This window comes from Eptesicus fuscus, chromosome 23, assembly GCF_027574615.1.
Source record: "Eptesicus fuscus isolate TK198812 chromosome 23, DD_ASM_mEF_20220401, whole genome shotgun sequence".
NCBI lineage: Eukaryota > Metazoa > Chordata > Mammalia > Chiroptera > Vespertilionidae > Eptesicus > Eptesicus fuscus.
Window position 1 is genome coordinate 4,020,114 of NC_072495.1, and position 120,085 is coordinate 4,140,198.

The 120,085-nt window shown below is 54.1% G+C and overlaps 3 protein-coding genes and 1 non-coding gene across 6 annotated transcripts; all 4 read left to right on the forward strand.

Moving 5' to 3' along the window:
- The first annotated feature begins 2,183 nt into the window (after nucleotides 1-2,183).
- On the forward strand, nucleotides 2,184-48,907 carry PXN (paxillin). 3 transcript variants are annotated; one of them, XM_054712523.1, is made up of 15 exons: nucleotides 2,184-2,325; nucleotides 37,166-37,389; nucleotides 37,663-37,778; nucleotides 38,356-38,492; nucleotides 38,573-38,774; nucleotides 39,583-39,718; nucleotides 41,132-42,013; nucleotides 42,951-43,226; nucleotides 43,439-43,744; nucleotides 44,274-44,375; nucleotides 44,596-44,766; nucleotides 44,880-45,053; nucleotides 45,585-45,666; nucleotides 45,785-45,933; nucleotides 46,843-48,907. In XM_054712523.1, the coding sequence occupies exons 1-15, from the start codon at nucleotides 2,313-2,315 to the stop codon at nucleotides 47,107-47,109; spliced, it is 3,237 nt and encodes a 1,078-aa protein (XP_054568498.1). In that variant the 5' UTR covers nucleotides 2,184-2,312; the 3' UTR covers nucleotides 47,110-48,907. The 3 variants fall into 3 exon arrangements, with proteins under 3 accessions (XP_054568498.1, XP_054568499.1, XP_054568500.1); XM_054712524.1 differs by lacking the exons at nucleotides 41,132-42,013; nucleotides 42,951-43,226; nucleotides 43,439-43,744; XM_054712525.1 differs by lacking the exons at nucleotides 41,132-42,013; nucleotides 42,951-43,226; nucleotides 43,439-43,744; nucleotides 44,274-44,375.
- A 4,334-nt stretch (nucleotides 48,908-53,241) lies between these two features.
- On the forward strand, nucleotides 53,242-57,269 carry RPLP0 (ribosomal protein lateral stalk subunit P0). The gene is made up of 8 exons (XM_054712654.1): nucleotides 53,242-53,304; nucleotides 53,560-53,661; nucleotides 54,799-54,974; nucleotides 55,087-55,174; nucleotides 55,288-55,434; nucleotides 55,542-55,727; nucleotides 56,348-56,488; nucleotides 57,042-57,269. Exons 2-8 carry the CDS (start codon nucleotides 53,608-53,610, stop codon nucleotides 57,201-57,203), a joined length of 954 nt encoding a protein of 317 aa, XP_054568629.1. The 5' UTR covers nucleotides 53,242-53,304; nucleotides 53,560-53,607; the 3' UTR covers nucleotides 57,204-57,269.
- LOC114231965 (small nucleolar RNA SNORA3/SNORA45 family) lies at nucleotides 54,259-54,387 on the forward strand. The gene has a single exon (XR_003618000.1). It is a non-coding gene; the product is annotated as a small nucleolar RNA SNORA3/SNORA45 family (small nucleolar RNA).
- Nucleotides 57,270-58,744: 1,475 nt separating the features above from the next.
- Nucleotides 58,745-114,587, forward strand: GCN1 (GCN1 activator of EIF2AK4). Its single transcript, XM_008142775.3, has 58 exons — nucleotides 58,745-58,776; nucleotides 62,275-62,377; nucleotides 66,163-66,226; nucleotides 66,767-66,898; nucleotides 67,353-67,461; nucleotides 70,676-70,774; nucleotides 70,872-71,006; nucleotides 71,735-71,803; nucleotides 71,931-72,039; nucleotides 72,599-72,673; nucleotides 72,941-73,069; nucleotides 73,309-73,359; nucleotides 73,684-73,782; nucleotides 73,991-74,164; nucleotides 75,623-75,775; nucleotides 77,011-77,103; nucleotides 78,396-78,471; nucleotides 78,620-78,779; nucleotides 79,847-80,036; nucleotides 80,134-80,258; nucleotides 80,942-81,120; nucleotides 81,402-81,495; nucleotides 84,660-84,773; nucleotides 84,893-85,091; nucleotides 86,895-87,047; nucleotides 87,506-87,687; nucleotides 89,048-89,128; nucleotides 89,439-89,582; nucleotides 90,451-90,578; nucleotides 90,709-90,898; nucleotides 91,104-91,174; nucleotides 91,822-91,987; nucleotides 92,309-92,503; nucleotides 93,400-93,646; nucleotides 94,027-94,148; nucleotides 94,445-94,559; nucleotides 95,252-95,431; nucleotides 97,873-98,093; nucleotides 99,252-99,320; nucleotides 99,507-99,645; nucleotides 99,733-99,929; nucleotides 100,140-100,282; nucleotides 101,343-101,460; nucleotides 101,556-101,771; nucleotides 102,800-102,964; nucleotides 104,393-104,554; nucleotides 104,834-104,926; nucleotides 105,146-105,289; nucleotides 105,383-105,652; nucleotides 105,887-106,000; nucleotides 106,442-106,672; nucleotides 109,065-109,258; nucleotides 109,382-109,496; nucleotides 111,887-111,983; nucleotides 112,362-112,510; nucleotides 112,965-113,069; nucleotides 113,228-113,446; nucleotides 113,927-114,587. The coding sequence occupies exons 1-58, from the start codon at nucleotides 58,759-58,761 to the stop codon at nucleotides 114,050-114,052; spliced, it is 8,010 nt and encodes a 2,669-aa protein (XP_008140997.2). The 5' UTR covers nucleotides 58,745-58,758; the 3' UTR covers nucleotides 114,053-114,587.
- The last annotated feature ends 5,498 nt before the right edge of the window (nucleotides 114,588-120,085 follow it).

Below are 120,085 nucleotides of genomic sequence, written 5' to 3' on the forward strand. Positions count from 1 at the left end.
ATCAGCTGCCTCCTGCACACCCCCTACTGGGGATCAAGCCTGCAACCCAGACATATGCCCTTGACCAGAATCGAACCCGGGACCCTTCAGTCTGCAGGCCGACCCTCTATCCACTGAGCTAAAGTGGCTAGGGCTGGGCTCTTGAATTTAATATAAGAGGATGTGGCAGCTACAGAGGTGAACCTCTTGGCTCTGCCTTCAAAAAAGAGCTTGTTATCCAGCTGGGTGAATGACAGTTTCCAGACACAAGAGCACACTGCTCTGGGCATCCCCAGCCAGTGGCTGGACATGGTGGGGAATTGGGGCCTGGACACTCTGCTCAATGGGGACTCCTCTCATGAATAGTTTTCTGGAGCTCCCAGTTGCATTGTCAGCTCTGAGTCTCTCTTTACCCAGTCCTGCTTCTTCCTCTTTCTCGTTCACAGGCGATAAGGCAACTCTCAACATCTGCTTCCTGGAGGGTCTGGCCTGACACAGAGGGTCTTGGGGGCTGGATTCTTGGGGGAAGGGGAGCTGGAAGCTGTGTTTGCAGAGTTTTTTTTTTTTTTTTTTTTTTTTAAATCCTCACCCGAGGATATTTTTCCAGTGATTTTTTAGAGAGTGGAAGGGAGAGGGAAAGACAGAACTATCAATGTGAGAGAAACACATCAATTGGTTGCCTCCTGCATGAACCCTGACCAGGGCTTGGGCCGGGGAGGAGCCTGCAACTGAGGTATGTGCCCTTGACCAGAATGGAACCCTGGACCCTTCGGTCTGCAAGGCTGATGCTCTACCCACTGAGCCAAACCGGCTAAGGCTGCAGAGTATCTATATATATAAAACCCTAATATACAAATAGATCAAATGGCGGAACAACTGAACAACCGAACAACTGGTCGTTATGACGTGTGTTGACCACCAGGGGGTGCGCACTGAACATGGCAGGCATCGGCCACAGTGGGATGGTGGAGCAGGTGAGCAGGGGCGCCAGACCAAGGCAGAGTGCCAGTCACTGCCATCGGGGCGAGCCTCTGGCGGTTACTGAAAATTCTTTGCCGCCATGCACTGCGGTCCCACCTGGTGCCATCAGCGGGTGCAAACGGCAGCTGCTGGCCCTGATCGCCCCTGAGGGCTTCTCCACCTCCCCCTGCTCCTGAGGGGCAATTGGGGCTGGCAGCTGCCGCTCACACCCACTGCTGGTGCCGGCCCCAATCGCTCAGTGCCATCAGCGGGTGTGAGCGGGGCTGGTGCCGTCAGCACGTGGGAGCTGCTGTAGCCGGTAGACAGGGGACTGGGCCACGGAGGAGGGGCACGGAGAATGGGCCGAGACCCGCCCCTGTGCCCACCGCTGCCTTGCGGCCCACAGTTCCTTTCAAGGTGTACGAATTCGTGCACTGGGCCCCTAGTTTTTATATAAAATTGACAAAATGTGGGGAAGGGCCGATAGTAATAACTACCTTTATGAGAATTAATTTAGATAACAGCCATATAGTATCTGTCACTTAGTAAATGGCGGTTGTTATTATTACTCGATTTCTGAGTCTGTGGGAGAGAGCCCTCTGGGGTGGCAGTGGGGTGTTCCGGACACTGTGCCTGGCACTGGGTGTCAGGTCTTTGTAGTTTTTCTTTTAATGTCTGAGGTGGGGTTCCTTCTGCTCCATGCAGAGTTCAGAAGTCTCCCTCTGGGAGAGCGGACATGTGGAAGGTTGAGATACAGAACCTGGAAAGTACTGAGTCTGCCCCAAAGGCTGGGCTGCGAGTTACACTGTCATGGGCGACCCCAGGGAAGGTCCTCCAAAGGTCCCCGCTTCCTTGCCCGGCATGGATTTAGGGCTCCTGGGAGGGGACCTACTGGGAGAAAGACAGGCAGACCAGTCTGACTCTCCCCGGGCAGACATGTGATGAGTGTCTGGTGGATGGACAGACACAGATCAGACTGAGATAGCAAGACAGGCGACGGGCCTGTGACTTTGAGACGGACAGAAAGACGGACCCGAGGGCCTGAAGGCCTGGGAGTCACCCACCTGTCGCCCGTGCCGCGAGGGGGCGCCGCCGCCCCGCCCAGCGTCGCCCACCGTCCGGCCAGGCGCGCGCTCGCGGGCCGCGGCGGGGGCGGGGCTGGCGCGCACGGGGCGGGGCCGAGGTGCTCGCGGGGGCGCGCGGGGGCGGGGCGCGCGCGTCCGCCAAGACGGCCGGGCGCGGGGGCGCGCGGCGGCGGCGCGTTCCGTTCCGGGCCGAGGCTCGCGGCGGAAAAGTTGCGGGCGGAGAGCGGCGGCCCCGGGACGGGCAGCGAGCGGGACGTCCGGCCGGTTCCCGGCGCTCGCGGCCCCGCCATGGACGACCTGGGTGAGTGAGCGGGGCCCGGGTGGAGGCAGCGGGGGGCGCGCGGCCCCGGGGCGGGCGGGCGCGAGCGAGCGAGCGGCGGGCCCTGGGATCCCACCCCTGGTGGCCGGTCCCCGCTGGGTCCCTGCCGGCCGGCGCTCCGCGGGGCGGGGATCTCGGGCCGGGCCTGAGCCCCGACCAGGCCGGCCCCGCGCCGGCCTCACCGCCGCCACCCCCGCCTCGGGGACGACCCCACCTCCGGACCCCGGCCCTCGGGGACCCACCCCCGTCTCCCAGCCCAGCCCCAGGGACCAGCTTGCACCTCAGGGACCCAACCCGACCGCTACAGGGGCAGGACCCTCACTGCCTGGAGCAGACCACCTCCCCAGCGAGGGGACCCTCGCTTCACAGACCGCTCCCCCACCCCCACCGCCCAGATCCGCCGCCCAACTCGGGGAGCAGCTGCCTGATCCCACAAGCTGGTCCCCCCATTCCAGGGCTTGCTCCCGCCCCCGGAGGACCGCTCCCACTTCAGGGATAGCCTCTGGGAGCCCAGCCCTTTCCTGTCAGACCCGCAGTTAGAGATGAGCCTCCCCCTGCAAAGACAAGTTTCCCAGGCGTCCCACTGACCCCCACTCCAGGTCTGGCCACCCTGTCTCATGGACCCGTCACTCCATTTCACTGACTGCCGTCTGCCCTCTGGGTCCCAGCCGTCCCCTTTCCTAGCATATCATACACCAGCCTCATCTTAGAAGGGTAAACTGGGGAGACAGAATCGGCACCCCACTCCCAGACGCTGGTGAAATGCCAGGGAAAGAGGAGGGAAGTGGGCCTCAAGGTATGGCCATCTTTGAACCTGTCCTGGCTGGCAGAGTCCGTCCCGCCGCCGGGCCTCAGACCTGCTGGAAGCCACACGGGAAAGGAGGACAGGACGCGGGGACAGAGTCTCACTGTTCTCCTGTTATTGGAGCCCCAGAGCGCCTCTTTCACGCCAGCCTGGATTCGCTGTTAAGGCAGGAGAAGGTGTCTCCCGGAACCAGACACTCAGCCAGGGGGCTGGTGCCAGGGCTCTAGGAATGCCTTGTGGCGTGCACCCTGGAGTGGGAGGGTTCACGCTCCCTCCCCTTCACGCCTGAGGCTGGAGGGCCTCTGAGGAGGGGAAAGTTTCTCTCTGTAGGGGCCTTGTCTTCCCTCTCTGGACTGTGGGTGCCTTGTATGGCCATTGCTGCTTCCTCTGTCCCAGGCTGTGAGGAGTGGATTCATCCCCCCTAAGTGACCCCCCCCCCCCCCCCCAGTGCACAGGGCACTAAGCCTGGCTGTTTGCAGGCACTGGACTTCAAGGGCACAGGGAGGAGGACTGGGATCTCACTACTTCCTGGCAGCTTCTTTTGGGATCATTCCCCCCATCCCCCTGCCCCCCCCCCCATCCCGGAGCTGGGGATGGTGTCCGGTCCTGCCTGTTGTGCAGCGGGCGATGGCTGCCAGGCATAGTTCTGCCCTGGGTCAGACTTGGCACCCACTTTCCCCACACACTCAAGGTTGGCATGGCCTCCAGGCAGGTATTTTTTTGCACATAAAAATAAGTAAGCTTCAAAGGATGCGGGGGGATATTTTTCTAACCAGGCTTTCCCCGTGGGAGCGGGAGCCGTTACAGCTCCTAACATGCCGATGTGGCTCTGTTGCTTCTGCTCATTCCCCGAGCGGTTCCAAGGTCTGAGAGCGTCTTCGTAGAGTTTGCAGTAAAGTCCTGAGTTCCTGTCTCCGATAGTCTTCCGTGGAGGGCCAGGACACGGAGTTGGTCTCGGAAAGGAAAGAGTGCACTGGCAAATGGTAGGCCTTTCACTGTGCTGTGCGTGGAGTTCTTCTCCAGACCTCAGCTGTCCCGTCCTCCCAGCAACCCTTTGGAAAGGGCCCCTCAGGGCCACTGCTGCCAGCACTGCCTGCCTTTCCCAAATGGAGAAAACGAAGAGAGGTTGAGTCACTTGCCCAAGGCTGCACAGCCACTGGGTTGACAAAGCCAGGACTAGAGCCCAGCCCCAGCGCCCAGACCTGCCCCTCTTGTACGCCAGGCCTTTCCTCCTGAGGAGGGGGAGCCGTGGGGGAAGGGAGGTCGTGGCAGGGTGATGGCTGCCACCTGTAGCTTCTGCTGCCTTCCACCCCAGCTCCCAGTTGTTTGGGTCCTGGCTGCCCAACTTCCTTGGCCTAAGCTCCCAGGGGCCGGCCGCGCCTGGCTGACCAGAGCCAGGGCGGGAGGATGGGGCTGCAGGAGGGGAGAGGAATTTGCCTCTGTGCTCAGGCCCGTCAGCTGTCTGGCTGGCTGACTGCTCAGCACCCTGCCCATCAGCTGTTTTCCTTAGTTAGGGTAGACACAGAGGCCAGGCCGCGTTTTTATTTTTCTCCTGAGCGTGCCCTCAGCTGTGAGCCTCCTGGCCCCCGGAACAGGGGAGAGCTTATGGTCTGTCCCGTGACGAGCCTAGAGGAGGCAGGGGTCTGGGCTGGGACTTTGTTTTTGGTCTTAAAGAAATTGGGGAACTCTCCCCTCCCCGTAGCTGCTAGTGACGGACCGGCCATGTGCTATTTAATAAGTTACCAGTTTATCGCTCTTTGGGCAGGAAAACATAAACACAGCCTTTCCCTGTGTGCGCTCGGCCTTGTGCGGTGCGGTGGCCGCTGGTGGCTTTCCTCATTACTGTTTAGACGCTGGTTTGGCCGGGAGTTGCCCTGTTCTCTGGCCGGAGTTTCCTGGACAGAGTTCCCCCGGCACAGAGCACGGAGGAGCCTCTGATTACGTTTTCTGACCTGACCCCTTGCTTTCCCCATTTCCCTTCCTAGTGCGAGGGCGGGGGGGCGGGGGGGGGGCGCTGTGACCACAGTTGAGGTCACTAAGGATCACTCCTGCTTGGTGGAGACAGGCATGGACTCGGCACTCTGTGAGTTTCCTCACGGCCCTTCCGGGAGGGAGGTGTGTTATCTCTGCGTGCAGACGTGGAAACCCGAGCTCCGGAGAAGCCCACTGGGGGAGCCGGGATTGGAGCCTGGACTGATCCAGTTCTGGATCTGGTCATTTTATTTTATTTTATTTATTTTCTCAGAGAGGAAGGGAGAGGGAGAGAGAGATAGAAACATCAATGATGGGAGAGAATCATCGATCGGCTGCCTCCTGTGTACCCCCCACGGGGGATTGAACCTGACCGGGAATCAAACCACGACCTCCCGACTCTCAACCACTGAGGGCTGGGCCGATCTGGTCGTTTTAATCATAATAAGGCAAGAGTGTGATCTGTGACTGACCAGGGGGCCTGCTGAGTGGTTGCTAGTTACCTTTCAAAGTTCTGCCTGGAGGCCACCCCAGGACATGGCTCTGTGCAGAGGGCGGGGTCCGGTGCAGGCCCCGATAGCTTTGCCTGCCCCTCTCCGGGGAGCAGCCAGCTGTTGGCGATGCCCAGTTGCCTCTGGAATCTGGACATGTCTTCGTTCAGCTTCTCAGCAGTCTTGACCCTCTGGAAAACAGTGCCTCATTGTCCTTGGAGGGGTACTGGGGGGAGGGGTGCGCGGGGAGAGGGGAAGAGGGGAGTTGCCTGGGGCATTTGGGGCTGTGGAGCCTCCGTTTCCATGGAAAGTCTGGACTTGGGGCTTGCCTGTCTGTGGTGCCTCTGTGTTAGGCCGGGGTCAGGCACCCAGCTGCTGGGCCTGTGCAGAGGCACTGCTGGAGCCATATGCCCTCCCAGGGGCTCGGAGTCAGCGCCAGGGCTTCCCTTGGGCTGGTGAGGGGCAGAGCGGGGCTTCACACCGGGGTCTGATTCTGAGCAGGTGCCCTTCCTGCTGCTCAGGGGTCCGCTGCCTGGGCAGCCACGGCTTAGTGTGGAGAGGCTGGGCTTCTGGCGGCCGTAGCCCCACCACGGTGGGTTTGAGGTCTTCCTTCCTTCCTTCCGGCTTCCCGGTGATGCACATGCACTGGTGAGGCTGGGTGCCCTTCGCTGAGGGGCCATTTATGCATGAGGCGTGTGACCCTGCAGACGGAGGGTGTTGAAAGAACTTCCTCCCAGCGTCACTCTCATCCCAGCCCTTCCCTGGGCTGCGGTCTCCTTGCCTTCGTTAATGATAACAAACCTCTGCAGGACACGTTTCTTCTTACGGTGTCTGCGGGACTCTTACCCCCAACAGTTCCTGAGCATGTGCCGGGTGCGGGCGCTGTGCTGGGCGCCTGACACACATTGTTTGTTGACTCCTGTGGGCCACACGAGGTGCAGGTTCTGTTATTGCTACCACCCACCTTACAGATGAGCACACAGGCACGGAGGGGGAGCCCACGGCCACTTTAACAGCGAGTGCCAGGGCCGGGGTTTTAACGCAGCGTGAGCTGGTTAAAGTGGCCTTGGGCTCACCCTCCGTGCCTGTGTGCTCATCTGTAAGGTGGGTGGTAGCAATAACTGATCATCACTTCAGTTCATGATCCTGGATCCGACCCTGATTGCCTGTTGGTTTGCTGGCTTTCCATTCTCTGTTCCGTCTCCCACATCCGCCCTTTTCCTCTTCTCTGTGGCTTCTTCCTCCTCCTCTGTTCTTCCTTAGGGACTCAGGATGGGACGCTGGGCACCTGTCCCCAATCCCGCCCCCTGTTCCCTTCAGGACAGAGTGGGAGCTTACTGCACAGATGTGCGGGGAACCTAGGCTGCCTCCGAGGGCCCTCCAGCCCTCCTGGGTGGCCTCGGAAGCCTCTGTGCCCTCCTCCTGCAGACTCTCCTGTCCTTGCTCACGGCTGCCTGTGGAGCCTCCCATTGGAGGAGGAAGCTGTTACACCTTTTCAGGTGGAGAACTGAAGGTGTCTTGTGGGAGGAAGAGAGTGAGAGGAAGAATTAGGAAGCTGAGTTTTCCCGGAAATCTTGACAAACCGCTGATGGAAAGGGGCAGCCAAGATCATCCCCTCACCTGGGATGGGCCCGCAGCTCCACAGCCCCAGCCCCCTGTGCCTTCTCAGCTGTGGTCTTGTCGGGAGGCTCGCTGGCCTCCAGCACGCATCTGCGTCCGGATCGGGCTTCCAGCTCCCGGACGGATTGCCTAACCCGGGGCTCAGGCCCGGCCTCTCCGGGGAGGCCTCGGATGGGCCGCTGGCAGGCAGAACGTGTGGTTGGCCAGACTCGGCAGAGCCCTGGTGGCCAATTTTTCCCTTAAAGACGGCCTCTTAATGCTCATTTCTTGTGTGATTGTGGGATTGTGGTTTTATGGGAGAACATTGTTATTGTTAGGTGCATACTGAACTGTTCGGGAGTAAAATGTCATGATGTCTGCAACTTAGTTTTAAAGAATATAGTAACAAAAAGTAGGTGTGTGTGTGTGTGTGTGTGTGTGGTGTATATGGGGGTGCACACATTTTTTTATACAAAATGTTAATAATTGAATATAGGTAGAAGGTATATGTGTACTCATTGTAATGTCTTTCAACTTCTCTATATGTTTAGATATTTCCATGATAACAAGTTGGAAAAAGCCATAGTGGGCTCAGAGTCATTCGGCCAGGGGTGCCCCTAAGTGTCTACCTGTGACTGACTTGAGTGACGCTGGGCCTCCTGTGACTGCACCGGTGGTGTAAAGAGTGCGTGGGCAGGGAAAGGAGCCACGTGGGCCTGGCTGGAGGCAGGAGCCCGCAGCCACCATGACCTGTGCACAAAAGTCAGGGCCCGCCCTGGCCAAGGCAGACTCCGGGCTTACGTGGGTGTGGTGAGCAGGGCCGGGAGGGGAGATGCTGGGCTGGGAAGGGGTGGCCGGGTGGGTTGCAGAAGGAAGCTTTGCAAAGGCAGAGAACAGCCTCTGGGCAGCTGGAGCCGGGGGCGGGGATGAGATGCCATTCAGTCTACGTCATGAGCCTCTTATCTGTGGCCCAGGGAGCAGCAGGCCTGCGGGCAGCAGGGCCCGAGTGGCCCCAGGCTCTGGCTTACAGCTGAAATCGGCCTCCAGTTCTCCCACTCGAGGCTCCCTCTCCTGGAATCCCCACTCGGAGGTCCCTCTTGTCTTGTTTTGTGCTGACGCAAAGCCGGGCCGCTTGGTCTCCCATCTGAGAGAAATAGCTGGATTCCAGCACCCGTGGCCCCTGGGCCCTGGGGGTCCCGGCGGCCCCAGCAGGCCTTTGTCAGGAGGGGGCCTCACGCGAGGTCTCCGAGCCACACGTCTGTCCGTCAGCGTGCCAGGACGCAGCGGCTGGCCACTGCAGGGATCACGGGCCCGTCCTGTGTGATCTCGGAGTGGGGTGTCAGGCCTCACTCTGCCTGTTGGAAAAGCATGCTGTGGGTTTCCTGGGGGCGGGGTGGTGCCGGGAGGAAGCTTTATGTAATTCTTGGCTGGGACTCAGGTAATTGTTTTAATGAAATGGAATGCAGCTTATTCAGAACTCACTTGGCAGAAGCAGCCATGTTCTGTTCTGTTTTCTTGTGGGGGGAGCGGGTCACACATTTCCAGCTGTTTCGGGCGAGCAAGAGCGAGGTGGGAGGGAGCTTCCGGGAGCCCCTCTCAGTGTCTCAGGGACCCTCAGGCGTCCGTCTCCATTCTCCTCTGGCCCCAAGTCCGTGTGTCTTTTGTTGTTGTTGTTAATCTCCACCCGAGGATATTTTTCCACTGATTTTTAGGGAAAGTGGGAGGGGGAGCGACAGAGAGAAACATCGATGTGACACATCGATTGGTTACCTCCTGCACGAGCCCCAGAGGGGCCTGCAATCAAGGTATGTGCCCTTGACCAGAATCGAACCCGGGACCCTTTGGTCCGCAGGCTGACGCTCTATCCACTGAGCCATACCGGCTAGGGCTGCCTCTTACAACAATTAAAAAAAACAAACACCTGTTGAACGCAGGCTGTAAAATGGGCCCAAATCCTGCCTTTCTTGATTGGGGGGCCCCAGAGATGAGGGCCATGGAGGTGTTTACACCTCGGACAGACCTTCCTCGAGGCCCTCTTTCTCCATCCTCTTTACTCCTCCCCCCGTCTTCTCCCGCCTCAGCACCTTTATAACGCCCGGTGCCCTCCCACCCGTAGCTCCCATCAGTGCAGTTTTTTTATTGATCCGAGAGGAAGGGAGAGGGCTAGAGAGACTGAAACATCAGTGATGAGAAAGAATCATCAATCGGCTGCCTCCTGCACACCCCACACTCGGGGATCGAGCCCGCAACCTGGGCATGTGCCCTGACCGGGAATTGAACCCTGACCTCTTGGTTCATAGATCGGCGCTCAACCACGGACTCACAGCGGCCGGGCCAGTGCAGGTTTATCTTCACCCCTTTTCTTCTGGTGTTTTTACCTTCCTGTTCTTCCTAACTTCTTTTGTTTGCTTCTTTTCTGTTGTTGTTCTTTTGTTGTTGTTGTTGTAATCTTCATCCAAGGATATTTTTGCCATTGATTTTTAGAGAGTGAAAGGGAGGGAGGAAGAGAGAGGAGAGAGAGAGAAAAACATCAATGTGAGAGAGACACTTTGACTAGTTGCCTCTGGCATGCACCCTGACAGGGGGCAAGGGGAGTGAACTCACAACCCAGGTATGTGCCCTTGACTGGGAATCGAACCCATGACCCTTTGGTCCAAGGGCCAACACTCTAACCACTGAGCAACCAGTCAGGGCTCCTTTCCTGTGTGTTTTTTTTTAAATGTATTTTTATTGATTTCAGAGAAGAAGGGAGAGAGAGAGATAGAAACATCAATGATAAGAGAGAATCATTGATTGGCTGCCTCCTGCACACCCCCTACTGGGGATCGAGCCCCAAACCCAGGCATGTGCCCTTGACTGGAATCGAACCCGGGACCCTTCAGTCCCCAGGCCGACGCTCTATCCACTGAGCCAGACCAGCCAGGGCATCCTCTTCTGTTTCTAACTCAGCCTGGGCCATTCTTGCCTTTTGCTAGCACACCTCCCACGCCTCAGTGGCCATATTCCCCTTCTCTTCCTTAAGATCCGCTGCTTTTGTGTTTTCCCAAAGCTTTCGCTGGGCTCCCTGTGTCTCTCCCAGATTCCTAGGTCAGTTCATCTACTTGCGTGACCTCTTCTCTCACTGTGTGTTGGCGACTCCTAAATTTATATTTCCACCCTTGACGTGGATGCCATTGTCCAGATTCTTCCGGCCTGCACGCCGGCAAAGACCCAACTCATTTCCTCTCGCTCTCCTCGTGGCCTCCTCTATTGTCTGCGCCCTCTGTTGCTGTCCCCGCGCTTCCTCGGCCTGTGTGAAATCATGGGCTCTTCTAGGCTAGGCAACATTTTCACATGCTTTGTCTTTTTTTTCAGATGCCTGGTGACTTTTATTAATTATTATTATTATTTTAAATCCTCACCCGAGGATATTTTTCCATTGGTTTTTATTTTATTTTTCCTTTTTTAATATATTTTTATTAATTTCAGAGAGGAAGGGAGAGGGAGAGAGAGATAGAAACATCAATGATGAGAGAGAACCATTGATCGGCTGCCTTCTGCACGCCCCCCACTGGGGATCCAGCCCGCAAGTGCCCTTGACTTGAATCAAATCCAGGACCCTTCAGTCTGCAGGCCAATGCTCTACCCACTGAGTCAAACCAGCTAGCGCTCCATTGATTTTTAAAGAGAGTGGAAGGGAGCGGGGGGGGGGGGGGGGGGGCAGAGAGAGAAACATCGACGTTACATCCATTGGTTGCCTCCCACATGTGCCCTGACCCTGACCCCTGCCGGGGATCTAGCCTGCAACCGAGATATGCGCCCTTCACTAGGAATCGAACCCCAGACCCTTCGTTCTGTGGGCCGATGCCCCTAACCACTGAGCCACATCAGCTAGGGCTGCTTTGTCATTTTTTATATGATTGTGACAACAATCCTTCGGGGCAGATCATAGTTTTCCCCGTTTTACAGATGAGGAAGGAAAACTGAAACCCGGGGGACTGAGAGGAATGGACACACCCACTGTCGCAACAGATAACGTTTCGAGAACTTGATCTTGGGTCTTGTGCACCCAGCCCATTCTCTTTCTGGTTCTTCACACTGACACCTGTAGGCAGAGGTGGGAAATCACAGGTTGGGTTTGGCCTGCAGACCCTTGTTGCTTGCCTTCATGGTATTTAAAAACATTCCAAGTTATCAGGCTGGCGAGACTCCTTTGAACCATGAAGTCAGGGTTCAATGCCCAGTCAGGGCACATGCATGCTCGATCCACAGTGTGGGGTGTGCAGGCAGCCGATCAATGATTCTTTCTCATCATTGACGTCTCTCTCTCTCTCTCTCTCTCTCTCTCTCTCTCTCTCTCTCCCCCCCTCTCCCTTCCTCTCTGAAATCAATAAAAATATATTTAAAAAATATTCCAAGCTGAAACTGGTTTGGCTCAGTGGATAGAGCGTCGGCCTGCGGGCTGGGGGGGGTCCTGGTTCGATTCCGGTCGGGGGGCGTGTACCTTGGTTGCAGGCACATCCCCGGTGGGGGGTGTGCAGGCGGCAGCTGATCGATGTTTCTCTCTCATCAATGTTTCTGGCTGTCTATCCCTCTCTCTTCCTCTCTGTAAAAAAAAAAGAAAAGAAGAAGAAGAATGCTAAAAAAAATATTCCAAGTTACTCATCAACATGTAAAGCATCAGGGGCTCACACCTACCCAACCCACATGTCGTTTCTTTTGAAAAGTCAGAGTTGGCCCCACCAGTCGCCTGAGGGTCCCAGCCCTGCATTGGCTCTGTCGCCTGCCGCCTGTCGCGGGCCCAGCTCCCGGAGCACATTCCCACCTGGCCCTGACTTGGGAGCTTCTAAGAATGCTCTCTTTCCGCCCTGTATTTACAGCAAACACACAGTTGCCGAGTCTGGGGATTTCTTGCGCTGTATCCTCTGAGTTAGATTTGAATTCTGACCGCTCCGGGCGCTGACCTCTGCCTGGAGTCCACGTGGCAAATAGCCTCCGCCCGGCCCATCTCCCCTCCCCCTCCCCCTTTGGGGTCTCAGCTGCAGCCTCCTTCTGCAGAAGACTTTTTCTGGTTAAAACCTGCAACCTCTTGGCCCTCCCACTTTGGTACAACTTCCCAGATTTTATAAGTCAGGCTTCTTTCCTTTTGTCTCTCCCCAGCCCGGAAAGCCCCTTGAAGACAGGGCTCTTACCTGCCTTTCAAGGGTCTCTCACCGCCAAGTATGGCTCGGTTCTCTCGGCAGTTGCTTAATGAGTGTTTGATGGTCGATGATGAAATGGGTATGAACCGTGATGCCAACCACTTCCTCCACCGGGCAGTCTGAGCGGGAAACCCTCTGCTTCCAGGCGGGTGGGCGGCAGCGCGGTGCCCCGGACAGAACACAGGCTCCGCTGTCGGCCACTCCTGGGCCTGGATCCATGCCGTCCCTGCTGGCTGTGACCCGGGCGGATCACCTGCACCTGAGCCTCGGTCCCGGATCTGTGAAGCAGGTGCATTTCCTGAATGCTTTAAAGTGCTCAGCCAAGGGTAACGGTGTCATTGTTCATCCTTGGAGTAATCTAGGTACTGCTGTGGGGGTCTGGCTTTCTCTGTCACCTCTCCGCCTCCCGAACCCGCTGCTTAGGTTTGCTGTGGCCTTGGTGGTGGGCATTTAATGCCTATGAACCTGGCTGGCCGTTCAGCTGGGCCCAGGGAAGGAATCTGACCTTGGTTATCTTCCGAATGTGATTTGGGACCCTTTGTGGCCCGGTGGGGTGGTGTTGGGTCTCTGATCTGCAGGTGATGTGGTACCCCAGGGCCGGGCGTATTAGTTGGCCATTTCCCCGGAGCCTCGTCGGTGGCTTTGAGGAGGAAGTGGCTGGGGGAGGAGGTGGTTTGGTGGCTCGGTTCATAGTAGCCGCTCACCTAATGCTAACAGCCGAGCTGCCGCCGAAGCCACTCCGGGACCTGCTTCCAGTGCAGCCTCGGCGTCTCCCAGAACCCTCAGGGGTCCTGGGGCCCAGGAGGCTGTGAAGGCTGCTCCGCGACGTCTGTGACGCTCACGGTGGGCCTGGGCCAGCAGGGCTCCGAGTAGCAGCAGAAAAAGGGGGGGTGGTTTTCCTGACTATGAGCTGTGGTTTTTGTCAGTTGAGTGGGCACAGCCATTAGCTAGAAGCCTGCTCTGCCACCTCTGTGCCCTTCAGGGGCAGTCAGTCTGTTTTTGTTTTTTAAGTATATCTTTATTGACTCCAGAGAGGAAGGGCGAGGGAGGGAGAGAGAGAAACATCAACGATGAGAGAGAGTCATTGATCGGCTGCCTCCTGCACGCCCCCCACCAGGGACCAAGCCTGCAACCTTGGCACATGCTCCGACCGGGAATGGAGCTGTGACCTCGTGGTTCATAGGTCGGTGCTCAACCACTGAGCCATCCTGGCCAGGCAGCAGTCCATCTGTTGGGTCAGCCCTGGCCCCGTTGGGGGTTTGAAGTGGCTTTGAGAGTCCTGGCCGGGCTCTTTCTTGCTCCGTTTCCAGGACTGTTCCTCTTCCTTCGGTGGCAATGGGTGTGTCCCATGGCCTGCCCTTGGTTTCCTCTGTATCTGCCATTTCCCGTGGGCTCGGGCTCGGCTGGCCCTCTGGGGCGCTTTCTCATCACCGGGAGCTCCAGGACAGTGATGTGGATGTGAGGGAGCGGCTGCGGCGCCGGGAGACTGCACTGTGCCTCGGCGAGCCGGCCTGGGGACCCCCTGGCCCACGCGGGGCTGTGCGTCCGCCTGGCTGCATCTTCGGGCCAGCTGGCTGCCGGGTGGCTGGGGCCTCATTGCCCCCGATGGCCTCTTCTGCTGTGTCCCGAACCTCCCGCGAATTCCTGCCCGTCCCTCTCTTTGGAAGTCGGCACGTGAGGTCTTGTGCCCGGTCTGCTGAGAGCCACGCTGAACAAGCGGGGGGAGGAGCGCTACCTGGAGGTGGTGTCATGGCTTCCTGTGGTCACTTCTGGTAATCTGCTCCCAAACATCCTGTTTGTGCTCCCAGAACAGCAGGGACGCTGCCCGGGGACAGCTGTTACCTGCCTGACCTCCAAGAGCTGTGGGCCGGGCTGGCACAGTCCTGCCCCCGGGACCCTTGGCTGCCTGGCCACTGGCGGTCGATGGCCCCCTGGCAGCAGCTCCTGATGGTGTCGCTGGCTTGGGCCTCACCCCGCTCTGCCTTCCTCTTCTCCCTGCTCCTGCTGCCGGGAGCTCTTCCTCCGAATGTTCTGTCGGGTGTGATCAGTCAACACCCTTCTGTGGCTCTGGTCTGATTCGGGCTTTCTGAGGCCCCTCCGCTTCTAGAGCTTGGAGGAGCCTTAGGATGTCACCTACTCCCGTGGTTCACGTGGGGGTCTCCAATCATCACCTTCATCAGCGCTGCCCACTCTTTATCTGTTTATATATTAGGTTTCCACTGAAGATTACAATTGCAAAAGGGGTTTTGTGGGTTTTTAAAAATCTGAAATTAGTCCTGGCCCACATTGCTCAGTGGTCAGAGCGTTGGCCCATGCACCAAATGGTTGTGGGTTCGATTCCCTGCCAAGGGCACGTACCTGCATTGTAGGTTTGACCCAAGTTGCGGTGTGTGCAGGAGGCAACCAATCAAAGTGTGTCTCTCACATTGATGTTTCTCTCGCTCTGGCTCCTTCTCCTCCTCCCTCCTCTCTTCCACTCTCTCTAAAAATCAATGGCAAAAATATCCTCAGGCGAGGATTAATAACAACAATAAAAATCTGAAAATAAAAAATATAAAAACATTTGTAAATCACTTAGGAGTTTCTCCTCACCCATTTTACAGATGGACAAACTAACGCCCTCTGAGGAGAAAGCACTTGCCCAGGACACTTAGTAGCAGAGCAGGCCTGTGCTTTTCTTTCTAGCCCAAGCATGTCTCAAAGGCTAACACGGGCCAAATAAACAAGTTTAAGTTTATGTGGGCCACAGAAAAACAAAAGCTTCAATTTTCATAGAAACGTAGGTTTATTTTGCTAGAGACATGCCGAATACAAAGGGCTGAAATAAATGAGTCATCGTTAATATAAAATAATAGAACATTTTAATAAAAATTAATATTTTTTTCTTGAACATTAACTTACCAGACACTGAATAACTGCACAAATTAATAAGCGTAGCACAAATAAACCTATTTTTCTTGTTCTCCGAAAGCGAAATATTTCCTGTTGCACACACCAAACAAGTCAGTCCAAGACTAATGATGTGGCAATCGGCTGCTAAAATATTCGCTGCTGGTATTAGTGGAGAGAAATGGTGCGCCTGCTCGTAAGGCGCGTAAGGGAAATGAATGCAACACGATTATAGTCATCAGTCATTAGTGAACGTTGTAGTTCGTTATTAATACTAGTAATTATGTGTAACAGGATATTGCAAAAATTAAGTTAGGGAATTTTTATTAAGACGTTTCTTACATACCGTTATATTGGCTGGGCCGCAAAAACATTCGTCGTGGGCCACATGCAGGCCGTGAGTTTGACATGCTTGTTCTTGCCCTTTTTGGTGAAGATCTGGGTCCTAGTTTTCCTCATTTCTAGGACTACACATCTGCCACAGTGTAGCCTCAAGCCTTGTTTTTCTTTCCTAGAGCCTTTTTATAAAAAAAATATTTTTATTGATTTCAGAGAGGGAGAGGGAAAGAGAGATAGACACATCAATGATGAGAGAATCACCGATCAGTTGCCTCCTGCACGCCCTCCAATGGGAATCGAGCCGACAACCTGGGCATGTGCCCTGGACCGGAATTGAACCTGGGACCCTTCAGTCCTGAGGCCAATGCTCTATCCACTGAGCCAAATGGGCTAGGGCTTTCCTAGAGACCTTTACATGTCATTTTGTATTTGATATTATTTACTTTTGTTAAAGTCTTTTTAAAAAAATATATTTTTTATTGATTTTTTACAGAGAGAAAGGGAGAGAGATAGAGAGTTAGAAATATCGATGAGAGAGAAACATCAATCAGCTGCCTCCTGCACACCTCCTATTGAGGATGTGCCCGCAACCAAGGTACATGCCCTTGACCGGAATTGAACCTGGGACCCTTGAGTCCGCAGGGCGACGCTCTAGCCACTGAGCCAAACCGGTTAGGGCTGTTAAAGTCTTTATGTCAATGAAGATACACGCTCAGTTTAAGAAGGAAAGACAAAGGCACAGAAATGAAAGTCCTTTCTTCCTTCCTCACCATGGGTAACTATTGTTAATTGTTTGGTGTGTACCTTTTCTATTTATAAACATAGAACATGCATATGATATACATATCCTTAATTAAAAAAAAAAAATCTTTACTAGAGGCCCAGTGCATGGATTTATGCACCAGTGGGGTCCCTCAGCCTGGCCTGCACCCTCTCGCAATCTGGGACCCCTCAGGGAATGTCGGACTGCCAGTTTCGGCCCGATCCCCACAGGCCAGGCTGAGGGACCCCAGCAGTGCACAAATCCGTGCACCAGGCCTCTAGTAGGCATATAAGATCTTTGGTTAATCTTTCCCTCTGAGATTCATCAGTCTGTTCTATGTTTCCATGCCTGTGTGTTGAGAGTCTGCCCGCTGGTGGTCATTGTGCGTCATAGCTACTGGTCAAACTGTCACTTAGGCTTTTATATATATAGATTGATTTCAGAGAGGAAGGAGAGGGGGAAAGAGAGATAGAAACATCGATGATGAGAGAGAATCATTGATTGACTGCCTCCTGCACGTCCCCTACTGGGGATCAAGCCTGCAACCCAGGCATGTGCCCTTGACTGGAATCGAACCTGGGACCCTTCAGTCCGCAGGCTGACACTCTATCCACTGAGCCAAACCAGCTAGGGCCATATCCTTAATTGTTTAACTAAGATGAAACTCACATAACTACAATGAACTGTTTTCCTCTATCTAGTTGCAGACCATTTTTATCACCACCAAAGGAGACCCTGTACCCAGTAAGCAGTCTCTTCCCCTATCCTTCCCCCAGCCCCTGGCAACCACTAGTCAGCTTTCTGTCTCTATGGATTTGTCTGTTTTGTACATTTTATATAAATGGAATCATATGATTCCATTTATATAAAATGTACAAAATGACTGGCTTCTTTCAGTTAGCATTTTCAAGGTTCATACATGTTGTAGCATGTCAGTACCTCATTCCTTTTTATGGCCGCATAATGTTCCATTGTAGGGACCGGCCACGTTTTGTTTATCCATTCACCTGTTGATGGACATTTGGGTTGTTTCTACCTTTTGGCTGTTGGAACCAGTGCTGCTGTGAACGTTTATGTTCACTTATTTGAACACCTGTTTTCAGTTCTTTTGGGTTTATATCTTCATTGTTTTTAAATTTTATTTTTCTATATTACAAATGTCTGTTAAAAGGACTAAATACCTTCAAGTTCCTTTTAATAGTTAACTTTTTAAAACTGATTAACAATGTTACACATGTTCATTGTAGAAAATTTGAACACTACAGAGGTGTACAAAAAAGGAAATAAAAAAACTCTTAGAGATAATCCATTTATAACTACAATTGTCATTTTAATGTATTTCTGTCAAGTCTTTTCAGTGCATATATAGCTACATGGTTGGAATAATAATTGCTGCATTATCTAATTTGCTCTGTGCTAGGCACTGTTTTAGGTGCCTCACTTGCATTACCTTTTAAAAATAATTATTTATTTATTTACATGCTTAGGGAGAGATGAGCGAGAGAAACATCGATTGGTTGCCTTCCTTACGCTCCCCGACTGGGGATCAAACCTGCAACCCAGGGATGTGCCCTGACTGGGAATTGAACCAGCAATTTTTTGGTGCATGGGATGATGCTTAATCAACTGAGCCACTCTGACTGGTCACATTACCTTATTTTTTTCTCACAACAACACTATGAAGTAGGTATTCTTTTTTAAACAAAATGATTTTAGAGATAGAGGAAAGGTGGGGGAGAGAGAAACATTAATTTGTCATTTCACCTATGAATGCATTCATTGGTTGATTCTTTTATCAACCAATGACTGGGAATCGAACCCATAACCTTGGTGTATTGGGACGATGCTGTAACTGACTTAGCTACCTGCCCAGGGCCATCTAGACCTTTTTATTATTATGAAATTTCCCTCTTTATCCCTAGTAATATTCCTGTCTGGAAGTCTGCCTTGTCTAATATTAACAGAACCACTCCCCCTTCTTTGATATTAGTGTTAGCGTGGTCTGTTTTCTCTGTCGTTTTACACATATCACACCAGTAGGTACTGTCTATCAGTGTCTTTATATTTAAAGCGTTTCTTATAGACAGCATATATTGAATCTTGCATTTTTATCCATTCTGAACAGTCTCTTCCTTTTAATTGGAATATATACACCTTCTAACATTTAGTCATTATCAGTATGATTGGGTGTATCTAACATCGTAAAATTTGTTTTCTAATTGTACCATCTATCTTTATTCTTTTTTATTTTTCTGCCTTCTTTTGGATTCATTAAAAAAAATTTTTAGGATTCCATTTTATCTCCACCATTTACTTATTTAGCTATACTTCATTGGTTTACCTTTCTTAGTGGTCGCTATATGGGGTTTTAAAATTGGTTAATAAAATTACATAGATTTCAGTGTACAATTCTATAATACATCTTCTGTATGTTGTATTGTGTTCACCACCCCCAAGTCGTTGCTCTATGTTTGACGGGTTTAACTTATCATGGTCTATCTTCAAATTGTATCATACTACTTCATGTATAATGTAAGAACCTTACAGCAGTATACAGTCAAACCTCGGTTTCTCGAACGTCTCCGTCTCGAACAATTCAGTTCTCCACAATTCAGTTCACCGAAAAAATGTCTCGGTTGTTGAAAAAACTTTGGTTCTCGACCCGACAGCCCTTTCATGCCAATACCTGTATGAGCAGTCACGTGTCTCAGGCACAGACAACGGAGAGAGTGTGAAGCATGAGTCAATTCGCAGCTAAACCTCGCATTGTTAACATCTCAGGAAATTGTGCTGTGAATTTATTTTTTGCTTTTGTTGTTGCTTATTATTAAATACGTACAGTAAGTCTCCATGGGTCCTAAGAAGGTTAGTAATAGTAGCAAAGGGAAAAGGAAGTTGTGAGAGCAACAATAGAGATTAAAAAAATACTTGCAAAGTGTGATAGAGGCGTTCGCCCGCCTGAGCTGGCTTCTGAGCGCGGCCCGGCCAAATGGACGATTAGCGCCCTTTTAAAGCATGAGGAGCGCTAACGTGGCTGAGGGATGAAAATGCTCATGAAGCTGTGATCAAGGCAATTGAGGAAGGTTAAAACAGGGACTCACTGGGGTCTGGAACAGATGAACTCAACTTACAGGATTTCTAATGAGAAAAACGGATTCGGTTTTTAAACAGATCACTCCTTGAACAGCCTTCCGGAATGAATTAAGTTCTAGAACTGAGGTTCTCCTGTACTTGCACCCTCCGTCCTTTGTCATTGTGGTCAGACACCTCACCTATGTCTACACGTATTGTAAACCACACTGCGTTTCAGTCTTTTATATTCACCCGTAAATTTACTATTTCTGGCATTCTCTGTGCCTTTGTATGAAGGACCTTTATTTTTTCCCCTTCCTGTCGCTTCCAAAATCTTGTCTTCCTCTTTCTTTCCCTGCGTGGAGCTTCCCTCTGCACCGCTGATCTTCAGAGCGCTATGTTCATCCTCGGCTTAGTCATGGTAATCAGTGATGCCATCAGCCACTCGCAGCCACAGAGCCGTGGCTGGTGTTGGTAACACATTCCAGCGACACAAGTCCAGCTCCCTCCCCTGCCTCCTCGGCCCCCTGGGGAGAGGTGTGACAGGATGAGCTGGCGGGACACTGGGCCGCTGTTCGCCCTCCTCTTGCTAATGCCTCCTCCTCCAGCACCAAGTGAAAGTGCCACCGCCCCAGGGCCTGACTCTGCCTGGGACCCCACTCCCTCCCAGCTGCCTCACGCCTGTGAGCCTAGCCCCCTGGCTGACTCGCCCTCCCCCACCCACAGAGGAAGCCAGGCAGGCCACACAGTGAGTTTCACCCTTAAGTACCCACAAGGGGCTGCAATGCTGTGGCCACAACGCCCTGGGGAGTGTTCCTTTGATTTTTTTAAGGTTCGGATTGCTGCAGGCTGGGGAGGCGTGGTGGTAACTGGATCACAGCAGAGGGGGTTTCTGGGCTGGAAGAGGAGGGAGGGCTTGGGCCTGTTCCTTCCTGCACATGTGTTGCTGTCCCCCATTGTGCTTTGCTTTGCATGTGAGCACCACGGAGACAGAGGTGCACAGGCTGACGTGGTGGGCAGGCCTCTAGCTCACGGGCATGGGGAGACATCCGGTCGGTCGTTGTCCACGGAGCACCTGTTATGGGCGAGGCACTGCCCTGTGCGAGGAGGCGAAGGTAGATGATAAAGCCGCGTCCCCGCCCTCGCTGAGCTGTCAGGCGGGGGGATGGAGGCCGTTAGGCTGACAGTTCCTACCAGTTAGGTACGTGCTCTTAGGGGAAGTGCACAGTACTTGGGAACTCAAAGGAGAGGGGTCTTGAACCTTGTGCAGGGAATGTGGTCAGGGAGGGCTCCCTGGAGGAAATGGCACCCTAAACTGTTGTGTCTTAATTGGAACCTTGACATTTAGAAAAAGCCCTAAATTTTCGTCCTTTATCTGTGAATAAGGATTTCCTTACTAAGATTTGGGTTTTTCTTTCAGAAGAGGCCCTAGTATCAAACCTACACATTCCCTTTGTCTAGGTAGGCATGGCGGGTCTTTCATCCTTCTGCTGCAGACGAGGAAACTGAGCTGTGATAAGTCTCAAGGGATAAGACAGGATAAGTCTAGGCAGAGGGAACGGCATGTGCAAAGGCCTGGAGGGAGGAGGCTGTGTGTGTGTGTGTGTGTGTGTGTGTGTGTGTGTGCGCGCGCGCTAAGTTCACTGGCTAAGATTTGTACCCGTGTCCTCCTCCCAATTGGATTTACAATCAAACTCAGCCTGAGCCCCAGGGCCAAGGACAGTCTGCAGCCTTGGCTTCCTCAGTGGAATGACCTTTTGGGGTGGCTTTGGTGTGACAGCAGAGGTGGGGCCAGCTTCTGGGGCTTCTGTTACCCTCCGGTCAGATGTTGAGCTGTGTCTGTGCAAACTTCCTGGGCCCAGCCGGGCAGGGACCGCAGGCCAGTTCTGAAGGGCGGTTCCAGGAGATGGGGGCCTGAGATTGTGTCCTGAGCCTGCCACCCGGTGGTGAGCCCCCAGGGAAGAACCTGGCTTCACCCCTTCTGGGGGAGGGCTGTGGGTGATGGGGGACTTTAGCACCTCTCTGGAGGGGGCAGAGGGCAGAGGAGGGAACCCCGGGGGGTAGTCCCGGACACTGAGAATTCCTGGAGCCAACAGCATGAGTTTACAGCTCCCCAAGGCCGCTGGGAGAACTACTAGTACTTGTTTTTAGAGGAAGAGCAGACTGGAGTGGCAACCCTGTTATCATTTCCCCAGCTGCTGCTTTCTGGGCCCCTGGGAGATTCAAGGTGACGTGGGCCACGGGGTGGGGGTGGGGAGAGAAGCGGCTCCGGCTCGTGCAGCCCTGTGGCTCTGCCTGACCTCGATGGCTGCCCTTGTCACCTGACCCTCCCATGCACTTCTTTCCTGCTCGCCCTCCTGCCCTCCCTGTTCCATCCTCTCACAGGAAACAATGTGGGAGGCATCCTGCACTCCTCCCCTTTCCCCACAGCCGCTAGGCTAGCAGGCCGGTTAGCAGGCCTTGTTGATTTCACCTGCTTTTATTTAGAGCGCAGTGACTCTGGGTCTTCCTCCGGCCAAGCCCCGCCCCTCCGGCCAAGCCACGCCCCTCCGGCCAAGCCCCGCCCCCTCCGGCTCTCCAGCACAAACGCCTGAGTGACCCAACACACAAGCCTGGTCCTGCCCGCAGGCCGGCGGCTCTCCGGGGCTTGCCCTTGTAAGTCCAGACTCCGCAGCAGGCCCTGGGTCCTTAACTCCGCTTCACCAAGCTGGGACTTGTACCCTGAGCTCCATCCCCCGCCTCTGCTCCTTCCCGAGTCCTCTGCCCAGAAAGCCCGCCTTGCCGCCCCCCTGCCTAGTTTACGGCGGTCTGGCTACTTAGTGCTTCCTGGGGAGACAGTGTGTCTTTGTGTCCCCCAGGCCCAACGCGGTGCCTGTGCCCAGTACTGTTGGGGCCGCCACTGGCAAAGAGGATGCAGCCCCAGAGAGAGGGTCGGAGGACCGGAGGAGGCCGGCAGGGCGGTATGCGGCACTGGCGCTGTTTTTCAAGGCGAGTCAGTGCCGCCTGCTTTGTGCTGTCTGCAGCAGTGGCTTTGCTGGAGAGCGTGTGTGCTGCCGGGGTCAGTGCCCAGCAGGGCCCATTTCAGAAACTTCAGTCACCTGGGATGAAGGGCAGATGAGGCTGCTTCCCCACCCCACCCCCTAACCCCCTGCCCCCGTGATCAGACGATCAGACTTGTCTCCAGTGGACCCAACAGTGAGTTGCGAGGTGCAGGGCAGCCACGTTAGCTGGGTCCCGGCGGTGGCTTCACCTTTGCAGACTCCCAGTTTCCTGGCCCACGAACGGCACGGACCATCTCCCCAGCAGTGTTGTAGGGACGTGTGCACCGCTTTGTGTGGCCTTTCAGGCGGCCCACACAGTCCTGGAGGCCACCCCTGGATGCCAGGTTAGGCATCAGGGTGAGGTTCCTTTGTCTCCGCCTCTTGCTCTGGAGCGGGGTGAGGAACCCTTTTGCCCCTGGGAGCTCAGCTGAGTCCCCAGAGGGAGGGGACTGTCTACCAGGGGCAAGCGGGCGCTGGTCATGCCTGAGAGTCAGGGCCTCTGGAGGAAGTCCAGGGCGGCCCAGGTCCATGCTGCCCCAAAGGGTGGACCCTCGGGCAGGGTTAGGAGCAGAGACCTCGGGCGGGCAGATGCCGCAAGGACTTTCATCCTTCTGCTGGACTCCTTCCTCGGAGCTTGGATTGTCAGAGCCGATAGCGCCGAGGGGCTGGAGGGTGGCCTTTGGACCGGACTCCCGGGAGGATCGGCAGTGCCCTCCCACTGGCTTTGTGTGCTGAGCGCCCCACGCCCCGAGCACAGGGGCCTCTGGATGCTTCCGCTTGGCACGTCTGTGAACGTTGGGATGGTTTGCAGCAGGGAGAGCTCCGTGGTCGTCCTGGACACTAACAGCGGAACGGGGGGCGGGGGCAGAGTGGGCTGCCCGGCTGGCACCTTTCAGAACACTTCCTCTGCAGCAGCTCGGGGTTTGTGCTGGGTGCTGTTTACACCTGCTGGGGGGGGGGGGGGGCAGTCAGGGATGGCACCTGGTGAGGTGGGCACGAATGACGTGTGCCTGGCATATGCCAGGCTGCCTCATGTCCGTTCTTACTGGTTCCTCCGGATGGCGTGAGCGAGGCTGGGAGTCCCACTGTCCCTGTGGTTCCGGGGCTGTTACGCTGTTCGGTGGATGAGGGAACTGAGCTCAAAGAGGCGCAGTGTTAGCAAGTTCAGCTACACGTACACGCAGCGCGATGTTGTGAACTCACGGACCTGCTGAGGCCAGGCAGCTGCTGTGAGTGGGTGAAGGGGGCCAGGAAGGAAAGGGACCCAGAGTCATCTCCAGCCAGTGGTGGCCCTGCAGGGATGTAGGTCCGTATTGCTAGCCCTCTGACTGCTCATGGGAAGCCAGAACTCCTGGCTTTCCTGGGAAATCGCTTGATGTCTTAAGACTAACCCAAACACGGCCTGTGCGGCTCAGTCTGCAGGGCGAGGCTGGTGACCAATGCCTGGCGACCTCTTTCACATTCTGTCCCTCCCTCACCCGCCCCTGGTTCTGAGGCCTATGGCGTTCCCTCGGGGAGAATCAGTGTTCATTGCTGAAAGAGGTCTCGGAAGGTTTATCTGGGCTAACCCATAGCCATTTACAATTCCTGTTCACCAAAACGACAGGTAGGGTGGGGCGTTAAGGCAGAAGGGAGGGTAAAACGGGCACTGGCATCGCTGCTTCCGGTTCTGAGCCCTCTGGGCTCTGCCACCAGGTCCCCGGGGCACCTCCTGCTGTCTGCCACTCCGCACTGAGCTGCCCTGGCTCTGAGGGTGGCACGTGGCCCCTGCATCCACCTTCCCTCCGAGGACTGGACACTGGGGAGCGTGCCGGGACAGCCTTGTGCCTGCGTTCTGTCCCCAGGAGCCACCGTTCACAGTCAGTGAGATTCAACTCCTCCTTTCCCAGCCCCCACCTCACCTGGGTGTGGGGTAAAACAGTGGAGGGGCGAGGCACCCCCTTTGCTTGCGGGCAACCCCTCTCAAGGGACGGTGCCCCCAGAAGACATTGGAGTTTGGGGCACAGCAGGGAGGGGTGGACAGGGACAGAGACTTCCACTTATTTTTTTTAAAGGGGCGGGGGAGAGGGAGAGAGAGAGAGAGAGAGTTGTCCCACTTATCTATGCATCCAGTGGTTGTTCCTTGTATGTGCCCTGGCTGGGGAGCCCAGCCACAACCTGGGTGCATCCCCACAACGCTTCAATCAACTGAGCTACCTGGCCAGGGCTGTTTTTGGTGTTCAGTGTTGGGAATTAATTTATAGTCAATGTATGGAGGATTTAATTAACATTAGAGAACGGAGTATAAAGGTAATAAACTCTGCCAAGGAGAAGTAATAGCATGTTGAGAAGTATAGGTGCAAAGGAAAGATAAAGAGAAGTGTAGAGGTGCTGAGTCCTTTCGCCTTCCCAAGCAGAAAATCAAGAGATGACCTGTGTGGGGTTGGGGGACTGGGCAGTGTGGGAGGGGTAGGAAGCCTAACCTAGGGGCACAGGTTTGAGGGATGTGGGAATGAGATGAGTAGGGAGGTGTTTGAGAGCTAGGGGGGGAAAGTGTGCGAGTGCTGGGCTGAGCAGGGACGAGACAAAGCAGGGCAGAGCGGAAGCGAGACTTCCACTTTTAAAAAGGAGAGAAGTGGTGTCCGAGAGGGCAGCCGGTGGCCCTGCTGACTTCTATGGTGGCCACTTCCGGTGTGGGCGTGGAGATAGGCGGAGAGGCACAGCCCCCACGGGCAGTTTTGTTCACATCAGAGGTTGCCGAGGTACCCACAGGCTCCCTGATTTCCCGATAGCTGCTGGGGACAGAAGCACAGGATTTCTGGTCCTGTCTGTTGCCGGGCACAGAGCAGGCACTGAGTGCAGAGGGATGGGGCCAATGCTCCTGACTTTTTTTATTTTTTATTTTTATTGATTTCAGAGAGAAAGGGAGAGGGATAGAGACAGAAACATCCATGATGAGAACCATTGATTGGCTGCCTCCTGCACGCCCCCTAATGAGGGGATTGAGCCCACAACCCGGGCATGTGCCCTTGGCCGGAATCGAACCTGGGACCCTTTCGTCCGCAGGCTGGCGCTCTATCCACTGAGCCAAACCGGTTTCGGCTGTTCCCGACTTTTGCTGGCCTGCCGCCTGCCCCCATGGCCCTCCGTGGCCCCTCAGGGTGAGAAAGCATTCCATGCAGACGCTGCAGAACCTAGGGTCCAGGGGAAGTCACCCAGACGCCCCTCTGAGCATTGCTTCTATTAGAAGGGAGTCCCCGCTATTCAAAATCTAACTTCCTAACCGATTTGGGGAGTGATTTGTGTGTGTGCATGGGGGCTCCCTCTGTGACGTTTTTGGCATTACGGCTAGGCACTGCTCTCGCCATCTGTCCTGGCTCTGCTGGGTGAATGCCCAGAGCGCCGGTGTCTCCTCCAATAAAACCCAAATCAGGACTGAGGTGGACACCTCCCCGCCCCCTCAGTCTCCTGGTGTAACCAGCTGGCCATGGTGGAGGGAGGCCAGCGCACCCCGCTGGAGCCGGGGGACCCTCTGCCGCGGGAGCCCAGGGCACAGGGCGCCGGCGAGGTTCTCCCTGAGGCCGGCCACCTGCGTGGCTCTGTGCCCCCGCTCTGGGGTCGGCGGGCTTCCTGTAGGGAGACCACAGGGTCTCATTTTGGTTCTGTCCCCCGTGTCCTCTGCACTGTGAGCCCCTCCAGTGAGCCCTGCGGGCGAGACCGACTGACAGCCCAGGTCTCTGGGTGCTTTTGTTTCAGGAAAGTCTGTCTTTCCTCCTTTTCTCTCTTGTGGTTTCCTAGTGTGACTCTGGTTAGCCAAGGCCATGAGGACTGCGGCCTCCATCGGCTCCCTCCCTGCCAGCAAGAGGCCGTTCCCCATGTGGTGAGTTGGCAAGGTCTGGGCTTCGAGAGAAGTTTGTGTCCTCAGGACAGTGGCTATAGGCACCCTCCTTTGTAGACCAGTGATGCCATCCTCCCAGGGCCTCGGTCAGTCAGCCTGCATCCTGGGGACGAGCCTGCAGCCTGGGGACGAGCCTGCAGCGTGGGGATGAGCCTGCAGCGTGGGGATGAGCCTGCAGCCTGGGGACGAGCCTGCAGCCTGGGGACGAGCCTGCAGCCTGGGGACGAGCCTGCAGTGTGGGGACGAGCCTGCAGCGTGGGGATGAGCCTGCAGCGTGGGGATGAGCCTGCAGCGTGGGGACGAGCCTCCTGCGTGGGGATGAGCCTGCAGCGTGGGGATGAGCCTGCAGTGTGGGGACGAGCCTGCAGCGTGGGGATGAGCCTGCAGTCTGGGGATGAGCCTGCAGCCTGGGGATGAGCCTGCAGCGTGGGGATGAGCCTGCAGCCTGGGGATGAGCCTGCAGCCTGGGGACGAGCCTGCAGCCTGGGGATGAGCCTGCAGCGTGGGGACGAGCCTGCAGCGTGGGGACGAGCCTGCAGTGTGGGGATGAGCCTCCAGCGTGGGGACGAGCCTGCAGCGTGGGGTTGAGCCTGCAGTGTGGGGACGAGCCTGCAGCCTGGGGTTGAGCCTCCAGTGTGGGGACGAGCCTGCAGCCTGGGGACGAGCCTGCAGCGTGGGGACGAGCCTGCAGCGTGGGGATGAGCCTCCAGCGTGGGGATGAGCCTGCAGCCTGGGGACGAGCCTCCAGCGTGGGGATGAGCCTGCAGCGTGGGGATGAGCCTCCAGCGTGGGGATGAGCCTGCAGTGTGGGGATGAGCCTGCAGCGTGGGGATGAGCCTGCAGCGTGGGGATGAGCCTGCAGCCTGGGGACGAGCCTGCAGCCTGGGGACGAGCCTGCAGCCTGGGGACGAGCCTGCAGGCTGGGGATGAGCCTGCAGCGTGGGGTTGGGCCTCCAGTGTGGGGTTGAGCCTCCTGCGTGGGGATGAGCCTGCAGTGTGGGGATGAGCCTGCAGTGTGGGGATGAGCCTCCAGTGTGGGGATGAGCCTGCAGCGTGGGGATGAGCCTGCAGCGTGGGGATGGGCCTGCAGCGTGGGGATGAGCCTGCAGCGTGGGGTTGGGCCTGCAGCGTGGGGATGAGCCTGCAGTGTGGGGATGAGCCTCCAGCGTGGGGATGAGCCTGCAGCGTGGGGATGAGCCTGCAGCGTGGGGATGAGCCTGCAGTGTGGGGTTGGGCCTGCAGCGTGGGGACGAGACTGCAGCGTGGGGATGGGCCTGCAGCGTGAGGAATGAGGGAAGCTCGGGAGGGCCTGGGAGAAGGCTTGGGGTTCCCGTGAGTATGACCAGCCCTTCCTGGACCTCCCCCTTTCTCAGGAGGTGCCGAGAGTCAGTTGTGGCCCCAGGAGAACTTCGTCTTACCCAGAGCTGAGCAGATGGCTTCCAACACTTGTGGGGCTGGGAAGACCGGGGCTGGGAGGCACAGATGTGTCTAGGGAAGCGAAAGTGTCACTGAGGGTCAGCTGTGGGCTGAGAGGGCAGCTGGCTCTGGCTCTTGCCCTCTCCCGCCTGCCCTTCCTTCTCAGAGCCCCTGATTGTCCAACTTGTGACCCACAGTGACACACCCTTCCGGTGACACTCAGGACGGACAGGCTCGCCTGCTGCCATCCTCCTTCCTGAGGCCCGCTGGTTCTGTGCACTCGAGCTCTCTCTCACGCGAGAAGCACAGAGGAACCCTCGTGGCTGGGCCGATGGTCCTGGCTACTCTTGAACCTGCTTCAGTCCATTTTCTAAAACTAAAAGCAAATGAGCTGCAGCTGTCAGTACCTTATGACTGTTAGCCAGGGACGGGCGGGGCAGCCCCGGCTGACTGCTCCTCAGGCTCGAGGTTCTGTCCCCGCAGGTGGCTGCTTGGTGCTTTCAGAGGAGCCCTGACCACCTGTCGCCTCTGCCGGTTTCTGAGGGCCAAGGAGCCACCCCTCTCTCTGTGCTCAGGCCCCTCCCCCGTCCACATCGGAAAGCTGCCTGGCAGCAAGAGGGGGTGACGGTCAGTGTCGGGGCAGCCCCATCTTGCATCATGCTGCTCGATGAGGCCGCTGGTCATAGGACACAGGGAGGAAACACTCCTGCAAGCCGACCTGTAAGCAGCGAGTTAGCCCAGAACAGGGAGCTCCGGGGCCACTGTCAGGGGCTCCGAGCGGTCAGGACCCTGCCTCAGGCCGAGGGTAAAGAGAGGGGGGCGATGAGATCCAGGGCTCCGGGCCGTGGGGGAAAGGCACCCCAGGGGCCAGGCTTTTGGGGTTGCTCTCGGGACTCCGGGGGCTGGTGCTTTGAAAGTTGGAGAGTGGTGGCCGGCAGAATGAGGACAGCTGACCGCCTCCCCATGGGGTGTCGTGGGAGGAGTGGATGGGCTCAGCCAGACAGAGCTGTCCTCGTGCGGACTCCGCCTGCCTGCAGAGCGCACTCAGTGGGCATCCGTGAGCCTTGTTCTCCTCTGTAAAATGGGGGTGCCCCCGGGTGCCGTCCTGTAGATGCTCCGTAAGGATGACTTCCCTCTTCTCCCCATCCCCTAGCTCTGGCTCCCTTTGTAGCACTGCCAGGCCCAAGCCCCTGTGGCGGGAGCCGAGGCTGCTTCCTCCTGGGCTTGCTCCTCTGAGGCCGAGGCTGAGAGCTTTCCTGGAGCTTGGGCAGCTCCTTCGATTGTTCTGATTCCAGGTTCAAAGCCACAGGGCTCTCAGGCCGTTGTGACAGGACAGGCCGTAGAGCTGGGGTGAGGGGTGGGGGCGCTGGAGCCTGACTTTCTCTCTCTTGCCTCTGTCCTTGCTGGAGTTGGAGGCCTCTGGACTCGGTGGATGTTCTCTGAGAAGGACTTGGCATGAACCCGAGGCACGAGGGGCGAGGTCAGGGGTGTGCTCAGCAAGGAGGCCCGAGTGAGTGACGGGCCTGTCACAGCTCCCAAGATTTTTGGCCTCAGTCCCGGCTCCACTTCCTCCTGCTCCTGTCCTTACGGGAGATGAGCATCAGCCCGGGGTTTATTTACCCAGGCTCCTCCGGGTCACAGTGGGAGGGCACCGGAGGTCGCCCAGCCTTCACGGTGGCTTGCGGACACTTTCTCATCGATTACTCATTGTGTGCTCTGTGAGGTGCCTGAGTAACGAGGTCTCCGAGGGGGTTTGTGCTGGGGATCCAGCGCGGGGGCCGGGTCCCTGTCCACAGAGGGAGAGGTGAGAGTGATGTATGGACCCACGCAAAACAGGTGGGCTTCCGAGACGGTCAAACCGCTGGTGTCTGCTTACAGGCTCCGAGCGGGAGCCCAGAGCAGGCGCCGCGGGCGGCCGGAGGCGGGGGTGGGTTCTGATGCAGGTCCCAGTTGTCGCCTGCCTGTTATGAAAAGGAAGGGAGGAAGGTAACGGGGAGAGGCCCAGTGGAGGAGGAATTGATGCGACTTGGTGACCAGTGAAATGAGGCGGCTGTTCTATCGGAGAACGGGGAGAGGCAGGCCAGAGAGAGCCAATTCAGGGACGTGGCGGCCGCCTGAGGCGGGCAGCACCTCGGGCTGAGCTCACTGGTCAGACCTGCCTGCAGAGGGGTAACCAGTGCTGTGAAGTCGATAAACATCGTGAAAGGCTTCAGCTCGTTCCTGGAACAGGCAAACTTTTGAACTTGCTTTCCCAGTCTCTCAGGGAGGATGACTCACTCCTGAGCCCCTCCGACCTCTGCTGCCGATGAGCCGGGTGAGAGGCCAAGGAGCCCCCTGCTTGCTCGGCAGCGGACGGACTTGCCCGGAGGGACCCAGATGGCAGGACTGGGCTGGATGGGTTTGCCTGAGCTGAGAAAATGTTCAGCGCTGGAGCCTTCTGGGTTCTAGGCTGCCATCTTTTTGTTTGTAAATCCGCATTTACCCATTGAAGGAATGTGGGAGGGGCCTGGAGATGCGCCCTAGACTTGACCTTAAAGTCTGGAGTCTCTGGGTGACCTGAAGAGGTAGATGAAATCTGACCAATGAAATGTGTTCACGGTTGTTCTGGGGCCTCCGGGGGTGGGGGTGGGGAGGGCCCGCTGATCTTGGACCAGAGAGGAGTTATTTACAACAGAAGAGGCTGCTCTCCTGCCCGCCTGGACCTGCTCCTGTGCCTGTGGGGTGGGGGGGGAGGTGCGCAGGGTAAACCTGGGCGGCTCCTCCCACCTGCTGCTGCTCACCCTCCTGGGACCCATCAGCTTGGGAAGCCTGGTCAGTGGGGGGCCCTGGGTGGGTGCCCGGTGCACATGGGCCTGGCTTGGTCGGGCTTCTGCCTGGCGCTCAGGGTGACCTCTGGCGTTGCCTTTCTGCCTTTATTCTCGGAGTCTCTGGTTGCTTGTGCTCTGTGACCTTGGGCACAAGCCAGGCACCCAATAAAGAAACCCACGCTGGCACACCCGCCTCGTGCCAGCCTCCTGGGCAATGGCAGCACCTTCCATGGCCACGCCCACCTCTCCTGGCAGCAGATTGGAAGACAGCCTTCCCTCTCTTCATGCCCCCCCATCCCCCTTCCCCCGTTTCCGGTGTGTCACCCCGGCCCACACTTCCTTCGGGCTGTGAGAGGAGAATGGCAGTTCCTGGTGAGTGAGGCGTGAGTCAGCCAAGGAGAATGGTGGCTGAGTCTTCATAACCTCCAGGCACCGTTATTAAATATGTAGATGACACTACAGTATTGATGGTTCTTACCCGGCCCGAGGGAGAGCAGTTCTGTCTGGGATAGCAATGTCTTGGATATAGACAAACTCTGAAGAGCTCAAAGGTGCTGTCTGCAGGGGTTGGCAGAAGTAAGTTTATAGTTGAGTATAGGAAACACAGAGTTTATTCTTGTCTTATTATTTATTAATTGTTGTATTACAGCTGTAAACCTGTTGCCCACCCCTGTAAATGTCACCCGAAATTATATTATCTCCTCCCCAGAACCTGCTACCAGCCGTGGGGCAAACGGGGTTCTGCCCATTTTACAGAAGAAGAGGACCCCGAGAGGTGGGGCGACCTGCTGACAGGCCCCCGGCAGGCGGGGCCTCCTGGCTGTGGCTCCTTCCTGTCCTCTCCTCACAGTCCCTGTCAGCCCGCCATTCATTCTAGCTGCTGGGGATGTGGCATGGAGCAAGACGAGGCCCCTGCTCTCTAGAGCTGAATTCTTGGAGAGGAGACAGTTGACAAGAACCCAAATTGGCAGGGCAGGCCCCTCCAGGAGATTGAGTTCCTAGTCAGTGTCCAGGTCCTGGGTCCCCGGGCTGGGAGGGGGAGAGCAGATCTGGCCTAATTGTGGATTGGCCGGTCACAGATCTGCCTTTCCCTCCCAGGACAGTTATCAGGATAAATATACCAGCTCCCCATTCCTGGGGACTTACTCACTGAGCAAAAGTACCCCACTGCTGCGGATTAGATTACCTCTGCTCTCACCGCTGTGTGCTCAGCGCTGGGGGAGGGAGACCTGCCTTTTTGTTCTGCTCTCCTTCCTAATCTGGAAGAGTTTCAGGAAAGGGGCCGAGAGGAGACCCATCCGCAGGGCTGGGCCTGCTGTTTACATAGCTCCTTCCTTAGGAAGGCCCAGCCCTGCTCACTGCTGCTGTCCCTGAGCTCAGGCAGCCGCAGGAGGCTGGGCCCCACGCTGCAGGCTCTGAGACCACCCAGGCCCAGCAGGTGCTCAGCAGGGGGACCCCAAACCTCCTGGGGCCCAGCAGGTAGGCCATAAGGCTGGGCCTCTCCGGGACCTGTGGGGAAGGGACTTGCTGAGCTGATGCCGCCTCTGAGTCCGGTCTCGGTCTCGTATTAAATGGCAGGGACGGCCCTTGTGCGCTGGCAGCCCCTCCTGGCGCTGCTGCTGCTCCTTCCCTCCGCTGTCAGCTCCTAGGACACTGCCCGCCCGGCCTGGGGCGCTGAGAGCTGAGTTACACTGGCCCGTGACCGAGTCTTGGTATGTCTTGTTCTCACTGTGGGTCTCTCCTAGGCCTGTCAGGGGGTGTCTTCCTGTTGGCCCCTGTCTCTCCTAGTTCTGCCTGGGGCTGCCAAGCGGAGGTGTCGAGGGGCCCAGCACTGGGGCAGGTGTGGCAGCGTGGGCTCTGGCACCCGATGACGCCCCACATTTACCTGTTCCACCCCTGGAGACCTGTTGGGGAGGCTTCTCCAGGGTGACTTTGGTTTCCCCAGAATGGTGCCCCTAACTACTGGCTCGGGATCGCAGCATCCTTTGGCCCAGGGGTGGATGGGCTGGGAAGGCCTCCTCTTTCCCCTCCAGGGTTGACCGCCTCCCTGGCAGGGAGCTCCGGCCGCTTTGCAACTCCCAAGTACTGAGCGTGCGCTCTGTTCCAGGACGGTGCTCAGCAAGCACTGTGTCCCTGTTCTCTTGTAATCCTTACTCCTCTGAGTTAAGGGGAGGGATTCCCATCTGACAGACAAGAAAACCAAGGCCCAGGAACTGCTAAGCAGCCTGGCTGGGCAGCTCAGCAGCGTCGGTGTGACTCAGAACCCCCTCCCCAGTCAGGCTCCAACAGCTAGCAGCTTAGAGCCTGGGAGAGGGGCATGGCTCAGAGTCCTCCCCCACCCACCACTCCCCACATTTATCTCACCCTCTTGGTGTCTGCTCAGCCTAGGCCTCTCCATAGCCCTTATCGCATACGGAGAAGTGGCCGGGGCCTGGGGAGGGGGAAGAAGCCAGTCTTGCGAAAGAGCCCTGACTTGTTTTTATGCACTAGTTGGGGTTAAAGGTGGAAAGGGTTCATTAATTCTCTGACATATTGGGTGCCATGTGTCAGTAGGTCAGCCCGAGTCTCCAGAGCCAGTCTGGGGGCGCCCCCTACCTTGGGAGAAGGAGGGGTTCTGGGGCTCCCTCCTCTGCTCTGCACCCCTAGGCTGGCTAGCCCTGGAATGCGGGCAGACCGGCCCTTGGGTCCCCTCCCTCCAGGGGCAGCAGCTTGAGGCGCTTGAGTGTTACTTACACCCCCACCCCCACCCCCAACCCCGGGGCCGCAGATCCGGCCGCTCCCAGCAGGTCCTCAGGTCAGATTACGCTCCGTTGCTCGTGGCTGGCGCTGGGGTGAGGCCTGGTTCAGGTGCTCCCTGCACCCAGCCGCCTGCCCCAGGTGGCCTCTTGGCCGAAGCCGCTGCTGCTCTGAGCATTGCTTGGGCCCAGGCTCGGCCTCGGGCTGGGGTCCGGCACCTGCCGCGGTCTGTCGGCGGAGGGGCGGGCATCCGGGAGGGGCCTCAGGCCAGCGGCACTCTGGGGGCGCACCTTCTAATGACCGTGTGCCCCAGGCACGGCCCGAGGCCGGGCACCCAGGCCGCCTCGTGCGCCTCCCGGAGCCTGCTCCGTCCCTCCACCTCAGCCGAGCTTCCCGGCGTCGACATTTACCTGGTGCATCGGCGGCGGGGCTCCCGGGTCTGCCCGGCCCGAATCCGTGATCGCGCGAGGTTCCCCGTGGTTACTCCGGCAGCGGGGCGCCGGCGGGCCAGTAGCGCCCTCTGGCGGGGAGTGGCGAAGGTCCGCACCCCTTCGCAGCCAGAGCCTAGCCGAGTGGCCTTCGCTGGGCGGGAGACTTGGCTCTCAGCGCCCTCCCTCCCCTCGGGGCCCGGTGTGGAGAGAACCTCTCCCCCCACACACGCGTCGGGAGAGAAGTGCTCAGCTGGCCGCGAGCAGCTTTCGGGGTGGATTTAGGGTGGTTTCCTCCAAAAAGGGCCGGGAAGCCCAGGAGAGCTTCCTGCTGTGGCGTGCCCGGGGCAGGCCCTGCGGCTGACTTGTTGGGAGGGTCTCAGGCCTGGGGAGGCGCGGAGGAAGTCTGAGGCCTTCCTTATCCTGAATGAGCAAGCCCTGACTGCTTCGGTTCCTGCTTCTTTGCCCAGTCAGCCCCGTTTTCTCTGACGCCTTCTCTGGGGTATGAGTAGGAGGAATCTCTGAGCCTACCCCGAGGGTGCATAGAGCTGGGTGCCAGGCGGCAGATGTAGCCGGAAACTGGGGACCCTTCCCTGTGGGCACTGCCTGCAGGTGAACTCTGTGCAGTCCTCGCCCGGCCACTCTGCTGACTCAGCAGGGGAGGAGTCGGCTGAACTTGCAAGGAAACTTGGGCCTGTGACCGTGTGCCCCATGGAGACAGCAGGCCCTGTACCCATAGGAACCCACCGCGGGGTCAGTGTGTCCTCCCTGGCTGCCCATATTCCTGGCTCCTTCCCTGAGGTGTTTGTGGAGGTTTGGGGGACGGTGACACCGGGCCCTGTCTAGTCACTGAACGGAGACAGGGTGGAGAGAGGGGGAAGTCCACCACAGACCCTGTGACTGTGTCCCCGCCGGGGTTCCTCTCAGCAGGAGTCTGGAAAATGATGTCTCTCCTCTCTCCCTGACATCCACAGTGTTTCGCTTGGAATGCTACTTTATTACTCTGCTTTTCTCTGCATGGGCTCCCTTTCATGTCTTGCCCAGATTCTGCCCATAGAAGACGTAGGAGAAGTCAGTTCTCTGCATCCCACCCTGATCGCCTTCGAGGGAGATCTTTTTCTGGATTTCACAAAGCAAATAAGGTCCGATGTTTGCAGCTTCCCATTTGTCCTATGGCATCTGTCTATCCCGTGTAAACCCCCAGCTGACTGAGGAAACTGAGGCTCGGGGAAGCTAAGTGGTTTTGCTGTGTGGCCGTGGACAATGGAGAGGGCAGCTGGGGCTTGAACTCAGCTCTGGCTCGACTCCAGAACCTAAGATCTTTGGTCTCTGTACTCCGGGACTGCGCCTTCCGATCTACTGATGTATCTGTTGAAAGAGCCCACTGAAATGGTGAACCAGAATCCAGACTTAGACAGGGAGGGGTGTTTGATGCAGAGGGCGGTGGTTTGACAGGGAAGGTCACCATCTGTCTTCTGTTGAGTGTTTGGGGCCCAAAAAACCCAAGTTCATATCCCAGCTGGGTCACTCAGCTGGCTCTGCCTCTGAGCCTCAGTTTACCATCTGAGCCAGCGTCATGTGCGGGCGGTGGCACAGGTGGAGCTCCTGGCACGTGGTGGGGGCTCAAGCACAGCGGCTGCTCCTGTTACCCGGCGGGGTGCACTTGCTGCCTGCTCTGGGGAGCCCTCTGGCCTTTCCCAGCTGGCTCAGGGCCCAGAGGGAGTGGGGACTCTGCATGAAGCCGGCGCAGCAGGTGGGGCTGTGGAGAGGCCACTGGGATTGGCCTGGACACCGGTTCCTTTTCTGCTGTTACCTAGACACACACTGACTTGTTCTAGTTCCGGTTTGCCAGAGACAGGAAGCCAGGTCTCTTCCAAAGGACCTGGAGTGGGAGGAGTGCAGGAACTGACCTTCCTCGGAAGTCAGGAGACCCGTCCTGGGCTGCGGGGCCTGGGATCCTGGGCCTTGGAACAAGCTTCCCCTCTGAACCACTGGGTAGGAGCCAGGGTAGGTGTGGCTGGCCTTGGGGGAAGGAGCCCGGGCAGGCAGCGGGGAGAAGGTGTGGGCCCACAGAGCAGGGCCCCGGGAGGCCTGGCTTCCCTCTTTCTTTCTCCGAGCTGCGGTGGGGTTGAGGACAGGGCCACACGGAGGGATCCGACTGGCAGCCCTGAGAGCTGGGCCCGTGCTTCAGGAAGTTGTACCGTGTAAATATGGCCTCGTCTAGTGATCACAGCGCCTCTTGTAGGCCAGGTTTGGGGGCTTCTGAGGAGTCAGACCACCTGTCACTTACTGGCTTGGTGATCGGGGACGAGTCCCACCACCTCCTGAAGCTGGTTTCCTGTCTGTAAAGGAAGCATCAGAGTCCCCCTTCGTGGGGTAACAGGTGGTCACAGACCAGGAGTGCGAGGTGTCCCGCACTGCGCCTGCCGCTAGGAAATGCCGGTGGTGCAGCCCCTGCTCTCTCAGGAGTGTGTCCCAGGTCAGGTCGCCAGGGAGGTGAGAGTGAGCAAGGCCCTGGCGGTGGCAGGAATGAGGTGTGGCATGTGGGCCCGGCTCTCTGGGTTGTGGGGCTGGTGAAGGTCCGGGAGGGGCGGGACGAGGGGGGAGATCAGCAGTTCCTACTCCTACCCCCCTGCTGTCCTCTTGTCTGGAGACGCGATCCAGGGCCCTGTTGTCTGCCTGGTGCGGGTAATGGAAGCTTGCACTCGAGGGCCGATTCGGCTCCCTTGCTGCTGGTAAAAGCAGAACAGTGGGGCCCTGGAGCCTCGGGCCAGGCTGCTTGCCAGGCTTCTGCAGAAACGGCCTACGGAGTAGTCCTGCCCCCCCCCTCCCCGCTCCAACCCCCCCCCAGGCTTGGCCCAGGAGGTAGGAAACACTGCACCAGCCTAGTCCCAGCCCCCACCTCCCCACACACCTCACCCCGGAGCCTGGGGTTCTGCTTCTGGCTGGTCAGGAAGACAGGTGTCACCCCGGGGGTCCCCCCAGTGTGGGGGCTGAGAAGCTTACGCTCCGGAGAGTTAAGTGGACCTGGCCCTGCTCGGCCCCTCCCCGTGACGTGGGGCCCCTCCCACATTCTCTCCGCCTTGCCCTGCGGAGTCAGAGAGTTCTAGGCAGGCTGCTGACTCCCCGCCAGCCAGCTGCACAGCCTGTCCAGAGGGAACGAAGGTGCCGGCCCAGAGGTAGGAGAGCCTCAGGGGCAGCCCCGGGGGCCTCCCAAGCACCCCAGGCTGGGGCTGGGCTGAGGAGGTCAGCTGTGGGGGCTGGTTCTTAGGCAGGCTGGCTGAGCTGGTGTCTTCCTGACCTGAGGCGGGGCAGTGCCCATCTCCTTAACTCCTGGTGCAGGCAGGCGGGCACTGCCCTCGGGAAGAGTCCCAGGACCTGCTGCTCACCCTCCCGCTCCTCCCGCAGACGCCCTGCTGGAGGACTTGGAGTCCACCACCTCCCACATCTCCAAGCGGCCCGTGTTCCTGTCGGAGGAGACTCCCTACTCCTACCCAACTGGAAACCACACGTACCAGGAGATCGCCGCGCCCCCGGTCCCGCCGCCCCCGTCCAGCGAGGCCCTCAACGGCGCGCTCCTTGACCCCTTAGACCAGTGGCAGACCAGCGCCCCCCGATTCATCCACCAGCAGGTGAGGGGCCAGGGCCGAAGCTCCCAGAGGCTTCGGGGCTAAAGGAGCGTGTCTGGCAGTGACCGTGGCGCCCAGGGAGGAACGGGCTCCGGGGAAGGGGAGAGGGGCTCCCCACCAGACGCCACGTGAGGGGCGGTGACCGAGTGTTACTCACCTGACTCCCGCCGGCGTGTGGAAATTCCCTGGTGAGACGCTGTGAGCAGCAGCCTCCTGGGGGTGACTCGGACTGTTCCTTCTCCTCCCCGGAGGCTCTGAGCGTTCTCCTTCCCGCAGCCCCAGGCCCCGCCGCCCGCGTACGGCTCCAGTGCCAAACCGTGCAGCGCCTCCACGCCCCAGGACGGCCTGGGCCCTCCCTGCGCTCGGGCCGGTGAGGAAGAGCACGTGTACAGGTATGGCCCGGCCCGGCCCCTCCTCTCCCCTCCCCTCCCCTCCTGCCTGGGAACCTGGGGCCCGGCCCCTCACCTCCCCTCCTGCCTGGGAATCTGGGGCCCGGCCCCTCCCCTCCGCTCCCCTCCTGCCTGGGAACCGGGCCCGGCCGGCCCCAGCCCTGCCGCTCACCTCCTCTCCTGCCTGGGAACCGGGGCCCGGCCAGGGCTGGAGGCAGCGAGGCCAGGGAGGAGGCCAGGCCAGGGCCCGTGAGGGTTCTGCCTTGGGTCATTGGACCAAATCACAGAAGGCCCGAGGCTCCCAGCAGCTCCTGGTGCCTCCTGATGGCCTGGTGGCCGATGGCTGCCATCTCCATTCTCCATACTAAACCAGCTGTCCCGTCACGTCACGCCACCGTGCCATCGAGGAACGGAGAGGCAGGCCTTCCTCCCTCCCCTCTTCTCACCCCCTCCCCCTCCCCACTCGCAGTCAGTCCCCTTGCTGTGGGAGACCTCGTGCCCCGCTGCCTATTCTCCTGGAGAACCGGGGTGGCCACAGCCGGGGCGTGCCTCTCGGGGTGACCTTCCCTTTGTCTCAAAGCTTCCCCAACAAGCAGAAGTCGGCGGAGCCTTCGCCCACCGTGATGAGCTCCTCCCTGGGCAGCAACCTTTCGGAGCTGGACCGCCTGCTGCTGGAGCTGAACGCCGTGCAGCACGGCCCCGCCGGCTTCCCCGCAGGTGGGCTGCTCCCTGGGCAGGGCCGGCCTCGTCCCGAGAGGGCTCAGGGCTGAGCGGTCTTTCTCTCTCCCTCTCCCAAGATGAGGCCAACTCGAGCCCCCCGCTGCCCAGGGCTCTGAGCCCTCACTATGGCACCCCGGAGAATAACAGCCTGCTGGCGGGCAACGCCGGGCCCCTGGTGAAAGAGAAGCCCAAGCGGAACGGGGCCCGGGGCCTGGAGGACGTGCGGCCCAGCGTGGAGAGCCTCCTGGACGAGCTGGAGAGCTCTGTGCCCAGCCCCGTGTGAGTGTCCCCGGGCTTGCCAGGGAGGCTCGCTCATCAGTGCCCGTGCTCCACGGCTGCCCACTTAGCCCCATGTCCCCTGTCCCCTCCATGAGAGCCTGTGGTGCGCCAGGCCCTGCACCAGGCTCTGGGGGGATAGTGGCGAGTCACACGGGCACCATTCCTGCCTTCCTCGAGCCACCACCCGTCTGAAAAGACAGGCGTCACGCAGGCTGAGGGCCCCTGTAGCTTAGTGCCGTCAGCACAGGTTTTGGAGCCACACAGTGGGGTTCAGACCTTGGCTCTGCCCTTACGAAGTGTCTAAGCCTCAGTGTTTCCATCTGTAAAATGGGAGTAGGGGGTGTGGAGAATGGGGATAGGGCCGCCTGCCTCCATGGGGTCGACCCAGTCATCCATGTAAAGCACGTGGAGTGGTTTCTGGCTCAAACAGGTGATGCACATGGTGAGTGCTTCCTAAGTGTTGGCTCTTCCGGGGCCGACCGTGTCTCTGGAGCTCGCACATGTACACGCAGTGCAGTGGAGGCTACACGGCTCGGGCTTATGTCACGGGCAAGCTTGAACTTGGGAAAGTTGCTGTTTGAGCGGCCCTCGTGTCACCCATGTCAGTGCACCTCAGCTCTGTCCCCCTGGCCGACAGCAGCCTCCTCCCCCAGAAGAGATCGGGAGCTGGTGGGCTTCCCCGGGGCTGGGGGGGGGGTGGGACCCCAGTGTCAGAGCTGACATGTTGATCTCCTTGAGGAGGGGAGGGTTGCACGGGGGGAGCATGGGGCTGGACTTGGGGCTCCCTCTGACCCCTGCCTGCCTGCAGCCCCGCCATCACTGTGAGCCATGGCGAGATGAGCAGCCCCCAGCGCGTCACCTCCAGCCAGCAGCAGACGCGGATCTCGGCCTCCTCTGCCACCAGGGAGCTGGACGAGCTGATGGCCTCGCTGTCGGATTTTAAGGTGCCCCGAAGCCCCTTCTTCCCGCCGTGTCTCCCAGTCCTCCTCCTTCCGCGCCTCCGTGTGAGAAGCTGGAACTCGGTCCTTCCGTTTGGGTGCCTTGCCCTGAGCCAGGGACCCCGGGTGCCCGGGCCTTGCCAGGATGGGGGAGGGAGGGCTCAGCCAGGCGGTGGCACCGAGCTGCCTCGCAGCCTGCGAAGGCCGACACATTCCTTCCTCCCTGGCGCTCCCAGCTCCAGGCCGGGACCAGGAGGTAGAACAAAGGGCCCTGTGTCGGTGGCGCTCTTGGTGGGGGCGGGCGTTCTCTGCCGGCCACGGGGGCCTTGGGCTCTTGTGCCTGAGAGGTCATTTGCCCGGGAGCTCCGTCTCCCACGCGGGCTGTCTCGGCACGTCCTCTTTCTTTCCGCCTCTGGCTTCTGAGGCCAAGGCCTCCTTTGCCAGCCTCCCGCCTGCCCCTCTTTTCCACGGGCCTGAATCCCTCAAGCTCTGTCTGTGGGAAAGCTAACGTCAGGCTGCTGGGCCAGTCCACACGTGGCGCCCCTTCCTCCCGCCGGGCGCCCCCCGCCTGCCAGGCCAGATGTTTTATCGAACGATGCGGTGCCTCCGTGGGGGCTGATATCGACCGGACGCTCCTGCAGTTGCTGACTGCACTTTTCCACGTGGGTCGACCTTTGGCGTGTGGCTTGGGGAATCTGAGAAGGGAGCAAGTGGTCCATGCGCTCTTGGCCCTGACGGTGCCTCCAAACCTCCCTTCAGCTGGGGTTTTGGTGGGAGATGCAGGTGGGGTTTGGGGGGGAAGGGGCGAGGAGCTACTGGCCGTTCTGAGCAGCCCAGGCCAGGAGCAGGTCTGTTGGACCAGGCATTGGCCTAAGGCAGCCCTGCTCTAGCGCCCTTTCGAACGTGGCTCTCTGAGAGCCAGCATTGTGATGCCCGTGGGAAGCTGAGCGGCTCTAGTTGCTGCCTAAGCACGGTCCCGGGGTGCAGGGAAGAGGGGTCTGTCTGGGAGAGACCAAGCGGAGGATCTAGTTGGTCTCTGGTTGGAGGCACCAGAGCAGCTGCCTGCGGCTGACTGTCCCTGGATGGTGCCGGGCTGACCTCCCCGGTCACGCTCTCCAGCGGCCACCTCACTGAGCCTTCCTCCCTCTTGCCTGCTGATCGGGGTGCTCCCCAGGCTTCGCTCGGAGGCTGTGCCCTGCTGCCTGGGTTTGATGGGGGCCAAGGACACGTGGCCCAGGGACACCTTGTTGGGGGTCTGTGAGGCCCAGTCCTCATCCGTCAGCTCTGCGGTCACCCCGCCAGTATAGACGGCGGCTCTCAGAGCCCTGAGGTCGAGCCCACTCCTTGCAGGGAGCGTCTTTCCTCACCTCTCCTGTTTCTCTCTTCTTCCCTCTGCCTTTTGTCTTTCTCCTCCTCCAGACCAGCTCCTCTTCTGTGGCCTTGAACCCCCTGGGGCTGCCGCCCAGCTCAGCTCCATCCTCACACCACATACGTCCTTCTCCTCCTCCTCCTCCTCCTCCTCCTCCTCCCGGGCCCTCTGTACTCTTGCCACCCACTATTAAACCCTCCCCTGGAGGCCACGGTCACACTGCAGAGGCCCTCTGCCGTGAGGATGAGGATGGGCAGGGCCTCTTACCTCCTGTGGCCCCCAGCTGGCTTGATTTGGCTGGCCTCGGGGTGACACCTGACACCCCCAACTCAAGGTCTCCCTCTGTAGAGGGCTCTCTGGGGCCATTTGGTGCAGAGAGCCAGGCTCGAGGCTGGAGGGACCCACTAAACCTCAAGAGTGAGCTCTCCAGGGCTCCCCCAGGCCACACTCGACCCCGAGCTGGGTGTGCAGGTCCCCAGGAGCCTGGAGACCCCCAAGGGCTGTCAGAGGAGGCCTTGGCTGCCACGTGGGAGCAGCCGTGGGCTTTGGAGGCGCTCAGGCCAGAGACTCCCCACAGAGCGACGCCCAGCTTCCAGGAAGTAACGGAGCCAGCTGTCGTGGCCGTAGACCGTCAGGTCATCTTCCCGGATACCTGGACTCTCACGAAGGAACGTGGACAGCTGCAGGAGGGGGCCAGGCCAGCGCCCGCGGGGCCGGAGGGCAGCCGCCCGGCTCCTGGGGACCAGGAGCAGTTAGGTGGAAAGATGCCCGTGAGGCGAAGCCCGATCCCGCCACCCCAGGGACCTGAGACAGCCCGGAGGCCAGAGGGCACCGCTGAAGCTGCTGCCGAGGCCCAGAGGGCACAGCCGGAGCGTCCACATGCCATGGTCACGGGCACGCCCACCACCGAGAGGATTTCCACCTCTGGCCAGGCAGGCGCGAGCTGGCACTGAGTGGGCCGCTCTGGCTAGCTGCATGCCGCCTCCCACTGCGCATGTCTGCTTGGGCAGCGAGTCCTGAGCTGGCGTGGCCTGTGACCCGACCAGCGCTCGCCCGGGCACTGTGGGCCAGTGCAGCTCCCGGCCGGGGAATCGCTTTGAGTGACAACCCGCTTCTTGCTTGTTTACGGCTTTTCCCTTTGGATGAACTCCCCTGACATCGGAGACGATGTTCGCGAAATGGCTGAAAGCATGAGCTTTGGGACCAGATAGAACTGAATACAAACCCTGCCTCCAACACTTGCTACCTCTGTGACCTTGGGCAACCTCCCGCCAGCCTCAGTTTCTCATCTTTAAAATGGGGGTAAAGGTAGACCTTTCCCCGCAGGTTGTCCAGAGGATCCCAGGAACTGACGCCTGGATGCGCTCAGAGTACAGCACTGGCCCTCAGGGAGCGTGGCTGACGTTCCTTGCTTCTTGCTTTATAGAAACAAAACAAAGCAAAAAGCCAAAACCACTGCAAACCAGCAGGTTATAATATAAACAAGAAAAAAAGTTGGTTAGAAGATTTGGAAGGAGTGACCACATTTTTTATTACAAATTAAAAGGAAAGAAAAAGCCTCGTGTCCTTTTAAGAGTGCCCACTCACATGCCCTCAAACAAATAATCCTCATAGTAACCTCTGAGGCAGCCGAGACAATACGAGCCCATTTCAAGGATGGAGGAGCCGAGGCCCCTGGAGGTGAAGGGTCTGCCCAAGGTCGGAGCTGAAAAGGAGCTGAGCGTTGGGAGTGCGCTGTGCCCCTGCCTCCGCCCCACCTTGGCTCTGGCCGTCTTGTTGAGCCCTGCCTTGCCCGGGCACCTGAGTGTGGACTGAGCAGCGTTGGCAGAGCCCAGAGTGGGGCTGTGACAGCTTCCCCTCCCCCCTCAGATCCGCTCCGTGATCAGGAGGAGCCGGGAGACAGGCCACGCGCACCCCATGTCCCGGGAGCCCTCCCCTCGCCGCCGGCTGGACCCCGCCACCTTGAGCCGGACCCCCTCCCAGGAGCGGCTCATCGCAGAGCTGCAGGGGCGGCTGGGCATCCAGCCGGAGGCGGAGGAGGCGGCGGGGGCGGCGGGGGCCTGCACCGAGGCCTGGATGACGGAGGGCGTCGTCATCACGGTGCAGCCTCGCGGGAGGCGGGCCGAGGGGCAGCTGGTGGAGAAGGTAGCAGGGAGATGCCAGGGCTGGGCCAGGCCCGGCTGCAGGCATCCTGGCCAGAGGGGAGCTGGCTGTGTGGGGCCCTGATCCCGTGGCCCGGGAGAGACTGGTCAGAGTGGGAAGGCCCGGGGAGCTGGGGCCATGGCTTCTCTGCCCTTGCTTGCTGAGCTGGTGCTTCCTCCGTCTTCCTCATCGCTTTCCTCCTTTCTTCTCCCCAGGTGGTTTTCCCTCCCGGCTCTCCCGTTCCCCTGAGAAGAACCTTCTCTGTTCTGCCTTCTCCTCCTGTCCCTTTCCTCCAGCATCACAGAGATGCCGCGGCCAGCAGCCCTTCTCCCCCGCCCGGCCTGCCTGCCCCCTCCACCCCGGGGCCCTCAGTTCTTCCCTGTGGGGCCCCTGGGGCCCAGAGTGCGGGGGCAGGGCCGCAGGAAGATGTGCAGGGGTCCGCCTCTCCCCTTCCGGCACCCCCCACTGTGCGGTCCGTGGGCTGCCAGACCGACGAGGACCCGATGTTCCCCCCAATGCAGGCAGGCCCTGGGCCCCAGCATGAGCCCTGCCTGTCCCCCCTACACACACACACACCTGGTCTCTCATCCACAAGCCCAGCAGGACCGCGTCCTTCCTAGACCTGGCCTTGACCCTGGACCTCATTTGACCTGACGTCCACTCTCCCGCCCCGCATGTCAGCTGTCCCCTGGCCTGCCTGTGGGCTCCCTCCCGCCTGTCCCTCCCCTACCCCTCCATCCTGTCCCAGCTCCACCTGAGAAAGCCGGGCCAGAGCACACCCCAGCCTGCCCCTCCCTGCAGCCCGCTCGGGCCTCAGGCCCCTCCCTCCCGGGACCCCGGCCTGTGGTTGGCTCACCTTCCCTTCTCTTCTCGCCCTGGGACGCTCTAGACTTTCTGTAGACTTTTCCTCCTGATTTTGGTTCTGCCAGTGGGAGAGAAAAACCCTCTCTTCCTAAATTCCCTTTGTGAAATGGCCCAACAACAGGGTCTCTTTTTGTTTCTTCCTGAATTAAAACAGTTTTCTTATCCTCGTTTTCTCCCCTATTTAAGATCCAGGGCCTGGAACAAAGAGCAGATGGAGAGCTGTGCTGGGCGGCTGGCTGGCCTCCGCGTGGCAGGCAGAGCAGCCCCGGAGGGCAGGACGAGGGAGGGGTCAGTGCCCAGGCTGGGCTCAGTGTCCCGCGTGCCGTGTGTCCCGTGTTTCCCGGGTCAGGCCGGGGCGGGGCCAGGAGCCCCTCTGACACCGGGAAGCTGCGCTGTCACTCCCACCCGCAGGGCTCCGAGGCCCCTGGAGGAGGCTGCACTTGTGGCCTCCATCGGCCCACGTTCAGGAGGGGAAAACCCCACCCTGACTGCCCCTCTCTCTCCACAGTTCATGGCCCAGGGGAAGACAGGGAGCAGCTCTCCCCCCGGGGAGCCCCCAAAGCCCGGGAGCCAGCTAGACAGCATGCTGGGGAGCCTGCAGTCCGACCTCAACAAACTGGGGGTTGCCACAGTCGCCAAGGGAGTCTGCGGGGCCTGCAAGAAGCCCATCGCCGGGCAGGTGATGAGGGCGGGGGAGGGAGGAGAGCGGCAGGTGGGCACAGGGACTGGCTCCTCGGAAGGGGGCTCCGTGGCAGGCCAGGGCCTTGAGCCACAGCCTGCGTCCCTCCTCAGGTGGTGACGGCCATGGGGAGGACGTGGCACCCCGAGCACTTCGTCTGCACCCACTGCCAGGAGGAGATCGGGTCCCGGAACTTCTTCGAGCGGGACGGGCAGCCCTACTGCGAAAAGGACTACCACACCCTCTTCTCCCCGCGCTGCCACTACTGCAACGGCCCCATCCTGGATGTGAGTTCCGGGCGGGCGGGCGGGGGGGCGGCTCATTCAGCTCCACGCCACCCTCCGCGGCCAGGGCGTGCCATCTGAGGCTCAGAAGGTGCTGTCACAGGCCCCAGCTCACAGCTGGGATTCAAACCCAGGCCTGATGCCCGGCCGGCCTCCCACCTCCCACCCCAGATTCCCTCTGCGGAGACTCGGAGGTGAGGCGGGAGGTGCCGGCTCCCGCTCCCACCGTGTGACGGCCGTTAGGGAAACGCCTGGCCGCTCTGAGCCCAAGGCCCTTCCTCATGAAATGGGAGTCACAAGTCACAATAGAACCTGTGACCTCAGCCGCACTGAGGATGAAAGGAGCGTGTCCGCATGTCACCTCCTTCAGGGCATCGAGTTCTCCGTGGTGTTGAGACACAGTGAGGAGAGACCCCATCCTGGCAGCCTCCGCGCTGCCCTTGGCCGGGGCCGGGCCGGGGGAAGGACAGCTCTCAGCGGTGGGACCTGTCCAGTGGGCGCGGCTCGGCTCTGACCCCGCACCCGCTTTCACAGAAAGTGGTGACGGCCCTCGACCGGACGTGGCACCCCGAGCACTTCTTCTGTGCCCAGTGCGGCGCCTTCTTCGGTCCTGAAGGTACGACCGGGAGACTCACGGGCTGCCCGGGGGCATCGGGGAGGGGGCTTGGCTGATGTTGGAGTCAGGGCTCCCCCTCTGGAGGCCCTCACTCTGCCCCACAAAACCTGCTCCTCAGGGTTCCACGAGAAAGATGGCAAAGCCTACTGCCGGAAGGATTACTTCGACATGTTCGCGCCCAAGTGTGGCGGCTGCGCCCGGGCCATCCTGGAGAACTACATCTCGGCCCTCAACACCCTCTGGCATCCCGAGTGCTTCGTGTGCCGGGTAAGGAGCCCCCTGCCCCGCATCTGAGAGCCACCGGCCCGGTCGGCGTGGCTCCGTGCTTGAGCATTGACCTGTGAACCAGGAGGTCACGGTTCAATTCCTGGTTGTGGGCTCAGTCCCCAGTAGGGGGTGTGCAGGAAGCAGCGGTCAGTGATTCTCTCTCATCACTGATGTTTCTGTCTCTCTCTCTCTCTCCCTTCCTCTCTGAAGTCAATAAAAATATATTTAAAAAGGGGGGGCACTGGGCAGCCAGGAGAGAAGGGCCTCCCTCCCTGTGCTCTCTGGATCCAACCTGGGGGCTTTGTTTGCGGTTATTGGGGGGTGAGCAGGCAGGGGGACACTTCCTCACGCCCAGGGGTCCTGGGCCAGGGCTCGCACTGAGGGGAGAAACCGGAGCAGGCACAGTCTCCAGTCTCGTCCCGGGTGGCGGCCCATCCCGCTCAGGAGGGCATGTGGGATTCAGTGAGAAGGCAAGCTTTTCGCAGCCTCCAAGGAACTGGCCGTTGGTTTCAAACTGCCGTCTGGGGGGAGCCCACAGCTGTTCCTGGGGATCCAGCAAGGGCCCTCCGACCAGATGAGTTTGGGAAACCTTGTTCATTTCAGCACCAGGGTTTCGGGGCACACCAGTGCAGCCTCCGGGTCACGTGCCCAGGAGTCGGACCCATGGTTAAGTCCAGGCTGTGCCACTCGTAGCGGCACGACCTTGGACAAGTCACTTAACTCGCACGCCTCATTCCCGCTTCTGGGGGGAACTCAGTTGCGTTCCGCACAGCACTTGGCACGGAGGAAACGCCCAGCCAGTGGGAGTGTGTGACCCTGACTGTCCCCTGCCCATCGCACCTGGAGCTGCCTGAGCCCCTGCCCCAGCTGAGCCCCTGTCCCCCGCCTCACCCCCGCTTCCGCCCGCAGGAGTGCTTCACGCCGTTCATCAACGGCAGCTTCTTCGAGCACGACGGGCAGCCCTACTGCGAGGTGCACTACCACGAGCGGCGCGGCTCGCTGTGCTCCGGCTGCCAGAAGCCCATCACGGGCCGCTGCATCACCGCCATGGCCAAGAAGTTCCACCCCGAGCACTTCGTCTGTGCCTTCTGCCTCAAGCAGCTCAACAAGGGCACCTTCAAGGAGCAGAACGACAAGCCTTACTGTCAGAACTGCTTCCTCAAGCTCTTCTGCTAGGCGCCCTCGTCGCTCCGTCTGCCCTGCCCCCGGCCCAGCCTCCCCAACTGCTACTGGGACCCAGAGGCCTCGCCCAGGGCTGAAGGGCCAAGCCCGACTGAAACTGGAACCCGTGCCCTGGCTATGCAGGGTGGCAAGAGGGCTCAGAGGGTGCCCCCTGCTCTTCTTCCTCTGCCAGGGCCTCTGGGCCTCCCCCTCCTCCTGCAGCTGTCCCCAGGCTGCCAGCTCCTCGTCCTCCCCGGAGGGGGGCTGGAGGCCTCACCCCACAAACCCGCCTGGCCAGGCCAGCACCCCACACTGGAGCCATCTCTTACTCATTTCAGCAGTGGAGCGGGGGGCGGGCAGGCAGGATCAGATGGGGTCTCTTTTATCTTTATTTCCGTCCGACCAAATTATCCAAATAATCCTGGGGGACCCCCGCTCCCCCAGACAATGCCAGCATAAAGCCATCCATCCGAGGCCAAGTGCCCAGGGGCCCCGGAAGGTTCCTGGTGCTCCTGCCCTTCCAGGCTCCCCAGGCCGGGACCACTGCCCTGCCCATCACTGCTCCGATTCTACTGAGACAGACTCGCCAGCAATAATGTTTTTTAGTCACTTCCTCCGTCTCGGGCCGGCGGGAGGGGCGTTTCACCTCGAGCCTGGACACTGTGCCGACTTTGATAGATTTCTACACTGAGGTTTGAATTCATATCATCTGAGTTGCTTTTACCTCTCTACACAGAATGATTTTGAAGAGATTTTAAAGACATCCCCTTTTGTACTCCCTCCTTGTCCAGCGCCGCCGGTCCTGGGGGGGCAGTGGCTGTGGGACAGGGTTTGCCTTGTACTGAGGGCTTGGGGTGGGGAAGCCATTTGTATTTTACTTTTTCTTAGCGTAAGCAGGTGAAGTGGGGGCGGCTCTGAGACTCCCCGTCTTTCCTTCACGGCTCCCAGGACTGTTTTATAAACTGCTGTATTTTGAAATCCCTTCCTTACTCCCCAGGCCAGCAAGCTCTTAACTGAAATGGCCTCAGGGTGTCTTGCCCCTTTGGGCCTAGGATTCTGAACCTCATCCATCCTGTTCCTTGGTGAGGAGAAGGGGAAGGATGCTTTGGGGGTGCTGTTTCCTGTCTAAGCCAATAGGAGCATCCGCTCCCCTGTGAACTCTTTGGCATCCAAAAGAATCCATGGAACATTCTCGCCTCCTCACTGCTTCTCTGGGGCGCCTTCTGCCTCCTCAGGAAAGCTGGGGTCTGGTTTTGACCGTTCGTCTTGTTGATCCCACTGGGCGCATCACTTTCCCAAATTCCCTGCCCTCCTCGGGAACTGGAGGTCTGGGGAAAGGGCCCAGGTTGTTGCCAGGCAGCCTGATAGGATTCTGGGCAGAGGGACGGGATCCGCTGAAGCCATGGGAAGGCCCCAGAGCTCTGGATGAAACGGGAGCAGGCAGGCCTGGGGTTCCTGCCAGCAGAGGGGCCCCAGTGGGGCCCACAGACCACTGTGCTAGGCTCCTAGCACAGGCTGGGGTTCAGAGGAGGGGCCCTCCTCCGAGGCAGGGCTGGGAGCAGCCAGGTCTGGGCAGGTCAGCCGGAACCCTCAAAGGTCTGATGTCTCCACTTCCACCCATAGGCCTTATTGCTCTGTTTACAGTGACCCGCCCCCGACCCCACTCCTACAGGGAAGGCTTCTGGGGTCCACCTTCTGGGTCAATGGTTATTTGATGAATTGATTTTAATTTTTTTCTCTGTAAACTTTTAACCTGGCTTTTCCTCATTTCAATTCCTGTGATTTATGCCAATAAAGTTTGCCATTATTTTGACCTGTGCTAGTGCGTTTTCTTTGTGGTCTGAGATAACAACTTAGTCCCAGAAGAGAGCCCAAACCCTCCTAGACTCACAAGGACCACAGTTTGAGGATAAATCATCCATGTTCCCTTACTGAGGTGAAAAGCCCTGGGGGTGGGACCCTTGCCCCACAGGACTCTGGTCTGTGAGCACAGGCCTCCTGGCTTCCCAGGTGCGCTCTGTTGGCCAGGGAAGTCTGGGGAGCAGCCTTATTGGGCCCTGCCTAGGTCTGGGCCTGCACCAAGTTTTGTCCTGGATTCCCCACAGGCATCCTCACGTGGACCTGTGGGTGGTCTTACACTCATTTGCAGATGGGGAAAGCGGTTCAGAGAGGAGAACCGACATGCAGAGACAGGATGTATGAACTCAAGGCTTGCCTCTGCCAGTGTTCCTGCACTGGCCGGACTCTGTCCCCCCCCTCCCCCCCCACCAGGTACTGGCACAACACCGGGGGCGGCGGACCCTCTCAATGAAGGGGGTGGACTGATAGTTGGCGATTGGTCTCTACTTCCCCCTGGTGGTCATGTTCCTATTTGCAGGCTTCCTCACTTTTGTCAGCCAGAACTTCAGTCCTGCTCCCGACCCCAGTTCTCCTCACGCCCTACACCCTCTTCCGGCCTCAGTTTCCCTGTTGTTTGGAATAGCCCTCCAAAAGCCTCTTACCTCTTTGGGACATGTTGAATTCTAGTCTGAACCCTGCCCATTTCACAGTGAGCTCAGAAGTGAAAATTACCTTCAACCCTCACCAAAGTTAGTTACTTGGTTTATCCTTCCGGCTCATGTTGGATTTATTTTATTTATAGAAATGGATATGGTGCAGTTCCTTGTAATTTGCTTCCTCACTCAAGTGTACTCTGTATTTCCCCATGTCAATAAATATAGATCTGCATCATTTTTTAATGGTTTCATGGTATTCCATTATATTGATGTACTACAATTAGAAGTACTTATGTCATCAGAGCCAGGATGTCCTTGGGAAGGTAACTGTATGTACATCCTTGGAAAAGTGTGTTTAGGGGGAGACACTCTCAGGGTTTGGAAGGAACTAAAGCACTGTGAGGCCCATGGGCTATGAACTTGCTCTAGATTTCAGTTCTGACGCCATCGTTAACTGGCTGAGGGACTTGGGCAAATATTTAACCTCTGAATTTTCTCATCGATAAAATGGAAATACTAAAATGGTGTTGATATTGTTGCAAATATCAACAGCACTAATGTGCGCAAAGTACTCAGCACAACGCTGAGCATGCAGCAGTAATACCTTGTCACGACAAAGCGACCTTAGCAGTAATCAACTCCAGCATTTCTCTAAACTGGCTCATCATCAGAGGCCCGAGGAGGCTTTCAAACAAAATATAGAGATTTCTAACTTGGTCAAGTGCAAAAGGTAAAGATAGGGAGAAACACCTCTTCTGCTGTAGGATCTAAGCTCACTCATTAAAAAACACACAAGCCCTAACCAGTTTGGCTCAGTGGATAGAGCATTGGCCTGCGGACTGAAAGGTCCCAGGTTCGATTCTGGTTACAGGCATGTACCTTGGTTGCGGGCACATCCCCAGTAGGAGCAGCTGATGGATGATGTTTCTCTCTCATCAATGTTTCTAACTCTCTATCCCTCTCCTTTCCTCTCTGTAAAAAAGCAATATTTATTTTTAAAAATATATTTTATTGATTTTTTACAGAGAGGAAGGGAGAGGGATAGAGTGTTAGAAACATCGATGAGAGAGAAACATCGATCAGCTGCCTCCTGCACACCCCCTACTGGGGATGTGCCCGCAACCAAGGTACATGCCCTTGACCGGAATCGAACCTGGGACCCTTCAGTCCGCAGACCGACACTCTATCCACTGAGCCAAACCGGTTTCGGCAAAATATATATTTAAAACACACACACACAAGGTAGTACAATCGTTCAAATAAGTGTTGAATGAGTGTATAATAAAAGAAACTAGCATTTGTAATAAATTCCTCCTGAATTCCAGGAACTGTGTTAAGTCTTCACAAACAGCTCAGGTAACCTCATAACAAGTCTAGAATGTGGGTACTCTTACCCCATTTTACAGGTAAGGAATGAGAAACTGTCAGCAAGGTGAAATCACTTCCAAGAACAAGATCAGGTCATCTGACTGCAAACCCTGCACTCATACGCTCAACAAGTACTCTTTATGAGCCCGGGCTGGTGCAGCTCGGTTGGGTGCTGTCCTGTGCACAGGCCACTGGTTAGATTTCTGGTCAGGGCACATGCCCGGATTGCCGCTCCATTTCTGGTAGGGAGTGTGCAGGAGGCAGCTGACAGATGTTTCTCTTTCATCGATGTTTCTATTACCCTCACAGTGCCTTTCTCCCTAAAATCAATAAAAACATTAAAAAACAAATAAATATTTATGATATGCCTACTATGTGCTAGGCACAAAGCAAAAATTTCTGTCTTGTGGAGCTTGCATTCTTGCAGGGAGAGACAGACAAATAACTATATATATAACAGGCTAATATGCAAAGTGTCCCCTCGGGAGTTCGACCAGGAGACCTGGAGTTCCAGCACTTGCTATGATGTGCGTTGACCACCAGGGGGTGGCGTGGAACAAAGGAAGGTCCCGGCCGGCAGCTGGCAGCTGGGGAAGGAAGGCCTGATCGGCTCTGATTGCTGGCCTAGGCCTAGAGACCCTACCTGTGCACGAATTTCATGCACCAGGCCTCTAGTGTAATAATTAAACTACATAGTGTGTTACAAAGTGTAAGTGCTAACGAAAAAACAACAACAACAATAAAACAGAGTAAGGGGGAAGTGGGAGTGATTATTAAAAAAAAATTTTTTTTGGTAGTAATTTTAAATAAAGCAAATCAGAGTAGGCCTGATTTAGCAGGTGATATTTGAGCCAAACTGTGATGGAGGTGTCACACATGTGGATATAGGCAAGGAGCCTTCTAGGAAGAGGGAACAGTTGGTGTAAGAGCCCTCAAGGGGCACATCGTCTGGCTGGAAGGGAATGAGTCAGTAGAAAAATAGGAGATGCGATTATAGGAGTAGAGGTGGAGAGTGGATGATGTAGGGCAAGCATGTCAAACTCAAAGGCTAACACGGGTCAAATAAACAAGGTTCAAGTTTCTGTGGGCCGCAAAAAAACAAAAGGTTTGCCCTGACCGGTTTGGCTCAGTGGATAGAGCATCAGCCTTCGGACTGAAGGGTCCCAGGTTCTATTCCAGTCAAGGGCATGTACCTTGGTTGTGGGCATTAGGGGGTGTGCAGGAGTCAGCTGATCTATGTTTCTCTCTCATCTGATGTTTCTAACTCTCTATCCCTCTCCCTTCCTCTCTGTAAAAAATCAATAAAATATATAAAAAACAACAACAGAAAACCCAAAAACTTCAATTTTCATAGAAAAGTAGGTTTATTTTGCTAGAGACATACTGAATACAAAGGGCTGAAATAAATGAGTAACGATTAACATAACATAATAGAACATTTTAATAAAAATTAATATTTTTTTCTTGAACATTAACTTACCAGACACTGAATAACTGCACAAATTAATGAGCATAACGCAAATAAACCTATTTTTCTTGTTCTCCGAAAGTGACATGTTTCCTGTTGTGCACACCAAACAGGTCAGTCTAAGACTAATACCTTGGCCATTGGCTGCTAAAATATTCGCTGCTAGTATTAGTGGAGAGAAATGGTGCGCCTGCGCATTGTGAAATTTTTATTAAAACGTTTCTTACTTACCGTTATATTGGCTGGGCCACAAAAATATTCGTTGTGGGCCACATGTGGCCCGCGGGCCGCAAGTTTGACATGCTAGGGTCTTATAGGCCAGTTAAGTTTTAATCTTTTTACTTTGTGGAAAATGGGAAGCCTTTGAAGCATTTTGAACAGATGAGGAAATGATCCGACTGTTTTATTTATCTTTTGATCTGTTTTAAATGATCCCTCTGTTTTGGTAGGGGGAAGGACAAACTATAGAGGGGACAGAGAGCATTCTGTTTCTAAGGCATATGCAACTATTTCTCAGCTCCACGTCACATTCTAGTCTGCGACGTGGCCAGGTGGCAGGGGAACGTGGACTGAGACTACAAACTCCAGCGCCTTCACCAGAGCAGCTCCAGCCCAGCAGAGGGCAGCAGCTCTGAGAAAGCTCCTCCAACCCAGGGCAGCGCTTCCTTCACTTCCTTATTTAAAGGCGGCTTCCCGTAGGCTGGAGTGGCGGCTATATCATCCAATGGCTGCCTGTGTTAGTTCTGCTTCGCCAGACAGGGGTCGGCGCCAGCCAATAGGTGGGGGTGCTGCCTAAGGCTTCTGATTGGCTGCTTCGTTTACTTATAAAAGATGCGCGCCGGCGCGCGGCCTTCCTCTCGCCAGGCGTCCTCGTGGGAGGTTCGTGTGGTTGCCGAGTGGCGCCGGGGACTGGCGGCGGGAAGGATGGGCGTCTTTGCGGGGAAACTAGGAGGCCGCGGGGTCCGGGCTTATGCGGCCTGGGGCGGCGGCCGAGGCCCGCGCGCTCCCGGTGGTGGCAGCGGCAGCCAGGCCGGGCCGGCGGGCGCTCTCGCGTGGCCTGCTCCGTGTCTAGGCCTCTGGTTTGAGCCCGGCGGGCGGCGGGGACGGATGTTTGAGCTCCCTCTCTCTCCTCAGTGACATCGTCTTTAAACCCTGCGTGGCAATCCCTGACGCACCGCCGTGATGCCCAGGGAAGACAGGGCGACCTGGAAGTCCAACTACTTCCTTAAGATCATCGTAAGTGCGGGGTGCATCGCGGCCGCCATCATGCTGCCTCCGCCACGGGCTGAGAGGGACAATCGGCTCCCATGTGCCGAGCTGCTGAATTGGGCCATTTTAGGCAAATCTCATTTAACCTTTCAGGATTTCCAATGATCTGCGTGCCACCTCCACCTGTTGCAGATAAACAGGCTTGGGCAATTCTTGTCTCCTAAGAGAGCTAAGTGGCATTAATTCCCAGGTCTGTGGCATTCAAATAGCCTTCATCATACTTTTACTTCTCTGCTTCCATCTTTGGGAAGGCGTGAGGCAGTGAGTGACTCATAAAAAGTCAAGTTGGTGCATAGTTAGGTCCTGCCAGTCAAGAAACCCAAGGTCTAAATGAAGGTTATCTTTACGAAGGCCTTGAAGTGGGTCCTCCCTTCTTAACAGGATAGTACAATAATCCGATACCCACAACCTGGATTTTACAAGGAAGGTTTTGTTGTATTTGCTTTATGTCGTGTTTTCAGTGCTGTAGATCCAGCCTTATGTGGAATGTTTTTTTTTCTGTCAAGTCATTTTAGCGAGTCAGAAACATCTCATAATTGGGAAATGTTAAAAAATGAGAGCTAACCCGAGACTAGAGTCACATCTTGACAGCTATTGTCCTGGTGTGCTAGAGTTCTCGGAGAGAATCTGCTGGTCTTGATTCACTGACTCGGGCAGTAAGTGCCCCTGGTAGTGCCCAGATCAGAAACATAGGGGGGAAAAAATGAGAGCTAAAATTAAAATTTTTCTGATTGGATGTACCAACCCAGTTTTTACTATCCATACTCAGCAAGCAAATCTTTTGACAAATCTGTCAGTGTTACAACCCAGGTGGCTCCTAGTGGGAGGAGTTGGCCCAATCTGAGTCCATTGGGGGGTTGGTTTCTCCTGATTTTTTAAAATTTTTGTTTATTGATTAATTTTTTTTATTGATTGATTTTTAGAGAGAGAAGCATCAATTTGTTCCACTTATTGATACATTCATTGGTTGATTCTTGTATGTGCCCTGAGTGGGAATCGAACTCGAAACCCTGGCGTATCGGGATGATGATCTATCTCCTGATGGTTTTTCCCCCCCTTCTTTCCTCCTGTTAAACTTGGCTTGTTTCTGCCTGTTTTTTGTAGCAACTTCTGGATGATTATCCAAAATGCTTCATTGTGGGAGCAGACAATGTGGGCTCCAAGCAGATGCAGCAGATCCGCATGTCCCTCCGCGGGAAGGCTGTGGTGCTGATGGGCAAGAACACCATGATGCGCAAGGCCATCCGAGGACACCTGGAAAACAACCCGGCTCTGGAGAAGTCAGTCAGTGCTCTGGGCATCTTTGTCTTCCCTCCTCTGTGCCCTTCTCCCCTTTCCTGGAGAAGAATGGTGCTGAAAGGTGACCACCTCTCTGTAACCTTCTCTTTGTAGACTGCTGCCTCACATCCGGGGGAATGTGGGCTTTGTGTTCACCAAGGAGGACCTCACTGAGATCAGGGACATGCTGCTGGCCAATAAGGTAAGAGGAGAATCAGGTTGGCTAAAGAGACCTTATCAATTTTGGTTCCTTAAAAGCCAAATTCTCAGGTTGTGTTGGTGGGGGGAGAACTCACATTTCTTGTTTTTGTTCAGGTGCCAGCTGCTGCCCGTGCTGGTGCCATTGCCCCGTGTGAAGTCACTGTGCCAGCCCAGAACACTGGTCTGGGGCCAGAGAAGACCTCCTTCTTCCAGGCTTTAGGCATCACCACTAAAATCTCCAGGGGCACCATTGAAATCCTGGTGAGTGGACCTGGCTTGCCAGTACTAGCCAGGCCAGTAGTGGGGCCCCCTTGGTGGCTGTCAACCTGCTGCATGTTCAGGTGTTAACTTGTTACCTTGTCCTACAGAGTGATGTGCAGCTGATTAAGACTGGAGACAAAGTGGGAGCCAGCGAAGCCACACTGCTGAACATGCTCAACATCTCCCCCTTCTCCTTTGGGCTGATCATCCAGCAGGTGTTTGACAATGGCAGCATCTACAACCCGGAAGTGCTTGACATCACAGAGGAAACTCTGCATTCCCGCTTCCTGGAGGTACATGTTGCCCATTCCAGGCTCTTACATTAGCGGTTGAGAGTATGCCTCGCTTCAGACTGAATCCTGGCCACTCCTTTGAAACCAAGCGTGTAAGCAAGGACAGTTTAATGTCTGCCCTCAGTTTCCTCATCTGTGAAATGGCATTAATGATACAAGATTGTTGAGGATGAATGAATTGATGAGTATAAAGCCTTAGAACAGTGCTGGGTACATAGTTAGGGCTATTCTAGGGCTCGGAATAACATGGTTCACTCTAGCTATGTTTTGGAAGTCTCACTAGTGGGTGGAAAGTTCTCATCTGGCGTTACTTAAACATTTTCCTCTCATGGGACTCAATGGCTATGTTAATAGTTTATATTTTTTACAAAATAGTGGCTTTTGTAGTAATCGTCATCGTGGTATAGTAATACCCATGATGAGAATAAGGATAAAAAGCACTTATGAACTACTGGATTTGAATTGCCCTGCCAGAAGCATTTGGTGTAAAGTATCCCTGTGTGAGACTATGATGCTAGTCCAGCAAGTCTTATCTGCCATTGAGCTTTGCTTGGACTTCACTATCTTCTTCAATTTTCTCTATATCTCACCTAAAATATAATTTTCCCCTCCCTCCACAGGGTGTCCGCAATGTTGCCAGCGTATGCCTTCAGATTGGTTATCCAACTGTTGCGTCAGTACCCCATTCTATCATCAATGGGTACAAGCGAGTTCTGGCTTTGTCTGTGGAGACTGATTACACCTTCCCACTTGCAGAAAAGGTAAAAAGAACCTACTGGGACCAGTAGGGGGATAAATGGCAGCTTGCTGAGTGATCGCTTTTATGACCATATTTTAGTAGCAGATAATGTTTTTTTTAAAATAAATTTTTATTGATTTCAGAGATGGAGAGAAACATCAATGATGAGAATCATTGATTGGCTGCCTCCTGAATGACCCCAACTGGGGATCGAGCCTGCAACCCCGGGCATGTGCCCTTGACCAGAATCAAACCCAGGACCCTTCAGCCGAGGCTCTATCCACTGAGCCAAACTGGCTAGGGTGCAGATAACATTTTTTTGAACGTATACTTGAGAGGCCGGAGGGCATGGGATGTGTGTCCTTGACTTTAGAAATGACAAGAGACCCTGGATCCTAAGCAGGTTAGTTAATGGGTACGAGCTGGCCTTCAGCTCACAAGGTCATGCCCAAGCTGTCATCCTGCCTGGTCACTTTCAGGGAAGGCTTGGAAATTCGTGGTTCTTAATCTAGAGCTCTACAAAGGCCGACAGGTTGTGGATCACCATTTTGACTGAACTTTTCCCCTTGCTTCAGGTCAAGGCCTTCTTGGCTGATCCGTCTGCTTTTGTGGCTGCTGCCCCTGTGGCCGCCGCCACCGCTGCTGCTCCTGCTGCTGCTGCAGCCCCAGCCAAGGTCGAAGCAAAGGAAGAGTCGGAGGAGTCGGACGAGGATATGGGATTTGGTCTCTTTGATTAATTACCAAAAAGCAACAGCCAACTATTTGAGAAACAAGGAAATAAAGGCTTACTTCTCTTAAAAGTCTCTGGACTCTTCATTTTGTGTGTCTTGAGGTTTATAGGATTGTAGACTAGAAACTAAAACCATACAGCTTTACAGTAGGTCCTCGGCTTCCGTCTGAGATCCGTTCCTATGGTGCAACGTAAAGCGATCTTCGCGATAAGTTGGAACCCACCTACATAAGCACCTACGTCACTCACGTGGAGCACATAGCCGTAATGAAACAGTAAAAAAATTTAAAAGAAAGATAACAATTCCTGACCTTGTGGTAAATGAATAATAAAAAACATAAAGCACATATGTACATACCTTGAAATGACGGAACTTTTTTTTTTAATAAATAAATTAAATAAATAAATAAATAAATGGGAGATTGCAATGTAACCATGAAATGACATGACGTAGGTAGAGTCTGACATTACCCAAGGACTGTCTGGATTTGGAGTTGACGTTAGGGAATCCTCTTTATAAGTGAAATGCTGGTCTAACATCTGATACTTTTTCAGGCCCAGGCAGCTTTAACTATTTTTCTTTTAATAACAGATTTATTGGGACATTTTATTAGAATTATTGCCATGGGCTACTAGTCTGGGGTCCTCTTAAGATATTTTAAAATATTTTTATTGTTTCAGAGGGGAAGAGAGAGACATCAATGATAGAGAATCATTGATCGGCTGCCTCCTGCACGCCCCACACCAAGGGTCAATCCCGGGCATGTGCCCTGACCAGGAATCAACCACTGAACCACGCTGGTCGGGCTCCTCTAAGATGCTTTGAGTGGGTTTAATGTCAGTTAAGCCCTCAATGAGTGCCAGGGTTTTTCAAAGTGTGCGGTGATTATTTTAAAGAGAAAAACGTGCTGCTTGTTGAAAGGGTAGGTGTGACTCTGACAAGGATGTATAGTGACTTGATCTCTGGTCAAAAGTTGGAAAGCCATTGCTTATTAGAGGGCCAATAACAGCTGTGCAGCGCCCATTCTCTAGTTGGCAGACGTGCAGGCTGAGTAAAATTAGGGCAACGATCAGAACCTTGAGGCCCTAGCCTCCCGCCTGTAGCCTCGGCTCAAGTGCCCAGCCTGGGGCATTCATTTCCCCTTGGGCAGGCTGCTCGGCTCCGGAATCCTTCCCTGACCGCCATATCCACCTTTGTTTTCTAACCCTGATATGTCCACCACTGGGCTACAGCGGACAAGACACCAGTTTCCGGTCTCCCTTTTACCTAGTTCAGTTCCTGCCATCCAGGAAACACGTTTCTCTAAAAAATAAGAGCTGCAGGCAGGTTTCACTGTTACAAACCCCCCTGCTCTCCCACGAGGCCAGGCTGAGGGCACCGGGACCAGGGGCCGGGAGGAGGCCTCGGCCATCGGTGGTGGGCCCAGGCACCGGATCCGCCCGCCCGATTTCCAACCCCGGGCGGTGCGGCGGCGACGAACTCTTGGCCTCGCCCTGCCGCGTGGGCCCGCGCCGTGACCCGGAAGTGCTCCGGAAGCAGTTCCGGAGTCAGCGCCGGTAGGATGGCGGCGGACACGCAGGTGAGGCGGGTGTCTGCGGGGCCAACGCGGCCAGCGACTGGGCGTGGACGGCGGCCCCCGGGCGGGACCGCTCGTGTCGCCAGTCCAGGGGTCCCGGGGGCGTCGGCAGCGGAGGGCGCGGCTTAGGGCCCTCCTCGGTCCGGATTCTCTCGGCTCCGGGTCCGGCCCGGCCCCCGGCCCTGGCGGCGCAGACTGAACCCGGACTTGAGGAGTCAGGGGCTCCGGCCTCGGTTTCGGCCGCGGACCCCGGCGGGGCCCCTCCCGACCCTGAAGTAGCAGAAGTTCACCTTTGGGAGACTCTACTCCATGTCCCCGAAGCCCCCTCAGTGAGCCCGGCCAGTGCCAGCTGTTCCTCAAACTTCACATCCAGCGACTGTTTCTGGGGCACCTGCTGGGTGCAAGGACTTAGTCTCTGCATTCAGACCGGACTAAGTTTTGAGCCCCAGCTCGGCGATTTCTATGAGACGCTCGGCAAGTGACTTAACCCCACCAAGTCTCAGTCTTTTAATCTATCAGATGGGGTTAAAAATAATACCGATTGTTGTGAGGACTCGGTGAGATGAAGTAGAGCTCCTTATGTGTTGGTCATTATTAGGTTGAGGGTTAGATTAAAAATATTACCGAGGAAGAGTCTTGTCACCCTTGAGTGTTGTCAGCTGTGGCTGCCTGTAGTTCAGGGAAGGACTTGGGGAAACGTTTCATTCCACCCCAGCCTCGTTTGTAGTTGTGTTTTAGAGTAAAAAGACAATATTAAGGGGAAAAGAAGCAGGTGTCTGAGGGACAGCTTGGCTCACTCGGGTCTCCAGGGTGAGGACATGAACCGATTATGATATGGTGGCCCTGGTGCCAGACGGTGACCACTTAATCAAAACATTCAAAAGATTCTTGGGAGTCTCCTGTGCACGGGGCAGGTAATTTGTTTCAAGTTGAAATATTTTGGAAGCTTCTTAGTCTGTTGGGTATTTTTAAAGGGGTTAGACTCTAACCGTTAGAGGAACACATGTTGAATGTTGAACATTCTCTAAAGTGCAAAAAAACCCACTAGAGCTATATTGGTCACATGGCTAATTAATAGTCAAGTAGTTACTTGAGTTAGTTAAAATTAAAAATAAGATCTTTGGTTGTACTAGGCACATTTCAGTGCATGGGTAGCTACGTGTGGCTAGTGGCTACTGCCTTGGACAGTGCAAAAGAACATGGCCATCATCACAGAAGGTTCTAGTGGACAGTTCTACTCTATAGCTGTGAACGTTATAGCTGTTTGCCTCTGATCTCACCAGCCAGTGACTTTTTGAAGGATCTTAGTGTGCCTGCCCCAGTTTTGTTCTGAGAGGGTCTCAAGTGGGTAACAAAGCAAACTGAGGTGAGGTGAGAGAGCGCAATTATGAACTTGAGGGTTAAGTTAAAAAGCTGTGCAGTATAGTAAAAAGTTTATTAAACGGAAGTTAATACTGTTTACATATAAAGGTTAACATTGACTACTGAGCTAGCCCATATTATGAAACTGAGGAATTATATGGGGAACGTGTGTGTGGTGAGCTATGGTAGAAAGACAAAACTGAAAAAATAAGTAACATCACAAGCAAGTTATTAAAAAAATTTTTTTTTTATTTTTGTTAATTCTCACCCAAGGATATTTTTCCCATTAATTTTCAGAGAGAGTGGAAGGGAGGGTGAGAGACGGAGAGAGAGAAACATCAATGTGAGAGAGACATATTGATTGGTTGCTTCTCTACACACATCCCGACCAGGGCCAGGGATCGACCAGGGTCGGGGATCAAGCCTGCAACTGAGTTACCTGCCCTTAACTGAAATCAATCCCGTGATCCTTCTGTCAGCGGGTTGACATTCGAACCACTGAGCCGAAATGGCTAGAGCACAAGCAAGTTATTAAACGATATGGAGATAACTACCAAAATAACCAGCCAGAATTGGTGAGAGCAGGGGACTGGTCTTTATAGCAAACCTCCCAGAATTCTTCGACTTAGACTCTTTAATTATATGCATATATGACTATAAAGACAAAAGGCAATATTAAAACAAATCATTTATGCAGAAGACTGTTTTGGATGTGAGTTTACTCATTGCCAATAGAATTATAGCAGGGAGAGAAGTATAAGGAAAACAGCATTTTATTTCTTTGCACCCTTGAATCTTATTTTACTGATAAGCCTGTCTGTGAAATACACTTGGAAAGATGATGGCACCGGTGTGTTAGTTACTTGGTATTATGCCCCGCTCCACAACCTGCCCGCTCTGTAGAGCATTTCTCAGGAGCACACTGAGGATTGTTTGCAATACCACCCGCCTCTCTGAGTCTTAGGCCCATGTCCCTGTGCAGCTGGTGCAGCTGTGGTGACTAGGATGGGGGTTGAAAGCTAAGGACTTGTTAGCATCAGTTTATAGACCTATTGGTTTCAGGTTTAGTTTTAAAAATGCAGGTGCTGTGGTTCTCAACTCCAGTTGGGCAATGATTTCCTTCTCGGAGTTAGTTCCTTTGCCACCTGTAAAATGGGGTTGCTGCTGTCTGCCTCGAAGGCGGGTTGGTAGTAGTAGCCAGCTCTGGGCTTGGGATGAGATAAATGCTCTCACACGTTATCTCACATGGATGTACTCATATGAGCCATAACAGTCATGAGGTAGATGCTATTATCTGTGTTGTATAGATGGAGACACTGAAGACCAAGGAGATGACATAATTTGACTTAAGTGTCCACAGCTAGTAAGAGGCAGAGCTGGGATTCACTCTTTTAGCCTTTCTTCACCCCTTAGCTACTGTGCTATGCCCTGCTACTGACTTGCCAAGGTACTGATGTGCCCCTTGTGGGAGGTTTAAGTGAGATAATATAAAGGGGACATACCTGGCACATAGCAGGTCCTCACTAGAATTTGCATGATTCTGAACAGATATTTTCTGTCCTGAGGTTTTTGACTTTTGTCTTACCTCTTTTGGTTCAGGTTTAAGTTACATTGACCAGTTGGCTTGTTGGGTTAAAGCAGTGGTCGGCTAACTGCGGCTCGTGAGCCACATGTGGCTCTTTGGCCCCTTGAGTGTGGCTCTTCCACAAAATATCACGTGCGGGCGCGCACATACAGTGCAATTGAAACTTCGTGGCCCATGCGCAAAAGTCAGTTTTCGGCTCTCAAAAGAAATTTCAATCATTGTACTGTTGATATTTGGCTCTGTTGACTAATGAGTTTGCCGACCACTGGGTTAAAGCAATACATCTCAACTAGGGATGATTTGAGACATTTGACAACATCTGGAGGCAATTTGGATTGTTACACCTGGGGTGGAAGGAGTGGCCTGCTAGTGGGTGGAGGCCAGGAGTGCTGATAAAGAAAGCCTCCCACTACCAAGAGTTATCCCGCCCAAAGTGTCAGTAGTGGAGGTGAGAAGCCCAGGGTTAGAGAGCTCTTCCCTGAATTCTGCACGTACACATTCACCGTTTTGTAGTCTGACTGGTGAAACTTTCTCTGTGGGCTTGGTCTTCACAGGTTTCTGAGACACTAAAGCGTTTTGCAGGGAAGGTGACAACAGCCAGTGTGAAGGAACGGAGAGAAATCCTCAGTGAACTGGGGAAATGCGTTGCTGGAAAAGGTATTTATTTTCCATCCATATGGCCTAGAGATGATTCCATTTCAAAATAAATTGTGTCCTCTGTTTAGAACCAAGGCCTTCTTTCCTCCTCCTTGTAATAAGTTCTGCTTTGACTTTCTGTATTTGCTTGTTATAATCTGCATTGAAACAGTAGGGTTAGTGGAGAGTTTATCCATTTAGATACCAAAGCTTTTTACAGTTTTAAGCGTTTTGATTAGAAATAGTTCTAAAAGATACCAACAATCTTTCTTAAGTAATTTTCCAGATGCAAAAACATTTTCCCAGTCAGTGTTCTGTGGGACTCAGCAAGATGGTAGCAGGTGGTTGGCCAGTAAAGGATCCCAAAATCCATTACGTGTGGGACATGTCACATTTTCTAATGCCCACTGGGAGATTCACAACATATTCCAGGGAGGTGCTTTAATTTTTTTAATCTTTCTTTAATCCCATATTTTCCTTGAACGTCCCCCTCCCCCTCTTTTTTTTAAAACCTGTTCAGGGTCTGGGGACCACATTTTAGGAAATGCTAAGCACAAACAGTCATCCCTATTTTGTACCATAATGGAGGGCTATCCCTGCAACCTATTGGGGTATGTAAGACTTCATCCAATCAATCCTAATTAGTTTTGAGTTTCCTTTAGTGTTTTTGCAATACAGCAGTGGTTCTCAAAGTGTGGTCCCCAGGCCAGCAGCAGCAGCATCACCTCAGAACTTGTTTGAGATACAAATTCTCAGCTCCACCCCAGCAACACCAATTCAGAAACTGTAGATTGGGAGTGGTTGGGGGAGCAGGGGACTCACAGCATCTGTGTTTTAACAAGCCCACACGATGATTCTTGTGTTTGCTGAAGTTTGAGAACTGTGGGTATAGAATGTTGACTCTCCCTTTGTGTCAGCTTTTACTTCTCACTAGAGGCCCGGTGCACGAAATTCATGCACTCGGGCAGGGGTGGGGAAGCGGGCCTAAGCCGTCAGTCGGACATCCTTAGCACTGCTGCGGAGGTGAGAGAGGATCCTGCCACCGCCGCTGTGCTTGCCAGCCATGAGCCCGGCTCAGGGCTTCTGGCTGAGCGGCACTTCCCCTGTGGGAGCACACTGACCACCAGGGAGCAGCTGGGCAGCTCCTGCATTGAGCATCTGCCCCCTGGTGGTCAGTGTGCATCATAGTGACTGGTCTTTCTGCCGTTCATTTGATTTGCATATTAGCCTTTTATTATATAGGACTAGAGAACCGGTGCATGAAATTCATGCACAGGGCGGGGGTCCCCTCAGCCTGCACCCTCTCCAATCCAGGACCCCTCGAGGTATGTCCGACTGCTGGTTTAGGCCCGATCCCCTGCCGGCCTGGTCGCCCCTAACTGCCCTCCCCCCACACTGCTGGCCTGGTTGCCCCTCATGGCCCCCCACCCCCACCCCCCGTCGGCCTGGTCACCGCATGCAGCCTGCTGGTCAGTCATTTGGTTGTCCCTCACTAACCCCCCTGCCGGCCTGGTCACCCCACACAGCCTGCTTGTTCAGTCATTTGGTCATCCCTCACTAACCCCCCTGCCAGCCTGGTTGTAGGCAACCATCTTGTGAGGGTGTGACAGTCAATTTGCATATTACCTCTTTATTAGATAGGATAGGATAGGAATAGGATTAGTCAAGAGCCCACTTTTTACCACTCTTTCACCCAAGTTCTCATTGGCTGCTTCTGCTGTCTCCTGGTAACATACCCAAGCTTGTTAAAATGGTGTGTAAGTGAAGTAAATTGCTATTTGTGAGCATCTAAGAGAGTCTCCCATGTCTTAATGCTTCAGTGTGTGACTTTTATGGCACCTTCAAAAGTCTTCCCAATCACTTTTTTCAACACGGTTGTAGTTAGAAAAGGCTGTCGTGTGACAAGTTGCTGTCTGTACACATCTTCTGAACTGTCATGGCTGCGCCCACTGCTGGCTGACTGCTGGACACTACACCTTCCCCATTTTATGGAGTAAGGAGTTCGATGTGTATGGTTGAAGTTCATGAACTTCTAAGATCTTTTAGGGAGATTTTACACTTCATTCACCCTGAAATTCTATTGTTCAGGGTGAATTATATTTGTAAAATGTTTTCTAGTCTTTGATATGCAAGCTGATTGTGGGAAGTTAACTACTCCCACACAAAATCGTTAGTTCTCAGTTTTCTAATTTTCTGAGTATAAGCAGGAGCCATTATAGTGGTCATTATTCTGGCCTCTCCAAGTGAGTTAACTAAAGGTAGGGGAGGATATTTCCAGCCAGGCGGAGGGGTTAAGACTTTCTCAGAGCAGTCTGATTCTAGATGTCATTGGTCAGCATGGCTCAGCCCAGCCTGCCCGAGGCCTCCCTGATGCTCACCTCAGTCCTTCCTTCTTGTACTTGAACCCTGATACTCGCTGATGCAGCATCTCCTGTGCCTGATCTTTCCAGTCACGGGCCTCGAGTGCAGCAGCCAGTGATGAAGGGCTCGGCTCTGGGGTCAGACGGGCTCGTGTTCTAGCCAGGGCTCATCCACTTACAGGCCATGTGACCTGGTTCAAGCTACTTAACCCGTCTGAGCCTGACTCCTTGCTTTGAGCCTGGCAATAGCAGTAGTGCCTCCCTCACAGGGTTGGTGTGAGGCGTGAGTGAGCAGAACATGTATGGATGGTGCTTAGCGCAGTGCGTGGCCAGCTGTGGTAAGCTCCTGGTGTATATTAGCTGTTTCTAGTGTTCTCTTAGCTGCAACCTGTCTCTGACCCCTGTTACCCTTTTCCTCCGTTACTGAAATAGCCCCAAATCCAGTGGAACAATACAGTGTTCTGGGCCTGGGGGGAATGGGTCTCTGCCCCTTCTTCATTTCCCCTTCATCATGCATGTCCCTGAAGTGTGGGCACTGCGCCAGCCCTTGTGGGCCTCCTGCTCTCGGTGCCCCCACCTTAGCTGTCTTACACTGCAGCTCACATTCCCCTCCTGTGCACCCCCTGCTCCTTCTTGTCTGCGTGCTTCAGTCTGGATGCAGAGCCGTCCCAGGTCGGCTTTCCATTAGTGAGCACTAGTGTTCAAAGTCTCTCTTTCACTCCGCTGGCCTGCTTGGTTTCCTGTGTCTTGGTTTCTTCGTCTTAAAATCACAGTGCCCATCTCATGGGGGTTAAATAGGTTAATGTGTGGGAAGTGCTTAGAGCAGGACCTGGCACTTTGCAGTGTTGGGTGTTATTATTTCTCCTCCTGTGTCCTGAACAGGCATTGTGCATTCTTACCCCCGTGCTTAACGCCACTCAGCACGGACGTCCCTTTCCGTTTTCCCCATAGCCTCCTAATCTATTAGGCCAAGCGTCTGTGTCCTTAAAACCTTCAGAAACCACTCCACTTTTCTATCCCTCATAGTACTTTAATCTTTGTCCCAGGTTATAAAACTCTTTGTTAGGATATACCTAAAGAAAAGTGCCCATAGCATAAACAAACAGCTCACTGAATGATCGCAAACGAAACACACCCGTGTAACCAGCATCCCGATGGAGAAGCAGAATAGTCCCAGCACGCTAGCACCTCCACTCAACAGCATGGTAAATTTTGAGGCTACTCTATTGCCTTAGTTTTATTCATTTAACAAATGTCCACCTGCGAGCTTTTCTGTACCACGTATTTTCCTAAGGTCCTATTTGTCATTGTTTTTTCCTCTTGGGAATTCTCTTTCAAATGAACAGGAGTGTCCAGTGGGCAGAGATCATGTCTGACAATACTTGGCTCAAGCAGATGTTCACGAGGTAGTTTTCATGGACTGGTCTGTGTAATCTTTGGTTTCAGATCTGCCAGAGGGAGCAGTGAAAGGGCTCTGCAAGTTATTCTGCTTGACTCTGCATCGATACAGGTGAGTCCCAGCCAAAGGCCCGTGTCCGGAGCACTTTGTGCAGAAAGGTGGTGGTGGAGGGTAATGGTTAGAGCCCAGGCTGTAGAGCCCAATTGCCTGGGTCCAGTCTGGGCTTTGTCACCTTCTAGCTGTTGGATCCCAGGCAAGTTACTTAACCTCTCTATGCCTCAGTTTCCTCATATGCAGATGGGATGATGCTATTACCTACCTCATAGGTGGTGGTTAGAAAGTGTGAAGTGCCTGCCATGCTATGAGTGCATCAGTCACGCACACAAAAGCCTTGGCCTCGTTGGAGGCCCATAGTGTTTCTTAAATGTGGGTGTTGCCCTTGCAGCTTTAATGGCTTATTTGCCCCTATTAGCTGCTTCCAGAATCCCTGGAGGTGGTAGATTTATCTGGTTATTTCCTAATCCCATCGTCTGTGATCCTCTGGAATACAGTGCAGCCCGATTTTCCTGAGAAAGACCAGCGCTTGGCCTAAGCTGCCGTGCCCCTCCCCACGTCCACATGCTCACTCGTCACCTTCATTCCTCCCCCTAGAGATGCAGCCTCCCGCAGGGCCCTGCAGGCAGCCATCCAGCAGTTGGCTGAGGCCCAGCCGGAAGCCACTGCTAAGAACCTTCTGCACTCTCTGCAGTCTTCAGGCATTGGCTCCAAGGCCGGTGTCCCCAGGTAAGTTTTAAAGCTGGTGGCCCACAGGGGCTTGATGGAGTCCTACCCGGGAGAATCTGGTGCAGGGGAGCTGCACTGAGCAGGTGTCAGCATGCCTGTCCCTTTCCCCTTTGCAGCTCTGAATGGTGCCGGCAGTCTGCCTTCTGAATGGAGGGAGGAGCCAGGATGGCAGGAGGGGAAACCAGGTGCCCACCAGGCAGGGAGTGGGAGAAACCATCTTTTTCTTTTTGTTTTTATAGTTGTGCGTGCAAAAAGATGGTAGTTTGACTGAGGAGGCCTGCACTCTTTGTCCTGAGTTGTCACGGATGGTTTCCGGGGAGCTGGTTTCAAGTTCTGCCAGTTGTAGATCAAGGGAGGGTCCTACATACCAAGCAGGGCCTTGTGCTGACCATTTGTCCTTAAGATGGAGGCTGCTCTGACTCACCTCTTGCCTGCCCTCTCCTCCCCTCTGTAGTAAGAGCAGCGGCTCGGCCGCCCTGCTGGCCCTGTCCTGGACCTGCCTTCTGGTGCGCATCGTCTTTCCCTCGAGAGCCAAGCGGCAGGGGGACATCTGGAACAAGCTGGTAGGTTCCTCCGGTCTTTGGAGTCGTGGTCAGAGCTGGGGCGTGTTCAGGCACATTCTCTGTGCAATGTGCTCTCTTGGTGCTGGTGACCAGGCACGTGGGACTGTCCTGAGGTGTGTGACTTTGGTGGATGGGCATGAGAGCAGCATAATAACATTCATCTATTGGAATCATTTTGTTTTTTTCTGGCTAAGCATTCCTTTTACTGTGTTTGGATTTCAGTGTTGAACTGGCTAATAGAATGGAATTCTTGCCAAATGTTTTGGTCCTTAAATTCTCTCCTTTCTTTCTTTCTTTTTTTTTTTTTTTTTCTTTTGTTAATCTTCACCCAAGGATTTTTTTCCATTGATTTTTTTAGAGAGTGGAAGGGGGTGGAGGAGGGTAAGGGGAAGAGAGAGAGAGAGAGAGAGATCAATGAAAGAGAAACATCGACATTGATTGGCTGCCTCCTGCACCCCCACAACCACCCCTACCCCCACCCCACCGTTGGGGATCGAGCCCACAACCTGGGCATGTGCCCTGACTGGGAATCGAACTGGCGACCTCCTGGTGCCTAGATCAACACTCAATCACTGAGCCCCACTAGCCGGGCTGGGCGGTTCTTTTGAATGTCTAGCTATGCTTAGAGCAGTGGTCGGCAGACTCATTAGTCAACAGAGCAGCAAACCGCAGCTTGCGAGCCGCAGTTTGCCGACCACTGGCTTAGAGGAAGGCAAGAGGAATGGACTTACAGTTTAGTGAAAAGGAGTCTGAGAAGTGTGGTGCGGATCTCATTGTTGGCCATGAGATTTGGCCAAGTACTTAACTTCTAAGCTTGTTTCCTTACCTGCAAAATGGGGAAAAGTACCACTCACCCCACCCATCTCAAAGAATGGCATGAAGATGGGCTCAGACCAGGTGTGTAGAAACTTAGGCCATGCAGGTAAATGCAAAGTGGCCTCTGCAGTAGGACATATTGATGGCCTTGCCCTTGGGAGGTTATGCAGCACACTTCTGGGGATGACCGTGAATGGCCGTCGGTAAGGATTAAAGGATAGGAACACGGAAGCCTCTCAGGTGGTGGGTATGCTGGACTTGAACTCCCTTCAGAATGTGCGTTTCATTGTTAACAAAAGGCCTCCTTACAAGATGGTTCATCATGAGCTCCCTCCTTGGCTCATCTGCAGTGAACGCTTATAACCATTATCCAAGGTAAGTATGCCCGTGGGTTAGTCAGTGGGAGAGGCTAACCCGGAATGTTGTGTTTATGGGACAATGTGTCAGGAGCTTGAGACCATGTTTAATTTTTCGGTGTCTTGAATCCTTTGCTCGTTGCCGATGTTGACAAAGTGTAGTTCATTCAGTTGCTCAGCTACTTGAGGGCCTTCTAGGGCAGCGGTCGTCAACCTTTCAGACCTCACGGACCACCAGTGGTCCGCAGACCACCGGTTGGCGACCACTGTCCTCGGGGCTGGGCACTTGGGCTGCAGCAGGCAATGTGACAGGATGTTGCTCTCTCAGAATTGTGCTCTTGTGGAGAAAGCCGACGGCAAGGTGTAAAGTCATGCAGCAGAAAAGTAGGTAGGAGGAGACAGTGTGGTGGGGGCTGATGGTGGGAGGAAGGCCTCTCAGAAGAGGTGTCATTTGAGCAGATACCCTAAGGCTAATGAGAGACAAACCAAGCCCAGGTCTAGGTTAGAGCATTCCAGGAAGAGGGAACAGCAATATAGTTCTGATTGCAATATCAGCAAGCTTATTATTTTAATTAAAATTTAAAATTCTTTTTAATTAAAGCAATAAATGGTTCAAAGTTCAACAAGCATAGAAGGATATACTGGTTTCATTCCTAGCTTTTTTCCCCTGCCACCTGGGACCCCTCTATTAAGAGTTTCTTACATTCCAAAGTCAAAGTTAACAGAAAAAAAAATAAAGTTCCTTATGTGTGTAGATATATTCTTTTTTTTCAATCCTCACCCGAGGATATTTTTCCATTGATTTTCAGAGAGAGTGAAAGAAATATCAATGTGAGAGAAACACATCGATTGGTTGCCTCCTGCACGTACCCCAGCCAGGGTCTGGGCTGGGGAAGAGCCTGCAACCTAGGTATGTGCCCTTGACTGGAATCGAACCTGGGACCCTTCGGTCTGCAGGCCAACACTCTATCCACTGAGCCAAACCGGCTGGGGCGTGTAGATATATTCTTTGTATATATGACCAAATAGATTTTATACCACTGGTAACGTAGATCACCTTGTTTCTTCTCTTTAGTCAATTTTGGAATTTGTTTCAGAATAGTACATAGTTTTTACATCACGAGTTCTTTGTTCTGTATGACTGTTTATTAATCCTTTGCACTCGCTTGCTTTTTTCTCGATTCCTTTATTTTAATGCTGTGTCGAGTCACACTCGACATCTGAGTGCAAAGGTTAATCCTTTATATAACTAGATTTATATAACTAGATCTACAAATGCCTTCTTGATAGGCATTTATATTGTTTACAGTCTTTTGCTGTTATAAAAACACATTGCAGTGAATAACCTTGTACAGATGCCATTTTGTACACATGCATGTGGAATTGGGCACACTTCTTCAACTGCCCTTTTTCTCAGGGTGGCAGGTCACACTGCTCACCCGTGTCCGTGGCATTTGAGGCACATGAAGTCTCTGAGGTGTTTTTAGTTGAGTACGGATTCTGTGCTTCATTCTGGATTGGACAGTGAGCCCCACACTGGCTGGATCATCTTACTGGTGGGTCTTCCTCTTCTGTATCCACAGTGCCTAGCACAGTGCCTGCCATTTAGTCAATGTTCAGTAAGTATTTGGAATAAATAAAGTAAAAGTTGAGGCAGATAAATATATAAAAGAGGATGCTTGTTCTTTTCCTGCATGGCACTTAACTTCTCTGGAATTATATATTCACTGTGTGTTTCTTTGTTTAATACCCCTTTCTTCCTCTGGACTCTAAGGTACGTGGAAGCAGGGACCATGCCTGTGTTGGACTCCATGTATTTTCATTGTTTGACTCAGAGTGGGTGCTCAACAAATATTTATTAAGGAAGTGCTTGAGTGAACAGAGGTCATTGCAGAGGGGTGGAGGGCTGGAGGCCAGTGGGAGAGGCCTAGTGGAGATGAGCCCAGGATTTGCAGGCCTGACGAAGGTCTGGGCCAAGCTGGGAGGCCATGCAACCTCCACTCCCGTGTCACATCCTGACCCGAGCCCCTCCTTCCCTGCAGGTGGAGGTGCAGTGCCTGCTCCTGCTGGAGGTGCTGGGTGGCTCCCACAAGCACGCCGTGGATGGTGCCGTGAAAAAGCTCACCAAGCTGTGGAAAGAGGTGACAGGAGGCAGCAGGGGGTGGTGGGCATTGCTGCTTCTGTGCCATCCCAGGTGCTCATCATCATCATCATCTGCTTTACACTCTTCCTCCTCAGAGCCCCAGCCTGGTGGAACAGTACTTGTCAGCCATTCTCAGCCTAGAACCCAACCAGAACTACGCAGGCATGCTGGGGCTGCTGGTGCAGTTCTGCACGAGCCACAAGGAGATGGACGTGGTCAACCAGCACAAGGCAAGTGGACTCCCTGGAAGGGAGGAGGGGGAATTGGACTTGTCCTGTTGGCCCCAGCTGCTGGCCTTGTCTGGAGCTTGTTGGCTTTCTCACTCAGGACCCTGGCCTTTCTCCATGAACTGTGAGAAGTTGGAAAGTTTTGGCACCATGTCTGGTTTGGGGAGAATCCTGGCATAGTTTTGAGAGGATAGCCTGTTCATGCGGTCATTCATTCTCCCACAGCTGAGCAGCTGCCATATGCCAAACACTGTGCCAGGTGTTGGGGATGCAGTGGTGAGCATGGAGCTGCGATCCCTGCCCTGGTTATATCTGTGATACACACAGAGGGAAAATGCAAGGAGCCATGATACTCTGTAACCGGGGACCTTACTTAGGTTATGGGTCAGGCAACACATCTCTAATGAAGGGACCTAAACAGTGAATAAGCCTTAGCAAGGTCGAGAGGTGAGAAAGAGCATTTTGGGCAGAGAAAGCAGTCTGGGAGGAGGCCAGTGGGGTTGGAGAGTCTTGAGTGGGATAGGGAGGTGTGAGATGCAGCCGGTCGGCCAGGTAGCAGGCAGGCCTTGCGAGCCATGCCAAGGACTTTGGACTTATAGTACCTCTTTGCTTGACACTGTGAAATTTGGGGCACTGATTTGTATTTTTTTTTTTGAGACACTCCCACTAGAGGGACCTCACAGGCCAGGGATGAGATATTCAGAATGTCACCAGGTCTTTGTATTCTCTAGAGTGCCCTGCTGGATTTTTATGTGAAGAACATCCTGATGAGCAAAGTGAAGCCTCAGAAGTATCTCTTGGTGAGTGAGAGGTGGGGCGTACTCACCCGGACAAGCTCAACCCCACTTTCAATTCTGTGGTTCAGAGCTGTCCTGGATTCTTGGTCTGTTCACGTGAGGGCTGCGCCTGACTCCTTTCTCCTTCTAGGATAACTGTGCCCCTCTGCTCCGATACATGTCCCACTCGGAATTTAAGGATCTGATACTGCCCACCATCCAGAAGTCCCTACTGCGGAGTCCCGAGAATGTCATTGAAAGTAGGTTGTTGCCAAACGGGGCAGTGGGAGGGAGGCAGTGCCTGATAAGCAGCACCCCTGACACTTGGCAGCAGGAAGCTTTGGGACTTTGGGAGAGTGATCAGGGACCCTTTCAGAATATGTTGAAAGTCATGGCCCTCTTCCAGAAGAAAGCACAACAGTGTATCGGCTTCGAATACTGCATACAGTTTTAGAGGTCCAAGAACCTTCTGGAGACCATTCAAGTTAAGAACCTCTGCTCTAGATAGTTTGAACTTGGTGTGGAGGTGGCACTTGAAACCATAGGATGCGAGGGTTGAGTCTCTGACTTTATTTATCTTGCTAAAAGGTGTAGGTGGAATGCTAGAGGGACACTTTTTTGCTGATTGGGATGGGGCAGTGTACAGCTCTGCAGCAGAGCTTTGGGGCAAAGGTGTGAGCACTCAGGTGGCCATAAAGAGATGAAGAGTAGTCACAGTTCTGTGTGTCTAGACAGCAGGCCGGGTAGTATTTGTGGGGAGCAGGCCAAATGGGTGTTACATCTGTGACTGACATGGTCAGTACTTTCTGTCCCCCTCAGCTATCTCCAGTCTGCTGGCATCAGTGACTCTCGACCTCAGCCAGTACGCCCTGGACATCGTGAAAGGACTGGCTGGTGAGCGTCCCGACCCCTCCTCAGCCCCGAGAATGGCACCTTGGGTTTTGGTTGTCCTTGTCCCAGTTATTGTAGAAACAGGCAAGGGGACAGCTCAGGTTAGAAATGAGGCTTTACCCTAAATGGCACCTGCATAGTTTCTTCCCAGAGATCCTTTGTGAGAACTAGAGCTAGGATGGAAGAGCCGGGAACATGGGAAAGGCAAAGATAAGAGCCTGGATCCTCAGCTCTGAGCAGCTTCTGAGCAGCGGCTGTCTGTGTGTCCAGGTCAGCTGAGGTCCAACAGTCCCCGCCTGATGGACGAGGCGGTGCTGGCGCTGCGGAACCTGGCCCGCCAGTGCAGTGACTCCTCCGCGATGGAGGCCGTGACCAGGCACCTGTTCGCTATCCTTGGAGGTGAGCAAGCCTTTGTGGCCATGGCGTGGTTTTTAAATGTTTTTCTTGACATTTTTCTGTTTGTCAGATTTTCTCTAAGAATCTTTTTTAGGGGGAGAAAGCTAGTAAATATTATTTTAAACCTAGCTTCACAATAGATTACTTCTGGAATCAGAAGCTGCATCTTGATATCACACACATGGTCCCCTCGGGAAAGGTGACAGATGTGAATTTTGAATGTTTGCCATCTCTCCTCTCAGGCTCGGAGGGAAAACTAACTGTTGTAGCGCAGAAGACCAGCGTCCTCTCAGGTACAGAATTTCTCCGCAGGTCCTGGGGGTGTGGTGATGGATGAGGTGTAAGTAACTGTTAGGGAGGCGAGTCCTTCTTTGGATCTTGACTCCTCTGACATCCTGGGACACCCCAGCTGGCTCCCAGGACTGCTGCCTGCCTGCCTGGCATGCGGGCCCTGTTGAAGTCCAGCGGGAGGCCTGGCTTCTGCAGGGGGGATGGGAGGAGGAGCAGTGATGGCCAGAGGAGAGGCTTGGCGCTGGGGAGGAGGGCAGCGGCAGGAAGGCTCCCGAGTTGGTGTTTTGTGGTGGCGAGGAGTTGAGCAGGGGTCTCCTGCCTTCTAGGGATCGGGAGTGTCAGTCATCACGTGGTGTCTGGGCCTTCCAGTCAAATCCTGAATGGGACCGTGGCTGAGCTGTTCATCCCGTTCCTCCAGCAAGAAGGTAATTCTGTGCAGCTGGTGAGCATCGGTGGGGACCCAGGCTGGACCCGGTACTCCCCATCAGAGCCTGCCATGAGCCCCTCCTGAAGGCACTCCTGCCCGGAGCGTCGGCTCCCGCTCCCTTGTACTCCTGCTTGCTTTCTGCGCTGCCAGCCATGATGTGATGCAGGTCTGAGATGTCGGGCTGACGGGACTTCTGCTTTCCCTAGTTCACGAAGGCACCTTGGTGCACGCCGTCTCTGTCCTGGCTCTCTGGTGTAATCGCTTCACCACGGAGGTGCCCAAGAAGCTCACCGAGTGGTTCAAGAAAGCCTTCAGCCTTAAAACCTCCACCTCCGCAGTGAGGCACGCCTACCTGCAGTGTATGCTGGCCTGCTTCCGAGGTGAGATGCTTCCCCCGTCCCCGCGGCAGGTGACCTAGCTTTTAGGGCATCATTACTGTCTCAGCCTTTCCCTTTGTCCAGCTTATGTTTGTGTCATTTCTTCCTGAGCCTCTGGGAGCACCAGCTCAATCTGCATAACAAATTCTGGCCTCTCCCTCCTATTAGACCTTCAATGACAAAGTTTTATTCCAAGAGGATCCAGAACCAGACCTGATAATATATATCTGAAATCATGGAGGAATGATTTTGATAGGACTGCTTTAAAAGGTCCAGTTTATATAAACTTGACTCTGGACCCACTAACCCCTGCCCTTGCTTCAGTGCTGACAAACCTGTCATTGGGCACGGGCATCCGCCTCCTTCCCAAACAGCTAGGGGAAACTCAAATCTGTGTAGGAGCTTGATCTCCAGGTAATAAGCTCTAATATTGGTTTCCGCCTCTGAGATAGGCTTATATTTCTTTTTTTGAAAGTTTAAACAGGGATGAGCTGTGTTTAAAGAAATGTCTGGGAGCCCTAGTCGGTTTTGCTTAGTAGATAGAGCGTTGGCCTGCGGATTGAAGGGTCCCTGGTTCGATTCCAGTCAAGGGCACGTGCCCAGGTTATGGGCTTGATCCCCAGTAGGGTGTGTGCAGGAGGCAGCCAATCAATGATTCTGTTTCATCATTGATGTTTCTCTCTCTCCCTCTCTTCCTCTCTGAAATCTATAAAAATACGTTAAAAAAGAAATACCTGGGAGATTTTAGAGCCACCTCTAGAGAGGGGATGTTCACTTGTCAGTTGCAATTTTGCTGCATTGATCAGTTTCTACTTCTGGATTTGAGATTGAGCAGAGACTTGTTTAGTGTAGTCTCTTCAGCTTGAGCTAGTTCTCCTCTATGCTTTAAAAATAAACATAATGAACCTTTGAAATAAACACTTCTTGGATTCAAGTCCATGACATCATCTGGATGAAATACTTGTTTCATTATGAAATGTGCAGATATACCAGTTTAGTAATTACACGGGTTTAGCTATAGGTATAACAGGTTTCTACTTTTTTAAGTGGGTTTAGTTCACTGGTCAGTAAGTTGGTTCTAGTTTTGGAATTTGGGTCCAGAGGTCGTCTGGTATGGGGGAAGAGCCCCAGAAACAAATTGGTAGGCTTGAGGTTGGCCCTGGCTCTCTCCCAGACCAGCTGTGTGGCTTTGGGCAACTCACTTAACCTCTCTTGCTGTTTCCTTATCCATCAAATAAATAGCTGCACTACTGGGTTAGTAAGGATCCTCCTAGCTCTAACTCGATGTTTGTGGAGTTGGATTTAAGCCCAGGTTCTGATTCCAGTTCTTCCTGGTATTTCACAAGGTAGCTGAGGGTTTTAGTTAGCTGCTTCAGACCTGGGTGGGTAACTCCTTCCTTGAGTAGCTTGTCACTCCCAAGAGTTAGGGTGTTGTGTAAGGTGCTGGTGCTCTCTCCACAGGTGACACGCTGTTGCAGGCCCTGGACTTACTACCCTTGCTCACCCAGACGGTGGAGAAGGCAGCTTCCCAAAGCACTCAGGTTCCCACCGTCACCGAAGGCGTTGCCGCGGCCTTGCTGCTCTCGAAGCTTTCGGTGGCCGACTCCCAGGCTGGTAAGAGTCAAGGGCTGTCCAGGAAGGTCGCAGACAATGGCCGCTTTCTGAGTCCTGGGGAGGAGTGTTTTGATGTTTAGGCTTTTATAGGATCAGCTTGGCCACTTACTGAATTGGGTCAGCCACACGGCAGCTTGTCATCTGCTGGGATGAGCCTAGGAGTCACATTGGGTGATGGGAATTCAGCCAGGGCCTCTGTCACTGTCCGCCAACCTGTGGCCCCAGCGCTCTGGGACGGGCTCTTGAGATAATGCCCAGGCTAACCTGGGTTTAGTAGTGGGACTTTTTTTTAATTGGTTATACATCCATACGGTGTACCATGGAAAGCTTCCCCTTGGCCAGCCCGTCTTCCAGCCACTAGTTCCCCTCGCTGGGCAGTATTACCGGTTCCATCTCGTCAATTTGTCATTGATCAGACACGCCGGGTAACGTACTGTATATGCCATGTTATGTACTAAACATAACTTGGAAAAGTCCCAAATGAGTACAACAAAAAGAGCCTTCTCATTCTTTTTTGGGCTACATGGTATCCCATGCTTTCTTTAGTTTACCTTCTACTCTGCATGCAGACGTGCCTGAACTTACTCCAGTGGTTAGGAACGGAGCTCAGCTCTTTTCATACAAGTATTGTGTGCCATCTGTGTACATGCCAAGGCACTGGGCTCCCTGGGGGGAGGACCTCGCTTCAGCAAACTTCAGGCTGTTTCACTCTAGAGGGAGAGAGGAGATGCAAATAGATGTCTGTCATTTAAAGCAAAATGTGACATTATGCTGTTTTGAAGGAGGGATTGCTTTTAGTTTAGGACTGGGCATCAGAAAAGGCTTCATAAAGGAGGGAGCGTTTGAATGGGAGGCCAGGAGGGTTTCACCAGCTGGACGGGAATAGTCCAGTGTGGGTTCAGACCAGCCCCAGTCAGGGAAGGCCCATGTGTGAACCTCAAGCCTTTCAGCCTGGCGCAGGCGAGGTGGGAATTCCAGATGGGAGGCAGCTCGTCTGGGCTCCTGGGGCAGCAGGCAGCCACGGAGGGCTTTCCTGTGGAGGACTTTCCTGTGGGCGATGATACCAGAAGGACTGGTCTGCTTTCAGGCCAGGGAGGGCAGAGAGCCTAGCAGTGACCTGTCCCTGCAGTGCAGGGTCTGTCAGCAAAGCCAGCCCCGGCAGCTTCCGGATGGAGGGGCCCAGCCGTGGTGGGCGTGGTGAGTGGTGCCATCGGGTGACCTTTTGTTTCTGGCAGAGGCCAAGCTGAGCGGTTTCTGGCAGCTGATCGTGGATGAGAAGAAGCAGATTTTCACTTCTGAGAAGTTCCTGCTCCTGGCTTCAGAGGATGGTGCGTTACTACCCCTTTGTGGACTCAAGGCTGGGGCTGCATCTCTCTCTCACTGGAGGGTCCTCAGCGAAGGCTCCTCCCTGACTGCCTGTTGTGACCAGTCAGCTTTGCAGAGACGTGGACCAAAGTGATCTGGCCAAGGCCTTGGCTGTCCTGGGAATGCATGCATTCCTGTGGGGTGGGGAAGGTTAGGGAAGTGGGGAGAAGTGGGAGAGTTGAGGAGACAGCACTGGGCTGTGGAGCTGAGATATCAGGTGTAATTATAGCTGAGTGGGTAATTGGTGCTGTCTCAGGTTTTCCTGCATTCAGAAGCAGCGTGAAGCTCGGGTGGAGTGTGGTTGGCTCCACGCCCCTCCAGGAGACACAGAAACTACTGGTTTCTATCCTGGAAGAGAGGGAACAGTTGATCTTTCAATGTATGTTTAAAATTCTGGGTTGCCTTGGGGGGTCTGCCGCTAATTGGTGATTTGAAAAGTCTTTTGACTCATAAATCACAACATCCTATTATTGAGCTACAATTGTTAGTCACTTCTTGATTTAAAAGGGTTTTATATAGGAAATACATTCATATAATTCAAAACAAAAGATCCAAGAGGATCTACACTGAAATTTATATTCCCTACTTTGCTCTCTGGCTGCCCAGTTTCCTGGCCATAGAGAGAACCAATTTTATTAGCTTCTGTGCATCCTTGATATTTTATTTCTATACCAGTAAATATCTTTTATATGCTAGTTCTCTACTTTTTTTGCACAAGTGGTAGCTTGCCTACTATAAACAATGTGCTGTCTAGACTTGGAAATCACTCCACGTCAGCATAGAGTGAGTGTCCTCATTCATTTTTAGAGTTGCATAGTCATTTATTTTTATTTATTTATTTTAATACATTTTTATTGATTTCAGAGAGAAAGGGAGAGGGAGAGAGAGAAGAAACATCAATGAGAGAAATCATTGATCATCTGCCTCCTGCATACCCCCTACTAGGGATCGAGCCCATAACCTGGGCATGTGCCCTTGACTGGAATTGAACCTGGGACCCTTCCGTCTGCAGGCTGATGCTCTATCCACTGAGCAAAACTGGCTAGGGCTGCATAGTCATTTTTAATTAGTTAAAAGAAAGTGTATATTTTTCCTTACTCCACACACATGTTCACAGTAAGCAAAAAGAGGAAACCCTAATGAGCCGTCATCCCACAGCCAGGGGTAATCGACTTACATTTGGGTGTTCATGATCCAGTTCTTTCTGGACGTGTTCTCTGTTTTAAAAACACACTCGTGTTTCTCTCCCTTCTAGCCCTGTGTACTGTCCTGCATCTGACCGAGAGACTTTTCCTCGACCACCTGCACCGACTCACCGGCAGCAAAGTCCAGTACGTGAGCTCGCCGACCTTTCCCCTTGGGCCAACGGAGGTGAACCTGGCAGGAGCCTGAGAAACGGGGCCGAGGGGCGTAGCAGGGCTGGCTGTGGAGAACCTCCGCCCGGCCCAAAACCAGGACGGCCTGTCCCTGTCCTTGCAGGCAGTACCACCGGGCTCTGGTGGCGGTGCTCCTGAGCCGCACCTGGCACGTGCGCAGGCAGGCCCAGCAGACGGTTCGGAAGCTGCTGTCTTCTCCCGGGGGCTTCAAGCTGGCGTATGGACTCCTGGAGGAGCTGAAGGCCGTCCTCAGTTCTCACAAGGTGAGGCGCTCAGACCTGCCTCACCAGCCCTGCTCCTGCCATGGATTTTGGATGGGCTGCTCCTGGGCTGTCCTCCCTCCCTCCCTCCCTTCCTCCCTTCCTCCCCTCCTCCCTTCCTCCCTTCCTCCCTTCCTCCCTTCCTCCCTTCCTCCCTTCCTCCCTTCCTCCCTTCCTCCCTTCCTCCCTCCCTCACTCAGACTCTGTGATGCCAGAATCTTCTCTCCTGCCCTTAAGCTCCAGTGACACCTGGTTCACGCACAGTTGACTCTTCAGGGTGGGGGTTAGGGGCGCTGACCTCCCTCACAGCTGAAAATTGGAGTATAACTGCAGTCAGTCGTCTGCGTATGTGGATTCCCATATGTGGAGTTGGCCCTTGAACAACGGAACAGCATGGTTTGAACTGTGTGGGTAGTCGAACTGCCTGAGTCCAGTTGCATGTGAGTGGACCCGTGCAGTTCAAACCCATGTCCCTCAAGGGGCCACTGCAATTCCTTTTCCTTTTCAGACTCCTCCCATGCCCTTTCATGTGTAGCTCAACCTTTTTATTCTTGAGTAATTGAATAACACTATATTTCTAAGGTACTTCGTAATTTTTAAAGCATTTTCTATTCATTCTCCCCTTTGACTTTTCACAATGGCTTTACAAGGCAGACAGGCTTACTGCCTTCTTTTATGTGAGTTGTGCAGGGTTCTAGGAGCTGAAATGACTGGCATAGGGTCACAGTTGGTGGCTGGCAGACCTGACTCCCACTTCAGTGCGTGTTGTGCCCTGCTTCCCTCCCTCTGGGTCTGCTTGAGGATGTGGTGCCGTGACAGACTTGTGGGCGTGGGCTGGGTCTCCTGGACCAATTTCTGTTGCCTTCTTCCCCAACTGCTGAGCTTTTTATGTGCAAAGTCCCAGGTGCTTCCTCCTTCCAGGCACATCTCGTAGCCTGCAGGTCCCCATGCAGGAGCTGGGCATGTCTCCACTTTAGCACGGACCCCTGAGCGAGAGGCAGCTGTGTCCCTGGGTGCAAGGCCTGCACGGGACTCTGAGCAGTGGGGGCTCATGTGTTGTGTTCATGCAGGTGCTGCCCTTAGAGGCTCTGGTGACTGATGCTGGGGAGGTGACTGAGGCCGGCAAGGCCTACGTGCCCCCACGAGTCCTGCAGGAGGCTCTATGCATCATCTCCAGGGTGCCAGGGCTGGAGGGTGACACCAGCAACACCGAACAGCTGGCCCAGGAGATGCTGATCATCTCCCATCACCCATCTTTAGGTCTGTGGCTGTCCCAGGTATGGGAGGGGCGGGGCTATATTGGGCAGGGTACCAGTGGGCTGAGCAGAAGGCCTCAAATTGCTCCCGTCCCCTTCAGTGGCAGTGCAGTCTGGACTCTGGCCAGCACTTCTAGCCAGAATGAAGATTGATCCCGAAGCCTTTATCACCAGGCACCTGGATCAGATCATTCCCAGGATCACCACACAGAGTCCCCTGAACCAGGTGATTGGCGCGGGAGTTGGTTCTGGCCTCAGGGCACAATGCAGGAAGGGGAATGCAAAGAAACGGGTGGAGGTGTGATGAAATGTGGTGTGGACCCTTGGGTTGCCAGTGATAGAAAATGCCAACTAGTTTGAGCACAAAAGGGAATTTACTGCCTCATTTAACTGCTAAATCCCAGGATCTGCCTGGACAGGAGCTCAGATGTCATCCTCAGGACATCGTAGGTGGGGCCTCTTTTCCTCGCTGTCTGTGTCTTCATTTGTGTCTTGTATCTGCTTCCCATGATGTGGGCTCCATTCTCCAACAGTCTCCCCCTTTTTGGTGGTAGGACAGCTGCTAGAGTTCCAGGTTTACAGTTTGTCCTCCGTTAGCTCCAGCGGAAGGAGCTTTTCCAGTCATTTCAACTGGCGTGGGGTCTCCCTGCCCTGGGCAACCTGACTTGGGTGCTGTGTTCATCCCTGGGCGGGTCCTTTTGGTCGGGGTTACATGATCACCCCTGGAAAGCAGTAAGCTGCTGAGAAGGCAGGCACCTGCTGCAGCTCTCCTCTCCCGTGGGAATCGCTCAGAAAGATCCGGCAGGGACAAGAAGCAGCAGAGTCAGTTGCCAGGGGCACTTAGGCCAGGTGGGACACCTTTCCAGTGCCAGCCTTGGCACATACTGACGGTCTGTGTTTGTCTGGCAGTCTTCCATGAATGCCATGGGCTCCCTCTCCCTCCTGTCCCCGGACCGGGTCCTCCCACAGCTCATCAGCACCATCACCGCCTCTGTGCAGAACCCTGCACTGCACCAGGTGACACGGGAGGAGTTTGCCATCATGCAGACCCCTGCCGGGGAGCTGTACGACAAATCCATCATCCAGAGGTGAGACACCGTCAGGCACCAGCCTTACTTTTTCTTGCCCAGAAGATGGAGGCAACACCTCCTCTGCGGGGTTGTTGTGAAGAATGAATGAAACCGTCCCTCCATTTCCTGGACAAGTGCCTGCTCTGTCCCAGGCACGTGCTTAAGCGAGAGCATGTTGGCATCCAGCACTGTCCTGGTGCATGCTACTTAAAAGCCAGCGGGGATGCCATGGCTGGCGGGAGGCTAAGGGGACTGGCGGCCGTTTTGAAGCTGGCTGATCACTCGCTCTGCTGTTTCAGTGCCCAGCAGGACAGCATTAAAAAGGCCAACATGAAGCGAGAGAACAAAGCTTATTCCTTTAAGGAGCAGATCATCGAGCTGGAGCTGAAGGAGGTGAGGACATGGACGCAGTGCGTGTGGGGTGCTGGCCGAGCTTGGTGCCCTCAGGCTGGCGGCATTTCCTGAAGCGCATATACCCTTCCCGTCAGTCACCCCAAGGCCCATGGCACAGTCCTCTGATGCCGCCTGCCCATGCTGGGGCCTCCGGCCTTACCCTTTATGTACCCTTTCTCAGTAGCTTTCTCCACCCCAAACTCTAGGAAAATAAATTTCTCTATGCCAGGTACTGGCAGCAGTTCATACACTTCCTTCCCTAAGTGGTGCTGCTTGAATTCATGTCTGTCCACCCAGCTCCTTGACGGCTGGGACCCGTCTTTACTCTGAGCAGCGGCCCAGGGCCTGGCTCGGTGCCGCCTCTGGGAATCGTGGTTCGAGGCTGCATTCAGCTTGTAACACAATGTGTGGTGCCCTTGCCTGTCTCGGAGCCTTTGCTCTTCCGCCGTCTTTAAGAGTCTGGCTTCTTCTTCTTCTTTTTTTAATGAATCTTTATTGTTCAGATTACAATTGTTTCTCCTTTTTCCCCACATATCTCCCCACCACCCAGTTCCTACCCCCCTCTGCCCTTACCTCCCCCCGCGCTGTCCTTATCCATAGGTGTATGATTTTTGTCCAGTCTCTTCCCATACTCCCCACACAGACACCCCTTTCCCCCTGAGAATTATCAATCCACTCCCATTCTATGCCTGATTCTATTAAGTTCACCAGTTTATTCTGTTCCTCAGATTTTTAATTCACTTGACTTTTAGATTCACTTGTTGATATGTATTTGTTGTTCATAATTTTTATCTTTCTTCTTCTTTTTCCTCTTTTTAAAGAATACCTTTCAGCATTTCATATAATGCTGGTTTGGTGGTGATGAACTCCTTTAGCTTTTTCTTATCTGTGAAGCTCTTTATCTGCCCTTCAATTCTGAATGATAACTTTGCTGGGTAGAATAGTCTTGGTTGTAGGTTCCTCCTATTCATCACTTTGAATATTTCTTGCCACTCCCGTCTGGCCTGCATGGTTTCTGTTGAGAAATTAGCTGATAATCGTATGGGAGCTCCCTTGTAGGTAACTAACTGTTTTTCTCTTGCTGCTTGTAAGATTCTCTCTTTGTCTTTTGCTCTTGGCATTTTAATTATGATGTGTCTTGGTGTGGTCCTCTTTGGATTCCTTTTGTTTGGGGTTCTGTGCGCTTCCTGGACTTGTAAGTCTATTTCTTTCATCAGGTGGGGGAAGTTTTCGTTCATTATTTCTTCAAATAGGTTTTCAGCATCTTGCTCTCTCTCTTCTTCTGGTACCCCCATAATTCTGATGTTGGTTCGCTTGAAGTTGTCCCAGAGGCTTCTTACACTATCTTCAACTTTCTGAATTCTCTTCTCTTCATGCTTCTCTGGAGGAGTGTCCTTGGCCTCTTTGTATTCCAAATCTTTGAGTTGATTCTTGCAATCCTCTAGTCTGCTTTTGGGTCTCTGTATAATATTTTTTATCTCAGTCAGTGTATGTTTAATTTCTAGTTGGTCCTCATTGAATTTATCGGCCTTTTCCATGAAATTCTTGAAAAACCTTATAACCGTGGTTTTGAACTCTATGTCCAGTCGCTTGTTCTCCTCCATTTCTTTGGTTTGTGATCTGTTTCCTTGCCTTCTCATATTCTCTGCTTCCCTAAGTTGGTAGGGTAGTTTTGTGTACTAGGTGTCCTATTGGTTCAACGGGTCAGCCTCCCAGTTACTTGAGGTGGACACTCTTGTGTACTGTGTGTCCCCCAGCAGGAGCTACAGCAAGGGCTAGTTTTCTCCTCCTTTGCTTGGGCGGTTTTGGAGCAGTCTGACTGGAGCTGCAGTTAATTTGGTTGAGCTGCCACAGAACAGGCCATTTATATGCAAAAGCCACTGTGTGGAGCCTGGGCGGGTTTGTAGAATGTGCGGGGTGGGGCCTCAGGGTTGGGCGGGGTCTCAGGGCGTCACTAGGCTGGGGCGTGGCCAACGGCAATGGCTGCCTTCAGCTGTCTTTGCCTTTCCACTTTTCCAAGTCCCTGCGCCCTGCGCTCCTGCGCAGTAAACAATGATTGCTGGGCGCACCTCTGCAAAAAAGTCACTCTCACTTTCCGACCCGATGGCCGAGAGTCCAGCTTCTCCCCGTAGGTGCCTGGGTCCCCCGAGTGTCCCCAGAAACTGGCTTTCAGAGTGATCGGGAGCTTGTCTCCCTGTGGGTTGAAGAAAAGCCGCACACCCAGCCGCCCGCCGCCGGCCCGATTCGCGTGCCTCCGTACCTCAGCTTTTCAGCGATTGTGCTCCTTTCTGTTCTTAGTTGTAAATCTTCCACTCAGCCAGCTTTCCCGTGGTTCTGGGTGGTAGACGTTTTTGTCTTTTAGTTGTATTTTTGAAATTGTTGTGTGAGGCAGCAGATTAGTTGTTTAACTATGCCGCCATCTTGGTTCCTCCTCATGACCTCCTCAAGAGTCTGGCTTCTTCTTGTCTTTCTCAGCCCACGTGTCCACGTCTGCTTCTCAGAGTGACCGCCCTGCCCACCTATCCAAAGTGGACCCTGCCCTTCTTGGTTACTGTGCATCCTATTTATTCCTTTTATAGCATTTGCCATGAAGTCATGTTGTTTACGTATTTGGTTACGTGTTCATCATCTTTCTTCACCCCCTACATTGTGTGCCCCGTGAGGGCAGGGACTTGGTCTTATTCCCCGGTGTCCCCAGCATCTAGAACTGTGCCTGGTGCAGTGTAGGTGCCCAGTCCGTACTTGTTGAATGAATGAGTGCTTTCTTAGCCTTTTTCAGCTGTAAGCTTATACTGGGGAAGAGAGGATTTGTAGGGAGGGGTGGGCCAGGAGGGGAGGGTGAAGTTTTGATTCTGAAGCTGTGTGGACCAGAATGCCCTTTTCAGCACATTGAGGGGCTTTTCATTTCTCTAACATATAAAAGGCCTTCCTTGGTTTGGCAGTAGAGAATCCCGTCAGAAATCGCTTCTCTACCTGCCGTCTCGGTTCTGTAGGAACCAGGTGGCTGCGGACTTGGTGGGAGGTGGGGAGACCACATGCTGGGTTTGGGGCCCCAGTCACAGTCTGAGAGCTGACACGGTACTGACTATGGAGCCAAGCTCGCCCTCTGGTGGGGAGGGAGGTCTGTTCCCTGGAGATGGAATTGCTTTGCGCATTGCCTTCAGGAGATAAAGAAGAAAAAAGGCATCAAAGAGGAGGTGCAGCTCACCAGCAAGCAGAAGGAGATGCTGCAGGCCCAGTTGGACAAGGAGGCGCAGATCCGGAGGCGGCTGCAGGAGGTGAGTGGCTGCTGCCACCGCACGTCCGTGCGTGAGTGTGCTGGACAGCCCAGGCCTGCTCCTGGCTGCTCCAGAGCAGGGCGCCGCTGACCTGCCTCCTGGGGCGACTCTGCTTGCAGCTGGACGGTGAGCTGGAGGCGGCGCTAGGACTGCTGGACACCATCCTGGTCAAGAACCCATCTGGCCTGACCCAGTACATCCCTGTTTTGGTCGACTCTTTCCTGCCCTTGCTGAAATCTCCTCTGGCCGCTCCCCGGATCAAGAACCCTTTCCTGTCCTTGGCTGCCTGTGTCATGCCCCCTCGACTCAAGGCTTTGGGTCAGTCCTTGTTTGCTGGCTGTGAGCGTGGCCCCGGGCAGGTTGGGAGGTGGGTGGGGGTGCCCCTGAACACTGGTGGGGAGCCATGTGGTGACTTAGGCTACTGACTTCTGTTTCCATACGGAAGTGGCCTGAGGGACCTCCGGCTGCATATCAGGAGCAACATGGCGCCTCTCCTCCTGTTCTGTCTGCTGTGCCTCCACTCTGAGGCCCAGGGTTTAGATGTTCGTCAGTGTGGTCTTTTTTTTTTAATATTTTGTTAATGAGAATTATTTTTTAATATATATTTCTATTGATTTCAGAGAGGAAGGGAGAGAGATAGAAACATCAATAATGAGAGAGAATCATTGACCAGCTGCCTTCTGCATGCCCCCCATTGTGGATCAAGCCCGCAACCCGGGCATGTGTCCTGACCGGGAATCGAACTGTTACCTCCTGGTTCATAGGTCAGTGCTCAACCACTGAGCCATGCCGGCTGGGCAGTCAGTGTGATCTTTCTATAGCAGTTTTAAAACTAAGAAGTCAAAGTCAGAGGCAGTGGGGGTGGTTTGGTGCCATGTGGCTGGTTAGTGGGGCCTAGAGCTCCTGAGCAGCCATGTGTCAATGATGAGAGGTCTCTAATTTGTAGCTTTCTGTTTGCTGTGGTGAAACAAAGATTAGGTAGGGTGGCTGGGAATTGAGCAGACTTCCTTCCTAGCCTAAAGGGAACGTTCCCCTGGGTGAGGCTAGAATAAGAACCTTCTGAGTGAAAATGAGTTCTGGAAAAATGAATCTGAAAGGGAATGGGCTGATGTTTGTCAGAGGGGAGGGGGATTGGGGAACTGGGGGGAAGGTGAGATTAAGAAGTACAAATTGGTAATTACAACATAGTAAAGGGGATGTAAAGAACAGCACAGGGAATGTAGTCAATAATAGCGTAGTAACTGTATGGTGCCAGGTGGGGACTGGGAATATCAGGGGGAACCCTGTAAAGTATATGCGTGTCTAATGACTGTGCCATACACCCGAAATTAAGACAAAATAATATAGAATGTAAATTGTAATTGAAGTGTATATATATAAAAGGCTAAGCGACCGGCCGACTGGACAGTAGGTATGACATACACTGACCACCAGGGGTCAGACACTCAACGCAATAGCTTTGCAGAGTGCTGTCTCACACTCCAGGACCCCTCAGGGGATGTCAGACTGCCCGTTTTGGCCCAATCCCCACAGGCCAGGCCAAGGGACCCCACCTGCTGGAGGGCCCCACTCACTCCACAGACGCCCTTCAAGCCCTGGCACCGCCCCAGGTGTGGCCAGCCGGGGAGGGACCATGGGAGGTTGGCTCCAGGGTGTGTCCAGCCCATCTTGCCCAGTCCTGCCCCACCGTCCACCTAATTAATTTCCTTTTAATGTGCACGAATCTGTGCACCGGGCCTCTAGTATAAAATAAAAAAAGAGCCTGGAAAAAGGTTTCGAGTCAGTGCATATGGAGTCTGCCAGAGCTGTCACCTGGCTGCTGGGCTTGCTGCTTGGAAGGTGGGAGCACCATGCGAATAGAGCTTTGCTCTTGGCTGAATGCCGCTTGGGTGGCTCATGCCTCCTTTCAGCGTGCTTTTCACTTCTTAGTGTCAGGACCCCTCCCTGCCTGCCTACCCTTCGGTGCTGTCATGAAGAGGAAATGAAAATTTAAGTTAAGGACTTTCGGGCACAGCAGATGTGATTGCTATTAAGTCAGAGGGACAAGGCACCTCTGTGCTGGGCCAGATTCTTCGTGTCTGTGTGGGTCATCCCCTGCTGGGTCTCTTCTCATGGGTACAGGCACCTTGGTGAGCCACGTGACTCTGCGCCTGCTGAAGCCAGAGTGCGCCCTGGATAAGTCATGGTGCCAGGAAGAGCTGTCGGTGGCTGTGAAGAGGGCGGTGACCCTGCTGCACAGCCACACCATCACCACGGTGCGCAAGGGTGAGCCCGGTAAGGACGGCACAAAGGACACTCGGTGGCATGAGCTGGTGCAGGGAGTGGATGAGCTGCCTCGTCCCCTGGCTTCCTGAGGCTGTGGCCATTGACGAGTCTCTGCCCTCCTTGGCCTTGATTTCCACATCTGAAAAACGGGGTGGGGGGAGTCGGACCAATGGAGGATTTCTGAGTCCAGTCCTGGTATTCTGTGAGTTGCTCCAACCCCCATTGAGGGTTTACTTCCTGTCACTGGAATATACTTGTCCGTTTTAACTCACGTTCCGGAACCGGGCAGTGTTTGGGGTGGGAGCAGGCTTGGCTTTCCTCCCTGCTGTCATACTGTGTGCTTCTGGGTGTCAGAAAGGGCCTCCAGCTCTCCTCTCCCCCCTGCCCATTTGCCCTGAGGATGGAAACTGAGGCAGCAGCGCTCAGTGCCCCGCCCCACCTGCAGGATCGTGTCTGCTTGTTCACAGATGCCGCGCCCCTGTCCGCGCCAGCCTTTTCCTTAGTCTTCCCGTTTCTGAAGATGGTGCTGACCGAGATGCCCCACCACAGTGAGGAGGAGGAGGAGCGCATGGCTCAGATTCTTCAGATCCTCACTGTCCACGCCCAGCTGAGGGCCTCACCCAGCAACCCGCCTGGGCGCGTGGACGAGGTTGGCAGGGCACCTTAGCTCCCCTTGGCTGGAGGGGGTTGGGAGGCAGGGGCTTCCGATGCTTCCTGGCCCATCAGTGGTCCTGGTGGGGCTCGGGGTGTGTGCTTAACAGGAGCAGCTTTGGTAGGAGAACCCAGATGCTCTTCACACGTCTCCAAACTCCTGTTGGGAGTTTCTAACCCAAAGAAGCTGAAGGATTTTGAATTAACTTATTGTGTTTGTTTTATTTCTAACTCAGGAGATAACACTGGCCACTTTCCCTTTGACTTACGATTATGAGATTGGATCTTTTTAATAGATTATGTTCTAAAAGTTTGCCAAAATCATGCATATATATATTTTTTTCATGCATATATTTTTTTAAAATATATTTTTATTGATTTCTGAGAGGAAGGGAGAGAGAGAGGGAAACATCAATGATGAGAGAATCATTGATCGGCTGCCTCCTGCATGCCCCACACTAGGGATCGAGCCTGCAACCCAGGCATGTGCCCTTAACTGGAATCGAATCTGGGACCCTTCAGTCCACAGGCCGATGCTCTATCCACTGTACCAAACCGGCCAGGGCAATCATGCATATTTTTAAAAATTCCAACAATACAGAAGAAAAAAAAATTTGCCACTTTCCAGATGTGATGGTTACTAACAGCTGGGTGTATACTCTTGTGGGCCTTTATGCGCACTCAGAACTCGCACCCCCACACGCAGTGAAGCAGAAACCCTGGGTCTCCTTCCATGTCAGTGCCTGCGGGTCTGCTTTATTGGTTTTGCAGGCTGCATGGGATTTAGTGCTGGGTGCACTATGTTTTAGTGACTACCTGTGATGGATATTTTAAGGTTGTTTCCAACTTTGCCTTATTTTGAACTGCACAGCGGCGTGACCCCTTTACGTATATGCTTCTTGCACACCCATGTGAGCATTTCCATAGGGACAGATTGTTGGGCGTGGAATTGCTCGGTGAGGTGGTATGTTTGAGCTCCATCCTCACTAGCAGTTAGTTCCCTTTTCTCCAAAGCGAATGCAGCCTCAGTTACTGTTCATCTTGCCAACAATGAGTGAAAGAACGGGGCCTCCTTTTTTTTGCGTTTCTTGACTTACTGGTTAAGTTAAGTATCCATGTGTTTGTGGGCCACCTGTATTTCATATCCTGTGAGTTTCAAAATGAATTTGTTTTTGGGTCCCTGAGGATCATGCTTCACTGGGGTTGGCTAGTGTGGGTTCAGTTGTAAGCCTGATGGGGTTCCTGCAGGGGAGTTGGCCGAAAGGCCTAGAATGCTCTGCTGTGGCTGCACGTGCCACCGGGCCTGGTGACAGCCTTTCCCCTCAGCCTCGCCTGCCTCACCCGCTCTTCTCTCCTAGAACGGCCCGGAGCTGCTGCCTCGCGTGGCCATGCTGCGCCTTCTGACTTGGGTGATCGGGACAAGCTCGCCCCGCCTGCAGGTGATCTGGGTTCAGTTGGCTGTCGCTGTGACTCTGTGACCCTGACCACAGGTCCCGGTGTTTGGGGTTGAGTCCTATTTCCCTTTCTCAGCCCTCACCTTTGGACGTGGGCAGGAAGAAGGGCTGCTTTTGAGAGCCAGCCTGAGTGTGCTCAGTTCGTGAAGGGTTTTGCTTGGGTCCTGCCCCTGGTTTTGATCAGCGCTGGGTGGGCATTCTCAATTCAAACCTCTCTCTGGGTCCCTGGCCTCTGCCTGACTGTAGGAGTGAACAGTTTGCTGAACTGAGCCCCGTGTGTCCCTGTTTCCCATAGGTTCTGGCTTCCGATGCCCTGACCAGCCTGTGTGCCAGCAGCAGCGGCAAGGACGGCTGTGCCTTCGCAGAGCAGGAGGCGGTGGACGTGCTGCTGTGCGCCCTGCAGTCTCCGTGTGACAGCGTGCGGGACACTGCGCTCCGGGTGCGGGCTCACTTTCCCTCGGGGCCACGTGGCCTCCCTAGTGCGAGGGTTTAAGCGGAGGCGATGCTCACATTGGTACCAGTGTGTTTGGAGGCGCAGAGAAGAGGTCACAGGGCGTGGGTCAGCTCGTTCTAGGAGCTGGAACGACTAGACAGTTCTGTTGTATGGCTGTCTTACTTTTTCTTCGCCTGATTAGTAAACTGGAATGTGGATCTTGGTACTTTTATAGGACAGCTGTAACTCATAGGATTCATTCATTCTTCATCCCACCAGCTTGTGTGTGGCTTTTTGGTATTTTTTGGACCAAAAACTAAAAGATCCCTCAGGAGCATGAGACAGTGGTTCCCAAATGCCAGTCTGTAGCTCCCTGCTATTGACCGGTGACAGAGTTCTCACTGGTCCTTGGTAGAGTCTGGCAAACAATGGTAAATTGTCCTTAAAGACAAAACAAAGAGAAGGTCCTTTTTTTGAGGTTTAATCTGTCTTGCATATTTAGAGTTAAATTTTTAAATTTTACATTAAGAGTCTGTTACCACATACCATCATTTCACAAAAGAAAAGCCATTTAAAGAGACAGAGAAGCTAGTGAGCTGAGCTGATTTACAGCACTCCCTAGACCAGCGATGTCCAGGGGGACATCCTGCGGTGATGCAAACGGGTCTGTGCTGGCCAGTGCTGTAGCCGCTAGCCAATGTGTAGCTATCGAGCACTTGAAATGTGGCTGGTACAATAAGGAATTGTAGTTAATTTTAATTGATTTGACTTTGAAGACCCACGTGTGGCTACAGCCCTAGAGGGAGGCGAGGAGGCAAGTCAGGGCTCCTCTGAAAGGCTGCGCCTCACAGGGTTCGATCTTACACCCTCGCAGGGGCTGATGGAACTCCACATGGTATTGCCAGCGCCTGATACCGATGAGAAGAATGGCCTGAATCTTCTGCGGAGGCTCTGGGTGGTCAAGTTTGACAAGGAGGAGGAGATCCGGAAGCTGGCTGAGAGGTGAGAGCCTCTTAGGGAAGATTGAACCCAGTGTGCTCAGCCTGCAGCGAGAGAAGGGCTGGGTGGTTGGGGTGGCAGGGCAGGTGCTACAAATCTGTGTCTGACCAGCCCCACCCTCTGGCCTGCATAGGCTCTGGTCAACGATGGGCCTAGATTTGCAGCCGGACCTCTGCTCCTTGCTGATTGACGATGTCATCTATCATGAGGCGGCTGTGAGGCAGGCCGGGGCTGAAGCCCTCTCCCAGGCCGTGGCGCGGTACCAGCGGCAGGCGGCCGAGGTGATGGGCAGGCTCATGGAGATTTACCAGGAGAAGCTCTATGTGAGTCGCCTATGTGTCCTGGGCAGGCTGGGTGGTGTGAGGATAGGTCGGACTCTGCTCAGCCTCTGACTTGCTCCAGACAGGAGTCTGGAGCTCACTGTGGCTCAGGGTGGCAGCAGCTGATCACAGCCTCACACTCGGGTCCCTGGCTGGCCCGGCTTGTTGGCGAGAGCACTGCAGCTCATCTCTCCCCTGTCTGTTGCAGCGACCGCCCCCAGTGCTGGATGCTTTGGGACGAGTTATCTCAGAATCTCCTCCAGATCAGTGGGAAGCCAGGTATAACAGCTGTTCAGTCTTGTTCCGCTCAGAGCTGCCTGAGAGGAGCAAGTTGGCTGGGCTGGGTGGTGTGAGGAGGCAGCACAGATTAACTGAACAGTGGAGGAAAGGATAGGACCTCCCTCTGAGTCAGACCAGAATTCAAGTGCTGGCTTCTCCTTGCTGGCCATTGGCCGGGGGCATGTCTCTCCTTCCCTCCAGGCCTGCAGGTCCTCAGAGGCCCTCAGGGACCTTCTTACTGCTCTGGAACGAAAAAGAATAGTAGCACTTTGCCTTTGTAGACTATGTCCATTTCCGAGTGACTTCATAGCCGATTCCTTGACCTCTCTCCCCTCTCATAACCTGCCCTGGAGGTAACGGGGTAGGCATTGCACTCTTGGGGGGAAACAGAGGCAGAGTTGGTCACCCTGTGGGAGGAAACTCTGAGCCGATGGCAGGTTTCTCTTTGACACGTGGGCTGCTGCAGATCATTGTGTAGATCAGTGGGCAAGCACTGGGCAGTGGGATTGAGCTGTGCTCTGCCTTGCAAAGTGGTACTTGCTGTTGGCATTGCCCTCCTTGTGACTCCCAGGACAGATCCCAGCTGCAGAGGTGCCCCCCCCCCAGCTAGCCCTCGTCTCCCTGACACGCTCCCATTGCTTTCCCAGGTGTGGCCTGGCTTTGGCCCTGAACAAGCTCTCCCAGTGTTTGGACAGCTCTCAGGTGAAGCCGCTCTTTCAGTTTTTTGTCCCTGATGCCCTCAACGACCGAAACCCTGATGTCCGGAAGTGCATGTTGGATGCAGCCCTTGCCACACTCAACGCCCACGGGAAGGTAAGGATTTCCGCCCCTCAGGGGCTGGGGAGAAGGCTGAGCTGAGCGATGGTGACACAGGGAGGATGAGTGCCGGAAACCCGGCATGGCACTTGCCCGATGGAAAATTCCATTTGTATTTATTTTGAACCAGAAACGACCCCAAAAGGGAATTAAGTTCTTGTAAGTCTGCTGCAGTCTTGCCAGAAAACTGGGAGGCTGCTGGCATGCTTGGTGGGCTTGTCGGGGCAGCTGTTCCAGCAGATTCAGGCTTGGTCCTCGGGCAGACTGGCCCCCCCAGACACAGCCTGTGGGTTTATGTGGGTCCTGGGTGCTCTCCAGGAAAACGTCAACTCGCTGCTGCCGGTGTTCGAGGAGTTCCTGAAGAACGCGCCCAACGATGCCAGCTATGACGCCGTGCGGCAGAGTGTGGTGGTCCTCATGGGCTCCCTCGCCAAGCACCTGGACAAGAGTGACCCCAAAGTGAAGCCCATCGTTGCCAAGCTCATTGCTGCCCTTTCCACCCCCTCCCAGCAGGTAACTGCCACCTGAGACATGACGGGGGGGGGGCGGGGAGGCAGTGGGATCCTAGGGGGTTGGGTATCAGGGTCCCAAAGGCCCAGTTCTCTGCAAGAATTTGTCCCCTCTCTTAAGAGCACCTTCAAACAGGGAATTATTGTGTGACTTTGTTCTGGTAGACCTCCTAGATATTTTCATTTTTTCCTACTCATTTTCTAACAGTTTTTTGGTATTTTTATTTTTTAATTTAGTATAAACTTGGCACTGGGGATACCGAGATTTAAACAAAACACAAAGCGGCTGCCTCTTGTGTCAAGCTTTTTTCTGACCTTCTCTACGTGTTTGTTACATGTTTGTTACATGTTTGTTACATGTTTCAGGGGCCCTTGAATGGAGCCTCCAACCCACAGTGCAAGAATTTTATTTCTTTTTAAAAACACATTTATAAATTTTGCAGCTTACACTTGGGACTGCCTAGCATGTCCTCATCCCGTGCAGGCTCACACGTGCGAAGGTCCCGCCCTGGCCCTGGTGGCGCGGCACCTTGCTAAGTGACAGCTGGGAGACATGGGCCGTTTTTATGGGGGCACAGTAGCGTGCTTTTTTCTGGATCTTATTCTGTGAGTGGGTTTAGTCTTCCTGGAGTTGCCCTCCCACCCTGACCTAGGTTCTCCCTTTAGACCAGACAGAGCGCCGTAATGGCTGATGCTGTCGTCACTAACATATAGTGTGCACCCTGATGGGGTCCACGTCACAAGTGAATGCATAACAGTTTGCTTTTCTGACACCCTGTGTTGTCGGACAGACCGTGGCTGAGATGGGGCTTGGGGACATCTAGTGGGGAGGTGCTGTGTAGGACTGTGCAGGCCACCAGGAAAGGCTGTGGTTCCTGACGTGGCAGGCCCCTCCCTTAGGTCCAGGAGTCCGTGGCCAGCTGCTTGCCGCCCCTGGTGCCCGCCGTCAGAGAGGACGCGGGAGCAATGGTCCAGAGGCTTATGCAGCAGCTGCTGGAGTCGGACAAGTACGCTGAGCGCAGGGGAGCCGCGTACGGGCTGGCGGGCCTGGTGAAGGGCCTGGGCATTCTGTCGCTAAAGCAGCAGGAAATGATGGCAGCGCTGACCGATGCCATCCAGGATAAGAAGAATTTCCGCCGGCGAGAGGGTGAGTGTCTCGGAGCTTGGGCCCCCAGGCGGCCGGAGGGAGGACTCTGGCCTTTCCTTCCCCTCCGAGGGGCTGTGTTTGTGCACTGCAGAGGGACAGCCGTGCGGGACTCATTTTACCTGGCCTTGCTGCTGTGGCCTGGCCTCTTAAGTCAGCAGTATCCTTAGCCGAGGAATAATCTGCCTTTCTGGCTGTTAGTGCCAAGAGGTGGTGGATGGGTCTCCTTCCCTTTCTGCTCAGCCATGTCTGTGCTGGTGGGGGAGGCAGAGGGTGCTGCCGCTTCGTGGGGCAGCCACGCCAGTCCCACAGCTGCCCTGCGTGTTTCCAGAAGGTGAGGAGGTCGCAGGGACGTGGTCCCAGCTGTCCGCCTTCTTCCCCAGGAGCCCTGTTTGCCTTCGAGATGCTCTGCACCATGCTGGGGAAGCTCTTCGAGCCGTACGTGGTTCACGTGCTGCCCCACCTGCTGCTGTGCTTCGGGGACGGGAACCAGTACGTACGGGAGGTAAGTCCTGAGGCTGCACATGAGGCCTGCTGGCCGCTGCTGTGAGACTCCGCAGGGAGGCTGAGCCCCCACCGCCAGAACCCGTGCCCAGACCTTGGGCCCAGTTACTGGTCTGGACTCCCCTGATTCCCTGTAAATGACTGAAGCTGTATGAGATGAGAAACCATGTCGCACACGGTCTGACACAGTAGACCCCTCAGTAAGCGCTGGTTACCGGGAGGAGGACTTGGTCTCGAGTCAGGCCTTGATCCTTGCTTGAGTGAGGAGGCCCCTGAATGTTTTTTCTCCTCCTTGAGGCTGCAGATGATTGTGCCAAAGCTGTGATGAGCAACCTGAGTGCTCACGGGGTGAAGCTAGTGCTCCCCTCCTTACTGGCTGCCCTGGAGGAGGAATCCTGGAGGACCAAAGCCGGTGAGGCCACTCTCTTCCGTGCCTTTGTCCTAACTTCCTGTCCCAAACACTGCCCTCAAGGGGTCCCAGGGAGCCACAGCTCTTGTCCTGTGTGTGCTTCCCAGGCCAGAGATGATAAGGCCAAGACTGCTGCTGGCAGCCCAGCCCCGCCGTAGCCGGTATGCCTTGCTTACCTGCAAAGAGCAGGCCTCTGACTGAAGATGCAGCCCTAAATCAGGAAATCCCAGAGCTTTAAAGCTTGTCTGTGGCTAGTTTTGTGATTTTTAAAGTGTCCCCCTACCCCCCCTTTAAACCCTTTTTAAAAACCTAATCTTATCTGGAATCCAATATGCAAGAGATTTAAGCAGAGCTACTCTGGTTTGCGGAAGGTCAAGGTCTGGGGCCCTCGCACTTGGCTTCTTTCCCCTGGGTCCTTCAGGCTTTGCCCTGTAGTTTGAAAAATCGCAAATCACAGTTAGTTCCCTCATTGGTGCATGAGGAGACTGAGGCCAGAGAAATCAGTAAGTTGGCCTTGGATCACAGCCAGGACTAAGCCGGGTCTCCCTGGGTCCCGTCCTCTGCCCTCTGCCTGGGGACTGCTTGAGCACAGCCTGCAGAGGACCAGGCTGGTTGTCCCTTGCCTGGGCAGCCAGCCAGGTGACTGTTGGCCCGTGCTGAGTGGTTCTACACGGCACGTGTGTCTGCATCCGCAGGGTCGGTGGAGCTGCTTGGGGCAATGGCATACTGTGCTCCCAAGCAGCTGTCCTCCTGTCTGCCCAACATCGTGCCCAAGCTCACGGAGGTGCTGACCGACTCCCACGTCAAAGTGCAGAAGGCTGGACAGCAGGCGCTCAGGCAGATCGGCTCCGTCATCAGGAACCCGGAGATCCTGGGTAGGCCTCTCCCCCGTGGGCAGTGGCTCTGGCTTCTCCTCCTGTCCCTGGACACTGCAGTGAACATGCTGAGGATAAGTTCACAGTGAAACAAACTCTAAATTCTGGGAAGCTCTTTTCCTAGGCTAAACGGTAGTTAGGAAGTGGTGGGTTTTCCTGCTTGTCTGGAGCAGTTGTCATTGACTGCACAGGTAGGGAAACTGAGTCAGCAGCTCAGAAGCACCTTGACAGAGAGCTCTGTGGGCTGAGCCGAGGTCAGCAGAATTGAATGACCAGCTCTGGACCATCTCAGACCATCTCGGTATCATCTGATGTGTTAGGATCTTTGGGAACTTTCTAAGCTCATTCCAGGAGACATGAGATAGAGGGGAAGGTTAGGGACAGGTTATTCCCCTTAACTGTGCTCCTACTGCGGTTCGTTCCTGAGTGATGGGAAGAGGCTGGTTTCTAGAAATAAAACCTAGCCAGCTACCTTGTTAAATTTTCAGCTTCAGCATTGGAGCCTCAGTGCCCATTCAGTGTAGTTCAGCCCAGGTATTACTAGATTTTTCTTTTTTTTCAGAAAATTATGGGAATTTTTGTTTTTTAGGATTAATAGGTGTACTTGGATTTTGTTGGTTTTTACAATGTCTAACAGCCTTGGGGACAGATAAGGCCTGGAATAGTCTCATCTCTATTGAATGGGTAGAAGGTCCTTTATTCTTTTTTTAATATGTTTTTATTGATTTCAGAGAGGAAGGGAGAGTGAGAGAGAGAGAGAGAGAAACATCAATGATGAGAGAGAATCATAGATCGGCTGCCTCTTGCATGCCCCTTACTGGTGATCAGCCCACAACCTGGGCATGTGCCCTTGACCGGAATCGAACCCGGGACCCTTCAGTCCTCAGGTCGACGCTCTATCCACTGAGCCAAACTGGCTAGGGCTAGAAGTTCCTTTATTCTGAGAATCCAGCCTGCGTTTCTTTTTTTTAATTGAGATATAATTTGTGTAATATAAAGTTCACTTTTTAAGAATGTACAAATTCAGTGGTTTTTACATGTAAGCATCACACTTTTTAGTTCGGGGCATTTTTCATCACCTCCAAAAGAAACCGCATGCACATTAGCATTCATTCTTCATTTTCTCCCCTCCCCCCAGCCCCAGACAGATCGATGTTTTGTCTCTGTGGGTTTGCCTATTCTGGACATTTCATGTAAATCGTACATTATGTGGCCTTTTGTGTCTGGCTCCTTAGCATAATGTTTTCAAGGTTCACCCATGTTGCAGCCTGTATCAGTACTTCATTCCTTTTTATGGCCCAGTGATACTTTGTTGTATATGTGGACCACGTTTTGTTTATCTTTATTTGTTGGTGGATATTTGGGTTGTTTCCTCTTTTTGGCTATTACGAACAGTGCTGCTGTGACCCTTTGGGTGCATGTGTTTTTTTTTTTTTTGTGGTTTTTGTTTGTTTGTTTGTTTGTTTTTCATATTTTATTGATTTTTTACAGAGAGGAAGGGAGAGGGATAGAGAGTTAGAAACATCGATCAGCTGCCTCCTGCACGCCCCCCACTGGGGATGTGCCCACAACCAAGGTACGTGCCCTTGACCAGAATCGAACCTGGGACCCTTCAGTCCGCAGGCTGACGCTCTATCCACTGAGCCAAACCGGTTTCGGCAAGGGTGCGTGGTTTTTATAGCCATGTTTTAGTTCTCTTGGTTAGATACCAGGGATGGGATTGCTGGGTCCTAGAGTAACTGTTTAACTTTTTGAGTAACTGCTAGACTGTTTTCCAAAGCAGCTGTACCATTTGACATTCCCAGCAGCAATGTATGAGCATTCCAGCTGCCAGCACTCTATTGTCCGCAAAACCAGCACTGGTTACAGCCATCCTCGTGGGTGTGAAGTGGCATCTCACTGGCTTTGATTTGCATTTTCCTCATGACTAGTGATGTTGAACATCTTGTGCTTATTGGCCATTTGCATATCTTCTTTGGAGAACGGTCTCTGCCTATTTTTAAATTGGATTATTAGTTTTTTACATTGTTGACCACCAGCCTGGGGCTTTATAGTGGTTGAATTCCCTGGGCTTATGGGAAATTTTATCTGGGCTTGGCTGCTCTGAGCATGGGGTGCTTCACCCCCATCACTGGCTTAGGGGCCTCTGTTTTCCCAGTTTTTCACAAAACCACTTCATGTTGCTGCTTCCAGAATAGGGATTATGGTGCCTGAGCAGCTCTCTCTGGAGGCCCAGCAGCTCAGTACCCATCGAAGCCTGCCCACAGGGACTCTGCCAGCTCTGCAGTGCAAAAAGGTGGCAGCTACCGCCTCCAACCAGTTCCTCCTGTTGGAGCAGGATTGCTCTCTGCAGACAGACTGGCTTCCCGAGCTGGTGGCGAGAGAGTGGGAACAGTTGCCCTGACTCCCTCTCTCCGGTCTCTCTCTGTTTGGGTATGCAGCCATTGCCCCCGTCCTGCTGGATGCCCTGACGGACCCTTCCAGGAAGACCCAGAAGTGCTTGCAGACCCTGCTGGACACCAAGTTTGTCCACTTCATTGATGCCCCGTCCCTGGCCCTCATCATGCCCATCGTCCAGAGAGCCTTCCAGGACCGGTCCACGGACACGCGCAAGATGGCAGCCCAGATTATTGGCAACATGTACTCCCTGACCGACCAGAAGGTAGCAGCCTAGCTGGGCTGGCACAGGAGGACCAGCAGATGCTGCTTTAGGGCACACAGTCCTTGCACGGGGGACACGGAGGGAGCACACATTCACTGGGCCCCTGATGATGTTTGGGGGCACATCTGGGCCATTGTGGCGTGGAGGGTGGGAATGTCGGTTCTCTGGGCATCCTGCAGGGTAGCATTTGAGTCCTGTTTAGCCCAGTTCTCAGTGAGGCCCCTCCCAGTGGCCCCTTTACAGATGGAGGTACAGGAAAGGTCCAGCCTCACCTTTGACCTTTGAGGAGTGTGGGGGAAGTGGCTGAGGCTTTGACTGCTGGCAGTGTTTTCTTGTGTCGCATTTGCTTCTGTAATTCTCTCAGGAAGTTCGGGGAGATGGATCTTGTTTGTTTGTTTCCTCGTTCCTGAGGCCTTGCATGTGGGATCTCACACCTGCCTCACCTCTGCCTGGTTCACTGAGCTGTGGGCACAATCGAGAGAGTGGGAGGGTTCTATCAATCCTAGGAAATCCGGGAAGTTGAAAAACCGAAAAAAAATTAAAAATGTTACCCATAGTCCTCCCGCACTGAAACAATTTCTCTTAATGTTTTTTATTACATTTTAAACATTATATTCCTGAACATCAACTTATTTCTGAGTTATAATGAGTTATTCATGAAAATGATTTTAATAATTGTGGAATAGTCCAATAAGTTTACATACTATAACTTATGTAATCCTATCGTTGGTCATATAGTAACCAGAGTTTTTTGCCATTTTGAATGTTGCTGCTGTGAACATAAGGCTTTTTCTATATTTAAAACTGTTCCCTAAGGCTGAATGCTATATTAAGAGACATAAACCTTTTAAGGTGAGGAAAGGGAAGATGATGTTGCAGTTCTGAAAGGAAATTGCAGAAATAACTTCCTAAGGATCCCAGAGGCTGGGCCGGGCTTGGTCCCAGGAGCAGGGCAGGAGGGGTCAGAGCACTGCACTAGCTGGGGGCTCTCTCCTCCTGACGGTGGCCTCGGGTCCCTTTCGGTTTCCCTTTCCCCTCCTCATTCTGGGAGCACCCCTTCCAAGTGCTCCTTGTCAGCAGAGTGGCGAGGTCAGGGCCACAGGAGAGCGGATCCCGGAGAAGCGGGCGTCACCCGAGTCACCGCTTGTGTTGTTGCAGGACTTGGCTCCGTACCTGCCAAGCGTGACGCCTGGCCTGAAAGCCTCTCTTTTGGACCCCGTACCTGAGGTGAGTCTGGCAGGGGAGGAGGCAAGAGCTTCTCATTTTAGCCCAGTCCCCAGAAAATTTACCCCTGAGAATTTTGTGTTTGTCTGGTGAAGGAAAGGAGACCAAGGGACCCCTCATGGCTCCTGCCTGGTCACGTAGTTTTGAGCCCTCAGCTCCTCCCTGTCCCTGCTGTTGGTTGCTTGACAGGTGCGGACCGTGTCTGCAAAGGCTCTTGGGGCCATGGTGAAGGGCATGGGGGAGTCGTGCTTTGAGGACTTGCTGCCGTGGCTGATGGAGACGCTGACCTATGAGCAGAGCTCCGTGGATCGCTCAGGCGCTGCACAAGGTGAGGCCAGCGCAGGCCCAAGGGCCCGCCCAGAAATGCCCTTAGGGGCCCTCAGATCCAGTGGGTTCCTTCTGTCTTTTGTTGCAGGGTTGGCCGAGGTCATGGCTGGCTTAGGGGTGGAGAAGTTGGAGAAGCTGATGCCAGAAATTGTGGCTACCGCCAGCAAAGTGGACATTGCACCCCACGTCCGAGATGGCTACATCATGATGTTCAACTACCTGCCCATCACCTTTGGGGACAAGTTCACTCCTTACGTGGGGCCCATCATCCCCTGTATCCTCAAAGTAGGCACCGCTGACCAGGCCGAGGAGAGCGCTACTGAGGAGGGTGGGGCGCACGTGCCCCGGTGGGGAGCGAGGGCTGCTGGCTGACGGGGCTGGGTGGGAGGAGTCCTCTTCCTGCTGCCCAGGGAGTCCTATCTCCTTTTGGGTCTGGGTGCCTTGGGAAGGGTGGGGAGGCAGCCCTGGCTGCTGACTCTCCCTCTGTGTGCACAGGCTCTTGCTGATGAGAACGAGTTTGTGCGCGACACCGCGCTGCGTGCGGGCCAGCGGGTCATCTCCATGTACGCCGAGACGGCCATCGCCCTGCTGCTGCCCCAGCTGGAGCAAGGCCTCTTTGACGACCTCTGGAGAATAAGGTGAGAGCTCGGGCGGGAAGACCCAGCGTTGCATTTTGGGAACTCGAAGGAATAAAGAGCAAAATGTCGCCAAGAAATCTCAACTTTCTCCAGATCCTCACTTTCAACCATTTTGTAGTCCTCCAGTTTCCTGTAGCGATGTCTTCATTCTGCTTCTCTTCTTAAAAAGTTGTCTTTAGTCAGTCCTTCAGTTGTATTACAATTTAAGCTTGAATACTTTTTGATCTGGAAATGTTCCTTCTAGGGTTTTATTCCAAGCACAGATTTGGTCGGGTGCTTAAAGGTGTAGGTAGAGGCTCTCTGTTGCAGTATTGTTTCTACCATTTGAAAAACTGGATGTTGGTTTAAAAAAGTCACAACACATCCACACAGTGAACTTATCAGTCGTTACAAAGAATGGTAAAGAACCTTTATCAACCGACCCGGGAAGCTGCTCAGTCTCTAGCTGACATCACAGGTGGCCGGTGGCCCAGCGCACGTGGTACGGACTCAGCTCCCACACTGTGCGGGCGAGTGCGTGACTTTGTAGCCAGCGCCCTATACAAGGGTGTCACCAGAGTGTCAGCACGGTTGCCTGAGAAGTGGGGGTTTCAATGATTGTTTATACTCACATTCTTCTTCTTCTTCTGTATTTTTGGAATTTTACGGTTGGAAGTGACTATTTTTTATGATCATTAAGAACAACAAACCTCACTTACTTTGAAGAAAAGTTTATCCTTCTAGGCCTCTTCTGATGCCTCCAGTTCTCATGATCCGCATTCCTGATTTCCTGTTAATGCTTCCACTTGTGCTCTCTTTTTAAAACATTTTTTATTATAGAATTTTTCACGCAGTCTTTTCAAAAGTATTTATTCTTTTTCATTATCAAAGTTCATTGGCAAGAAAATAAAAGTGGGGAAGTTTAAAGACGTGAAAATCGCCTGTAACTCGCCTCCCACTCCAGAATAACCGCCTTCAATATTTCTGATGCGTTTCCTCAGTCTCCTTCCTGCGCGGTGCTTGGTCGAGCCCCAGGACTGCCCCGTGCAGCTGTGTGACTCTGTGCTTGGCGTCCTCTCAGGTTCAGCTCCGTTCAGCTCCTGGGGGACCTCCTGTTCCACATCTCAGGTGTCACTGGAAAGATGACCACGGAAACTGCCTCTGAAGATGACAACTTTGGGACTGCTCAGTCCAACAAGGTGCGTGCCTTGCGTCGGTTTCCTTGCTCTGCGGAGGGCACTCATGCTGTGGGGCCTCACCTCCCGTGTTCTCTGATCCTCTGCGCTGGCTGCAGGCTATCATCACTGCCCTGGGGGTGGACCGGCGGAACCGGGTGCTGGCAGGGCTGTACATGGGCCGCTCGGACACCCAGCTGGTTGTGCGGCAAGCATCCCTGCACGTCTGGAAGATCGTGGTCTCCAACACCCCCCGCACCCTGCGTGAGATCCTGCCTACTCTCTTCGGGCTGCTGCTGGGTTTCCTGGCAAGTACCTGTGCAGATAAGCGAACGGTAAGCTGCTCGGCCTTGCTTCTGACCCAGCGGCCCTGATGCCTACTATTAGAGGCCAGAAAGTCAGGTCTGCAGAGCCTGGGAGAGGAGTCATTCAGCCAGTACTTACGAAGCATCCGCTGGTGTCAGACTGGGATGTAATGGAGAAGAAAGGCAGCCCATTCCTGGTCCTCATGGGGCTACAGTCTGGTAGAGGAGATGGGTGTGAATCAGATAGTCACACAAACAGATGTAGATGCAGCTCCTGCAAGGGTACATGGCGCTGCAAGTGCTCATACCAGGGCCATTTCACCCAGCTGGGGGCCAGGAAAGGCTTCTCAGAAGAAATGGTGCTTGAAGATGAAAGATGAGTGAGCACTGGCCAGGTAAGGAGGTGACAAAGGACTTATTTCAAACAGGGAATCGTGCTTTAGATACAAGGACAGGATGTGCAAAGGCCCTGTGATGGGCAAGAACATGGCCCACAGTAGGGGATGAGCAAAGGGCAGTGGGTCTGGTGTGGCATGGCTGATGTGCCGGGCTGGGGGGCCGTGTTCCTGGTGGGAGGAGGGGCCCAGCCTGGGCTGATGGTCACTTGTGCCCGTCTCCTTTGGCCCACTGCCAACACCCCTTATCCCTGGCAAACAAACCGAGTATTTGGCTGTAAAGGGTTTGCATGAGGCCTCAGAGCAGATGGGTTTTTCCTGAAGCATTTGTTCCTAATCAGCTTGTCCCCTTGGCAGAAGCACACGTTGAAGTGACTTCTGGGCTACAGTTTTCAGTCCAGGGCAATTGGCCTTTGACCAGGCAGCATTTGCTGCATTTCCTGTTCACATGTGAGGGGCCAGCCCTTGCTGTAGGTTGTGTGGGTGCCTATGACACACAGTGATGATTTTGTTATGCAGTGTTGCAAGCACCCTGGGGGGCTCGGCGCGGGCAAGAACATTTGGGGAAGTTAAGCCAGTGACTCAGATAAAGTCTAGGAGGTTCCAGGGCCTCATTCTGGAGTTTGCAGGGAATTGATATCCTGACCTGATCTCTACTGACAGATCGCAGCGCGGACATTAGGAGATCTGGTCCGGAAGTTAGGGGAGAAAATCCTACCCGAGATCATTCCCATCCTTGAGGAAGGCCTGAGGTCTCAGAAGAGCGACGAGAGGCAGGGCGTGTGCATTGGGCTGAGCGAGATCATGAAGTCCACCAGCCGGGACGCTGTGAGTATCTTCTGAGCACCCTGTAGGCCTTGCACCCGCAGGTGACTGACTCAGCTGCTGGGGAGGTTGCAGGAGAAGCGGCGACTCCCAAGTGAGGACACGCGACCCTCACTGCAGAGGGTGCTGCTGGCGGGGCCCGTGGGGACTGGAGTTCCCTCCTCAGCTTTCCTATCAGATTTTCTGGCTAAAAACTAAGCAGTTTTGAGGCCTTGAGTGGCCTTTGGAAATTGGAGATGATCCTTTTCTCACCATTCTTGAGGTTGCTCTAGATTAATCCCTTTTGTGTCTCTATCAGTTCAGTTAAAATGTGTGGTGCCCTGAGCAGGGGTGGAGAGGAGGGGGGAGAAGGAGGGCGTGCACGTGTGTGAGTGATGGGGGCGGCGGGAGCAGGAGGGCCTTGCACTCATTCTTAGATGCTCTGAATGCCATCACCAAGGTCAGGCCTGCTGACCCCACAGCCAGCTTCTGACTGTAGACAGTTCCAGGTGCTTGTAAGACTGGAACCCTTAGAGGGAGCAGAGCAGATGGGAGTAAGTGCCCGGTGGGTGGGAACGTATTGTCTCCAGCAGTGGTACTGTTTCCATAGTAGCGAGATCAATCAAGAGGTTTGGAGTCCTTTCCACTGACCTTACTTTCTAAGGTCATTGACCCCGAAACATTCCTGGGGGTAGGTCGGATGTGTACACAGGCTGTCGACTGGGAGGAAAGCAGCACAGCAGTGGGGTGGGTGGCCAGTCAGACATGGAAGCACGTGGCCAGTTACTTAGCCCGGGTACCCTCACCGATGGACTGGCTCTTTCTCCCGTGTGTATCAGTGTCAGTATTACATTTGGGGTTTATATTTGCATTTGGCAAAGAATACAAACCAATTCTGTCGCCAGATAGAGCTGTGATTCATTGAGTAGCTCCCAAGTCCTCTGAAGGCGGAGGCCTTTCAGGTGGCAAGGCCGATGTGTAACCAGGCTTAGGTTCATAGTGAGCTTTGCTGTGGTGGAATCAGTTAAAGGGGGCAGAGCGTCCTTGGCCCCATTGTAGCCCTAGGACTTCACAGAGGAGCAAGCTTTGAGTTGAACTTGAAGAAGAGCTTGCGGTTTTTCGAGAGGGTAGGCAAAGGAACGAGTTGGGGGAGGGAGGCCATGTCGGTAGGCCTCACAGTGGGAAGGAATTTGGATCCTGTAAGAGATGGAGAGTATCAGGAAGACTCACCTTAAAAATCAGGTGCTAGTGGGTCCGTGGGTTTAGACTCCTGCAAGTAAAGTACACATCCCCTCTGCTTTTGTAGACTGGCGCTTTTTCACAGAAAGCAGCTGAGTAAAAGCCACGGGGGAGGTGGTGGCCTGGCTGGGCCAGAGGTCCTCGCCCCCCCCTCGCCTGCCTCCGCTCCCTCCTTGCCTCTGCCGTATCAGGCACATGCCCGTGCTGTTGCAGGTGCTGTATTTCTCCGAGTCCCTGGTGCCCACGGCCAGGAAGGCTTTGTGTGACCCACTGGAGGAGGTCAGAGAGGCGGCAGCCAAGACCTTTGAGCAGCTGCACTCCACCATCGGCCACCAGGCGCTGGAGGACATCCTCCCGTTCTTACTGAAGCAGCTGGTGAGTGGCTCTGCCGCACACCTACCAGGTCGGCTTTACTATCTCTGTAGAAAGCGAAACTCGGGGGCCTTCTTATGCCAAGGCAGCTGCAGTGTGGGCACAGGAAGCTGGGTGCAGTGGTAGCAGATTGAGTTCTCTCTTCTCCTTGGACAGTCAGTGAATGTGGGTGCAGTGGGAGGAGGGAGCAGAGTGGAGAAGGAAGTCGGTGGTGGCTGGTCCAGACCGCAGAGGTGGGGACAGGAGCCAGCGCCTCAGCGCGGCCCCCATGGCCCTCTGCAGGATGATGACGAGGTGTCCGAGTTCGCCTTGGACGGTCTGAAGCAAGTCATGGCCATCAAGAGTCGTGTGGTGCTGCCCTACCTCGTGCCCAAGGTAAGTCCCACCAGTGGCAACCCCCTCTGACCCAGAAGCCACAGGCACAGCCGCGTTCCTGGGCCTGCCGCGAAGACCGGTTCTGCACTCGGATGCTGGGGGAGGCGGGCGGTGGGTGCAGGACGCCCTGGAGCGGACACTAAGCCCTGAAGAGCGGCCTGGCCTCTGGAGCCGGGAGCAGGCAGCATTCCTTGCGTTGACGTGTTCATCATTGTACAGCTGACAGCCCCGCCCGTCAATACCCGCGTGCTGGCCTTCCTCTCATCGGTGGCAGGCGACGCCCTGACCCGTCATCTTGGCGTGATCCTCCCGGCGGTCATGGTGGCCCTGAAGGAGAAGCTTGGGACTCCCGGTGAGCAGCTGGTGAGTGTCATGATCACTCCTGCGGCTTTCTGACAGCCGTCCGTCCTGCCTCGGAGGAGCCGTGCTCAGCCCGGGTGTCCCCTGTGGTTTCAGGAGATGGCCAACTGTCAGGCCGTGATCCTCTCGGTAGAGGACGACGTCGGGCACCGGATCATCATCGAGGACCTGTTGGAAGCCACCCGCAGCCCTGAGGTGGGCATGAGGCAGGCCGCCGCCATCATCCTCAGCATCTACTGCTCCCGCTCGAAGGCGGACTACACCAGCCACCTGCGGAGCCTGGTCTCAGGCCTGATCCGCCTCTTCAACGACTCCAACCCTGTGGTTCTCGAGGAGAGCTGGGATGCTCTGAATGCCATCACCAAGGTCAGGCCCGCTGACCCCTCAGCCAGCTTCTGACTGTAGATAGTTCCAGATGCTTATAAGACTAGACCCTTAACATAACCCCTGCGTACCTGTCACCTAGCTTCAACATCCCCGTTCATGGCCAGTCTCCTTTATACTCCCCCCAGACCTCCCCCTTGCTGTAATGTTTCCAAGCAGTTGAGAGGGCTGTACTTACCGCTGACGGCCTCTCTGCTTTTTCCTGGCTTCCCACAGAAGCTGGATGCTGGCAACCAGCTGGCACTGATTGAAGAACTCCACAAAGAAATCCGGTTCATAGGGAACGAGAGCAAAGGCGAGCACGTGCCAGGGTTCTGCCTCCCCAAGAAGGTAAGTCGGGGCTCACGTGCAGGGTGCTGTGGGCACGCGGCCTTCCTTGGCCTCCCCGCTCAGGCCCAGGTCTGCGTGGGGTGCCGGGAGCAGCTGTGTGTCCATCTGACCGTGCTCCAGGTGCTGTTCTGCACCTTCACAGACAGCGTGTTTCTTCCCGCGGTGGCCACATGGGGACAGGGCTGAAGCTGGGGGGTGAGTCACAAAGGTGACAGCGGTGCGTGTGCCTGTGTGATAGGCCAGTCGGGGCTCTTATCTTCTGGCCACAGCAAGTCAAGACTATTCCCCAGCCAGCACCCTCTCAGGCTGTGATCCTGGCAGCCGATCAGTCTCTCCCATGGAATTATGGAGAGGGCGGCTGACAGCACCCTGCTTTCGGTGGGCGGACACCTGGGCCCAGTGCCTTGGAGATTTGACGCTCGCATGTGATTCTCTTGCCAGGGAGTAACATCCATCCTTCCAGTGTTGCGGGAGGGAGTCCTGACTGGCAGCCCAGAACAGAAAGAGGAAGCAGCCAAAGCTTTAGGCTTGGTGATCCGCCTGACCTCAGCTGACGCCCTGAGGCCCTCCGTGGTCAGCATCACTGGCCCTCTGATTCGCATCCTGGGGGACCGGTTCAGCTGGAACGTGAAGGCGGCTCTGCTCGAGACACTCAGCCTCTTGCTGGCCAAGGTAAGCGACTGATGGGTTCATCCTCTTCGTCCATGGGGATGTTAGAGAACAGATCTGTCTGCAGGAGGCTGGTCAGGGTGTCATGGGCAGAGAGTGACAGCTTATTGTGGAGAAACAGCAGAGCAGAGGTGCTGAGACCTTGGACTGTAGACTCACACTACACACTGCTCAGTTATACACTGAGTGGCCAGATTATTATGATCTCTGAACGCATAATTGGCCACTCGGGGTGTGTGTGTGTGTGTGTGTATATATTTTTTATATTTATGTTTATATTATTTATATTTATATTTTTATATTTATATTTATATTTGAGGCCTGGTGCATGAATTTGTGCATGGGTGGGGTCCGGCCAGCCTGGCCAGGGGGAGGAGACATGGGCGGTTGGCCGGCCTGCCTGCTGGTCGAACTCCTGGTCGAGGGGGCAATTTGCATATTAGCCTTTTATTATATAGGATATACACTGAGTGGCCAGGTTATTATGCATTCAGAGATCATCATAATCTGGCCACTCAGTGTAGGTCCACCGCTTAATGGCTATGTGCCCACGATGACCTTGGGAAAGTCATGTAACCTTTGAGCCTGTTTCCTCACCTGTAGTTGGAGATTACTGATGCCGCCTTAGGGCTGTGAAATGGGGGACTTAGATGAAATAACGTCTATTAGCCATTCCTAATGTTTTTAGGGGCAATAAATAAGCCCTTTAGACTTAAGAAAGGATAGACGGAGTCAAGATTTGTTGTGGAAAAAAAAAAGAAAAGAATTTTTTTTTTTTTATTGATTTTTTACAGAGAGGAAGGGAGAGGGATAGAGAGTTAGAAACGTCGATGAGAGAGAAACATCGACCAGCTGCCTCTTGCACATCCCCCACTGGGGACGTGCCCACAACCAATGTACATGCCCTTGACCGGAATCGAACCTGGGACCTTTCAGTCCGTAGACCGACGCTCTATCCACTGAGCCAAACCGGTTTTGGCGAAAGAAAATAATTCTTATTTGAAGTTTGGAAACAAAGGCAAGCTTACAATTTTTAGCTTTTCTTTTCCTTTTTGAGAAAGTTGTGGGGAGTAACTTCCCAGCTAAAAATGGGATTGTGAGCACCAGCCTTATTCTGTAGAAAATTGAGTCTTTAAAAAAAAAAAATTACTTTGCTTTGTGTGCTATTCTTTTCTGTGGTGATTTTGCAACTCTGCATACAAATGGAGCCCTCCCTCAGGGAATTTGTCCCTTAGGCCACGGGTCAGATGCCACCTCACAGATTTACCAGCCTCGTTCCAGTGAGCCTCCCAGCAGGCTGCCAACTCCTGACCCCAGGCTTCCAGGCAGCTACTCTGATTTTCCCTTTTAGTAACAGTAAATCCTTAGTCTTGGACCCGTCTGTATTTTATCACGAGTGCACCTGTTTTTCTGTAGATGGTCAGGGATGAAACTGAATTTTAAAAAAAATTTATATTTTTATTGATTTCAGAGAGGAAGGGAGAGGAAGAGAAAAACAGAAACATCAATGATGAAAGAGAATCATTGATTGGCTGCTTCCTCCATGTCCCCCACCGGGGATTGAGCCTGCAACCCAGGCATGTGCCCTGCCTGGGAATCGAATCGTGACCTCCTGGTTCATAGTTTGATGCTCAACCACCAAGCCACACCATGTGGGCTACACTGGACTTTTTTTTTTTTAATATATTTTATTGATTTTTTACAGAGAGGAAGAGAGAGGGATAGAGAGTTAGAAACATCGATGAGAGAGAAACATCGATCAGCTGCCTCCTGCACACCCCCACTGGGGATGTGCCCGCAACCAAGGTACATGCCCTTGACCGGAATCGAACCTGGGACCCTTGAGTCCGCAGGCCGACGCTCTATCCACTGAGCCAAACCGGTTTCGGCTACACTGGACTTTTAATGGGAGGGTTGACCATGTGTACAGGGGTGACTTTCGGAGGTCACTTGTTTCATAGGGTTGTTCTGGGAGGTAAACGCCACATGCTCGGCAGGTGGTACTGCCCTTGTGCACCTCGCTCGTCTCCCTGTCTTGGCACTAGAATGGTTCTTCAGTGGTGCTGACGGCTGCCTGCCTGCTCCTCAGTGTATTCGGAGTCCGAGGTTCCCAGGCATTGCCCACGTGGACAGGCCTCCACTAAGCCAAGCTGACAGCTCCCTCAGGGGGGTGCTCCCCCCCGCCAACCCTCCCTTCTTTCCTGTGCAGCGAAGGAGGCTAAAGACAGAGGAGGAGGCTGCGCATGCCCTGTCTGTGCTTGGCTGTCCTCTCTTACGGGACACCTGTTCCTAGCCTGTGTGAGAGCTGGGCCAGTTCATGGTGGTCTGCTGTGCTTCATGCCTGCGGCACGCTTGGCCTCCACCTCACTGCTTTGGGTGTGGGTTTTTCTCACAGGTTGGGATAGCCCTGAAGCCCTTCCTGCCCCAGCTGCAGACCACTTTCACCAAAGCCCTGCAGGACTCCAACCGGGGGGTGCGCCTGAAGGCTGCTGATGCGCTGGGGAAGCTCATTTCCATCCACATCAAGGTGGACCCCCTCTTTACAGAGCTGCTGAACGGGATCCGGGTCATGGAGGACCCGGGTGTCAGGTGAGGTGCCAACAGGGGCGTGCTGTGGCCGCTGTTGAGGAGGCCGGGCAGCTGCTGAAGCAGCCCGGGGCCGGGCCACGCCGGGGAGGGAGCAGCAGTGAAGGAGAGCCCTTGGTTCTGCAGGGACACCATGCTGCAGGCCCTGAGGTTTGTGATCCAGGGAGCAGGGGCCAAAGTGGATGCAGGCATCCGGAAAAACATCGTCTCGCTGCTGCTGAGCATGCTGGGACATGACGAGGTACGGCTGCAGGTGGGCGGGGCTGGTGGGCTCTTCTGTGGTTGGCATCTCTGCTTTGCAGAAGAACTTGGTACACTTGCTGACTGGTCAGCAGTCATAGTCATTCCTGACATTGGTATCATTCTTTATGGTTTACCGTTTGGTTGTGAGCGTGACAAGGCAGGTGGTATTGATATTGAGACTCCGTTGGTTTTTTAAAATATATATATTTTTTAAAAATTATTATTTTTTTTATTGTTTGAAGTATTACAGATAGTAGTACATATGTCTCCTTTTTCCCCCCCCCCCCCCCCATTGACCTCTTCCCGGCCTCCCCTACCCCCTTTTTAAATTTTTTTAATACATTTTTTATTGATTACAAAGAGGAAGGGAGAGTGAGAGAGAGAGAGAGAAACATCAATGATGAGAGAATCATTGATCGGCTGCCTCCTGCACGCCCCCTACTGGGGATTGAGCCTACAACTCGGGCATGTGCCCTTGACCAGAATCGAACCTGGGACCCTTCAATCCCCAGGCTGATGCTCTATCCACTGAGCCAAACTGGCTACGGCTCTGTTTTTTTAAAATATGTTTTTATTGATTTTCGAGAGAGAGGAAGGGAGAGGAATAGAGAGATAGAAACATTAATGATGAGAAACATCGATTGGCTGCCTCCTGCACACCCCCTACTGGGCATCGAGCCGGCAACCTGGGCATGTGCCCTGACCTGGAATCGGACCAGGGACCTCCTGGTTCATAGGTCGAGGCTCAACCACTGAGCGACACTGGCCCGGCAATGCTCTGTTATAGATAAGAAAAGTTAAGGTTTTTAAAGTCCCAGATAGCTCATGAATTTGCTCTCTCAATTTTAAACAAGTCACTGTCCCTCTCTGCCCCTCATTTCCCCATTTGTAAAATAAAGCTTCATTTATTCGTTCTGGAAACACTTGCTGAGCTGAAGGGTGAGCCTAGAGGTAACTAAAGTGTGGTCACAGCCCTCAGGGAACTGTCCGGTGTCTGTCCCAGTGGGCGGTCTTAGCACAGTTGGAGAGCGTGACACTTGCCTGGTCCACACCTAGCCAGTGGTGGAGTCAGGGCAGAGTCGGAGCCCTGTGACTCCTGGTTCTGTCACAGTCCCGTTAACGTGGTCCTTCCTCACCCAGTCTGGAGGCACTTGGTGACCGTGACAGGCCCAGTAGGGGCTGAGTCTATGGATAAGAATTTTCCTTCCCCGTCGACAAGCAGCCCTCTGTTGTGTCCTTGGACTCACATCTGTGGGGCTAATCTCTGGAGAGAGGCCTTTGGGTTCACGCGTCCCCTGTGTGTGCCCCCACACGGGCCAGCCATTGTACCTATCACGTCCCCTCCCGTCTGGTCTAATCCCCAGCCGCCTGCTGTCTGAGCAGAGCCCGCCTCTGGGGTTCAGATGGGAGACGGCTTGCTTTCGGTCATAGTCTGTCAAGGTTTTTACAGGACCAGAAGCAGTGCAAGCAAAAGTGAGCATTGAAGTCAATTTGCATTTCACCGCAGTGGAGCTCCAAATAGATCCTGTTGGAGAGAGTGGGCGGCAGAAAGCCGTTAGCCTTGCCGGGCACCTGGCTTCTGCTGGAGCTCAGAGGCCCCGAGTGCCTGCAGCCCACCTCCTCCCCCGCAGAGCTTCCTCAGGATCGAAGGTGGCAGTCCACGCTGCCGGCCTGGCAGCCTCCCTGTGGGCACTGAGTCCCTGGTTGGTGTTTTGGGGGAGGCACAGCAGGTTGGCACTTACTGATAGCACAGAACCTCAACTCCACTCGCTCAGTGTCCCATCACCTGCTGACAGGGAGGAGCTGTTTGTGTGTCTGGCTTGGATTTCAACAGAAAATGCTTGACCTTTACTTATCTTCCTTGGATTGATTAGTGGCTCCAGTGTGACTTCCTGTGAAAACCCTAATATAATGTAGGTGGCAGTGGCACACCAACATAGTAGAGAGAGAGCAGGAATTCACTATGGCCACACACGATTGTGGGGGCGGGGAGGAGCTGAGGGGTTCTCTAGCTGGGTGGGCAGGAACCTCCTCTCTCTGCGCCTCGCCTCCCCTGGCCTCACAGGGCTGTTGACAGTAATTGAGATAATAGTGTAAAGCATTCAGACTGCCTAAGAAGAAAGGTGCTGTGGAAATACAGTCATTATTGCTGTTATGATGGAGATTACCATTTGCCCACACCGAGTTTCTGTAATTAAGTGGAGTGCTGGGGTGCACTTTTTCACTCCGCATCAAGTGGCAGTTGTGGTGAATGGCAGCCCCAGCCGAGCGCCTGAGTTGCTTTGTCCTCCTCCTTCCCTGCCCTTTGTCCTGGCACTGTTGCCGTGGTGACGATGGAGCTGGTGGGATGGCTCGCACCACCTTTCAGTCCCTTCTCTGCTCTATCAGGACAACACTCGCATCTCCTCGGCCGGATGCCTCGGGGAGCTGTGTGCCTTCCTGACGGAGGAGGAGCTCGGCACAGTCCTCCAGCAGTGCTTGCTGGGTAGGTCTCCTTTGCACGTGGGGGACTTCTCCTGGGGGCTCTCAGCCCTGGGCAGCTGTGGGTGTGCCTCCCCTTCCCCTCAGAGGGTCTTGGCAGTTGCACTAGCCTCTCCTTGGGATTCCAGCTGCTAAAGCAAAATGGAGTTCCCAGTGCTCCTGTAGCCCCGAGTGTCTGCTCAAAGGACACAGCGGCAAGGCTGAAGGGGTTGGTGAGACCCTCTCCTTAACGTGCCACCTTGGGCAGGGAGGCCCATGTGCAGTGTGCGCTGGGGTTTCCGCCAGGATGAGTTGGCACTCTAGTCTCAGAGGTGGGGCAGGCCCGAGGGTTTGGGGAGGGCATGCTGTAAAGTGAGGGCGACCCCATGTGTCCTTCCACCAGCGGACGTGTCTGGCATTGACTGGATGGTTCGGCACGGGCGGAGCCTGGCACTCGCCGTGGCTGTGAATGTGGCTCCCAGCAGACTCTGCGCAGGCAAATACAGCGGGGAAGTTCAGGACATGATCCTCAGCAATGCCGTGGCAGACAGGGTAAGGCTCTGGGGCAGCAGGCGGCCTCCCCTCCCCGAGCAGAATTCCTCTGCCAGAGCCTCGCTGACACAGCGTGGGGTGGGGAGGGACCCAGACTGGGTAGCGGGTAGTCAGAGGCCTGGTTCAAGTTTCACCGTTTCTGGTAACTTGCTGTGCCCTGGGACCAGCACTTGCTCTCTGGGCCCCAGTTTCATCGTCTAAGCAGTGAGGAGTTAGGGTTGAAGCATCTAGAGGTCCCTCCTGAGGAGAAAGTCTCTGATCCCTGTTCCTGGAGCCAGTGATGCGCATTTTGTTCCTCTGCCTCACAGCCAGGGCAACCTTGGATAGAGGGCTGAGGAGGCTGGTGGTGCAAGGCCAGGATCCCGGCCGTTCCTGGGATGGGGTTGTGCCTGGCCCCGGTACCCCAAGGAGGGAGCCAGATGCTGTTCTGTCGAGCTCTCTCCTCCCTCCACAGATCCCCATCGCGGTGAGCGGCGTCCGGGGCATGGGCTTCCTGATGAAGCATCACATCGAGACAGGAGGACAGTTGCCTGCGAAACTCTCCAGCCTGTTCATTAAGGTGAGGGCTGGCCTGGCTGTGAGCATGCCCACCACCCGAGAGCGCTACTGAGGAGAGTGGGGTCAGTGTCCATGATGAAGTGAGTGTCGGGGCGGACGTTGGGCTTGGAGGAACGGAAGGGATGCGCCTGCCTAAAAAGCCCAAGTTCCTCTTCACAGTGTCTGCAGAACCCATCCAGTGACATCAGGCTGGTGGCTGAGAAGATGATCTGGTGGGCAAACAAGGACCCGCTGCCTCCCCTGGACCCCCAAGCCATCAAACCCATCCTGAAGGCTCTTCTTGACAACACCAAGGATAAAAACACTGTCGTCAGGGCCTACAGCGACCAGGCGATTGTCAACCTCCTCAAGATGAGACAGGGTGAAGAGGTGTTTCAGGTGGGAGCCGGGCTCCGTGCCGCCCAGGGCAGGCTGTGGGCATTGGGCCTGCAGATCTTCTGCGTGACCGTCTTAAACATCACACCCTTCCCTGCCCACCTGTGTGCATGAGTGTGGAGGGACAGGTTGGGATCAGGGACTGGTCTAATGCCGGAAACCATCCTCTCTTCCTGTAGTGTTCAGACTTCTCTTAGCAACAGAGCCCTTCCTTCCAATAAAATCTCACGTGGCACCCAAACCTATGAAACATGCCAGCCGGGCGCCCAGATCCCTGTTCCCTCCGTCCCTACCACCCGGCAACCTTCAAAGCACTGAAAACTCACCCTTCCTCGCCACGTGGGAAGCGTGGAGTGGTTTCCTTGGTTTTCCTCGACGCCCTGGGTGCTTCTAGTTCTGAGGTTACCACTCATTTTGGTCTTTGGTGGGAGAGATCTGAAGCCCTATTTCTGACCCTGTCTCCTCGTCCCATCTTCCCCACAGTCCCTCTCGAAGATCCTGGACGTGGCCAGTTTAGAGGTGCTGAACGAGTGCAACCGAAGGTCGCTGAAGAAGCTGGCCAGCCAGGCCGACTCCACGGAGCAGGTCGATGACACCATTCTGACATGATGGCTCTGCACCAGCATTTCGGCTCCACCTCTTCATTCAATGTTTTCATTTTTGAAAATACTCTGGTTCCGATGGGGAGCTTAGGAGACGGCATTCCCAGGAAGTATTTTCCTATATCAACAGACCACAGCCAAAGCCTTAAATCAAACCCACACACACCTGGAGATGGCCTCCCCCCTTTCCTTTGGAGAAGAGAAGAAGAAGCACATGTGTGAGCCTCCCCAGATGGCAGCAGTAGCTGGGCCCCAGCTTAGCACGGCTGGTCAGACTTTCGGCTCTTCTGTGCCTGAGCCAGCGCTACCAGCCTTTTGCCTGGACCCTGAGTGGGGCGCCGGACTGTAGAGGTTTGCCTCGTGTGGCGTGTCTTGGTGTAGCTTTTCAGTCTTGTGTGGCCTGATTAGATCTGACCCCTGTCCAGTGAAAGTGATACTCATGAAGCCTTGCAGTTCACAGGTTGGGGGGGAGCGGGGGAGGAGGTTTAAAGGCAGGTTGTTTGAAGGAGGAATGTGTAATAAAGGCTTTGATTTAATCTTTACGTAAGCCAATTTTTAAAAATCCCCAAACATCCAATAAACACGCAGCTTCCTCCATCAGAAATAAGGCAAGACTGGCTGCTGTTTTCATTAAGCATTGGCCACACTGATTGCTGGGCGTCCCTCCTGCTCTCGGAAGTCTCACAGATACCCGCAGACTTCTCTGTCCTGAGGTCGGGTCTGGAAAGGGGTGCAGCCAGGCCTGTGACTGCACCCGGGGTGGAGGATGCCGGGGCTGGCTGAGCCACTTCCCTGCTCTGTCCTGTCTCAGGAAGGCAGGGAGCTGCTGCAGTCAAGTTTTAACGAGCTCTCCATCCCCTCTGTGGAGAGAGAACCACGTTCTGCAGGCAGAGGACTCCCCAGAGGAAGACAGAGCGGCGGTTTAGCGTCTGCCTCCTTTATGAGTGACTTCCTTCCTCCTGTTCTTAGAAGGCTCGTGATCCATGCGTCCTGTCTGATGGAGCACGCCCCTCTGCGCCCAGTGACGCAAGTTTTTCTGGGCTGTTTCTCTGGCCACAATACGGAATAAACATCTATCCAAGTGGCTGGTCAGAGCTGTAAGAGGAAGAAGAAGTAGACGCGGTGGTAGCAAGCGCCCTTTGTAAAAGGTCTCAAGTGCTCTACCAAAAAAAGCAAGGCTTTGCTTAATAATGTGTCAGAGGCAGCCTTGTGACTCAGCACTTCGGATGAATGCTAAGGTGACTTCTAGGATACTTCTGACAGAGTCCTTGCTGTCGGTGCCGGAGGCTTATATGTCACAGGACTTCCTATTTTCTTGTTGCAAACCTGGTCTCAGCTGGCTCCCTGTAATTGTAGAGTCCCAGGGCTGGAAGGGACCTGGAGAGGTCAGCTGTCTCCACAGCCAAAGCAGCCAATTGTCTCAGCTTTTGGTAGCCATGGTAACTGTAGCTGTCCCTGCTTCTGGGATCCAGATGGTCATCGCCGACGTCCAGCACGCTGTGTGCATATATGGTCACCTCTGCCAGTTAGCCGTGGGGAGGCTGACGAAGTCCCTGGGGGTGGGGGGGCATAGGCTGGAAGCCTTGGGCAAGCACCTGAGATGTTTTCAGTGTTTCCTCCAGGACCGTGGAGTTGATGCTTATGTCCACCTCGTGCTCAGTCCACAGTCTGAACTTGGAGGTGGGAGACACTCAGCAAAATCTAAAGGAAAAGGCCAGCTTCCAGTTCCAGAACTGGAGGAGGATGAGGCCTCTGTGTTCAGCATAGATGGGCGACTCAAGGCTCCAGAGCATGCTGAGTTACCTCCCCTGCGTCCGGAGGGAGGGCGTGAGCTCCCAGGAAGTGAGCTGTGAAGGGCTGTCCCAGACACGGCAATGGAGCGGACCTACAGGACCTGGTCAGCCCAGGTCAGCACTCCTGAAAACAGCAGCCCAGACGGAACACCCTGGAGGAGTGGTGCCCGGCAGCAGGGAAGCACAGCTGTTGGCGCTGGTGGTTGGTGGAGCTGTGTAGCCTTGGGCAAGTCCTCCAACCTCTCTGGGCCAGTTTGCTCATCTGTAAAATAGGGAATTGGAACGGAAGCTCTAAAGAGCTCTTGTTTTCAAAGTTATCCTTTAGGGGTTAACAGATGACGTTTTGTTCTTCTAATCCTTTCAACCTATGAGGTGGGTTCTCGTTACTGTTTCCAGAGGAAATTGAAGCACAGAGGAGTCACTTGCCCAGGGTCACATGGCTAGTAAATGGCAGTCTGTCCCCAGAGCTGACTCTTAGTCTTTCTCTGACTTCTGTGCCGGCTAGTCAGGCACGAGCATTTCCTTCTTTCGAACAGTGCCTGCAGACCTTCCAGGGCCTGGCACACAGGCGATGCAAGTCCAGGCGCGATCAGTACCTCACCCCCTTCACAGGGCACTTGCTCTCGGGAAAGTCTTTCGGAAAGACATTCTCTCAGACTCCCAGTGTTCCTCTAGAGAGGGGACCCCCATCTTTCTGCCCCATGCCTGAAAGGCAATGACAGGATATGCCCTTAGCTAATTCAGGGGAAACAAAACGGCATTCTCAGTCCTTCAGCTGACTCTTGAAACCTCTGAATCCTGAGCATCAAGATTATTTTAAAACGTGGGAGAGTGTGACATCACGTTCCTTCTGGAACCAAACCTCCAGGTAAATCCGTGTGCTTCCTCCCCCCCACCCCCACCCCCGCACACACACACACACACACACACACCACAACACACACACACACACACACACACACACACACACACACACACACACACCACCACACACACACACATGGACTTGGAAACATTTTCTTGAGGCAGATTTTGAAACAAGACTGGCAGGAATGTTTTTCTAAGTATGGTTCTGTGTGGACGTGCCTGAAATTGCCTTCAAGCCTTTCTAAATTAGAACAATAGAAACAGGAAGCAGCCTAACTTAAAGATCTAGATTCCGAATGTTTTTAAGGAAATGCAGATAGCACTTTCAAGTTCTAGTACAGCGTAGTATGGACTCTGAAGTCAGGCTTGAACCTGAACACGTGGCTTAGAAGTGAGCTCGGTGACCCGGCATGTTCCCTAGGCTAGCCCCTCTGAGCCCACGTGTCCACATCTGAGCCCTCACGGGCTTGTCTGGAGTGAGACCGTGCTCTGCACAGGCCGGGGCACAGGAGGTGCTCAGTGGCGTCACTGAAGAGAAACGACACTAGCTAGGTACCCGTTAGCACCCACGATGTCCCAAGGACAGGCCTCACATTCAGGAGGTAATTGCTGGGCCCACGGTTTGCATCTGAAGTGGTAACTCTCCGAACCTGAAGTGTGAAAAGCTAACAAAAACATGTCTTTGAGGAAGGACAGTTACTGTGTCTGACCACGTGAAACACCGAATGACGGCACAGCTGTGGTCCTCGCTGTGCCCGGGCAGGAAGGCCTTTACTATCCCCGTTGGAGCGGTGCTTCCAGCTCACCTGAGGGAGAGACCAGGAGGGCTGGTCCTTTTTTTCTGAGGAGTCAAGTTGAGGTACAGCCTGGCTGGTTCAGTAATTGAGCATCGACCTATGAACCAGGAGGTCATGTTTTGATTCCTGGTCAGGGCACATGCCTGGGTTGCAGGCTGGATCCCCAGTGGGGGACGTGCAGGAGGCAGCCGATCGATCACTCGGCCTCATCATTGATGTTTCTGTCCCTCTCTCTCTCCTCTGAAATCAATAAAAATATATTTTTAAAAAAAGGTGAGGTACAGAGGGAAAGGAGAATCTCTAAGGTCACACAGCCAGTTAGTTGGCTGCAGAACTGGAAAAAACACACCCCTATTTCTTGATGCTCTGGTCACCAAGCCCAGGGCCTTCCTGCAGAAATGATGTTGGAGGGTGAACCTAGTAAACTAACCCAGCTCCTGGCCTGTGCTCTGTGGAGTGGCTGGCTTTCCCTTTTCAGAAGAGGTAGAGAGCCCACTTACTTCCTGGGTGGTTCCCAGCTGCCCCTGGGTTCTCAGGTCCCCTGCAGCCTGCTGGGGTGGGAGGGTAGTGGTGATGGTGCTGACGCTTAGGAAACGAGAAAAACTGGTCCAAGGATTATTGCCTCAGTGGGATTTCTGGGTGAGGTTCCTGAGTGCCCACATGGAACACACCAGTCACTTTCTGATGCTTCCTCCGGTTGAGATTGCAGCCTGTAGGCCCTTCCTGCCACGTAGATTCCCATGAGAAAGCGCGGTGGGAAACGGGTGCAGCAGTATCTAATTGAGCACGTCTCATGCATTGTGGCCTCAGGACCCCTTTACACTTTGAAAAGTTATTGAGGACCCCGAAGAGCTGTTGCTTATACTTACCTATTGATATTCACCATCTTAGATCTCAAAACTGGTCAACTTTTTAAAATATATATATATTTTATTGATTTTTTATAGAGAGGAAAGGAGAGGGCTAGAGAGTTAGAAACATCGATGAGAGAGAAACATCGATTCTTGCACACTCCCTACTGGGGAGGTGCCCACAACCAAGGTACATGCCCTTGACCGGAATCGAACCTGGGACCCTTCAGTCCGCAGGCTGACGCTTTATCCACTGAGCCAAACTGGTTAGGCCAAAACTGGTCAACTTTAAAGTTTTATTAATTCACTTAAAAATAATAAGCCCAGCCCAGCTGGCATGGCTCAGTGGTTGAGCGTCGACCTATGAACCAGGAGGTCATGGTTTGATTCCTGGTCAGGGCACATGCCCAGGTTGCGGGCTCAATCCCCAGTGTGGAGCATGCAGGAGGCAGTTGATCACTGATTCTCTCTCATCATTGATGTTTCTCTCTCTTCCTCTCCCTTCCTCTCTGAAATCAATAAAAATTTATTTAAAAAAATAAACCCATTACATTACAAATAACCATCTATGATAAATATAACTAAGTTTTTCAAAACAAGTCCTTCAGTGAGGAGAGCGGTGTGGTTTGCATTTTTGCGTCTGTTTAATGTCTGGATTCTCAGTCTGCTCCTGCCGTCAATCTGTTGCGATATCACACGTGGTGTAGGCTCAGGAAAACCACTGTATGAATGAGTGGAAAACGCAAGTGCCATCTTAGTATTATGAAACGTTTTGACTTCACTGATAAGGGAGCCCCAGGGTCCCCAGACTGCACTTTGAGAACCACTGATCTAAAAGATGAGGAAACTAAGACCCTACTGAAGGGTTTGGTGGGAATGGAGGGGAGGAGCCTGACTCTGAGTTTATAGTGAGAGACCTCAAATTTGGCCCATACCCCTCATAAAGCAAACTTGAGTGTTCAACTATATTATTTCTGATATTCCTTCTCTTTAAATTCTGTGTGTGGCTTCTCTTTAATTCAACAGACCACCCAGAGGATACCAGGATGGTCCCTGCAATCGAGGTACTTAACGTCCACTTGATTTTGAGGCTACCTGAGGGCAGGGCAAGGCCATTGCCAGGTCTCTTGGTATGGCATCAGGCATGCAGGTATGGGATAAAGGGCCAATTCCAGTTCCACCAAAGAGAGACCAGAGACAATTTCCTCTATTCCTTCCCTCTTGGCCCAGCATGTTGGCTGGCACCCTATCTTGGTCCCTCATTTCAAGTCGCTGACATTCCCTTTACCTGCCCTCTCTGAACCCTACTTACCCCTCCTTCTGCCTTCTCACAGGACTGCCACGTGTGCTCCCACCCTTGCTACTTAGAATCTCAGCAACTTTCGAACCCACTGCTGACCAGTCTTGGAGCTGGATTTCACAGGCCCTCCAGGCCTCCACTGTGCTAACCCTCCTCTCTCCTGCTGCTTCCCGGCACTGCTGGCTCTGTCTCCAAGGTCTCCTTCACCCGCAGCCTCCCCACTGGCGAGTGCACTTCCCGACTTTCCTCTTTGTCAGCAAAGCTCTTTAAAGTGCCCTTCACCCATCTTCAGTCCTCACTACTCAATCCTTCCCATTCGCCAGCGGCTAATCCTCCACCTCTGCTATCCTGAAAAACACTTCATGCAACACCACTCTGCTCACCACCCATTCTTTTGCTCTTTCATTCACTGCCAAACCTCTTGAATGAACA

Excerpts from the sequence above, each read along its gene's own strand:
- GCN1 (XM_008142775.3), top strand. Across the intron at positions 75,776-77,010 it reads GGTGGCCGACTCCCAGGCTG|AGGCCAAGCTGAGCGGTTTC; the intron begins GTAAGAGTCAAG and ends TGTTTCTGGCAG. Across the intron at positions 99,646-99,732 it reads TCGCTCAGGCGCTGCACAAG|GGTTGGCCGAGGTCATGGCT; the intron begins GTGAGGCCAGCG and ends CTTTTGTTGCAG.
- PXN (XM_054712523.1), top strand. Across the intron at positions 37,390-37,662 it reads CCCGATTCATCCACCAGCAG|CCCCAGGCCCCGCCGCCCGC; the intron begins GTGAGGGGCCAG and ends TCCTTCCCGCAG. Across the intron at positions 37,779-38,355 it reads GAGGAAGAGCACGTGTACAG|CTTCCCCAACAAGCAGAAGT; the intron begins GTATGGCCCGGC and ends TTTGTCTCAAAG.
- RPLP0 (XM_054712654.1), top strand. The coding sequence starts at position 53,608 with ATGCCCAGGGAAGACAGGGCGACCTGGAAGTCCAACTACTTCCTTAAG. Across the intron at positions 54,975-55,086 it reads AACAACCCGGCTCTGGAGAA|ACTGCTGCCTCACATCCGGG; the intron begins GTCAGTCAGTGC and ends TTCTCTTTGTAG. Across the intron at positions 56,489-57,041 it reads CCTTCCCACTTGCAGAAAAG|GTCAAGGCCTTCTTGGCTGA; the intron begins GTAAAAAGAACC and ends CCCTTGCTTCAG.